The sequence below is a fragment of the Lontra canadensis genome, unplaced genomic scaffold, assembly GCF_010015895.1.
Source record: "Lontra canadensis isolate GAN:19392208 unplaced genomic scaffold, GSC_riverotter_1.0 scaffold41, whole genome shotgun sequence".
In the NCBI taxonomy this organism is placed as follows: Eukaryota; Metazoa; Chordata; class Mammalia; order Carnivora; family Mustelidae; genus Lontra; species Lontra canadensis.
In genome coordinates, this window is record NW_022631035.1 from 4,439,344 (window position 1) to 4,581,145 (window position 141,802).

The 141,802-nt window shown below is 54.1% G+C and overlaps 1 protein-coding gene across 2 annotated transcripts; it reads right to left on the minus strand.

Moving 5' to 3' along the window:
- Nucleotides 1-37,326: 37,326 nt before the first annotated feature.
- MGAT5B (alpha-1,6-mannosylglycoprotein 6-beta-N-acetylglucosaminyltransferase B) lies at nucleotides 37,327-102,576 on the minus strand. 2 transcript variants are annotated; one of them, XM_032870514.1, is made up of 18 exons: nucleotides 102,035-102,576; nucleotides 98,172-98,284; nucleotides 89,846-89,993; nucleotides 77,028-77,143; nucleotides 76,469-76,542; nucleotides 75,365-75,535; nucleotides 74,437-74,601; nucleotides 73,558-73,727; nucleotides 58,929-59,060; nucleotides 57,451-57,584; nucleotides 53,964-54,094; nucleotides 53,523-53,528; nucleotides 46,067-46,222; nucleotides 44,904-45,050; nucleotides 44,623-44,739; nucleotides 39,557-39,631; nucleotides 38,092-38,348; nucleotides 37,327-37,649 (listed from the first exon to the last, which is right to left on the minus strand). In XM_032870514.1, the coding sequence occupies exons 1-18, from the start codon at nucleotides 102,100-102,102 to the stop codon at nucleotides 37,451-37,453; spliced, it is 2,379 nt and encodes a 792-aa protein (XP_032726405.1). In that variant the 5' UTR covers nucleotides 102,103-102,576; the 3' UTR covers nucleotides 37,327-37,450. The 2 variants fall into 2 exon arrangements, with proteins under 2 accessions (XP_032726405.1, XP_032726406.1); XM_032870515.1 differs by lacking the exon at nucleotides 89,846-89,993 and having other exon boundaries at nucleotides 37,328-37,649; nucleotides 102,035-102,575.
- Nucleotides 102,577-141,802: the final 39,226 nt, after the last annotated feature.

Below are 141,802 nucleotides of genomic sequence, written 5' to 3' on the forward strand. Positions count from 1 at the left end.
CACACGTATTGCTGGGGCCATCTTTAGGAAGAGTAGGCCCATGAGGCAGGACTTGGAGGGGCCTAGAGATCACCTCTCCGGAGCTGAGGGCAGAGGCCAGACCCCTTCTCTACACAGTTTAATTCCTGGGTCGTGAGGAGGCAACGAGCTAACCCCAGAGTGTTTGTCACCGTGCTTGACACGTAGTGAGCGCTTGGTAAACGTAGCCACCATCACGTCCCAGGTTTTGCTGTGCGGGAACTGCTATAAACAGAATGCTTGTGTCTCTCCAAAACTCATCTCTTGACAGCCCCACCCCAGGGTGATGGCGTTTGAAGGTGGGGCCTCTGAGGGCTGAGTAAGTCATAAGGGTGGAGCCCCCGTGAATGGGATTCGTGCCCTTAGAGAAGAGACTCCAGAGAGGTCCCTGGAACCTTCTACTGTGTGGGCCAGCTCCCACCCCCACCCCAACCCCTACCCCAAGCAGGCCTCTGGCCTGGAGCATTCTGAGCTGGGGGAGGGGAAGACAGCCAAGTTCAGTTGGGGCATGCGACTAAAATGGTGGGCTGTGTCAGTGACCTAAAGTGGTCGCGGAGCTGTCACCTGAGAGAGGTTGCCAAGAAGCCATGGCATCTGCCAGCCTTTTTCTCCCGGGGTTAGGGAAGATGGCTGGGGGCAGAGGTAGGCACAGAGGGGACAGGCTGCGCTGACAAGAGTCAGCGAGGACATTATGTCTAGGAGCAGGACTGGGGATATTCTCCAAAGCACGAACAGTGTTTATTCAGGTGGGGGTAGGTCTGATAATTGGCTTTGCTTTATTCTGTGTGTTTTTCTCTATTTTGCCATTTTTCTACTGGTGATCTGAATTACATAATTGCAAAAAAATACTTCCTCTTTTTTAAATTGTGTAAAAAGTATGCACGCAGAATCAGGAGGTTGTCTCTGTGGCCCGATCCTGGAGTGTTGTGACCAATCGGGCCAAGCTTGTTTACTGTCCTGCCTGCTTGAACAGGTCTCCACGGGCCCATCAGGCAGCCTCCAGTTTGGGGCTCCTGCCTTTTCTCCTTTTGAGCTACATTTGCTCAGCACATGGGGTCCCTCCCAAGGATAGGAGCCCAGTAAGGCAATTCGAGGTGGGACATATTGAAGTCAAGGCCCAGATTATGGGAGCGTAGGAGAAGAAGAAAACCTCATTGTCTCTGGGTTAATTGCGGTGCCGGGAACTGTGTGTGGGATCTACAAAGCCCCTTCCTCTGCTGTGGCCAGGGCAACTTCTGGAACATTCCTTAATTAATATCTGTCCTTTCCTGCCGTGGTTTCCAGGCCCCTCATCGGCCGGTTGAAATGTTCTCCTGGAAACAAAGACTCTGTTTGGAGGCCCTGGGCTTCCAGTAGTTTCTTTCCAAGATCTGTTTGTCTGGAGAAGAGCTCACTGAATGGTACATCCATAAGTTCCTTTTCGAGATGACAAAAACACTGGGGCGGGGGGAGTGGTTGCTACGGTGACAGGGAGGGGCCACACTATTAATCTGTAGGGAAGGATGGTGGATGTCGCTGACCCTCGGCAGGAAGTCTCTGGTTGAAATGACCACGGTCTCTCCCATTCTCCTCCCACTGTTTCCGGGTGAGGGGGGTGCAGAAAATTACCCAGGACCTTTGGGTTCCCTGCTCCCGGTTCTCTGCAGACGTGTTTGCACAGTGCACCCCATTTCCAGCTTTCCTGGGAGGCTGCGCACACGTGTGGGCTGTGCATTTAAACAAATAAACATCCACCGACTCCGAAGAACAAACTGGGTGGGGGGGCAGCTCCCAAAGGCTGAGAGGAGGGTGGATAGGAGGCCTCAGAGGGATTTTCTGCGGAGTCTTCACAGTTATGCAAAACGGATGGTGATTTCCCTTTGATCCGAGGAAGATGCAAAGCGGAAAGGAAAAGCAAAGCTTCAGGGGAAAGGCGGGAGGGAGCCGGCCTCTGTGGGGCCCGAGGCAAGACTGTAGTCACAGACCCCAAAACGGGCTTCCCCTCCCACTTGGTGGTCTCCGGCACCCCCGTCTCGGGACCTGGTGCTGGAGGGTCAGTCTTCCAGCCCAAATGGAGTGCACGGCCTGTGCCCTCCTTCCCCAGAGCCCAGAGAACGTGAGTCCCATTCAGGAGAGGCCGGGAAGGCAGGCGCAGGGCGTCGGGGGTAGAATAAGGGTAGCAGAGAGGTCCGTGTCAATTTCCAACCTGCCCCTCATAAAGCCAACGGCCCCGGAGCACCTCCCCACAGCACCCCGTGGCAAGGGGGCGCACACGGAGGGAGGAGGCGGCTCCTGACCCTAGGATAGCCGGTCTGGGAGCTGGGGGCAACGTGAGCAAGTTGGGAGCTCTGATATCTTGGTACTTTGGAGAAGTTGCCAGACAAGGGGTAAGGCTGAAGCCCAGGGCAGGAGCTGGGGGTGGCAGAGGAGGCAAGAGACGAGACACAGGAAAGAAACGCTGGAGTGTTGTGCCCGAGTTTTTGCATCCAAGAGACCATGGAGGAGCCAACACCGATGCAATCACACGAGGGTTTATTCGACAAGCTTAAGCTTGGGCCCAAGTCTATCCAACACAGCGGAATAGGGACTTGGACCCCGAACCAGATTATAGTCAGAGTTTTTAAAGGCAGAGTAGGGGTGGACTCGGCAGTAGGTGACTGGGCCACAACTGCTGGCCCTATGTTCCTGGGTTTTTTTGTTTTTCTGACATGATTTATTACAACGTTAAGCTATCCTATTCCTGACTGATCTTTGTTTTCGAAATCTTTGGTCAGTCTTCCTGGAACCAGGGTTCATTTACCGGTCATGGATACCTAAGATGGCTGCCGGGGCCAAGATGGCTGCATTTATGTCAAGGCTAGACTTGAGGTGGGTACAGCCTTGTTTTTCTTGGCCTCCACATTTCCCCCTCTCAGAGGAACCTAAGGAAGGACCCAATCATGGATCCAATCTGGCCTCAGTAAAAGGTCCAGTGGTTGGTATTGCTGAGTACCATGAGCTGAACTGTACTGACTCTGTCTTTGACAAAAGTAACTAATTTATTGATAATGCAGGACCCAAAGGTAAGGAGGAGAAGGAGGATAATGAGGGGTTCGGTTAGGGTGGACAGCAAGGTGGTTAACCATGGGGAATGATTGAACCATGATTCAAACCAGCCTTGCTGCTGTTCCCGTTCCCATTTGCATCTAACCAAACCTTCTCTGACTTTTGCCATAGATTCTCAGGCTATTCCTGAGTGGTCAGTGAAGAAGCAACGTTCCTCGTTTAAGGCAGCACATAACACCCCTTGTTGTAAGAAGATTAAATCTAGTCCTCTTCTGTTTTGAACAACAACCTCAGACAAAGATGTTAGGGAGTCTTGGAGGTGGGAAAAAGAGGTCTCTATCTGTTCTATGTCCAGATCGATGGCTGCCCTGAGACTGTTATAGTGGGAGCTGTGTACGGCTACTGAAGCAGTACCTGTCCCTGCACCTGCTAACCCAATTCCCAACAGCGTGGCGATGGTGATAGCCGAGATGGGCTCTCTTTTATCCCTTCTGTGGGTACCTGCATTGAACCACCGAAGTACCTGTTCATCTGAGCAGTAGATAATTTTAGGAAGTAGCTGAACTAGCACACAGAAACCCTTTGTCTGATTTAGAATCTGACCATGAAAACAGGGGGTAAGTCCTGTTGAACATGCCAACCAACCATCTTGAGGAGGTAGGCGATGTCTAAGTTAGATATAGGTCTTGTCTCATTACATAGGGACTGGTATTGGGGTGAGGGGGTGCCTATACAGAGTCCCTGACCTGATACTGATTGTAGAGTGAGTCCTTGAGTCTTTTGATGCCATCTACAGGCATTAGGGTCGGAGGTTGTGTTGTACTGACCCAACATCGGGATTCCCTCATAGAAGGGAGGCCGGATGTCATAGCAGAGCCAGCAAGATCGGGTAAGATTGGACTTGGTTGCATTGAGGAACCTGTAAGCTTGGAACATTAGGTCCCAAAGTGGGTGCTGAGAAGGACTGAGGAAGGGAGGATCTTGTGGGAAGGGGTTCGGGACTGGAGTGATCATATCTACATTAGAGGTGTTATTGGACGCAGATGGTATGGTGGGTACAGGGGAGGGTGGCGGAGGGGGGGATAGGAGTTATCTGAGTTTTGGGCGATGCTAATACAGGGTTTGGGCCTAGGTTAACCTGGTTATTCTGGGCCAAGAGTCTCAAGGTGAATAGTGTACCCAGGTCCTGGTAGCCGAGTCTTACTACGTCATAGATTCTTAAGCCCCAAGTAAGTCCTACCTGCCATCTTGTATCTAGTTTGCCGGCCTCTGTGAATTTTAGGGTGATCTGATTACCGGTTTCAGAGCTCTGTGATGTGCGGTTTCTTTTAAGAGTAATTAAATCATCTTTGTAGGGGCCGTCCACCAAATTTCGCCAGTGGAGACACAGCTCCAGCTGGCACAGTAAAAGTGGGAGGGGCCCCCACACTGTCTTGCCCAGTTTCCTGTAAGGTGTCCCGGGCAAACATAAAAATGCCATTTGTATAATTGGCTGCTCAGTCCGTGGAGATGTGTGTCCCCTAGTATTTTTGTTAGGTCAAGAGTGAGGTCAGGGAACCAAGCCTGTTGTGGGGCAATTTTTGAGAGGGAATATACAACCTGTCCTGTAGGAACACTTATTACCTGCCATGTTAGGTTAAGTGGTTGGGGGGGATTGGCCCTGGCGTGAGGGGGACATAGCATAAGCAACATTAGTGGGGTAAGTGAGAACGGCGCAGTCTTAGCTTTAGGGGATTGTCCTTGTCGGATTGACTTTTCCATTCTGGAATAAAGTCCTTGAGAACAGCGTGTGGGTCAACTGGCCAGACGTGGGTGTAGTGGACCCAAGGAGTAATCCTGTCGACCTTGGGAGCGGTGGGAGTGGTCAGGATCACGATGTAGGGTCCCTTCCTGTACGGTTGGAGTGTCTGGTGTTGGTGTCTCCGGACATACACCCAGTCGCCCGGTCAATATCGATGAGGGTCCGGGGGTGGCCCAGTCTTGTAGAGGGCCCTCAGGTTAGGCCACGCCTGTTCATGGGTTCATTGCAACATTTGGAGGGAGAAAAGGAGTTGGTGATCATCAAACTCAGCAAGCATCTCAGGTTTTAAATTGGGAATAATCGGTGGGGGAATACCGAACACGATCTCGTAGGGGGTAAGTCCCATCTTATACGGGGAGTTTGGTACCCTATATAGGGCGAAGGGGAGGAGAGTCACCCAATCCCCGCCAGTCTCTAGGGCTAATTTAGTTAAGGTTTCCTTTAATGTTCTGTTCATCCTCTCTACATGTCCTGAGCTTTGGGGCCTATATGCACAATGTAATTTCCAATCTGCCCCAAGTACTAGTGCCACTCCCTGTGTTACCTTAGAGACGAATCCTGGCCCGTTGTCTGATCCAATCTTAACAGGAAAACCATACCTTGGTAAGATGTCTTCCAGCAGTTTCTTGGTCATGGTCTGTGCTTGTGGGAAATGCCCCTGTCCATCCTGAAAAAGTGTCTACAAACACTAGTAAATATCTGTACCTGTATTTTCCAGGTTTTACTTCTGTGAAGTCCACTTCCCAGCAGGCCCCTGGGCTGTCCCCCCAGAGCTGGGTGCCTGGGTTAGATCCATGGGCAGTGGCATTAGTTAACTGGCATGCGTGGCAGCTTGCCACAATCTGTTCGATCTTTGGTCGGGGGTCTTTGATGGTGATCTTTGCATGTCCCACCAAGTCTTCCTTTTTTTTTTTTTTTTGTTCCCATGTGGGTACTCCTATGCCTTTTGGATAGGACTTGCCGTCCAGTTCCTCTGGTAGGATTATGCTGCAATCTGCAGCTCTCCACCAGCCGTGTAAGCATTGTGTCATGGGCAGACGCCTGATCCATTGTAAGTCTGCGTCAGTGTATTTTGGGGCTGTCTGGCAAGCTTGCTGCTCCCGGATCAGGCATTGTGGTCACTAAGACATGGTCCACCGAAAGAGCTGCCTCTTTTGCCTTTAAGTCGGCCGGCTGGTTTCCCCTGGCCACTGTCATGTCTGCTTTTTGATGTCCCGGACAATGGATAATGGCCAGTGACTTAGGCAGCCAGAGGGCCCTTAGGAGCTCAAGGATTTCTGCCTTATTTTTAATAGTCTTTCCTTCTGCTGTTAAGAGCCCCCTTTCTCTATCAACGGCTCCATGGATGTGGGCTGTGGCAAAGGCGTACCTGCTATCCGTACAGATGGTATAGATGTTTATCCGCTTGCCTGCTCCCATTGTTAGTGCCTTAGCGCAATCAGTTCTGCATGTTGGGCCAATGTCCCGGCCGCTAATGGTTCCGCCCAGACAGTCTCTGTCTCTGTGGTCACAGCTACCCCCGCATACCTGATTCTTTCCCGGACAAAGCTACTGCCGTCTATATACCAGGTGTCATCTGCATTCGGCAGTGGTCGGCTCTGACTCCATGCACCTGAGCCAGGATTTCTTGGCAGTCATGTTGCGGGGGGGTTCCCAGTCAGGGTTCAGGAGCAGTGTCGCTGGGTTTAGGGCTGTTGGCGCCTGGAATAAAATTCTGGTAGGGTTCAAAAGCAAGCTCTGGTGATGGGTCAAGCGGGCATTGCTGATCCATCGGTCTGGGGGTCGAGTACCCCGTCAATGGCATGTGGGTTAGTGACATACAGTTCCTGCCCCATAGCCAGCTTATCTGAATTTTTAACCGTAGTGGCCACTGCAGCGATAATTTTTAAGCATGGAGGCCATCCAGCGGCCATGGCATCTAATTTCTTTGAGAGGTAGGCCACTGGACTCTTCCAGGGGCCGCTGTACGGAATTAGGACTCCCTTCGCCACCCCTTCCTTTTCATCCACGTAAAGGTGGAAGGGCTTAGATCAGGCAGCCCGAGTGCCGGGGCCAAAAGGAAGGCTTGCTTAAGGTCATTGAAGGGCTTGTTCATGGCCTCAGTCCACACAAAGTCCTGTTTTTGTTTTGTGGCCTCGTAAAGGGGCCTGGCTATGTCAGCGAAACCGGGGATCCACAACCGGCAGAACCCAGCCGACCCCAAGAATTCATGCACCTGGAGGATGTTTCGTGCCTGCGGGACCCTCATGACGGTCTCCTTCCGTGCATCCGTTAACCACCTTCGTCCATCTCTCGATTTGTACCCCAGGGAGCTCACCTCCGTTCTGCAGATCTGGGCCTTCTTAGCTGAAGCCCGGTATCCCAGAGTTGCTCTCTTTGGAGCAAATCCTTGGTGCCTTGTAGGCATGTTTCCTGGTCCTCTGCTGCCAACAGGATATCATCTACATATTGCAATAGAGTCAGGTTAGGGTGCTCGGCACGGAACTCACCTAAGTCCTCGTGTAGTGCCTCATCGAAGATGGTGGGCGAATTTTTGAATGCTTGTGACAGTCGAGTCCAGGTGAGTTGGCCATTGATGCCCTTCTCCGGGTCTGCCCGTTCAAAAGACAAGAGGTCTTGGCTCTTTGGGGCCAAGGGCAAGCTGAAAAAGGCATCCTTTAGGTCTAGCACTGTGTACCAAGTCTTGTCTGGGGGCAAGGTGGAGAGGAGAGTGTAGGGGTTTGGGATCGTGGGGTGCATGTCCATCACCTGTCGGTTAACTTCCCTCAAGTCCTGGACCGGTCTATCGTCATCAGAGTGTGGCTTTCGCACCGGCAGCTGGGGAGCGTTCCATGCCGACTGACAAGGCCACAGTGTGCCCAAGTCTAGCAGTCGCTGGATGCGTGGGGTGATCCCCGTCCGTGCTGTGAGAGGCTTGGGGTATTGGCGGACCCTGACTGGATCTGCTCCTGGCTTGAGTTCAATGTATATCACCAGCCGATGTTGGGCCAGTCCCATTCCTCTGGTTTCTGCCCACGCTTGGGGAAACTCCTGCAACCAGCGGTCAATGTCGGTCATTGGTGCTGGGGGCGTTTGGTGAAGACGATATTTGTCCTCCAGGTTCATGAGAAGCACCTGGATCGGGTGCCCCTCTTTATCCAGAACCTTTGTCCCTTCAGGGTGGAAACTAATTTGGGCTCCCATCTTGGTGAGTAGGTCCCGGCCTAACAAGGGGTAGGGACACTCAGGGATGACCATGAAAGAGTGGGACACCCGGCCCACGCCGAGATCTGCTGTTCTTCGGGTAGTCCACGAATATTGTTGAGTGTCTGTGGCCCCCTGTACCCATGAGGTCCTATTTGTCAACTTCCCTTGAGGTTGTAGCAAGATAGAGTGCTGTGCCCCGGTGTCTACTAGGAATTTAATCAGTTGCCCCTCCACTTTAAGGGTTACCCTAGGCTCGGGGAGGGGTGCCGAACCCCGACCCCCCTAGTCATCTAAATCTTCGACCTCCAAGATTGTAGCGGAGGCCTTTGGTCTTTTGTTGGGGGCAATCCTTTACCCAGTGGCCTTCTTCCTTGCAATAAGCACACTGGTTTTTATTCAGTTTGGGGCGTTCTCGACGGGGGCCATCCTCTCTACCTGCTCCTGAAGCCAACTTCTTAAGACATCTCTGTTTTTCATGTGGGTCTTCCGTCGTTGTGGCCAGTAGGATCTTAGCCAGGTTCTGGGTCTGACAGTCACTTATCTTAGCCTGTTGTTCCTCCAAGCTCTCTCTGTTATTGTAGACTCTTTCTGTCACCACTATCAGATCCTGTAGGCTCTTCTCTCCTAGTCTTTCTACCCTCTGCAATTTCCTTTTAATGTCCAGAGCAGCTTGGTTAACAAAAGCCATAACAATGGCAGCTCTGGTTTCTGGGGCCTCTGCATCCATAGGGGTGTACTGTCTGAATGCCTCTATGATCCTTTCCAGGAATGCCGCTGGACTCTCATCTTTACCCTGTCTTACATCATATACCTTGGCCAGACTGGTAGGCTTGCGTGCTGCAGCCTTGAGACCTGCCATTAGAGTCTGGCGGTAGACCCGGAGCCTCTCCTTACCTTCTGGCGAGTTGTAGTCCCAGGCAGGGCGAGACAAGGGGAAAGCTGCATTTATGAGATTGGGGTTCTGAGTCAGCTGTCTGTCGTCACCCAGGATGGACTTTCAGGCTTCCACCTGGATTCACGCTCTATCCTCAGTGGTAAAGAGAACCTACAAGAGCTGCCGGCAGTCATCCCAGGTGACTGATGGGTGAAAAGAACAGTATCCAAAAGACCAATCAGATCTTTTGGGTTATCAGAGAACTTTGCATGTTGGGTTCTCCAGTTATATAAATCACTAGTAGAGAATGGCCAATATAACATCGGCTGTCCCCCGGTTTCATCAGGGGGTCCTATGGCGCGGAGGGGAAGGACAGTGGAATCGGCCGGTCTCAGGTTTAGGGCTGGGGCTGCCCAATGGGTCCATCCACGTGTCCCTGCCGCCGGCCCATGCATGGGGGGGCGCCTCCATCTGGGAGGGGGAGGGGCACTTCCTCGGCAACCCCCGAAGCTTCTGCGGGAGGGGCAGATGGGGCGGGGGGAGACCTGGTAGGGCGGTGGGAGAATCAGGTCCCCCGTGGGAGTGCCCTGAAGGACTGGGGAAAGCGGAGTCTTTGGTTCGGACTCCGTTTTCTTGTCAGACTCAGGAGTTGGGTTCCACAGGGCCAGGATCTTGGATGTAGGTCCTGCTTTGGGAGGGAGAAAAGGTTTAAGCTAGGAGGGAGGATTCTCGATCATGTCCTGCCAGACCAGGATATAAGGTACTTGGTCAGGGAGGCCGTGTGGTTTTTCTCTGAAGATGACGGCCTTAACCTGTAAGATAATAGGCAGTTGAAAAGTTCCCTCCCGGGGCCATCCAACATTAAAGGCTAGCCACTCAGACATGCTGAAATTCTGAAACTTTCCCTTTCGTACGTCTGTGCCCAGGTTATGAGCTCTCTCCCTGCCGTCTGAGAAGTGGTCAGCCATCAGAGACAGAGGGGTCGTTTGTGTCTGTCCCATCACGCCCTCAGTCCACAGCAAGACAAATACACTTAAGACAATTAACGAGAACACACTCACACAGACAAATGATCCGGCGTGGTTGAGAAGACAAAACCAAAAGGAAGTTAAGGGAGGATCCGACCGCAACGGCAGCCAGCTCTCCTCACAGATGAGGACTTTGTCCTCCAGGCGGGGGCAAGGGACGTCTCCAAGACCCCCGATGGCCCGCCAGCACGTCCGCTTAAGCCAACGTCGACCCAGATACTGCTTGGAATTCCTACAGGTAAAAATGCAGATTGGAGCTCCCAAAGTATGCAGGCAAACAGGAAAACGAGTGCACTCACCAGCCGGCACAGGACCCTCTGGGTCGGGGTCCTGGGGGTCTCTTGATCTCCGTGGGACCTCCAAATGTTGTGCCCAAGTTTTCGTGTCTGAGAGACCACGGAGGAGCCAACACTGATGCGATCACACGAGGGTTTATTCGACAAGCTTCAGCTTGGGCCCAAGTCTACCCGACACAGCGATAGGGACTTGGACCCCAAACCAGATTACAGTCAGAGTTTTTAAAGGCAGAGTAGGGGTGGACTCGGCAGTAGGTGATTGGGCCACAACTGCTGGCCCTATGTTCCTGTTTTTTTTGTTTTTTTCTGACATTATTTATTACAACGTTAAGCTATCCTATTCCTGACTGATCTTTGTTTTCGAAACCTTCGGTCAGTCTTCCTGGAACCAGGGGTCATTTACCGGTCATGGAGACCTAAGATGGCTGCTGGGGCCAAGATGGCTGCACTTATGTCAAGGCTAGACTTGAGGTGGGTACAGCCTTGTTTCTCTTGGCCTCCATAGGAGCTCGGTGCACCCCCAGAGCTTAGACTCAATCTTGGGGCAAAGGGAACCACTGCAGGGTTTGCCAGGCCGAGCTCTAACTTTGGGGGGCCCCAGGCACAGAGCATAGAGGAAGGTACACGTACTATGTGTCAGGTCTGAGCATTTACAAATTCTAAGTCAAGCCAACAAACTCTCAATAAAATAGGATCTGGTCTTTCTATTTTCTTACCTTGCGGATAGGCCTTTAGAGCACCTCAAAGGCCAGATTCAAGTTCAGAATTTTCAGACGGCTGTGCTGGAACATGATGTGGGAAACAGAGGCAGGAGAAAAATTATTAAATTTCCTTACCTACTGACAAGCCCTTAAAACAGGCAGAGTGACTCTCCTCTAGGGACTCAACTACCCCCACCTTAAGGCTTTGCTAAGGGCAAAGGACAATCCTAGCCTGACCGACCCCCTACCCCCAACCAGGATCCTGTAAGTCTACTTTAACAATTCCTTTGGAAACTTTATCTCTAAACCTCCAAGATAGTGTCAACAATCATTCCCAAGCATATGGCCCACTGATAGACATCTAAAGGGTCTCCTGAGAAGGTTTTATTACTGGTAATGAATAACCTTTTCCCCAGACAATAGCTAGACCCTCAAGGTCCTAGAAACCTTGCTTCCAAAATTCCTTAGAGACTTACACCATCCCTAATCCCCTCCCCAACTTACAAGTATACAATAGACCACCCCTCACATCCCTGGGGCAGCAGCTCTTCCTGCCCATGGGTCTTGTCCCCGTGCTTCAATAAACCACCATTTTGCATCAAAGACATCTCAAGAATTCTTTCTTGGTCATCGGCTCCGGACCTCACCCCACCGAACCTCACCTATGTTCTAGAACTTCATCAGGAGAGGCGGCCAGGACTTCCCCTTTTTCCTTCCCACTCCCAGCCCCTCACAACAAGGGCTGTGTACACCCAGCCCAGCTGCACAAGGACAGACCTGGGGGTGGGCAGACCTTCTGGAGCCTGAGTTCCAGAGTATGGTCTAGATGGGGGGCAGCGTTCTGTCCTCTTGGTCCCGTGGACTGTGTGTAATCAAGAATTATCTGGCCTTGGGGCACCTGGGTGGCTCAGTGGGTTAAAACCTCTGCCTTCAGCTCAGGTCGTGATCCCAGGGTCCTGGGATCGAGCCCCACATTGGGCTCTCTGCTCAGCGGGGAGCCTGCTTCCCCCCACCCCTCTCTGCCTACTTGTGATCTCTGTCAAATAAATAAACAAATCTTAAAAAAAAAAAAAGAAAAAGAATTATCTGGCCTTTGTCCCTGGTTCTTGGGAGGTCACCTATAAAACCCTGCACTTTTCTTTTTTTTTAAGACTTTTTTTCTTTTTAGATTTTATTTATTTATTTACCTGACAGAGATCACAAGTAGGCAGAGAGGCAGGCAGAGAGAGGGGTGGGGGCAGCAGGCTCCCTGCTGAGCAGGGAGCCCGATACAGGGATCCCAGTAACCTGAGATCATGACCTGAGCTGAAGGCAGAGGTTTTAACCCACTGAGCCACCCAGGTGCCCCATAAACCCTGGACTTTTCTGAGTGATGGACATGTCTCTGTGACTTGTGGCTGGTCCCTCCAACCGAAGCTGGTCATGTTACCGAGACCCACCACAAGACTAGAGCCCAGCCTCTGGGGAGGGGAGGAGGGGCTGGAGACTGAGCTCTCCCTCCGTAATGGAATTGTGATAAAATATTGGACCCTGAGGCACAAGTGAGCTTTCCCCAGCTGGCAGGGTTCTCCAAATGGCTGTCGCATGTCCCTGCACGGGGAGGGCAATGGAAGCTTCACATTTGGGACCTCACAGACTTTGCCCTAAGTGTCTCTCCCTGCGGCTTGTTCCAATCCGCGTCCTTGGGCTGTAATTAGATGATAAACAGAAGTTCAGTGCTTTCCTGAGTTCTGTAAGCCATTCTAGTAAATTATTAAACATTAGGGTATTGGAGCCCCCGAGTCGGCAGCCAGCTAATTAGAAGTGAAGGTGGGCGTGGGGTGGGGGGGTCCTCTGCAGGTTGAGCGCCAACTCTCGCTTTCCACTCAGGTCGTGATCTCAGGGTCGTGAGATTGTGCTGGAGACTCTCCCTCTGCCTCTGCCCCGCACCCCACACCTTCGCTTACTCTCTCTTACATAAATCTTGAAAAAAAAAGGGGCGGTGTCTGGGAGCTCAGTGGGTTAAAGCCTCTGCCTTCGGCTCAGGTCATGATCTCAGGGTCGTGGGATCGAGCCCCTCATGGGGCTCCCTGCTCAGCAGGGAGTCTGCTTCTCCCTCTCCCTCTGCCCCTCCCCCACAAAATAAATAAATAAACTCTTAAAAAAAAAAAAAAAGGAAGAAGTGAGGGTGGCCTGGTGACCCCCGAAGCTGCCACTGGTGTCTGAAGGGAGGTAGACTTGTGGAGGACGGGTCCCTAACGTGTAAAATTTGGCACAACTCTGGGTAGACTCCCTGCCCTAGGGGAAGGGTTTCCCCAGAGGGGGATCAGAATGGGGCCTGCTAAAATGGGGACCCAGGGTCCCTCTTGCCAGGACTAAGTGTGGTCCTGAGTTGCAAGGGATCGCTTGTTTGGGGTAACGCCCAGTGGGACAGTGCACAGGTGGGACTGGGACGGGGCAAGATGGTCCCCAAGGCCAGGAGGGCTCTGGACAAGGACAGTCAGGGTAGGCAGGAGGGACTCCGAGGGAAGCATGGAGGCTCTGCTAAACCATCCTTCAGGGGTCACGGGGCAAAGGCCACGCCATCCTCTGAGCCTCCAGCTGGTTCCCTTGACCTGAGGGCTTCCAGATCTCAAAATCCCCGCACACAGTATCTTCCCCCACAGAAGTGCATAGAAGGTGCTGCCTGTCACCCGGGGCATTCAGCGGGATGGTGGCCCGCCCAGGTCCCTGCTTTCCCTCAGGGACACTCTTCCCAGCTCTCAACACACAGAAAAGCAAAAATCAGATTTTAAAAAAAAAAAAAAGAAAAAGATAGACTGGAGAGGGCTTATTTGCATTATAATTTCTTTTTACCATGCGGAAGTTTTCCCTGTTAAATAGCAAGCACCCTGGGGCATCGGAAATTGAATTCAATTCACAAAATCCTGACTCACTCCTGGGTTTCAGGTTTCTGCCCTGGTGGAGTCGACCTGGACTCGAAGTTATTTTGGGGGGAGTGGGGAGGGGAGCTGTGTGTGTCTGACCCATCAGACCGCAGCCCTGACGCACGGTCCCCAGGATGACACCGTTCTGCCTAGGTTTTTGAAACCCTTGCAATTTCAACTATTATATTAACGGATGTATATTTTTGCAGCACTTTCTATTTGTGCTCATGAGCTTTTATTCTATTCAATAAAGGAGAGGTGTTAAATGCGTAACAGAATGTGACTTAACGTTTACAGCCCTCTCGGCAAAGCTCCACAGATGCGCTGTGGTTGCGGCAAGTCACGGGGGCGGGGGGCGTGGCTAGTAGAAGGACGGGGCGGGGGGCGAGGCTAGTAGAAGGATCAGCGACCAAGGACCCGGGAAGAGCGGAGCCCCCAGTCTGGGGAGAGCTGGCAGAGGCCAGGCCCTGGGGTCCAGACTCCTTTCATCTTTTTCATTTAAATGCATTCTCAAGTAGAAGGGGGAATCCAGGGCCATAATTTTTGGTTCAGAAAGTACAGGGATTTGAGGGTTTGTTTTTCCTGCCTGTTTTCTGCCTTCCTCAAGATGGACTTGTCTTGACATCTCTTTACAGCCGGCATCAAACTGGTCCCACACATCTGGGATCCGACCTGCTGTTGCCCCTGAGGGCTGAGTGTCCCTTAGTGACCTGGTCACTGCGGGTGCCCCGCGTCCCTGTACGGCCAGGTGGCCAGGGGGTCTTTTTTCCTGCCTTCTCAGGAAGGCCGTTTGCAAAAGTCTGTGCTTTTTGCAGAAGTCTGGTGCTTCAGAAAAGAGCTTTTCGGACCACTCAGTTGTGAGCACAGGTCAAAGTTTAGCGCACGCAAGGGGCGTTCCCTGCGCCACTGGGGCGTTCAGTCTCCCAGCCGACCCTCAGGGCAGGAAGTGCTGAGGGCAGAGCCGTGATTTCTCCCTGAGCTTGGGCTGGGGTCTCCTGCGTGGATGTGGGTGGGGGTTGGCCTCCCACCCGTGCACCCCACCCAGCCTGTGTGCAGGAACACCAGGCACACGCTCTCCCTGCTCACATGGGCCTTGCCCGTGAGCACACACACCAGCGTACACCATGTGACAAGTGTTCTGGGGACCGGGACAGACTGTTTGCAGGAAGCCCCCACCTGCTGTGTGCTGTCAGACAGCCCCTATCTGGGGGTTCTTTGCCAATGATCAAGGCCAACGCCTCCTCCCCAGAGGCTGGTTTCCTTGCACTGTCCTCCATCCTGAGAGGGGCCCCGTGCTGATTCCTCTGGGTTGACCCCTGTAGTCTGTTCCAGCTACTGTAACAAATTTCCATAGCCTGGGTGGCTTAGCCACAAAATTTATTTTCAGGGCTCTGGAGGCTGGAGGTCAGAGATCAGGGTTCCAGCTGGGCAGGGCTCTGGTGAGGACTCTTTTGCAGATGGCAAAAGGCCTCTTTCTTGAGTCCTCACAATGCAGAAAGAGAGGGAGCTCTTTGGCCTTCCTCTTAGGAGGCTGCTAATCCCATGCACGAGGCCCCACATTCATGACCTGATGACTTCCCAAAGACCCCGCCTCCAAATGCCATCACATTGGGCGAGATCCCAAGAACACCCCATGACCCATGCGATGCTAATCTCTGACTCAAAGTCTGCCCCCTTGGGAAGCCAACGTGTGACAACGGGCGCCAGGAGTGGTCCAAAAACGCCCGTGCTTGATTGGATTTTGGCGCTTGGTCCCCTACCATCTGGTTGGCAACATGGACCCCAATGGTGGTAGTGTCTGGAGCACAGACAGATCTTGGCACAGGTAACAAAACTTGTTAAAATGTTACCCATGGTAAACGGCATAGCGGGGGGCAGAGAATGAGCCACTGGTGTCCTAGATCTGCCACTGGATAAACGTGGAGGAGACGCTTGTCGAACACAGACAGTGATGCTTTGGGGGAAAAAAAGCAGAGAAAATCCAAAGGTAAACAGTGGAGGGCCTTCTTGGGGAGACCCTAAGAGGCTCTCATCTCTTGGATTAAGACCTCAGAAAACCCAAGACTTAACCCTAAGAGCAGCAGAACTCCATAGAAAGCTCAACTCTCAACCCAGAAGGATCTACCATGCCAAGCTCAGGGCCCTGGTTGGGAAGAATGGGACCCTGATACATGGGAAAGGCACATCTGGACTGATGTTCCCCCAAATCTTGAATCCAAGATTTCCTCCAGACTCTCTGAGGCTATGGAAAGGTCCACATTTTGCTGCTAAGGGCCAACACCACTGTCCACCTCCAGCCCTGGACTTGAAGACCATGGAGAGGCTTCTCCCTGGCGAAACAACACGGATTGCTTTCGGAAGCTGCCCCCACCGCCCCTTCTGGCCACCAGCAGGCGGGGGCAAGTAGCGGTACTGCCCAGCTGAGGACACAGAAGAAAAGGATCCCACCCCAGAGGAAGTAGGGGGTGCAGCATGCTTGTTCCTGCAGAAGCCAGACAGAAGCACGGGGAACGGGGTGCTGCAGGGGTCTGATAGAGCGGGGGGGTGAGGGTGAGGGGGAGGCACAGCTGGGGAGGGAGCCCTCCTCCAGGACTTGGGAATCAGCCTCAGGAGAGGCAGACACAACTGGGACATCCCTGGAAACACGGGAAGGTGATGTCTACACCAAGCGAGCTAGAAATGCCAGAATCCCACGCAGACAAGGGAAGAATGGGTTAAAAGGCCAGAGAGGTGGGTGTGTTCGAGGAGATAATACCCAGTAAGGACAGAAACCCACTAGGGGAGCGTGATCCACATCGGGGCCCAGAAGATGTACGGTTTCCCAGAGTGGGAGGAAGGTGCTGGTAAGAGGACATCGGAGTCACCAGAGAGTGCGGTGGTGACTTCTCAGTGAGCCAGGACTGGTGGTGGGACCCCACCCTCCGCTCCTCATCCCCACCCTCCCCAAAACAACAGAGGCCACGTCTAACCCTTAACCCTCAGGATCCCGTTGGTTGCAATCACCCCAGGGAAGCCATGAGATCCAGATCGCAGGGACAGCCTGTCTGGTACAAGCTCCAGGCCGTATCTACGGAAATCATAAATGCACGCGCCCTGGGCCCTAGCAAGGCCCCTGGCAGTGTGTCCCATGGCTGTCCTACATTAAGAAAAATAATCCGCCACTGGGAAGTGTCCTTTCAGTTACCGCTGGGATGCTCTGTGCCACACCCACACCACACGGGGACCGTCTAATTACACAGAATGTTTGTACCTTGATTTGACCTACTTTTTGCTACTGATGAGGCTATTTTGCAACTCTGAAGGGCAGATGTCAGCTTGTAGAAAACTGTTAGCTGTGCAAATGATTCTTGTCTAATAACAATTCAAATGAATTTTGTCTGGAGGAGATGCAAATGATTTCTGTCCCATAGAAAAGCTAATCCCAAAGGTTACCGTTTCATTACTCCAAAGGATGTTAACCAGCTTTGTACTTAACACAGCTGTCTTATTCCAGATTTCTCTCCGGGCCTATACATATCCAGGCTCTTGAACTCTCTTTGAACTGACTGTACCAGCCGGCTGGTTCCTTCGTTAATGAATTCAGTAAGTCTTAGATATATAATCACTTATTTTAAAAATATTTTATTTATTTGCAATCAAGAGCGAGTGAGAGAGCACAAGTGGGGTGAAGGGCAGAGAGAGAAGCAGACTTCCCAGTGAGCAAGGAGACCGACAGAGAACTCAATCCCAGGACTCTGGAATCATGACCTGAGCGGAGGGCAGATGCTTAACTGACTGAGCCACCCAGGTGCGCCAACACATGATCACTTTATACTGGTATAAGAATCACGCTTTTCATTTTTCAAAAATTAAACTTTGAGGCACCTGGGTGGCGAGGGAGAAGGCTGCTCAGAACAGAACACAACAGTCTACATGGACTAGGACAGGGCAAAGGCCTGGAGCCCAGAGTCCCCGAGGACCGGATTTCTCTAGATGTGGGGCCAAGTCTACAACAGCTTTTTTCCTAAGACAGGTTCTTGAAGTGTAACGAAATACAGTAAAATTCACGCTGTTTACATGTCCTGTTCTGTGAGTTCTGACAAGGATATGCAGTCACGTAGCTACCATCACCACCAAGACATAGAGCAGAGAGCGTCTGGGGCTCACCCACGTTACTGAGCAGACAGGCGTGTCTGCCTTTCCGTTGCTGTGTACGACTCCATTGTGTGACTCTACCACACTGTGTTGCCTGTTCTCCACGTGATGGGCTTTGGCATTGTTTCCCTTTTTTGGTGATTATGAATGAAAGGTGCTTGTAAACATTCCCATACAAGTATAAGCCAACGTAGATTTTCATTTTTCTTGAATAGACACCTCCGGGTGGGATGCCGGGTTTCTGTTAAACATGCACTTAGCTCCGTAAGAAATGTCCAGATGGATGGTTTCCAGAGCAGTGGTATCTTTCCACCCTCCTGCCAGCCTCACATGAGAGTTCCCTTGCTGTGTCCTCATGAAAACCTGGCCTTGTCATTACTGTTAACTTCAGCAGTTCTAATAGGCGTATAAGTGTACCTCCTTGTCGTCTTCATCTGAATGTCTGTGATGAGTGTCTTCATGTGCTTGTTGGCCATCTGCCTCTCTTCTTTAGTGAAGTGTCTGTTCAAAACTTTTGCGATTTTTTATTGTCCAATTCATTGCTTTCTTATTATTATGAGTTACAAGAGCTCTTTGTATATATCCTAGATACAAGTTCTTTATCAGATATGAGCTTCATGGAGATTTTCTGTTTCATGACTTCTTTGAAGACTTCATTTCTGCAATGAGCAGGAGGGATTTGGCTCACCTCCTTCTCATCCCCCTCTGCCTCTCAGAGTCTGAAAGTGATCGTTGTTGCTATTATATTGCTATCATTGTCATTACTTTGGTTCTGTTGAGCACTTTCTAGCTCTGACATGCGGACCTGTTTCATGTTGTCAACAGTATCTTTCGACCCTACTTTGTCATAAGGCTATGTGCACACTACCCCCCTCCTCCCCATAATCTTTCCCACTCCTTCTGACAGCCACATTTTAATTTTTACAAAGGTCTTAACATGTATAATCTGTCTCTGAACTGCAATCAAGTGTTGTCTGCTTTATCCATAGTTTGACTTTAATCATGTCTGTATCATACTATAAATTCTACAGAACACCCCTTTCCACCCCAGGAAACCTTGATCTCAGAATCTTTGTTCCTTGAGGGCCAATCTTGATTGACTTTCTCTGGGTCTAGGGTGACCAGTCATCCTAGTTTCCAGGCTTAAAAGTCATAAGCCTTTTAAGAAAGTCATAAGCCTATCAAGAAAGCTACCTGGAAGAGTTGGTCATCCTAACATTGAAACTTCCCTTGACTCCTATTCTTGATTGGATCCAGTGTTCTGGATCCTGTATGTTCCTCTATATTTATTTATTTATTAATTTATTTTTAAAAGGTTTTATCTATTTCTTTGACAGAGAAAGACACAGCGAGAGAGGGAACACAAGCAGGAGGAGTGGGGTATGGAGAAGCAGACTTCCTGCTGAGCAGGGAGCCCAGTACGGGGCTGGATCCCAGGACCCTGGGATCATGACCTGAGCTGAAGGCAGACGCTTAATGACTGAGCCACCCTTCTTTATTCATTTCCTGATTTCTCTGAATTATATCATCCAGCAACTTTCGAAGAAAGGACATGTTGAAGATCGATTGTGTCCTTCCATGTATGAAATGTCTTTATTCTGCTCTAAGGTTTATTGACAGACAGTTTAGCTAGGTATAGAATTCTAGGTTGGGGACGATTTCCCCTTATAACTTGGAAGGAGTATTCCATTTTCTCTAAGCATCTGGTTCCATGTACAGGTAGTGAGGTGCTAGTCTGACTCACCTTACTTTCTCCAGTCTGTTTCTCTTTGCTTTTATGTTCCCCACCTGCTTCTGCTAGTTCTGCATTTTGAAACGATTTATTTTCTAGTGCTTCTATTAGACTTTAAATTTTAGCAAGCATATGTATATATTTTAATCTCAAGAGCTCTTCAGTTGTTCTCTGGTCTTTTTCTCCCTAACCAAGCTGAGTCCTTGTTATATAAATAGAACATCTTCTCTAACCCTCTGAATATATTCAGCACAGGTTTTGAATTCTATCTGCCCTCCCAAGAATCACCTCCGCTTCCTCCGGCCAGTGCCTTTGCTGTCTTCCTGAGTCTCCCTCCAACCTAGTGGCCTTCCTCAAATGGCCTGATGACCTTCTGTGGTTCATCACTTATAACAGAAGAGGCCTGGGTGGCAAATTGGTGTTTCTTCGGCTATTGGGCCACTGGGCCTCCCTATCCCCTCTGGAGTGAGAATTCTGTACAGGCCAGGGTAAGGACAGGTTTTATTGATTAAAGCCCCCACCACCACCTCCCCGTACCGGATGGGAGAGCTTTGCAGTATCCTTCCGGGTGCCACCGTCCACTGGTGGCCTTGCAGCTCAGTGGCCTTATATTCTCCAACAGTTGTTTCAACAACTTTTTTTTTTTTAAGATTTTATTAATTTCTTTGACAGAGAGAGACACAGCAAGAGATGGAACACAAGCAGGGGGTTGGGAGAGGGAGAAGCAGGCTTCCCACAGAGCCAGGAGCCCAATGAGGGGCTCCATTCCAGGACCCCGGGATCATGACCTGAGTGGAAGGCAGATGCCTAACGACCGAGCCACCCAGGCACCCCATGTTTCAACTTCCTCATCAAGGACGCTTCTAGGTTTGGGTTGGGTGAAAGGTAGAGGAGATGGGAGGGTCAGCTATCACTGGTGCAGAATCTCTTTTTAAAGGGACCATCTGCAATTCCCGTCCTCAGCAACCAAGTTCTCTTGTGTTTTACAACATCTGTCCGCCTGAGCCCAGAGTCTCCAGAGGGCTCCGTCTGTGGCCAGCTGCTCCCCCCTCGCTCTGCAGCTCCATCACTGCATAGTCTGGGCTGCAGGGCCTTCCACCAGCGTAGCCCAACTACGTCACCTCTGTCACATACCCGTGACCCCCAGCCCCCAAGGCTCTTTGCTGCTGTGGGTACATTTGCATTTCAGTGAGGACTTGGAGGATGCTCACGTGCACAGCCCTCAAAATGGAAACCTCACCCCAGGATTGGCAGGAAATGAGCTCTCATAACACAAATGAAACTGAACATTTTTTTAAAAAGATTTTATTTATTTATTTGACAGAGATCACAAGTAGGCAGAGAGGCAGGCAGGGAGAGAGAGGAGTAAGCAGGTTCCCCGCAGAGCAGAGAGCCCGATGTGGGGCTTGATCCCAGGACCCTGGGATCATGACCTGAGCTGAAGGCAGAGGCTTTAACCCACTGAGCCACCCAGGTGCCCCAAAACTGAACCTTTACTGATGCTTGCAACACCCCAGGCACTGTTATCCCTATGCCTTATCTCATTTATTTTTTGTTATTTCTCGTATCCCTACCTTATAGTTTAAAACTGAGACATAGAAAAATTAAGTGACTGGCTCCCATTCGTGTGGCTAGGGAAAGGTGGAACCAGAATGCCAACTTCCCATCCTTTCGACTCGGGGCTTCAGATGCTAACGGCTCTGCAGCCTTCCCGGGGCCCTGCAGGACCGTCCTCATTGGGCAACACGGCCCGGCCTTCAGAAACCAGCCACGTCCACACCAGGCAGCTGGGCGGATGCAGCGCCCAGGCTCCATGTCCTCAATCCCCGCCAACATTTGTGTCCCAGGGAAACTGCGAATACTGGGCTTACTCCAGGGGGTCAATGCCCTCGAAGAGGGGCTCCCAGGGAACAATCTGACCAATCCTGGGACAGCTGTGGGGCTGCAGCCGCCTCATTCCTCTCTTCACTGGTCATGGATACACCACAATCAAAGCCTCACCCGGTGTTGGAGGAGGAAGGAGATGAGATCTCCTGCAGGTGTGGGTGCCTGGCAGCATGGGGATCCTGAGCCTAAGGCAGAGCTGTCCCCCACCCCCCAACCCATTCCGCACCCCGTCCACAGGAAACACCATCTGCTGGCGTCAGAGCGGTAGCTACTGTGTCAGGAAGACCCCGGGTGGTCACGTGCACTAGCTACGTCATCTCTACTTTCCCAATCACCCTCTCAGGTAGGGCAGATCATCCCCCATTTTTTTTTAAGATTCTTTTAGGGGTGCGTGAGTGGCTCCGTCGTTAAGTGTCTGTCTTCAGCTCAGGTCATGGTCCTGGGGTCAAGCACCACATTGGGCTCCCTGCTCAGCGGGAAGCCTGCTTCTCCCTCTCCCACTCCCCCTTGCTTGTGTTCCCTCTCTCGCTGTCTCTCTGTCAAATCAATAAATAAAATCTTAAACAACAACAACAACAAAAAAAAGTGATCCCTCTGACCACTTGGAGGGACGATGTCCCTTTAAAAGTTGAAAATCACTTTTTAGTTCTTTTCTTTCACACGCCTCCTCCACCTTCCTCGCCTCCCTCCCTTCCTAGGGTTTTTTCCACCTTCTGCAGGGCTGCGCTAGACCCCCTGCTCTGCAAATGTGATAAAATGCTGCAGGGGAGGCTGCTGGCCTGGCTGGGGCAGCGGCCCAGGGTGAGGCGGCCCAGGGTGAGGCGGCCAGCCGAGGCCAGTTGGGGGAGGGAGGACTGATCCAGAAGCTTGACCGACAGCGACAGCGGTGTGGCTGTGTCTCGGAGGCCAAGCATGGAGCCCAATGCAGGGCTTGACCCCAGGACCCCAGGGATCATGACCTGAGCCGAAGGCAGACGCTCAAGCTCAACGACTGAGACACCCAGGCGCCCCGAGAGGTTACTTTTAACAAGCACCTAGCTCAGTGCTCCCATCTCCCTCGCTTTCCCAGCAGAGATGCGTCCCCAGTGCCCCAAGGGGGGTGGTCTGGGTCAGAGGTGGCACAAGGAGGGGCTGGGGGCCGTGGAAGGGCCAGGAGGTCTGGTGGGGTGGGGGTTGGGACTTCCACAGAGTCGCTGGGTGCGTGCCCAGCACCAGAAATCATCTCCTGCTCCAAGCCAGGCACCTCCATGCTGAGCTCATTAAATTCCCACGAAGCCTCAGGATGGAGATCTTGTAGTTCCCGCTTCACAGACAAGCAGGGGGAAGCCTTGCTCTGGGAAATTTCCATCCTCACCAAGGGGAGGCTCCTCTGGGAAGCCTCCCGCCCTGACCCCTCTGCTCCTTACCCCCCACCCTCCATCCTGGGAGGGAGAGAAGGTAGGAGGGTGGGAGTGGGCCTCGGGCCCACGGGTTCCCTGGCGCCCAGCACAGCTCCTCATGCATAAAACAGGACGGACCTTTTCCTCAGCCGCTAATCAAAACCTCGGAGCCTAAAGATTGCAAATGAAGGGCCCCTGTCAAGCCATTTCCCTTGCAAACGAAGCCGCTCCGTGTTTTCTCCTCGTTAATACCTCATAACACCGCCGCCTGTGGGGGAGCCTGGCTGCTCAGCCCGCCCTGGCCCCCCACCCCTGCAGCTGGTCGGCTCCTTTCAATTAGCTCCAGAATCTCCCGTAAACAGAGGAAGCCAGAGGCCCCTCGGATCCCTGACCCTGCGCCTCCCCTCACGGGGCCCAGGAGACTGGACTCCTGCCCCCTCAGGATAATTAGCTGATTTTCAAGGCTGGGGGGTGGGGGCCCAAAGCTCAGCCGAGCTGGGGAGGTCAGGCTGGGCGAGGTCTCCAGCCTTTGTGAAGTCTTTGTGGTGGCGGTGGGGAGGCCGGGCCTGGAGGGTGGGTATCAGGGAGACCCAGGGACACACACCAGGTCTGAAGGCGGACCCCAGTGGGGCCCTGGCGGAGGCATCTCAGCCTGCAGATCTCGGCCCCAAATAAACCCAGAGATGAAGACAGACCCAATTTACTCCCTCCCTCCAAGTCTCCTGATCTGTAAAATGGGATAATAAAATTATCTGCCTTTGCAGCTCTTGATCTTGGGGTCGTGGGTTCAAGCCCCATGTTGGGTATAGAGATGACTCAAAACACAAAATTTATTTTAATTTAATTAAAAAAAAATTTTTTTTAAAGATTTTATTTATTTGAGAGAGCCAGAGAGCAGGAGCAGGGTGAGGAGCAGAGGGAGAAGGAGAAGCAGGCTCCCCGCTGAGCAGGGAGCCCCATGTGGGGCTTGATCCCAGGGCCCCAAGATTGTGACCTGAGCAGAAGGCAGACGCTTAACGACTGAGCCACCCAAGTGCCCCTAAAATAAAATATTAAAAAAAAAAATTATCTGCCTTGGGGCGCCTGGGTCGCTCAGTGGGTTGAGGCTTCTGCCTTCGGCTCAGGTCATGACCTCAGGGTCCTGGGATTGAGCCCCCCCCCCCCCCCCCCGCATCATCGAGATCTCTGCTCAGCGGGGAGCCTACTTCCCCCCACCTCTCTCTCTGCCTGCCTCTCTGCCTACTTGTGAGCTCTGTAAATAAATAAATAAAATCTTAAAAAAAAATTATCTGCCTTGTAGGGCTATTGCGAGGGATAAATGACATGATCTGGGCATAGCTCTTGGTTCAGGAACTGGTACTTAGAAAGCACTCCCAAAATATGAGGCCCCCTCTGTACTAATATTCGGCTAGTGCTTCCCCCAGGACCCTCACCCCAGCATCCCTGGGGACAGCTGTTCTGTTGTAGAATCAGCTACTTAGTAACCACAGGGCCTGGGATGAGTTGCTTAACCACTCTGTGCTTCCCTGTTCTCATCTGTAAATATTGTACCCATTTTGTGGGGTCGGCTAATAAAGAACAGAGCTCCAGTGTTCTTAGAGGCACACAGATTTAAAGCCAGATTCCTACGGCCAAATCCTGGTCCCAGCTGTGTGCCCTTCTGCAAACTCCTTAACCTCTCTGTGCCTTAGGCACTTCCCCTTTAACCTGAGGGATTATAACAGTACCCACCTCAAAAACTGTGAGACACGGTAAAGGACAATTCTTAGAAAAGCAAAATCACAGCCCCATCAATTAGAAAATGAACGTGTGTGCAAGAATTTCTTGAGCTCATTCATTCACAAGGGAACCAAGATGTTACAACCATTTCAAAGGAGAATTTAAAAAGCGTAGGTACGCGGACGGTCAGGAAGGCTGCAGCGAGCAGACCAATGCAGCAAAACCAGCCACGGGGCAATAATCCACTTCGGGCCACCAAACTCCGTCATGTGCATTTTTACCGACGAGGATGATTTGGATTCTTATCCGTTTTCTCCAATACACAGAGTTGTGACACAGCTCAAAGATAACAAAAAACCGAGATGAGCCCACAGCCACGCTGGACAGGACACTTAGTTCTAGGGGGGGATGCGGGTTTGGGGGTGGCCTTTGTCGCTCATTCCAAGACCTTTCTCTGCGTGAAGGAGTTCATCTACGCAGAGTGACTGTGTATCAGGTAAATGTTACCTAAGTGTTTGTAGAAAATAACGCGGAATGAGATGGAGACCAGCCACACGAGAGCAGGCAGCTACTGTGGGTTCCGTTCGCCGGAGCCCCATCGCTTTCGTCTTGGCAGAAGCTGGAGGCAGGCGGTGGGTGGCGGTGGGCAAACCAGGCCTGGGCTTCCTGAGACACGTTAGAGGTACGTATGTGGCCTTCTCTGGTTGGTCCTAAGTTGGGAGAGGGCGCAAAAATCAGGGAAGCCGACAGGGGCCTGGGAGGGGCAGGGCAGGAACCTCTCATCTGTTTTGGGTCATGGGCCGCCAAGAAGGTCCAGCAAGCGAGAGGGGTGTCTTCCCAGGGGAAACAGGGATGCTGTTGCCACAAAAACAAAACTTAGACACTGGGCTACCAGGAAGACCTGGTGTCCACGCAGCAACCCTGCACATGGGCACCATGGAAATGCCCACATTTCTAGCCAGAGCATGGAGGCGCACGGAAGGTAGGAGTCCGGCTCAGGTCTGCCCGTCGTCAGAGCCCGGCTTCTTCCCACCCGTGGCACTGAGCGCCGGTGTGCAAGGAACGGGGCGGCCTCCCCTCGGGCACAGCATGGGTCTCAGCTGCCCTGCCCAGCACGGCCCGCAGAGCTCTCTCCTGCCTCCGGACTCAGGATTCTCTGCCTCAGCGCTCTTTGACCCATCCATGTCCGCCACCGCCTTGTGCGTGGCCTCCTCGAACCGGGACCAGCTCTTAGAGGTCACCTCCCTGGAAACCCCCCAGAGGGGGTGAGAATGGGGAATTTTATCGTAACTGACTTCCCTGGAGAGTGGGACATTATATAACTATTGAAAATAATATCAGCCATCAGGGCGCCTGGCTGGCTCAGTTGGCAAAGCATCTGAGTTCGGCTCGGGTCACGGTCTTGGGGTCCTGGGATCCAGTCCCACATTGGGCTCCCTGCTCGGTGGGGAGTCTGCTTGTCCCTCTCCCCCTGCCCCTCCCGCCCCCCACCCCTACTCATGTTCTCTCTCTCTCAAATAAAATCTTTACAAAAGAAAAAAGCGTCAACCAAGACTTTCTAAGGACAAAATAAAATGCTTGTGATAGGCTATTGAGGAAGGCAGGGGAGAAAAACCGCCTCCGTCTCCAGCTGGGGTCTGTATGTTAGGCTGATAGAAGGCAGATTCACAAGGAGAAGAAACCAGAGTTTATTAACTTGTGGAAGTACCCAGTGAGGAGTAGCTCAAAGGGGTTGGAACTCGGGCTTATACAGCATTTTAACAAAACGAGGGATCTGAATAGAAGTGACAAGACCAAGGAGTCCAGGCTTCTAAGGGCAGTAAATTGTGGGAACCAGAGGAAGACAGGGGCTGGCTTCAGCGACATTAGCTGGACCCTCTGGTGCCTCTCTGGGCTGGTTGGGATCTACAGTGTCTCTGGCGATTAACTTCAGTCCTTTCTGGGGGGTGGGGGGACAACTTCGCACATTCGGATCCTGCTTTTAGGCAGAGAGGGAGGGAGCAGAGAGGTTTTCTTGCCTGTGCTGCTTCTCGGTCGCCTTCAGCTCACAATAATCCTTGCGCCAGAGTGGCTATTTTGGAATGGCATGCTCTGCCACCCATCAGGAAGAAGGACCAGAACCAAAACCGCAGAGATGGGAGGTTACCAGCTACGCAAACGTATCCACATCCGCACAGACTGTTTGGGAGGAAATATGCTAAAATTAACAGTAGAGGGAATGTAGGTGGTTTTCACTTGTTTGTCTGTACTGGTCTAGATTTTCCGAAGTTTTCATGTGAAGTGTTGTAGACATTTGTCATCGTTTTTGGCTGCCCAGCGTCTGACCCCATCCTTAGTCTGGGAACGTCCCACCGTGGGCAGAAGTGGGCAGTGCCCTGGTGGATTTCCCCGCCATCCTTGTAGCTGGAACTTGGGCTCCTGATGCCTTTCCACCAATCAGAGAGGAGACTCCTCTGAGGCTCCACCAACCAGAGAAGAGAGTCCCTGAAGGCTCCACCAATCAGAGAAGAGATGCCCTTCTTGGGAAGAAGCAGGACCAGTGATGGGCCTCGGTGGTAATGATTCCAGGGCGGGACATTTGTTATTTGCATCTAAAAACGCTGACTTAAAACAAAACAAAACAAAACAAAAACGTTTAAAAGGCAATCTTGAAATCCAATGTCCTGTGAGCAAGGAACTGCTACTTACAGTCACAGCAGAGAGCAAAGGACAACGAAGAAGGTGTGTGGGAGCCAGTTCCTAGGGTTGTTCATATTCTTATTGTTGAATGTTAAGAGTTCTTTGTATATTTTGGATCACAGTCTTTTTTCACACGTGCCTTTTGCAAATATTTTCTTCCAACCTATGACTTGTCTGCTCATACTCTTTGATATAGACAGCGTTTTGCTACATCAAGTTCAAGTTACTCCAAACCCTGCTTCTGAGCATGAGGTTTGGACTTGATCTCTTTTTTGTGCCCCACCACCCCTTCTCAGAGGTCACACGAGAATGGGAAAGCCCCTATCCCCACGTGGTTCCCATGTAGATGCTCCTCATCCAAGATCCTCATGGTCCAATCAGAGACAGGCAGCGGGTGTGGGCACTCCTTTGCCAGGGCTCCCAAGGCCAGGGCTCTGGGGATCCATCCTCACATCTGTGTGCTGTCCCTTCTGGGGACGTCCCTGTCCTATGTCTGGCACCCAGTTTCTCCATCCTCAGAATCATCCTCCCCAAAGCTCTGATCCTCTTCCTTCCTGGGGAAGCCACCTCCTACGGTAGCTACTCTCCTCATTTCCCCTCGTCCCCGGGCTGCCCATCCCTCGATAATTCAGTCTTCTGGACTCAAAAAATACCCCTGCTCCGTGTTGTCATCACACCAGGGCTGTAGCTCTTATGGTGGGATGGGAAAGCCACTCATCTGTCCCTCCCTGAGGGCAGGGCTGGGTCTCATCTCCCCAACTCCTGGCATAGCACCTGGCCCGGATGGGGGCACAGTGCATTCCCCGTCACCCACCCCCAAAGGAATGAGCAAACGCCAACTCGGGTTGGTGCAGGAGGGTCCCCACCCTTGGGAAGCTCACAGCCTGGCTGGGTGGCAGATAGGTGATGGCGCCCTTGGCTTTTGAGTTCACCCAATTCCCTAGACTCCACTTTGTACAACTTGTCTCTCTCCCTCTGCCCACGCCCGCGGGTTAGAGGCTCCTTTGAGATTCCACTCACATTTTCATTAATTTCTATTGAATAATTAAAACCAGGAAATTAATACTTTCAGCCTAAACCTGAATTGCAGTGTGTGCTTTTCATAATTGTAATTCTGCTGGAGCGTTCAACATTCGAGTGAGCTCCCCTTCTCCAGAGACAGAGGGGACAAAACCACGTCTTGAGGGCTTAACACATAGTGGTCGGCTCTGGCTGTGCACTCCGTCATTGCTTTTTAAATAATGAAAGGATGAATGGATGGATGGGTGGGTGGGTGGATGGGTGGGTGGGTGGCTGGATGGATGGATGTGTGGATGGATGGAAGCAAGGACCCCAAAGGCCAAGCCAGCTGTTTGGAAGCTTCCAAAATTAGAGAGGACCCTTACAACTTTCTGGGCTAGAGCCAACTTCATTTCTTTTACCAAAAGCTAATTGAAATTGTAGGACACCAAGAGGCTGAGAACCCAGCCAAAAAGGTTTTGCTTTTCCTTTATTTCCCGTCCAATGCCACACCACCTCCCAGCTAGATGTCACCTGTCCTGCTGCCAGCCTTCTCCTGGAGGTAGGTTTCGTTTTTTCAAAGAAAGAGAGCGCGCGGGAAGTGGGAGGTGGGGCTGGGGGAGCAGAAGGAGAGGGACAAGTAGGCTGCACTGAGCAAGGAGCCCTATGTGTGGCTCATCTCAGGGCCCTCAGATCATGACCTGAGCAGAAACCAAGAGTAAGACACTTAACTGACTGAGCCACCCAGGCCCCCCCAGAGGTAGGATTCTTAAAACAACAGCGTTGTCCTGGGTGCAGCAGTGTGCTTACTGATGGGGGGGAAGCACGGTGGTTGGGTCTGCAGCCCTCCACCCAGCCCCCTTTGGGGACAGCCAAGGGACCACTCTAGCACGTGTGGACACCCTTCTAATCCCTTTTACTACTTCTCCTGCTCCTGGCAGAACTTGGGGGTCCTCAGTGTCATCCCAACAAGCTTTCATTAGCTTTATGTGGGGCTCAGAGGGATAAGCATCTTCTGACTTTAGAGAAAGAGAGGGAGCGAGTGAGCAGGGCAGCTGCGGATTTCCACATTCTCGTGGCTGATCCCTGGGAGGGGCCCTGGTATCCTCATGTCTCCTGCAAATTCCATCCTTTCGCCCAAGAGAAGGGAAGGGATGCAGACATTATCCCGAGTGACTCATGGCCTTCTGTAGCAGGTTTTCCCCAGAGGCCTCAACAAGAAAAGAATAAGGCGGATATAGCCAGGAAAGCAGGCCGAGGACGGGGCTGGAGAGAGATGGAGGCAATCCCCAGGGGAAGGTGCCTCCCAGACTGACCTTGGGGGCTGCTGGAGATGTAGGAGATGTAGAGGGAAGGGTTCTCTAGGTCCCACCTGTCCTTGTTCAAACCTGGGATGCCCGGGATTGTAGGGCACGGCCCCCCAACTGACCGGTCATCAGAAGCCTTGGCGAGGGTTCTATCACAGCATTTCTCCCTGTCATTCAAATGCCTCTCCATGTGGGACTTCATCTCTGTATCTCAAGGGTCTAGTCCAGCGCCAGCACATGGCTGGGATTTCGGGTGGTCTGTAGAGACAACGGGGTCTGATCACTGTCCTCCCTCTCTCTGGCTCTGCTGCAAACAAGCTAGTCTCTTTCCACCATCTTGCAATTAACTGCCTCAGGGCCTTTGCACAGGCTGTTCCTTCTACTTGGGATGCTCTTCTTTTTGGCTCACTTCCTTGAGCTTCTGGCCCAAATGTCGTCCCAGTGGGAGGTCTTCTCATAACCCTATACCCATGCCCCTCTCCTCCTTGCTAGAGATTTTCCCTGTAGCAGGTCTTAACTATCAGTTTATTGTCTGTGTTCTACCATCAGTCACCTTGTTCTGTGCACAGCCGTATTCCCAGAACAGTGCTCGACGCCTAGTAGGTTCTCAATAAACACTTGCTCAATGAGTGAAGGAATCACCAACACTGGCTAAAGAAGGAGCACAGGGCATTGGGTCTAAGATGGGAAAACATCCCTTTGTCCTCAGCATGCACACAGGGACCACGTGTCTGAACTTGGCACCAGGGACTTTGCCCTGCCCCTTCGTGGAGGAGACATTTGACATTTGAGTTGGTAGATGGAGTAAAGCAAATGGCTCTCCCCCAATGCAGGGGGGCCTCATCTAATCAGCTGAGGACCCAAAAAGAACAGAAAGGCTGAGCCTTCTGTGAGTTAGTGGGGAACTCCTCCTGATCGACTGCCTTGAGCTGGTAGGCTGGTCTTTTTCTGCCTTCAGACTTGAACCGAAATATTGCCTCTTCTTGGGTCTTGAGTCTGTTGGGTTTTGGATCAAACTTACACTCACATGGTTGTCAGTCCTTTGGACTCAGACAGGCACTACACCATTGGCCCTCCTGGCAGTCCCCTCAGTCACGGGAGTCAGTTACAATAAATACACATATTCTACATATAATAAATTATGTATATATTTTTTCCTATTTTATTAGTTCTGTTTCTCTAGAGAACCCTAGTACAGAGGTAGTTATGGTCATCAGAATAATGCCCCCCCCAAAGATATCCATATCCTAATTCCTGGAACCTGTGAATATGTTATGTTAAATTATGCAATGGTTAATTTTGTGGGTCAATTTTTCTGGGCCACAGTCCAGACAGGCAGTCAAACTTTATTCTGGACGTTTCTATGAGGCTCTTTTTGGATGAGATTAACATTTCAACAGGTAGACTTTAAGTAAAGCTGATTGCCCTCCAGGATGTGGGCGGGCCTCATCCAATCAGTTGAAGGCTTGAGTAGAACAAAAGACTGATCTCCCCTGAGACAAGAAATCCTGCCAGCGGATGGCCTTCAGACTTGAACTACAACATCAGCTCTTCCCTGGGTCTCCAGCTGTAGATTTTTGTACATTCTCTGTAATCACGTGAGCCAATTTCTTAAAATAAATATTTCTCTTTCTATGTATGTGTAGTCATCTATATGTATACACACCTATTTCTCTGGAGAACCCAGACTGATACACATGGTAAGGAAGAATTAAGGTTGCAGAATTTAAATTGTTCATCAGCTGACCTGAAAGTCGGGAGGTCATCCAGGATTACCTGGTGGGTATGATGTAATCACAGGGGTCTTATATGTAGAAGGAGGAGGAAGGAGGGTCAGCGTCAGAGTGATGAGATGTGAGAAAGAGTCCACCAGCCACTGTCAGCTTTGAAGATGGGAGGAAGGGGCCACAAGCCAAGGGAAGCAGGTGGCCCCTAGCGGGTGGAAAAGGCAGGACATGGAGTCTCCCCCAGAGTTTCCAGAAGGGTCGCTGCTGACACCTTGTTTTATACCTGAGGCCTGTTTTGGACTTGGACTGAAAATTAATATATAATCATAATAAAATAATATATTCATGTTGTTTTATGACAGTTTGTGTCCACTTTGTTATACAGAGATAGGAAATTAGTACTCATATGTATTATCTGCACTTACCTACCCGATGGGCTAAAACCCAGACCGGTTGACTGCTCAGGGTCGCAGCTAGTGACCAGTACCAAAGACAGGGTTTGACCCCAGGGCTGGCTAATTCCAAGGCCCAAGTTAGGTGTGTGTGTGCATGCGTTTGCCTTTTTTCCAGGAGAGAAGCCACTTTTTAAATGTAAGCCGCCTGCTCCGTGGAAGGTTGCCAGCTTAATCCCCTCTCAGCCTAGGTAACTGGAAAGCATTCTTTTTTCTTTCTTTCTTTTTTTCAAGATTTTATTTCTAAGTAATCCCCACACCCAACATGGGGCTCCAACTCACAACTGTGAGATCAAGAGTCATATCATATACTCTACCAACCGAGCCAGCCACGTGCCCCACGGAAAGTTCTTCTTTACAAAACACCGGAAAATAAACACCACACAATAGCAATGTCCGGGTGAAGGCAGAGCTGGGCTTGCGGGAAGGAGGGGCACCCCCAGAGGCCCGGCCGAAACCAGGTACTTGAAAGCCAGGTGATGAGTGTGTGAACGCAGCCGTGCAGGCCCTGGGACCCGGGGTATGGATGTTGATTCTTCCATGGGGATGAGGGGTGTGGCCTTGAGATGAGGACAGAGAACCTTGAGGACTACAGCCTTGTAGAACCAGAAAGCAGAAGACATACTGAGTTCCTGAACAGGGAGGCGAGGAGGCTGGTCCATTTTGGTGGAAGAGGAGAAATACGGAGATGTGCAGATGTGCAGGCCAAGGTGTTTCCAGAATTGGTAAATAAGAAGGATCCTCAGATTCAGGAAGCCCAGTGAACCCCAGCAGGCCCAGGCTGGCCACTGGTGCTCAAAACAGAGGCTCTGGATGGGAGACTTTGCACCCTCTGGGTCAAGCGTCACAGCAAACCCTTGTGCTGGGGGAATGTTTGCTGAATGAATGAATGATGGGGAGAGGGAACAAGATGGGAAATGAGACCCAGATCCGGCTGTAGATAAGGCTGGGAACTCACAACCTCTACCTGCCCCTCCTTTCCTACCTTCTGAGGACCCCAGAATGGCATGGGCACAGGTGAGGGATTCTAAGGGATCGAGGGGGACCTCAGGCAAGGGTAGGGGAGTATCCTGGGGTATCCTGTGTACTCCTGGGGAGCCGTCACCACCTTGCCCCAGCCTGAAACTCCAAAAGCCAAATAAATACCCAAGCCCACGCCAGCCCTGGGGACCCCGACAGAGGGTCTGCAAGGAGGAGGCGGCTGGTGGCCAGGTCTGGACGCCCAGGGCCGGTGCTGGCAGCAGAGCGTTGACCGGGGAAGCACGGGGCCTCTCTTCTGCTCACTTCACCCTCAACATGGGAAGAACCAGCCACACTGTTTCTCCAGCATCACGAGCCTCTTGAGCCCAATATTCAGATATGTGCAGAAGTCGGGGCTGGGCTATTTTTAGCCAAGTCAGAGGGAGGTGATCTAAGTCTGAATCAGCGGGAGGGTGACAGTCCCAGAATCCACCTGGGAAGTCGGGCTCCAGGCGCATCCCCGGGGGGCCAACAGCCTGGCAGGGGCGGGGGGCGGGGGGAGGCATTCAGCTCACGACCCTGGGGACGCTCAGCTCAGGCCCCTGGGCTGGTGGTTACCTACCTCTTCTGATGATCCTTAAAGGCAGGAGAAATCTGACCCCTTCCGTATTGGTTCCAGGCCTGGGGGGTCAGAGTATCTGGTGTCGGGTCTGGGCAGCGGCCGGGAGCCTGTTGCTCACCTGTCGGGAAGGGGTGAGGAGCTCCTCGAACCTGGAGGGGGCCCCAACCTCACAGCCCAGCCTCCCCCAGCCACTCACGCCTGCTTCATCTCCCTCCGTGCACTCGGACCAGGACCTGCCTGACCCGGTTTCCTCCTCAACTCCACGGTGTCCGAGGGTCGTTTCCCTCATTTCACGCAGGAGAACCGCAACTGCAGTTGGGCGGCCCCGCAGCAGCAGGCTGGGGCTTTGAGGGGCTTTTGGAGGTAGCCAAAGAGAAGGGGGGCAGCGGCGGTGCCAGGACACAGGAGGCGTGAATCCACCTGGTTCTGGCCCCTCTGCTCCAGCCCCGCCCGGCACAGCCCCAGCTAAGAGGGTATCTTGGTGACCAAGAGAAGAAACCAAATTGGCAATGCCTCCCGGGCCTCCACAGAGACCAGAGGGGACCCTGGGTTACAGGACTTCTGCCTCCCGAGAGCTCACGGTTCTTGGTCACGCTGCTCCAAGAACGGAGAGGTAGACCGGGAAGAGCGGTGGGCGGCTAAGCAAGGTTTATCGAGCAGAGAGGACAAAGCTCCTGGAGAGGGAGGGGGACCAGAGTGGGTTGCCCCCGAGTTTCTTAAGTTTAGGGGTTTTTATGAACTCTTTTGCAGAACTTTCTTAAGCAATTGGCTGAGTCGTGCCAATTAGGGCTCTGGTCACGTTATTTCTCTACCTATTAGGTTCGTGTCCACGTGCTAATGGTCTTTTTTTTGCTAATATCTGGGGGCTTAGGTCTTACCTGTTCCTTGCCTGTGATATTGACAAATGGTTTTGTGCTTAATGGTCTTATTTTAGGACGTTTTGCAGAAGCCATTTCTGCAAAGGCTGCAAAGCAGAACGTCAGTGTGGTCCCATCTAAGCTGCAAAGCAGGACGTCCATGCTGTTCCATCCTAGCTGTCCTGACTCCGCATTTCCTAGTTGGGACCCTGGCCCCGACTCCCTAACTGTCCGACTCACTCCTAACACCTGCCTCCTTCACCCCCCTCCAGCCTCCCCAGTTCCGGGTACGGTGATGGTCAACAACCTCCCAGCTCTCCCTCCTCCCCTTGAACTGGGGACTGTCTTGGAGTCAGCTGAGGCCTCTGTGCCTGCTTTGCCCCAGGCTAGACCCGGCCTCCTCCCTTCTCATTCCCGGCTGATGGGTCCTGGGCCATGGAGGTGGAGGGTGGGGCAGGGTTTCAAACGCTGGCAGGTCCTCATTCTGATCAGACCCTCCGAGAGCCGAGCTGGGAGGCTGGGGAGCAGAGAGGAGCTACCCCGTCTGGATGTCAGCCCAGTGGCTCACATCGGATGCTCAGTAGAAACACCTGGAGGAGAGCTTTTTAAAACCTCCGCGGCCCGGCCCTGCTCTGAGCTGTCGGTTTCACGGGGCTGGAGGCAGCCTGGATGTGGGGGTGCCTGACGCTCCCCAGGTGATGCCAGAGGCTAACCCCAACCGCAGGCTGGTGAGGACTTCACGGGACCTGTTATGTCCCCTGTAAGCCGGGAGGGGTGGGGGGAGGATGACGTCACCTTGCAAGGTGGGGGAGAGGCCGGCCCGGGCCTGTTCTCTCCTCTGCTGTTCAGCGGTGGCGGTGGCGGGGGTGGGGGGAGCGCGCTGAAGAAGCAGGGACTGGCGCCGGTGCAGGAGGTCAGGACAGAGAACCCACAGCCTCCCCCAGGCATCTGGGGTCTGCTTCTGCTTCTCCCCCTACCAGCCCCCGCCCCAGCTGAGTTCAAAGCCCGCCAGGATTCAGAAGTAGGCCCCTATGCAAAGAACACTGAAAACCCAACAATAAGAAACCAGCATCTGATTAAGAGCTGCGGGGAAGACCGGCAGAGACGCCTCACAGGGGACTTGCAGATGGCAAGTGAGCCTGTGACAAGATGCTCGGTGTCGCTGCCGTCAGGGGGCTGCAGATGAAAAATCAATTAAAAATAGATGCAACGCCGAATTGTGCCAGTGCTCCAGCCCCCGGGCTGCAGGAGCATGGCGCGCAGGACCCCAGACTGAAGGAAGTCCCGGCTCACAGAGGGTCACAGAGCACTGTCCGTGAGGCTGCAGGTGGGACCCCAGGCTGGGCTGTCACCCTGTCAGGTCATTTGATCCTCATGGCAACTCTGAAACGACCCCCCTACCCCACCTCACTGCTTATAAGCTGTGTGTCCTCAGGCAAGTTGCTTAAACTCTCTGTGCCTCCGTTTTCTCTACTGTAGAGGGGATATAACAGTACCTACCTGATAGGACGGCCGAACGCATAAAATGACACATTGTGTGTGTCCAGCTCTCAGCGCGGTGTCCGAAGGACAGTCAGCGCCCGGTAAGCGTTGGCGAGGATTCAGCCTGACCTGGCTCAGGCTCTTATCAAAATACATTTGTGCTCTCTGACCTCACAGAGGCCAGCCCGAGGGGAACAGAATGGGGGACAGCGCAGCTCATCAAGCAGGGTCCCTGGAACCATGGCGCCAGGGGTGGGCGGTGGCTTGCCGGCACAGCCCTTGGGCAGCCTGACCCAGGCATCCCGTGCATGCCGAGTGACAATATGCAGCAGGGGCCGGGGTCCCCAAGATAGCCGCCCCCCCAACCCGCGGTGGCCCAGGAAAAGATGGAAAACAGCACACATGTCCTCTGCACCTCACATCCCAATAAAATATTTATTATTTCAAGAAATAAATCTTTAAAAAAAGAGAGAGAGAAAAGAGTGTCTCTATTGCTTTCCCCCAACAGGTCAGGTCCTTGGTGACCACTGAGTTTCTGCGGCCGAAGGGGCCACCCAGGCCCAGAGAGGGGTCTTGGGTGGGAGGGTCCCCGCCTCAGCCCTGCGAGGGCTGGCTCCCCTCTCCCAGTTCTCAGGGCCTGCGCTGCCTCTCTGGCAGGGTGGAGGGGCACGCCTGGGGGAGGGGTTGCCTGGTGAGGGCGGGTGGGATTATAAAACGGGATGGGGTGGCAGTGTCTCTGAAGGCCTGACCCGCTGAATCAGGCAGGGCTCTGGGCATGGGGAGGAGGGGAGGGGGGCATCCTGGGGCTGGGGCAGGCATGCCACACTGAGATGACGGTTTGAGGCTGGAGGAAGCTGGAGGTGGGGATGGGCAGCATCGAGGGGGTGGGGGCTACCTGGGGGCTAGTGGGTCTGGGACGCCAGGAGCTGGGCTGGGCGGGCCATGGGGCCTAAGCTCCATCCCAAGCCTTTGCCTACACGAGACGCCTGGGGGGATGGGGGCAGCATCCAGAGCCTGCTGGGGCAGGGACAGAGGTTCTGGGGACAAATCCTGGAATCGCAGTCATGCCAAGATGAGCTTCAGGAGGAGCCCGAGTGGAGAGAGCTGGACCAAGCAGGGGAGGAAAAGAGTTCAACCCAGGGGCTAGGTGGCCCCCACTCCCACTGTGCCCCCCCAAGTATAGAAAGGAGGGGGAGACTGCAAAGGCAGGAGGGGTGGGGCTGAGAGGGTCCTCCAGTCCCTGTCCCTTTTGTCCATACCCGAACAACCACAGAGGGACAAGACTGACCCCCACGCATCACTCCCCGCCCCCTGGACCCTTCGGCGAGCCATCGGGCACCTCGCCCCTGCTCCCTCCATGGACATTCTGAGTCCCCATCCCCAGGGCCCTCAGTCTGGTCCAGAATTGGCCTCCAACCACCTGCTCCTGCCCCAGGGCTCTCTGACCAATCCCACAGCTGCCTGGCCACGACGCTGCCACGAGTCCCGGGACGATGTCAAGGAGCCTGCCTGGGGTGGGCATGCAGCCCGCCCCTAACCCCGTGCATGAGTCTGCTCTGCCCACTTCCCGGCCAAGGAAGGAAGTCCCAGCGCCGGGGTGTCGCGGGGAGGGCCCGTCGCTGGAGCTCAGAATCTGCTGGTGCTTCCTCCTGCGGCCGGGAGCTGGGCGGGCGGGCGGCCTCACAGACAGTCCTGGCACAAGGCCACCTGGCCCTTGCGGAAGTCTCGGCAGGGACACAGCCGGTGGTACTTGGTGCTGGAGCCCGCACAGCTGAAGAGCAGGGGCTCCTTCTGCAGGAAGCACTCGCGGCCGGGCTGGGCGAAGGCCGGGTACAGGTGGTTCATCTCCGACTCGGTGCTGTCACAGGGCACCTGCAGCCTGGACGGGCGCCATGGGCAGCGGTCACGGCCGCAGCCTGGGGCCGCCCCCTGCCCTCCCTGACCCATCCTATGCCCAAGCAGGGAAGAAGCTTCTAGGAGGGGCAAACTCTGGGCCGCAGCTCCTTCTCCCGGCTCTGAGGGAGGAGGCCGGGAGGGGGGCTGGGCTGGGCTGCAGGCTGACCCGCTGGGAGGAACCCTGGGCCTACAAGATGCTGGGACAGGCTAGGCAGAGGCTCAGGGAGGGACCAGCAGGAGCTGAGTCCGTGACACGGACTCCTGACTGGAAGGTCCCTTCTGGGTTCTTCCTGACTTGTGGGGGAGCATGAAGCCCCCACCGCCGGCAGGGCTGCAGGTAGGGCAGTAGCAGGGTGAGATGCTGCGAGTGGGTGAGGCTGGGCCGGCCCAGGAAGGTGGGCGGGGGGTAGGGGGGTCTCACTTACTTCTGGAAGGCGTCCTGGCTGTTGAGGAAGGGAAAGAAGGACGGCTCGCAAATCAGCCCGTGGTCCAGGCAGGCGTCCGTGCACGCCCTCCCAGCAGCGGCCAGCCAGGCCCGGAGGGAGTGTGCTGGGGGCCAGGCCCCGGGGGCCAAGCTGGCATTCTGGGCCCACTCCAGATGGGTGGCGTTGGGGGCCAGAACGAAGGGGCTGGGTGGGGCTTGGGCCGCTGCTGGGGCAGGCCCTGAGGCTGCACAGAAGTCCTGGCAGGAGGAAAGCCGTGTCAGCCGGGAAAGGGGGCCCAGAAGCCCCTGGCTGACGGGGGCACGAGAGCAGTCATGGCGCGCTGGGAGCCGACTGAAAGCCGGGCGGCCTGCCACGCGTGATGCGGTCTGTTCCTCGAAGCAGCCCCCCGGGAGTGCACTAGTGTGTCTCCAGCTACCTTACGGGGCGGGGGGAAGCGGAGGCTCAGAGAGGTCACCTGCGCAGGGCCTCACCGCTGGAGGGCAGAGGCAGGATTTGAACTCAGGCCAGCCCAAGAGCCACCCGCCCTGCACGGCCTCACTGCGGATCCCGCTAAGTTAGGCGCAGAGTTTCTACACTGAGGCCCCCGTGCCCTAGCTGCGGAGGGGCGCCGGGGCCGACTGGAGGGGCTCTCCTTGCAGGGCTCAGCTCCAGGAAGCACCTGCGGGGCCCGGCAAGTGTCTCCGGGGGCTTCACGACGGCATCCCTGCGGCTGGCGGGGGGCCGAGATCCCGGGCTCTGGCCCTGATCCCACCCAACCCTCCCTGCGGGGGGCTTCAGTTTTCCTGTCTGTAAAGCAATGGTCTAGAACCGCTCTCCAGCCCTTGAGGTTGGGGACAAGGTACACAGGCCACAGGCCACAGGCTGAATATCAAGCAGTTAGGAAACAACCCACACCAAATCCCGTGGCCCAGCCATCAGCCCCAGAAGCCCCAGGCTTGGAAGAGCCTGAGATCCCCTGGCAGGGAGGGGGAGGTGGGGCTTCTCTGGCGGCCCCTTCCCCTGGGTTTCCAGCGGAGCCCTCACCCCACCCCAGTCTCACTGCTCATCCCTGGAGGTGGAAGGAGCGGGGGCCTCCCATACCTACCGGCCACTCAATCCCGTAACAGACTTCTAAGCAACTTCTTTATCAAAATAAGTCTTGGCGTTTCTGTGTTGTGGTATGGGGCTGGGTCCTAGATTAGTGACCCAGCGCCCTCCCCGCCCCCCAGGCCTGGTCTCCAAGCAGGAGCAGAGCAGGAACGCCCTCCACCTCCAGCCCCACCCCCAGGCGTCTCCAGGGGAATGGAAACAGACAGGTGGAGGGGAGCAGGAGTTTATGGGGCACAGAGCCCTGGGGGAGAGAGCTTCCTCGGACAATGGAGTTGGCTAGGCCCCCTCCTCTGGTCTGATGGGGTTGGGGGTATCCCCCCTCATTCCTGGAGCAGAGAGCAGAGGGCCCACCTACTTGGTGCTGTATGTAGGCATGGATTCGTTCCAGCATCCCCTCACAGGTGTACTCGTAGGGCAGGTAGGGGTCTACCTGTAGGAGAGATGGGCAGACACATGGGGCAGGAGGCGCCCCGGGCCCCCCTCGACCTGGCTGTTGGGGGCCGGCCACGCTCAGCATTGGGGGCGGGAATCTGGTGTGCCTAGGGAATCTGTCACCCCTATCCGGCCCCTCCACGTGGACCTCTGGTATACCCTCCACTGGCCCTGGGGGTCATCCCACTCCCTCCTGCCCCCTTCCTAGCCGCCCTCTGCTTCCCCTAAAGCTCAGCTCCCATCCCCTCCCGGGCTAGGATGCCTGCTCTTCCCACAGCCAACCAGATGGATTCCCCCTGCTCCCCACTTAGGTGACACCTCCTCCAGGAAGCCGTCCCTGAGCCCACACCCCTGTTACTGGACCACTTTCCTTCGTGGCACCCGAGAACTCCAGCACCTGTATCACCGTTTCTGATTTAACCCTCGTGTCTCCCGGGTTACAGGTCCCTTGAGAACTGGACTTTGGCTCATCTACCATTGAGCCCACTGCCAGGCATAGTGTCTGGTATGCAGTAGGTGCTCAGGAAACAGCATCTCCAGCTCTGCCCATGAGCTGCCCAGAACGTAGAATCTTCACGAGAAGGAACACATGGGCATCTCCCCGCAGACGGAATGAGATGAATCCGCAAGTCTTCCTGCCCAGGCCAGGCACCTGGCAGGACCTGAGACATGTGCCCCCAGCGGAGGCCACAGACGGTTACATGGCCGCCGGCGCTGGGGGTGACTGGGAGCCACAGGTCGCCTTGTGGATCTGGTGGCTGGAGGAGCTGGGGGCCGAGGGGCAAGGGGAATGGGGAGACGTGTGAAAGGGGGCGTCCACCTCCTGTGAGGGGCTACCCCACCTCCTCTGCACTCTTCTTACCTGACCAACCCCTCCCCATTTACTCCGCCTGGCACACAGCCACCGGGTGGGGGGGGACCCACAGCTGGACAGGGACGCAGGGGTGACCCACCCCAGACTCAGACTGGGCCTTTGCCCTCCCTTCTCCCCAGAGCACGTGCGTGTGTGTGTGTATACATGTGTGCACGTGTGTACATGTGCGTACGTGTTGCACATGCATGTGCCTTTATACCATGTATCTATGTCTGTGTGTATGTATGTGCTGTGTGTACGTATCTGTGTGCATGTGGTATGCGTGGGGATGGGCCCCCCACCTGGTCCAGCCCGATCCTGATTCATGCCCTTTTCCTACCAATAGCCCAGGGAGTGTGACTAACACTTGTGCCCGAATGGGCGTGGCCTCCCTCCCCCTCTGCAGAGCCCAGCAGCATCAGAGGCCCAGTCAGGTGTGCCAGGCCGGTCCTGCTTCCTGCAGACCCCACTTTGAAGGGCTGGAGGCCCATCCTAGGCCCTCTGCCTAGGGGCATCCCTGACCCTCAGGCTGGGGAGAGGCTCCCCTTGAAATAGGTTCAGGCCACCAGAAGATTCTCAGGACAAGAGCCTAGCCCTGTGGCTTTGTCCCCAGTTTCCACTGTGAGCGGCCATTCTTAATCCGAGGGTGATTCCCCCTTCCCAGAGAACCCCAGGTCCTGCATCCGGCCACCACTGCACAGCCCAGCCACCGGGTGGCCTTTCCAGCCCTGCACTGTGCACCGCTGGCTCCCGACCTTGGTGCCCTTGGTGCCCTTGACCCTTGAACACCTCTGGGGTACATGACTTCCAGGCCTGGTTATAGATAACCCCTCAGAGGAGAGAGTTCCCCTCCAAATGTCACTCTGCCTGCTTCACGGCACCCTCCCCAGCCCAGTGACTCCCTCCCCCATGCCCCCCCCCCGCCCCGCCCCAGCTTTGAAGCCCACATCACATCAGCCAGCCACGTCCCACCTGCCATGAACTCCCACCAGAAGAGCAGCCTGCCTGGAAATTAGCCTCATTAGGCCCAGTTACAGGTGTGCACAGTAATCAGTCTTGACGGACTGGCAGGTGCCGGCCCTACACGGTCATGAGTCGGGGCGGGGGGCGGGTGCTGGCCTAGCCCCTCCCTAGCAGAGATGTGTCAGCAGCAAAAGCCACCTACCCCTGAGTGGGGAGAGAGGGGGTCTCTCCCAGCTCCTCTCTGTGCCTCGTCCTTCTTCCTCCCTCTCCCCATTGAAAGGCCCCAGGACTTGCAGAACGAGCCAGCTGTGTCCCCTGATGGGGGCCCTCAATCAGTTCTCTAAAATAGGATTATGAGAGCAGCCCAGGCTGCTTGTTGAAAATGCAGATGCCAAGGCCACACCCGTCCTTTAAAAGGGAAGACAGGAAGGGGTGGTGCTTGAGTGGCTCAGTCGGTTAAACATTTGTCTTCCGCTCAGGTCATAATCCTGGGGTCCTGGAATCTAGTCCCTCATCAGGCTCCCTGCTCAGCAGGGAACCTGCTTCTCCCCATCCCTGTCTCGTGCTCTCTCTCTCAGAAAAAAAATCTTTAAAAATCAGAAGACGGGCCTAGGACCCGCATTTTAATGACCTCCTAGGTGACTCTTGGGTAACGGGGTAAACTGCCCAGGAGGAAGGGGGGGACCCCTGAAGGGGCTGAAGGCAGCGGGGAGGTCAGGTTGGGGGCCCACCTACAAGTCTCAGCCTGGCAGACTTGCAAAACCTTGGTTCCTTGACCCTTTTGTTATTGTCATTTTTACAGCAACTAATTAACAAACAGATGTTCATGGGGAAAAAAATCCAAAGGAAAACCATTGAAAAGTAAGTTTCCTCCCACCCAGACACCCAGGCCTGTCCCCAGGGCAGCCACTGTTAGCAACTTCTCGTGTGTCAGACCAGAAAGAATGAGCGAAGGCTCGGGCGCTCTCCCTTGCAGGCCCCTCTGCAGCCCCGTTGTGTTCTGAGGCTGGAACATGCTCCCCATGGGACCAGGTATCTTGCTCCTTTAGCTCAGCGACAGATCTTGTTGAGATCTGTTGGGCCACACCTGAGCCCTGGGGGTGGGCAGAAGCCTTGCTAGTCTCGCATCCACCCCCCAACCCTCCACCCCATCCTTGTCCCCTGGGACAGAGCTTCGGATGTTTGCTCTTCAGTGGGAGGGCAGAAGGAGCTGGAGCAGCATGTGGCGTGGGGGGTCCCTCCCGGGTAGCCGTCTGCCTTGCTGGGGGCCTCCCGATGCAGCATCCACCTGGGACGTTCCGTGCTATGTGCTTGGGGCTGGGGTTGGTCAGCTGTGGGTGGTGGCTTCTTTCTCCTGGACTGAGGCCACCCGGAGAGCCCCTTGTTCAGCTCAGCGAGGGTCCCCATGCACAGCCCTCTGCCAGTGATGGATGGAGCTGGGGATAAATGTCCAGGTTTACTCGATCCTCAGGTAGGACAATCTGGGATGTGACCAACCCCATCCGTCCCTGCCAGCCCTGAGCGCCAGGTGCCACCGGCCAGGGTGACCTACTCCATAACACAGCATCTCACTTTGTCACTCCAATACCCTCCTTGCTGGGATCACTTCCCAAATAAATGGCTTGTGCCTCAGGGTCACCGCCGGCAGAAACCCAGTCTAAGACAGTCGGTGACCTGGAAGAACTCACAGTAGAGATTTGCTCAAGCTGATGCTTAAGGAGTAGGGGCATCCCCCACCACTCGGGGGGGTCCAGGGGCTCAGCCACTCCGCAGGCCAACCTGGCCATGTCCCTGTCCGTCACAGCTAAGGATGGGCGGAGGCTCTGACACAGCAATGGTCCTGGGCACTTAGCTAGACAAACCCTCAGCCCCGGACAGAAGGACGGAAGGATGAGGGTGTGGTCAGGGGAGGAAGGGAGAAGATGAGGTAGGTCGGGATTTTCTGGGGACATCTGCAGGGGTGGGGGCCCAGGCTGGGGGTTCCTAGTGGGAGTGAGTGATAGAGAATGCAGGGGGCTGTTAGAAAAAAATGCAAGCCTGCCTCAGGGTCAGGACAACCAGGCAGGGGCTCTGGGCTCAAAGTGAAGCCCATAAGTCCCCCTGCGGGGTGTCTATCCCTGCTAGTCTCTGCCTGTGAGCCTGTCAGAGCCCCCAGCTCTCCTGGGGCAGCAGACACGCTGGCCAGCTGTGGCCTCCCGGGGAGTGGTTCTCCTTTGCAGAAGGAGCCTATCAGGTCACTCACTTGTGGCGGCCCAGCCGAGACCAAGGCTCTCCAGGTCTGCCCCAGACCCAGAAGTTCACCCTGAGCGGTGCATACCCCACTCCCCGGAAGGACACACACCCTGAACATGGGCTTGGGCAAGGAAGGGGACACCCGCAGGGCTGGTTATCTTTTTTCAGCCTCATGTCCAAGCTACAGCAAGAGGCGGGTCCAGAGGGATCATGGCAAGTAGAGCGCCGTCTACATGGTCTGTCCCCTTTCCCAAAGGAAGGAGCCAGAAGAGCACGAGGTGCCATCAGAAGCCACAGAAGGGCCTGCCGAGGAGACAAGCTGCACCAGCCCCTCCTCACCCTCTCCCCACCCACACACCTGCACCTGCTGACGCTCACATACCTGCTTAAGGAAACCCAGAAAGTTCTTCCCCCTTGCTACTCAAAGGGTAGTCCTAGGCCTGGCACCACCCCAGAGCTACAGAGAAACGCAGGATTTCAGCCCCACCCCAGACCTGCTGAATTCTGAACCTTCATTTTAACAAGATCGCCAGATGACCTGTATGCACATACATGGTTTGAGATACACGGCCAAAAGGCCACAGACCCACACCAGCAGCAGAGTCCCAAGAACCTCCATGCACTAATTCTGGAAACATTTACTCAGCATCTAACTTGTGCTAGGAGTGCCCATGGGGCTTAGCCTCCAAAGGTGCTTAATAAACGATTCTGGATCCAGGGCTGCCATGTAAGGTTGTGCAGGTCGCTCATGGCACAAAGGCATTTCCCTGTCTCTCCCTCCCCCCCCCCCCCCACATGCAAGCTGGTAAGTGGGGCCCCCCTATCAAGTATGCCAACCCAGGCCTGAGAGTCTGAATTCACCGGGAGAGGCCTCTTTTTCTAATTATAGCTAAGATTCCCAGCAGCGGCTTATGGCAGTCCTGACTGGATCTGAGCCTCACCTGCGTTCTCATGATGGCCTTGATGGCTGCTTCGAACTCCTCTGAGTTATTGTAGTCGACAGTCCACACGTGGGGCTTGCCGATGAAGTTCTCTGCATAGGGGTGCTGGGAGAACACCTGGCCGGGCGGAGAGAGCAGCAGCTTCTCCCTGCGCCTGCCAGGCCGGCCCGCGCTCAGGGGAGGAGCCCCCACCCACCTTGTCCCCCCCCCATCCCTTCCCCCCTGCCTGTCTCCCCCTTCCATGGACTGCGGGGTCCCCATCTCAGACCCTCCCCACTCACCTCTCTGGAGGTGGGCTTGCCTCGGAAGAACTCGTGGTTGAGGGAGCTGTGGGGTGGGCTGAAGCGGGACTGGAGGAAGACACAGCCATTGGCGATGGCCTCCAGGGGCGCGGGGCCCTCGTAAGGGAAGCCGAAGCCGATGAAGAGCTGAGGAAGGAAAATGGCGTGACGGTCGGGGAAGTCTGGCGCCAGAGCCCCAGGAAGCCAGGCCTGGGACATTTACGGGAGGCGGCCAGGGCAGGAAAGACTGCCCAGACCGGCAGGGTGCCATGGCAGGCCCCTCCCCTCTCGGGCCTCAGTTTCCCCATTTGTGAAATGAGGAGGTCTGCTTAAGTAATATCAGGGGCCTCTTCCTGCTCTAGCCGACTGTGATTCTGGAGGTGAAGGGAGAAGAGTGAGGGTCTCAAGCTCAGAAGATTTCAGACCCACACCTACCGCTGAACTCAGAGGACTCTACTCATCCTAAAAACGGTTATTCAGCACCGAACTCGTGCCAGAAGTGCTCGCAGGGCTGGTGCCTGGAAAGCAGTCAGGAAACGACTCCGAATGCTGGGCTGCTGTGTCACGTTGTTCAGATTGCTCACTGCACAAAGCCTCTCCCCCTGTCCCAACACATATATGCACACACCAAGGAAGCCTGAGGAAAGGGCTAGGGCTAGATCAGGAGCGGAACTGAATGCTGGCCGGAGGCCCCTCCGGCCTCAGCTGACCCCTCGGGGCCCCGCAGCAGAGTCACGCGCTCCCCCCCTCACCCCCATGCCCGGAGCTGCAGCTCCAGGAACACAGCGGAGGACTTCCAGAAGCAGAACCAGCAGCCCCGTGGAACTCCAGGCGGGACACGCCCTCAGCCAGCCCTGCCAGCCCTTCAGCGGTTCCGAAAGCTGGGCCCGGCCCAGGAGTCTGCCCGGCAGCCTGCTTCCTCTTCCCTACTGCTGAGCCTCGGCTCTGCTGGCCCTGCCCAGGTCCCTCCTGGGGGAGCACCCCCAGCTCTGCTCCAGCCCCAGGAGGGTTGGGTGTGAGGCTCAGGGTAGGAGAACATGCTGGGGCAGGTCTGCACGTGGAAGGGGCCACGAGCCTCAGGGGCAGGCATGGCGGGGAGTGGGGCATGTAGGGCAACCTCCTCGGTGTCTGGGGCCAGGCTGGGGGTAGGGCGTGGGGCTCACTTTGGCCTTGCGCAGCAGCTGCTGGAACTCGGGCTGTGGCAAGAGGCCGTGGTTCTTCACGAAGGCGGGGACCTCGGGGGGCCGCTGGCTCTCATAGTACACGGTGCCGTGGATCTCCATGTACTTGTTCAGGATGCCCAGGAACTTCTCCTTCCCCTGCAAGAGCGGGGGGAGCAGTGGGAGCCTCGCCCCAACCGTGGGAGGCAGAGCTGCCCGCGGAAACACCCCGGTCTGGAAGTCGGAAAACGTGGGGCGGGTCTTAGGTCGGCCTTCAGCCAGCTGCGTGACCCTGGGCAAGGCCCCTCCCCTCTCTGGTCCTCATCTTCTTCATCCGCGAGTTGCAGAGGTCGGACTAGACAATGTTTAGCCATGGAACTGTCTTCTTTGCAAAGAAATCCTAGGGGGACCCATATGCAAATGCCTCCAAACGCAGCTGCTGGACCCCCTGAAGTGCTGGTGATCCCCAAGGCCACCCGAGGAGCTGTGGGGCCGACATCATCTCATCCATGCCTCCGTCCCTCCGTCCCTCCATCCATGCGTTTGCCCATCCCCCCACCTGTCCATTCATCCCCTCCTTCCCTCCATCCACCATCCCTTCTCTCCCCCTCCCCCCATCCATGTAGCACATTTTTATTAACCACTTGCCAGGGGCTGGCACTGAGCTCACGGCTGGGAGCACAGCTGGGACAAGACAGAGCCCTTGTCTTTAAGAAGGACACCCGTGAGCGAAAACCCCCCAAAGTAGAAAAGGCTCAGCCCCTCCAGACTCTAGTCCCACATCCAGACTCGAGGACAACGGGAGGCAGAGCGTAGACAAAGAGACAGCTCCGCCTGGGGCACCCGTCTGACCCCATGGCCAGAGCCCTGAGCCAGGAGCTGTGGGCAGTGTAGGTCCTCATAAGGGGTAAGCATGGGGTCTGCCACGGGGTTCTACTTTTTGGGGCCTTTTGAGACTCACAGGAGAGAGGAAGGGATACACGGACAAGAAAGGAACTTCAAGATCACAGAGGAGGCTGTGGCAGGGAGCGGTTTCCTCAGGGCTAGTCTGGAGCAGACCAGCAGGTCAGGAAAAAAGCAGCCAGGTTCTCCCTGTTCTGCTGGCTAGCCATGAGGTCGGACAACAAGGAGCTTTGGGCCAGGTTCAGTCTGTAAACCACAGCTTTTGAAGAATGTTATCAATGGACATGAAAGTAAGGACCAATTCATATTCTGAAATTCCAACTGTATACACTTTTCACAAGGAGGCCTTCCTCTCTGGGTAAGGGTGTACTGGGTAATGCAGATGGGTCCTGCCTCTGAGAACCACCAGGAGAGATGGGGAAACAGAAAAATTTCTGTGAAAGCAGGGAAAATCTAACAAAGCTGGAAGAATTACAAGGCTGAGATCTGGGAGAAGACCTGAAGGAGATCGTGGAGGCTGGTGCTGGGGTCAGCACTTCCCCCCTGGGAGGCACCCGCTGATCCCTGGGTCAGCATCAAGGAGACTGAGCTTCTGGTCACCTTGTAGAGCTGGAGGACAAGTGAGGGTTCAGGGTCTGCCGAGGGGGGGACCCTGATGGAAACCACACTCTGTGGGTTGGAACTCTGAGGAAACTCACGCTGGAAGAAAAAGGGTGAGCCAGACCTAGAGAAGCCCGGACAGAGGCTGAATCTGTGTGTGGGGGGGGGAGGGGGGTCTTTTTTTTTTTTTTTAATCTATTTATTTTGGAGAGTGAGTGACAGCACAAGCAGGTGGGGCAGAGGGAGAGAGAGACTCAAGCAGACTCCACACTGAGTGCAGAGCCTGACACGAGGCTGGATCCCAGGACCCTGAGAACAGGACTTGAGCTGAAACTAAGAGACAGAGACTTGACGGAGCCATCTAGTCGCCCCGAGGGCTTTTTTTTTTTTTAAAGATTTTATTTATTTATTTGACAGACAAAGATCACAAGTAGGCAGAGAGGCAGGCAGAGAGAGAGGGGAAAGCAGGCTCCCCGCTGAGCAGAGAGCCCGATGTGGGGCTCGATCCCAGGATCCTGAGATCATGACCTGAGCCGAAGGCAGAGTCTTAAACCACTGAGCCACCCAGGCGCCCTCCCAAGGGCTTTTTAATAGGCTTTTTAATCGGTTTTAAATAGTCTTAATCCCTATCACTGATTCTGTGATCCAAGATTGCTGTAGCCCCAAACACAGGCTAAGAGTGAAAGTGAAATCCTCACCAGAGGAAGAAGGCATCGTCCCCAAACTGTTTTACACTTTCTTATATTCATTTTCCAGAGCTCCAAAACACAACAATAAAACAATGAAATCCCAATCAAAACCCCAGCAGGCTTAGAAGAAACAACTTTGAAAAAGAAGAAAGCAGGCAGATTTATAGTACCTGATTTCAAGACTTATTTTAAAACTACAGGAATCAAGCCGGTGTGCTACTGGCATCAAGACAGACAGAGAGATCAATGCAAAAGAACAGAGTCCAGAAATAGACCCACACGCGCATGGTCAATTGATTTTTGACAAAGGTGCAAAGACATTTCAGTGGAGAAAGGGTAGTTTTTTCAACCGACAGTCACGGAACATCGCGTATCCGTGTGCAAAAAAGGGAAAAGAATTAGAACTTCAATCTCTACCATATCATACATAAAACTTAATTCAAAATGGACCATAGACTTAAATGTGAAATGTAAAACCATAAAAAATACAGAAGAAAGCACAGGGGGAAAATCCTTAGTGAGCTTGGGTTACACAAAGATTTCTTAGATGCAACACCAGAAGCATAATCCTTAAGACAGTGGACTCCATTAAAATGAAGAACTTTGCTCTTTGAACAATGCTATTAAGAAAAAGACAAGGGGCGCCTGGGGGGCTCAGTCAGTTAAGTGGTCGCCTTCGGCTCAGGTCACGATCCCAGGGTCCTGGGATCGAGCCCCGCTTCAGGCTCCCTGCTTGGCAGGGAGCCTGCTGACCCCTCTCTCTCTGCCTGTTGCTCTGCCTACTTGTGATCTCTCTCTCTCTGTGTCAAATAAATGAATAAAATCTTAAAAGAGAGAGAGAGAAAGACAAGCCACAGACAGAATATATTTGCCAAGCATATATTTGATAAAAGACTGATACTCAGAATACGTACAAAACTCTAACAGCTCAATAATAAGAAAACAAACAACCCCCATTCTTTAAATGGGCAAACATTCTGAAAAGACACTTTACCCCAAAAAAGATATAAGGAAGACAAATAAGCACACAAAAATACCTTCGCTGTCATTAGTCGGAGGGAACTACAAGTTGAAACCCTAAGATGCCACCGCACGTCTGTAGGATGGCTCCAACTGGAAAGACGGACCAAGTATTGATGACTCTGTAATGAACCGGAACTCTCACACATTGCTGGCAGAATCGTAAAATGGTGCAACCACTTTTCCTGGGATGTTAAGCCTAGTTCTACCATATGCTCCAGCCATTCCACGCCTAGGTGTTTACCCGGGAGAAATGAAAGCATATGTCTGTACAAACGCTTGTACATGGATGTTCATAACAGCTTTATTTGTAGCGGCCAAACACTGGAAACAACCCCAACGTCCACTAATAGGAGAACAGATAAAAAAAGGCACGGTGGGATACGATGGAAGTCCATGCGACGGGATAACTATTCAGCCGCAGGAAGGAATCAACAACTGATCCGCGTGATGACACGGGTGAATCTGGAAATAATTATACTCTGAGAAAATCCAGACTAAAAAAGGAGTACGTACCATATGAGCCCATTTATATAAAATTGTAGAAAACAGAGACTGTGTTAACAGAAAGCAGATCGTGGACTGCCTGGCAGGGAGGAGGGGAGAGGTGGGAAGAGGGAACCTGGGAGCAGTGGACACACCCTCCTGACTGGGGCAACGGTTTCCCAGGTATACGTTTAAGTCGGAACTTCTAAGTCATCTATTTGAATCATGTGTGGTACACTGTATATCAGTTATACCTCAGGAAAGCCTATTAAAAATAGATTTTTTTAAAGATTTTTTTTGTTTAATTTGACAGAGATCACAAGTAGGCAGAGAGGCAGGCAAAGAGAGAAGAGGTAGCAGGCTCCCCATCGAGCAGAGAACCCGATGCGGGGCTCGATCCCAGGACCCTGGGATCATGACCTGAGCTGAAGACAGAGGCTTTAACCCACTGAGCCATCCAGGTGCCCCTAAAAATAGATTTTTAAAGAAAAAATTAAAACACCTTGATTTTTAGACAAATCAGATACATGACAATGTGATTAAAACCCAAGAGACAAAGGGGCACCTGGGTTTCTCCATTGGCTGAGCAGCCAACTCTTGGTTTCTGCTCAGGTCATGATCTTGGGTCAGGAGATCAACCCCTGCATCAGGCTCTATGCTTGTGGATTCTCTCTCTTCCTCTCCCTCTGCTCTTCACCGAGTTTATACTCTCTGTCTCTCCCTCTCTTGCAAATAAATACATAAATCTTTAAAAAAAAAAAAAAAAACAAGAGACAGACAATAAAAACAGACCCGCAGAAGACCTAGAAACTGGAGTTACCAGATACAGATTTCAAGAAAAATCTGCTGAATGTAGTCAAGGAAATAGAAGATAAGGAGGAAACCAAATGGAAAAGCTGGAAGTGAGAAATCCAGTAGCTGAAATGAAGAACTGAACAGACAGATTCCACAGCAGATTGGACCCTGCTGAGGACAGAATTCATTTAGTGAAAGAACGAAAGAAAACATTCAGAATGGGGACGCCTGGCTGGCTCAATTGGTTGGATGACTGCCTTCGGCTCAGGTCATGATCCTGGAGTTCCCAGATCGAGTCCCGCATTTGGCTCCCAGCTCCACGGGGAGTCTGCTTCTCCCTCTGACCTTCTCCTCGCTCATGCTCTCTCTCATTGTCTCTTTCTCAAATAAATAAATAAAATCTTTAAAAAAAAAAAAAACACATCCAGAATGAAGCATAGAGGAAAGTGGAAATCACAGAAAAGAACGTAAGAGACAATGGGAAGTGTTGGAGTCTAATGTATGCAGAAACAGAGTCCCAGAAGCACAGGAGAGAGACTGGAGCAGAAGCAATATTTAGAGACTAATTGAAAATTTTCTACGACTCATGACAGATCAGACCACAGGTTCAAAAAGATCTACAAATGCCATGTAGGGTAAATCCAGAGAAAATCACACGGAGGCACACCACCATAAGTCTACTGAAAACCAAACACACAGAGGTCCTAAAAGCAAGCAGAGAAAGAAGACAAATTACCTTTAAAGGAACAACAAGCCTACAGAAGCCAAAAGACAATAGAGTATTTTCATAACGCTGAAAGAAAGTAACCACCAAACTAGAATTCCGTACACAGCGAACATATCCACTAAGAATAAGGAAGAAGTAAGGGCGTTCTCAGGAAATCAAAATAAAATGAGAGTACACAAGCTGGGGAATGTATTTAAAGCATTTTAAGGTTCTTTTATTATCCAATAAAAGGGAAAGGTATTATTTACACGAGACTTGGTAAGTCAAGGATGCATGTTGTCATCTTTATTGAAGCAACCACAAGACTAGGAGAGAATATAATGAGTCCGCTAAAAAGGGGGGTGAATTTCAAAATACAGATCAGTATAAAAGAATGCCTGAAAGGGGAAAGAACATGGAATGAGGCAAGAAAAAGTTATAGAGATCAGCTAGTGAAATGGAAATCGTAGATTCTAAGCCAAATACATCAGAAATCACACTAAATGTAAAAGGACTATATCATGTAAAACTAAACAGACTCACAGAAGAAAAAATCAAACAAAGAAAGTGAAGTGTGGAGAGAATGGCTCCATACCCCATCAACATCAGCTTCCTTATCCCCTTGTGTACCTTCTCAGAACTTTAATGCATTCAAAGCATATTTACATTTTCCTTAAAACACATACACAAATGGGTTCATGTTAGATATACTGTTCAGCAACCTTTCTTACCCATACACACAAGTATCCATGCATGTAGGTATGCGTGTATGCACATGTATGTGTGTACGTATGCATGTAAAGTGTGTGTGCATGTATGTATATATGTAAACTTCAAGTTTCGCAAAACAATATTTACTCTTGGGGCGTCTGGTGGGCTCAGTGAGTGGAGCACGCAACTCTTGATCTTGGGTTTGTGAATTCAAGCCCCATGTTGGGTGTAGAGATTATTTAAGAAAAATAAAATCTTAGAACAATATTTACTCTTAATACATGTGAGGTCTTCTGATGTTCCCTCTGATATTTTACTTCCTTTTAAAAGGCTTACCGAGACTCCCTAAGTTAGAAAAAGACAAATATGGCATGATCCCACTTCTAGGTGGGATCTGAAAGAGTGGAACTTGTAGAAACAGCTTAACGGTGGTCGCCAGGGGCTCAGAGGGTGGAAATGGGGAGAGGTTGGTCAAAGGGACAAACTTTCAGTCGTATGAAGATTAAGTTCAGGGATACCATGAATGGCGCGGTGATTGTGGTCAGCGATACTGTACTGTATACTTGAAACTTGCTGAGAGAATAATAGGTCTTCAGGGTTCTCTGCACACGCACGTGCGCATGTATGCGCACACATGCACGGGTGACTGTGTGAGGCGATCACACTTGATCACGATAGTCATTTCACAATATATGTGTGTCTCGGGCCACCATGCTGCATACCCTAAGAATACACCATTTTCCCTGTCAACTGTACCTCAGCAAGGTTAGGAAAAAAACCCCAGAGCTCTGAGCTCATCTCACGATTTATCCACAGGCCGCGACCCGCCAACTGAGAAGTCCCACATGACCCCCCCCCCCCCAGACAGCCCTTCTGATGTCTGGCCTGTTTCCTCCAGCAGCAAGGGTGGGTCTGTCTCTCTCCTGTCCCCGACTCCTGCCCTCTGGGCCACATGCTCTCACAAAATAGCACCCAGGCCTGAGCCTCAAGGCCTCCCTTCTGGGGACCCAGAATAAGACAGGCCTCCATTGGCACAAAATTCACCCAAACACTCGCCTTCATCCCAGCTGCTGCTCCCATGAGGACCCCCACCATCCTGCCTCCTCTGTTTCTCTGCCACCTGGTCCCCTGAACTCTGGGATGCTCGGTCCCAAGAGGCTCCCCTTATCCTTTTCATCCGGCCACCTCCGACTTCCTCCAGTTGCCAAGACCAGAGCAAAGATGTCTTTTTTTGGAAGGACTTTGAGGTCTCTTGAAGAACAGTGTTGCTCCCGGCTGTCACAGAGATGCCTGAGCTAGAGATAAAGCCTTTCTCTTCCCAGACTTTGTAACCTCTCGCTCTCTCAGGGCAGTGCCTTAGCCTTCTAGTAAAAGCAGACACAGTTCGTGCCACACCTTCCCCAGAGCCCTGGGCTCCCGCGGCAGCCTGCTCCTTTTGCATCACAGGAGAATGACTTCTCATTCCTCCCCCTGCAGCCCGCGGGGTCAGGGGACAGCCTACCGAGAGCAGAGGGGAGCAGGAGGAGCGCGTGGCCGGCAGGCATCTTACCTGGAGCTGCCTCGTTCCCGGGAGGGCACAGAGGAAAGAGGAGAGAGAACAGGTCAGTGAGCAGTGAGCACACAACCTCCCACACGGGCACCGCTTCTCCAGGGAGCCCGCCCCGAAGGTGGGGTTCTGCCTCCTGCACTGCCTCCCAGCCCTCAGAGGCCCCAAGTCTAGCCCAACCCCCTTGACAGGCTCACAGTGTTCATCGATGTGGCCCTAGGGAGGGTGGCACGTTAGGTCACATTCCTGCATAAAGGACATCTGGGCTTGTTGCAGAGAGGTGGGAGGGGAGCAGGTTAGCAGCCCCCTGGCTGGGTCTCTTCAGTGGCAATTAGGGACCTCTCTTTTCTGACCCATCAGTGGGCACATTTAGGCATCCAGAGCCAGGGGTGGTGGACAGAGCCAGGTCTTGGAAGTGGGGGCTCCCAGGAGGCCCGTGCTTACCTTCCAGATACTCGCTTCCTTGCCGTACACCACGGCCATGTTGCTGGCCTTGCCGCCTTTGATGAGCTGCTTCTCCGTCTCATTGAGCTCCTCGGACACGAAACCCATGAAGGAGTTGTCCGGGGTGTGAGCTACAGCCAGACCACGGGGTCAGGAAGGGGGCTGCTGCACAGCCAAGGCCACGCCCCGGGTCTACTTGGACCGGCCCCGTCAGAGGGGGCCCCATTTGACAGGGATGGGGACAGGGGGCTGGGAGGTATGGGGTCTGGTGGAGGAGGGGGAAACTCACATCACATCAGTGTCCCCAGCCCGGGGCATCTCCTGCTCCCAGAGACTGTCACAAAGCCTCAGGCCGAGGGAAAGCCTGGAGGTCATCTGGCCCCCTTGCTTGTAAGCAGACGGGCACAGTCAGGACCCTGCCTCCATCAGAATCCTCCGAGGCTGGCTCAGGCCCAAGGCTTTGGCTCCTCCCCTCTTCTCTCACTGCCGACACCCATCAGCAAAACCTGTGTTACCCAGGTGGGACTTCTTCCATCATGATGCCCCGGCCTGGGGACCACCCTCTCTGTCCTGGCCCCCATGATCTGCTGCCTGCCCCCATTTCTGCCATTCTCTTGGCGTTGCCTTTTCTCTTGAGCAAGCCTTTCCGATTTAGGTCAGACCAGGTCCTTCTGCACAAAACCCTGCCGTGGTCCCCAGAAGCTAAGGTCCCTGCAAGTCTACAGGATCTGCCCCCACTGCCCCCTCTGACAGCCTCTCTTCCTCCCTCCCGAGACCCTGCTGGGTGCACTCCCTCTGCAGACACGCTTGCTTTCAGGGTCCTGCCAAGAGGTCCTCCCTGGGCCTGTCACCCTCTGTCCCTCACCTGCCATTCACCAGCCAGACATGGTATCACATATCTCATTGATCGTTCACTGGTGTCTGAATATAAGCCCCAGGAGGCAGGGCCTCTGATTTGCTCACTTCTGTGTCCCCAGCACCTGGGAGAGCCTGGCACGCCAGCTCATGAATGGGTGGACACATCCTTCCTTCCCCACCTCCAAGTTTTTGCCCCTTCTGTTCCCTCTGCCTGGAGGGCTCTCCTGCCTTTCCCTAGATAAGAAAATGCCCTGCACGGGGTCCGTGCCCTCCCTCTGTGGCTCCACTCCCGTGCTTCTGTCTCGGCCACAGGAGAGCCCACGCTGGGTAGATGGGGAAGCAGGTCTGCTCATGACTTCCTTCCTGGACTTGTGTATCATTAAAACTGGCAAGCCTCTCTCTTCCTTTTTTGTTCTGTTTCTTTACTTTATTCAATCAATTAAAATTTTCTGAGCACCCTGATAGGCTCCAGGGAGATAAGGGTAAATCAATCAGTGCCCCCTTTTGCGTGGTTCGTAATATCTCAGGGTGAAATTAATGTATAAGCAAATAGCTCTAACATACTTCAACATACACTTTTATAGAATTGGATTTAAAAGCCATAAAAATAGAGGCGAAGGAGCAACAGCAAATGAGGGAATCCGTGGAAGTGGCAGGAAATAAAGAAGATCTTTGGGCTGGGGTTTTGGAGGATGAGTAGGAGTTTGCCCGGTTTGGAACTCCACATCCAGTGGGCCCTACTCCACGTAAGTGCTCATTTTCTCAGTGTAGCTTACTGCAGAAGTCTCTTACCCCCTCTCCTGCTTCCCCCTCCTCTACCACTGCCCCTTTGGCCATCTGTAATCTCCCAGAATAATGTGCCTCAAAAACCTTTCTCTCGGGGCACCTGGGTGGCTCAGTCGGTTGAGAATCCGACTCTTGATTTCAGCTCCGGTTGTGATCTCAGGGTCATGAGATTGAGCTCCGCACCGGGTTCCACGCTCAGCATGAAGTCTGCTTGTCCCTCTCCCTCTGCTCCTCTGCTCCTCCCCCACCCCCACTGCCTCTCAAATTGATAAATAAAATCTTAAAAACAAACAAACAAAAAAACCATTTTCCTCCATGACGTTCCCCGGCTCAAGAACCTACAGTGATTCTTGAATTACGGTATTTGGCATAAATTGAGGAACCGGTGCTAGAAGACCCCTACCATCTGCCCCCACGTCCTCCACGTCCCTCTTGCCAGCCTCATAGCTCGATGCTCGCCTTGCAAGTGAGCTAACTGCCAAGCTCTGTGCCCACCTCTGCTCTCTGCTGTCACATAAGCTGCTTCCACAGCCTGGAGCATCCCCCCCACCCACCACTGACCGCACTTCCTTCCCTCCAGAGTCGGGTCCCCCAGAGAGCCATGTGACCTCCGTCCTCTGGGACTCAGTGTCCTCCCCTGGGCTCCAAAGAACCTGCCCACCTCCCCAACCTTCTGAAATCCAATCAAGCCATTACTTATGGGTCCAGAAATGGTATCTGCCTCTAAGAGGTCCTAGAACCTGCGGAGTAAGACAAAGAAGGACCCTAAGCATCCCGCAGAGGCGCATTAATTTGACAGGCTAAATAAAGACCAGATTCTTTACTTCTGAGCAAGTTCCTCGGGATCCTGCTTTGTTGGCTTCCTTTAGACACATCCTAACAAAAGGTGCTTATCTTGCTTTCTGACCCGGAGCCTTCAAAGAGCCACAAATTAGATGTGCAGGACGCTGCTGGAGGCAGATATACTGACGGCAATTAAATGTGACAGCTGATAGCCTCCCGACGAGGAGAAAAAGCACCACATCAAACAGTGACAGGTGAAGGGGCCACTTAGCAAGGGCACCTGGCTCTGCACACCTCTGCCGTCCCCAAAGGCCAGGCTCGAGCACCACGGAGAGAGCGAGAACTGACCCTTGGCTGTCAAGAAAGGATTAAACCATTTGCAGCGCGCTGCACGTGAGGGGCAAGTCAGCGCACGTGTACGTTTTAGAGACTCGTGAAAAACAGAGAAAGCTCAGCTCTAAACGGCATTCCTTGCCTGATGCCCATGGTCAGAGGGTTTCCGCAGGGGCCCCAGCCCCCAGCCTCACTCCCCAGTATCCCGTGTTGGCGCCTGCTGGAGCTCGTGCATTTCCAGAACCTTCCAGTTCTTTCCGCATCTGTCTCCACTTATCTGTTCCTTCCACTTAGAAGAGCCTGCCTGTCCTGCCCCTTTGCTGCCCCCTCGAGCTCTCCAGTGTACCTCTGGCCTCTCTTGCTACAAGGTCACTGAATCCTTTTTGTCCTGGAAGGTGCACTCAGCAGCTCTCTGAGCAGCGTGTGATGCTGGAGGCCAAGGCCAACGTCCTTCCATGGCGGAAAGGTCGCCACATTCCTCCTAAGCCAGGCCAGAAGCCCCACCACCCCAGCTGCTCTCCAGACACCGCAAGAGACTTCCTCTCTGGCTCACACACTCGCCGAAGGGCAAGGCAGGCCTTCCTGGAGTGGGCAGGTGCCTGGGCCAGCCTGGGAAGGAAAGCCAGGAGACTCCATCTCCTCCCAGGCTTGAGGGAGAACCTGAGAACCGCGAGGACACGCCGTCGTCTGCCTCTGACCCCACCCATGCCCTGTGGCCAGGACTCACGGAACATGGTCATGAACTGCTTGGGGTTGAGGTTCCAGTAGCCCCAGTTGGTCCTGTAGCCGTGCAGCGTGGCGTACTCCTCGTGGTTGTATGCGGGCTCTGTCCCGAAGGTGTCAATGACCCGGATTCGGCACCTGCTCCCCACCCGGGGGTGGGCGGTGCATGAGGAACCAGGGTCAGTAACCTCTCGTGTGTCTCTGGGCTGGGTTGCCCCAGTGAGGGCGCGGTTGCCAGGCACGGGCCCGGTACTGCAGTGTGTGGTCAGAGCCAGGGCCCAGACTACCTAGCTGTGTGACCACAGTCAGCTTCAGCATCTGTCACGTGAAGACGACAACAGCCCAGCTGTCTCGGGGTTGGGTGGGGATGCCTGAACCACGGACCCCTCACTCAGAAACTTATTATTATGGCTGCCCCAAGAGCGCCTAGGAGGGGGCACTGCCTGGAGTGGGGGTTCTTCCCCCTGCAGGATTTGCACTCTCCTGAGCATGCTGCAGCAGTAATTCAAGTTCACAGCCCCCCTGACCAAGAACTTGGCACCCCAGGATGCCCCTGGCCTATCTGGGCTGCGACGTGGAAGGGCAGGGCCCTGGGGGACCAGCCACTGCCATCTCTGGGCAGGCAGTGCTTTGACGTGTCCTCTGGGATGAAAGCTCCGCCACCTCAGAGGCACCTGCCAGCTGGACAGGGGCTCTGTCTCTGCCCCAAAACCTCTCCCTCCATCCATCTCACCCCCCGGGTGCAGGCACCCGAAGGAAATGGTGGAGACTCAGAGAGCCCCCCGCCCCAAGCAGCCTCACGTCCTTCCCAGTGACCCAGAATTGTCCACAGACTGCTGAGGTCGGCACTATTTCCCCGGAGAAGGGGTGGGGGGTGGGAGGCGGTGGCACCGCGTGCATGAGGAACACGCATTAATAATAAAACCAATAATACCGCCTGTCACTTTTTTACCTAATAAAATCATGCGGGGTAGTCACTGGGACTGGAGCTAATGTAGGAAAGAGCAGGGCTCTCTGTGCTACATTAAACCCCACATCCTGCTGACTGCAGAGGCCGGGAGAGATGGCACTGGCCTTCCTGCAGACCCGGGGAGGGGGGAGGGGGGAAGGAGGGAGGAGGAGGGGTGCTGAGACCCCACGAGCCAAGGTCATACCAGTCGAGTGTCCCATTCCTTCCACTCTTCCCTGCCATTCCCCTGTACCCCTGCCCAACCAGGTAACCTCTGAGCCCCGCCCCAGCCTGCCCTGCAGCAGAGGGGCACTGAAGAGACTCCCACTCTGAGCCAGCCAGGAGGCAGAGCTCCTTGGGGAAGGACACTAATGAGGGAGGGGGAAAACAGAGGCAGGGCAAGCCTCCCGCCCCCCCAACTGCAGAACCCAGGATGAGGCAGTTCCCCCCACCCCGGGGGGCTAGCCAGCAGGGTGTGAAGGGAGGCCTCCTATGGACATGGGGCAGGGCACCACCCGCCCGCACCCACCTACCGGTACTTCTTGAAGGACAGTCCCATGTGCTGCTTCATCTGCTGTAGGCCGTGGTAGTCGGTGTAGATGAGGTCGAAAGGCAGGGGCATGGTGAGCGGGCAGTTCCCCCGGCCTGGCGGCACCCCTAAGTTACTGAGAGATGAGCCCTTCAGAATCTGAGCCCCAGGAGGGACAGCAGAAACCCACCTTCCCCAACCATCCCTGAGTCGGGGGCACCCGGAGCCACCCCAGTTCTTATAGCCCAGGATAAACATGGGGGAGGGGGCACTGTAAAGGAATGTGAGGATGACACAGGAGTGCTGGCAAACTTGGGAAGGAAGTGAATGGGGTGGCCACGTCCAGTTGCCTAGGTTTCTCACTACACAACAAACTCCAATAAGAGCAAGTAGGACTGAGATCCAGCCTGGGCTAGTTTCCCAAGCTGTACCCCTGGCCTGGGCTACCTGCCAGGTGGAAGGAGCACCTTTTGTAAATTTGCACAAACGTGCTCCCTGCAGGGCTGGGTCTGCCCAGTGGGGGCACCTTTATCTAGGGTTCCCAAATTGCCATAAATGCTCGCTATGGTCCTTAGAGCAGTTTCAGTGTCTGAAGCAGAAAGGCCTGCATCAGAAGACAAAATTCTGCTCTGCTGACTGGCTTGTGGCCCAGGGAGATGCCCAGCCCTGCCCCACAGGGTCACCCCGCTGGCCAGGCCAGGTACACAAAGGTTTTCCTCTGGTGACCCAGTGCCAGAGCCTTTGGGGCATCTCTGTGGAGCCTAGAGGACATGGCCACAGCTGCCAGTGTGTATTCCTTTGTAGGGACCCCCTACCCCCATCCAGGAACCCAGGCTCGGCCTGCAACCAACCCTTCTGAGGGGATGGAGGCATTCAGACTGCCCATTCAGTAAGTCTGTCCTGAGCCCCTGAGCCAGGCAGGGAGTAGAAAAGCCCGCCTTTCTTTGGGGACCCCACAGCAGCCACCCACCTCCCCTTGGATTCGTGGTCCAGATGCCTGCGCTGGACGGCATCCCAGAGACCTCCCAGTGAGCCCCTTCAGGATCCATGTGAAGAGCAGACTCAGGCCGGGTAGGTGAGGAGCTAGGACAAGGTCACGGGCTCATCAACAGCAAAGGGCCACGATGGGTGAGCTGCCTGGGTCACATCTCGGGCTCCTGGAGCCCATTCAAGCCAGGTGGAAAACTACCAGCCTGGACGTCTTTGTGCTCTGTTTGCTCACGCTCTGCAGGTCACCACCAGAGGCTGGGGCGGGGGGTGCTGCGCACACTGTCCCCCAAGCACAGCGAAGTTTATGGGAACCAGATGGCAAGGCTTGATGGAAAGACGTCAGGGGAGGCTGCATGTGATATGTGATGGGGACTGAGGCATCAGGAGTCGGCTGTGCCCTACAAAGAAGGGTAGCCGGGGGCAGGGGCTGTCCCTGTGCCTGTTCCCCACCAGCCTGCGCACCCCAGACTCACCCAGCTCCCCCCGCCATGTTAGAACCTTGGCTGCTAAGTGCCTAGAGGAGAATGCAAAACCCTAATAACCAGAGTCTCCCATTTCTCATCTGATTAGAGAACACTGGCCAAGGGCGCCCTCCCAACTTGTCCAGCTCCCATGCATCCCCTCTCTCCAACCAGACTACCACACAGGATGCTCAAAACCAGGACTTCTAAGGCAGGGCAGACTTCGTGAGATTTTTTTTTTTTTTTTTCTCCTGTGGAAATACCCAGAAAGCAAAGGAGAATGAGCAGACCACAGGGGTCTGGAGCCATCACAGGAAACAGCTCCCACAGCCTGGAGACCTCATGAAATATTTGGTGGTATTTTTACGTGGAGCAGACTTTGCCTTCTACTCTGCAGGACATCCCTACATCTGTATCCAAGCCTGGGCTTTCTCTCGCTCCCACAAACTCCTCTGGTAAGGCTGATGTCCCACGAAGAAGCCACATTTTTGCTCTGAGCTACAAAAGCTCCGGGTATAGACAGACACTATCCCCTTCCCCACTTCTCCCCACTCAACGGAGAGCCATGGGCAGAAGGACAAATGATTCTGCTGTCCCTTCCTTGCAGGAACCAGGAGGGCGGTAGCTGCCCCTCCCACAGGGAACTGGGGCCTGGGAAAACTGGCCAACAATCCCGAAAGCACCAACCGTTAGGTGGGTCCGCCTGCTGCCACCTGCACGGTAACAGGCCTACTTTCCCACGTTACACGTCAGGCAACGTGTCCTGGTGTGGTGCCGACAACATCGTGCAGGCTTCCTTCTGCTGCCTTATTACTGCCCACAGCCCTGGCCTCTGCCCCAAACCCCAGGACCACTGAGAGGCCAGATGAGCAGCTCTCCCCTGGGACAAAGAGTCCGCCCAGATGTTCTAAAGCATCTGCCATCATCTTCGCCACCCTGGGGGCTAAAATGTTGAACCCGGGAACCAGGCTACAGGCTTTCAGTTTAGTAACTCGTTCAATCCTTCCATCTGGGCGACCACCCCACGAGATGAGACCCATTCTTATCCTGTTCCACTCTTCCCAGACGAGGAAACAGAGAGTTGGTAATTTACCAGGACTGCACAGCCAGGAAGCCGCGAGCGGGGACTGGAAGCCAGGCAGCCGGGCTCCGGAGCCCACACTCCCGCCCGCTAAGCTCTCCCACCTCCCTGGGCCGGCCAGGCGGCAGACAGTGGGACGGCAGGTGGTGGGACCTTAGTGCCATCCCCAGAATCCAAGCCCCGGCTGCCAGCAGAGCCTGGGCTGTGGTCCCAGTTCTGTTGCTAACCCCTGAGGGCTCATAAGCTTCCTGGAGTTTCATCTTCCTCCTCAGCCACAGACCAGTAAAAACGGCTCCCGCAAAGTGTTCCTGGTAGGATCGACCGAGGCAAGGTGAGTGAAAGTCCCACTAAATATCATTTCCTCTTGTCATCCGTTCTGCCTCCTGACCTTCTGGGCCCGGCCACTCCTTCCTGACCCCCTCCCCCCACGCCACACCCCCCTCACGTAAGGTCCTGTCCTCTGTCACCTCGAATCTTGAGATAATTTCCTCTCTGCTCTGTGTCCCTCCAGTTTTGTCTCTTTCCTAGAGAGATCTTTCCACAACGTAAACCTGGTTTTAATCCCCCTCAGAGGACTCCGCACCTCCTGGACCTTGCTTCCTCCTCTAGGAAGCCTGCCTTGGACTCCTGGGCAGAGAGACACGCAGCCCCTGCGCTCGCCCAACGCTTGCTTCAGCTCCCGCCCTGCACCGTCCAGAGTCACCTCCTTACCACTGGGGCCCATGAGGACAGGGCCAGGGCACCTTTGCAAGGCCAGGGTTGGGACAGGACTTGTCCCAACAAACACCCGCTGAGTTCAGGAATGAATGAAGAAACGAACGAAACAGGTGAACCCCCTTAGGAAGGACTGGTTAAAGGCTGACGATGTGGCCAAGGACAGCATATCCGGAGAGAGACAGTGGGTGAGGGATGCTCAAGGCTGCTGGCTGTCTCAGCTCTTGGCTCTTCGGGGGTGGGGGGCAGTCTCCTGGGACACCTTGGGACAGGGACACCAGTGCCCCCGCTTGCCCTGCAAAGCCATCCCGCAGGAAGGAGAGGAGACAGAAAATGGCACCCTTCCCAGGGGGAGTTAGTGAGGGGGCGCCTGGGGTACCCGGCTCTAGAAAACAAGGGTTTTCTATTTAAGGCGACTTCAGTGGGGAGAAGCACCCGCAGCAGCCGCATCCCTCTGGTCACAGGGACTCAGAGCCTGCTGGGAGGATGGCAGATAGGGTCGGCCGTGAGGAGGGGAATGTGGTTTCCTCGCTGGTAATTTCAGCTCGCTTTTATGGGCGATTTTATGCTGAGTGGTTGGTTGCAGCAGCAACATGAGCTGAAAAACGCCGTCTCCCGACAGCCTTCAGCCAAGGGTGCCCACGGAAGCCTCGGCTGGACATGTCCGCCCTCTGTGCGGACGTCTCAAGAGGGTCCCTCTGGACGGTTCCTTCTTCCCAATGCCAAGTTCCTCCTTCCCCTTTGGACTCTTTGCCCAGGGCTGGGTTGAGGGGAGAGGGGACATCGGGGGGCCTCCCCAGCCCCAGCACACCACAGGGCCACCGGGTGGGTGAGTGTGGCAGGGAGAACCAGCGGCTCCCCAGGCAGGGACCTCACACGCATCCACCTGGCGCCGCCCACTACGCTACACCGCGCTTGGGAAGGACGGGGGTCTACATGGAATTGCCAAACTGGGTGGCTAGAATGTATCTCTAAATGTTCCCAGGCCACCTGGGCGGGAGCCTGAATACAGGATGAAAGGGATGGGGGGAGGGGGGTGACCTCGGGAAACCGGGCTTTTCTACAACACACCTGGTTGTCATGGGGCCGCCACACCCAACCCCAATTAATGCACCCATAGCCAGCACCCTGGGGGGAGAGGCAATGGGGAGTTAGTGTTTAAGGGGGACAGAGTTCCAGTGTGGGAGGAGGAGAAAGTCCGGGAGAGGGACGATTGTGATGGCTGTACAGCCGCGTGAACGTACTTGATACCACTGAACCGTACACTTAAAAATGGTTAGGAGAGTAAATTTTGTTATGCGTATTTGACTATAAATGTTTTAAAAAGCCAAACTGTTCACACGTAGGGGCCCGTGCCCAGTCCCACAGGACACTCCGTGTCCCCAGGGAGCCCCTGGACTCCCAGCTGGCCAGAACGTAGGGAGCCCAGCACATAGCCAGAGACGGGGAAACTCAGATACTCTCTGCTAAAAGATCAAAAGGTAGGATGGGTAGATGGGGCAAGGAGGGAGGGAAAACAATAGTCTGAGATCAACTGAAGGAAAAAAAAAATCTTCAGAGCCCCCCGGGTTGCTCAGTTGGTTGAACGAATGTCCGACTCTTGATTTCGGCTCAGGTCATGATCTCAGGGTTGTGAGATCAAGCCCCGCGTTGGGCTCTATGCTCAGCAGGGAGTCTGCTTGGGATTCTCTCTCTCCCTCTGCCCTTCCCCCTGCTCGCTGGCTCTAAGATAAATAAATAAATCTTCAAAGAAAAAAGAAAAAGAATCCTAAGCAGGGAATCAAAATGCTGGGTTTTGGCACAACGGAAATCACTCCTAGGCTCCAGCACGAACTTGCTGGGTGGCCTTGGCCAGACGTCAGACTGTTCTGGTGTCCGCCTCCACTCCCATAACATGACGCTCGGACGGATCTCCATGGTCCCTTCCAGGCTAAAAATGCTCTGGTTCTATTTCTCCCTGTACCTTTGGTCTGTGGCTGGAAATAATCTCTCCAGGTAGTGCTCAAATTCTGGAACAAATTATTCTCTTCTCTCCCTCCCTCTCCTCTCTGTGTGGGAAGGACCTAATTAAAAAGAATTCGCACAAAGTGCTCAGAGATCCTTGGCTCCAGGTGCTAAGGGCATGCAGGGATCTTCTGCTTTTCTAGGCCCATCTCATTGCTGGGAGCACACTGGCTGCAGCAGCCCAGGACTTTTTGGCCTCCCCGGGGGCCCGATATCCCTCCGACCCTGTCCAGCACGCATCTCCTGAGCACGGAAATCACCCCCATCTCTCTCCCATGGCCTGTTTCTGGAGCAGGCCCTGCCTCTGCCCAAGAGCAAAGGGCACAGAAAGAAAGGGGCCCAGAGAGTCAACTGGGCATCTCAGGAAATGCTCCGGAAGGGTAGCCAGGATCACCAAAGAGAGAGGAATTCCGCTGTCCTGCAGTATTTTCTTCCCTTGCCCACGATGCACTCTTGCTCTCCAGCAGCCAGGCAGCCAGAATGTGCTCTATACTCAAAGGCCACAAAGGAGCCAGGACCGGAGGTTTCTAAAAGAGAAACACAGGGAGCAGCCTCCCTCCCAGCCTGCGCAGCCTGCGCTGGGACCAGGGTCCAAAGCTGACACTTTCTTCCCCAGCATTCCTTCCTACAAAGCAAACTCAGGTCTAAGAATAGGGCCGCCGCTCCCGGGAGAGCTGGATGAAACCACAGATTCCCTCCAGCTCCTGGCACAGCGAGGATGTGGTCAGAGAAACAGGAACACATCCCTTTGACTGTTCCCGTCGTCCTCCTTCCTTGCAGACCGGCCCCAATTTACATAACGAATACCCAGGGAAGGGAAGGCTGAGCGCAAAGCAAGCTTCTGTCATCTAAGCTACGCCTTAAAGGTTGCCGGACGGCGCAGGTTACAATCCAGAGAGCTGATGGCTTCCGATGCCCAGGCCGGCCCGGAGGGGCTGCCCTGTCACTCCACTGGGGCCTGGGCATGGGGATGTTAACTTCCAGGTCCTCAGGTCATTCTCAGCCCCAGCGGCTCTCACGATTCTATCCAGTTTCACACAAACCTTCCTCGAGAAGCGCAGGGCCCTGGAGAGCCCAAGAAGGGGAAGGCGCTGCTCTCGATGCCACTAGAACATGCCCCGTGGGAGATGTGGGCTGAAGGAGAGACACAGCGCTGGGGTGCTGGACACGTACTTCAGGGGGCCCGGGGGCCTCTGTGGGAAAGCTTAGGAAAGAGGGGTCTGGCTCCCAGGAAAAGGCCTCCCTTTCACCAAAGCCCCTTTAGGAGTTCAGAGAAGGATGGAAGGAGCCCTGGGGGCTCACGTGTACCACCCTGTGCCTCTGCCAACTTCCCCGAAATAAATAAGCCCCAGGCCAGTACATCTGGGGCCAAGCGGCCAGGCTTTGCCCATTCTGCTGGGGCTTCGGGGAGCCCATCCCACTGTCCACCTACCAGCCGCCACCTGACAAGATGTCCCCTTGTCAGCAAAGACTGACAAACACTGGACCCCACCTCCCTCGTGAGAACCCATAGCCCCCAGGCCTTGGAGACAGGTTTTTGCTTCCTCCCAGAGACAAATCCCACCTTGTTACCCTTCCCTCAAGAGCCTCAGAAGGCAGCTTGTGCCTCATTTCTTCCCTCACTCCCCATGGTCCTGCCCACCCCACCTGGGTCTCCTTTAAACATCTTTTCCTCTGTAGCCCTCTGGCCCCGGTGTGGACCAGGCTGAAGCTGGGAATGGTGCCTGGGCCGCGGCATCAGTACAGTCACGTCTGCTGGCCAATGTCAAGCCTTGGTCAGACTTGTCAGAAATAGATTCCCACTCCCAGTGGCTCAGCGCAGCATGGAGGGAGAGGCAGTGGAGGGTGGGGGGGACTCTGAGGGGGGAGGAAAGGCGAGGCCAGCACGGTGCAGGGGGCCCACCGCAGAGGTCCCCCACCTTCCATGGCGTTTAGCCACGCAGACCCTGATGCCACTACACAGGAGATTAAAACACCTCCTTGGATTTCAAGGAAGGAGAAGAAAAAAAAAGTCAGGTGAGGGGGCAGAGATTTTTTTTTAGCATAAATTAAGCATTTGCCTTTCATGCTGCTGCTTGGAATGGGTGGCTGGGATGTGTGGCAGGGACAACCAACCTTTGTTTGCAGAGTCAGCAAAGCGCCAAAACGTGCTAGATGGGCTCATCCTCCCTTCTTCTCATCCGTGTACTTCATATGTTATAAAATGTTAAGAGCACCCAGAAAATTACAGAAAATAATATAATGATAAATGAATACCTTGTAGTCCACTTCCCAGCCTTGTCAAGTCTTACCATTTTGCCATACCTGGTTCAATTCTCCCCCCGCCCAATGGGTAACACACTACAAATCCGGGGGGAAGCCCGGGGCTGTGTCTGTCTTGTCCGCGCCCTCCGCCTCACTCCCTGCAGATGCTGGGCACCCGCCCCCCACACACAGGGCTGTCTTTCCTGTCCTCTGGGGCCGCCAGGCATCACACTACCCGGGTTCTGAATCCTCAGCAGCTCCCTTCTCCGGCTCCTTCCCACGAGCATGTAAACACGCCTGCGCTCTCCCACCTCGAAAGGTAAACGAGCATGCCTTCTCCTGCGGGGTGAACTGAGTTCCCCCCAGGATGCTGAAGTCCTAACCCCAGCACCCGGGAGTGTGACCTTACTTGGAAAGAAGGTCTTTGCAGATGATGAGGTTAGGATGAGGTCATTTAGGGCAGGTTCTAATCCAGCATGGGGGTATCCCTATGTGGGAGGGATTAGACACCGAGACAGACACACAGGGGAAGGTGGCCACATACGAGCCCGCAGCTGTGAGAAGCTAGGAGAAGCGTGGTGCCCGCAGGCTCTCCTCACAGCCGCCAGAGCAGCCAAGCCAAGGCAAGCATCTGGGCTCCACAACCCTGAGACGATAAACCACGTGACTTTGCCCTATACTTCTGCTGTCACCTGCCTCCAGGCCTCTGCTCCCCTCACAGCCAGGTTCCCCAGAGGCTGAGACCTCTCATCAGCTTTGCTCCTACCTCAGAGGCCTTGCTGCTACCGCGCTGGCCTCCCCCTCAGCCTACAACTCACCCATCTCTGGTGTGTGTGCCCCTACAACTCCACCAAGATGGGTCTTTTTAGGGTCAACAATGACTTCCACGTGGCCAAATTCGTTGGGCAATTTTCAGTTCCCTTCTTGCTTCTGGTCAGCAACTGACATCACAACCACACCTTCCTTCTAGAAGTGTCGTCTCCATTGGTGCCCCTGGCTTCAAGCCCTCCTGGAGAAAAAGGTCCTGAAAGAGGAGACTGGGGAGTAGCCAGGAGGGCTTGGAGCCTGGTTCAGGCTGGTCGGAGCCAGTCCCAGCCAATGGCACCCTGAGGGCCCCCTGCCTGGTTCTCAGAGGGCTGGGCTGCACAGAAGACAGGGATGCGATCCCTGCCTCCCTCATTCTCCAGGGCCCCTCCCCAGTATTTCGCTTGGACAAACAACACTGATCACATCAAAAGGCCAGAAGACCGATTTCTACTGGGTCCCCATGCTGGCAGGCACGAGTTTTCCCTCCTCGTCCTCTTATTTAAACATTCTCCTCTCAAGCTTTCATCATTTGCCAGTTAAGTCAACTAATTTTCTACTAAACCCAATTTCACTCATGGATGGAGGAAGAGCTCAGTAATTTTTTCCTCATGCCATGTACTATTAATGATGCTTGAAATTATGCAAATAAATTAATGAGCACCGCTGGTTCTGGCCAGGCAGGAAGGGAAAGGCTTCATTTAAAATGCCCACTGTGGATGGGGCATTCAGAGGACCCAGTAGGGGAGCAGCAGACAGGGGCTCCGGCCCCACCTCCCCTTCCCACCAGCAAGCGCGGTGGGCGGGCGCAGGGCCGTGACTGCCCCACCCCCCCAAGCCCCCCCCCCCACGCCCCCCCCCCCGCAGTCCGGCCCCCTGCAGTCCCTTCACGGAGCGCATTGTTCTCGCCCCGAAACACCCTGCAGCAGCAAAGCCAGATGTAGGCTCTGTGCATCGCCCCAAACATCACTCCAGTGAGCTGGTTAATTAAAACAGCAGAACACGAGGAACAGAGAAAAGCGGCTCATGCGTCCAGCCTTGTTGCTTAGTCAGTGGCCGAGACATCTGCCGTGAACATCTGTGACAAACGACAGCACACGTCAGAGCAGCAGCATCTCCGTCCCGCTGCCTTCCTCTGTACAGGTCATTTAGCCAGACCAGGGAGAGGCTTGTCACGGAAGCCACGCAGCGACTGGGAACTGGGCTCGCCTTCATGTCTCATTGACCTGTTTTCCAGTTAACCTGGTGCTGCCCGCAGGGAACGGCTCCCTAAGGCTGGGAGGTGAGGCTCCGGGGTGATTCTCTTCCTTCTGCAGAGCCCACAGCAACGCGATGAGTGTGCTCAGCGGGATTTCTGCCCGTGACCTCTTTGCAAGCTCAGAAGGTCACCCTCTTTTTGTTGGGTGCCTTGTGTCCCCCCAGAATTCATGTCAGAGTCCTAACGCCTAGTGTCTCAGGAGTGTCTTTATCCGGAGACGGGGCTGTTAAAGAGGCAATCAAATTGAAATAAGGTCTAATGACCTGATCCATTACGACCCACATGCGCATAAGAGGAGAGTTGGCTACACACGTACAGGGAGAAGAGGCCATGTGAAGACGAAGGCAGAGATGGGGATGACGCTGCACAAGCCAGTGAGCGCCAAAGGTCACCAGCAAACCACCAGAAGCCACGGAAGAGTCCGTGACAGACCCTCCCTCACCGCCTCGGGAGGACAACCCTGCTGACCCCTTGACCTTGGACTGTGAGACCAGACTGTGTCAGACCCGTGTGCGGTGCTTCATCGCAGCGGCCCTAGCTAACTGACACACAACTGTGTCGAAATCTCCGCGGCATGTAGGCAGCGTTGGGCTGGTCCCGGCGGAAGGAGCCTGAGGAGCTCACAGCCCTGGCCTCCATCTGTCACAGGGGAGAAGGACATCTGAGAAAGGGCATGGGACACAGTGCATTCCGGGTCAGCAGGTTCCCACCTGATGCCCCGGGTGAGGTGTGAGAGGCCCCACTATCTGGGCCACTTCCAAGGGGTGCCTCCTCAGCCCATCCCCTGCAACCGAGGGGATCGTGGGGGCTTTCAGGTATGCAAATGTGCGCTTGGGAGGAATCCATACACGCTTTCCACGAGTCTTCTAGGGACCTGAGCCTGAACCCCAGGCCCCAATCCTGTACTCAGGACCTGCACTAGGGACACAGATGACAGCTCTTGTGAACAAGCCAAGAAGGCCAATGTCCTGACCCCACAGCAGCCCAGACGCTGGGGGTGGGGGATCCCAGGGGAGGCTTAGAAAGGCCACAGCCTCAACTTTTCCACTTGTCAACCTTCACTGCTCATTAGATCACCTGGGGAACTTTGAGAACTGGATACTTAGGCCCCCACGGCAGACCAGTTAAACAGAGACACCAAGGGTGGGCCCCAGTGTCAGTATGTTTTCTAAGGCTGCTCTGCAGCTGGAGGGGTGAGGGGAAGGGGTAAGAATCCCCACCTGAAGTGTATTCCAACCACAGTGGATGCTATTCATTTTGTAGACATAACTGTATTATGTCTCCTGGGGAAGGTGGTTTCTCTTTTGTTTTTATTTTTTTAGTTGTCTTGAAATTGTTTCTGATAAGAGATTTAGAAAGCCCCTTCAGGAGGCTGTTCCCTGAGGTGTGGGAGCTGTTTACAACACCCCTGCCCTGTCTGAGCAAGAGCAATTCGCCCACACTTACACTCCACCGGGGACCAAGGATGGAGCCGTCCGGACACAGCCCGGGGCCTGCCCATGTGAGAGCCTGCAAGTCAGAGATGAGGTAACGTCTCCCTGGAGCCCCTGCTTCTGGGCATTTCAAATCCGCATGAGCCTGGCATGAAGTGACGTGTTGGCGGGAAGATAGGGAGTCTCCGTGGGGTTTGTGAGTATGTGTGAGTGTGTGCTGGCCTTTGTGTGGTGGTGTGGGCCTGTGCACAGGGATGCACGTGTGTGTGCGTGCGTGCATGAGCCATGCACACGTGTGTGGGCGTGCACGTGTGGTCATACACTGGGGCACGCATGCATGTGCACGTGTGTGTGTGGGGGGTACCCACGTGTGCAGTGAAAGAAAAGCAGCAGGAGGGATTTCAGATCTTGGTCCTTTCCACGAGGGCCTCACCCTTGAGACCTCGTGGGTCCAGTGACCCCCATCCTCACTGCCCTGGCCCCGTTATGAGCAATGGCTGACTCAGTAAACACAAGCTCGGGGCCGCGCCCCAGAAGTGGCCAGAGGAGGAAGTGCCCTTGGCAGGGAAGGACTTGGAGTGAAGGCTGAAACAGGAGGCACCCCAGCATGGGTTGAGAAGCTGGGAAACTGTTAAATTCCCATCTCTTCAGGAGACTTGCCGAATATCTGCTCTCACAGAGGGATGGTTCTCTCCGTGTGGTTGTTGGGCTGTCACAAATGAATGGGAGAGGCCTTCCCTCAGGGAGCAGTGAAGGAAGTTCTCACGTGTCTGGGCCCAGAAGATGCACGGCCAGAAGGGAGCAATCAAGCTGAACGCTGTTTGATAAGCATTATTTCCGCTAACCTTGAGGCAGGTCAAGGTGTCAGCAGTTCCAACAGGATGCTCCACACTCATGGGGGACTTTGTGTATGGCAGAGCCTGGGATGAGGAGTCCAGACAGCCCTCACCCCTCAGGAGTCTTCCCACTGCATCCTGGGGGCTCTGGTGACCTAGAGGACATGTGCCCCTAGACCCTTGCTTGCTGCTCTGCCCTAGGCAGGTCTGGCTCATGGCTACCCACAGCCCCTGACTGTGCCATCCACAAACTGCCCAAGACTTCTTTGACTTCCCAGACACTGGTCCCTCTTCTCTTTCCTCCTCCACACCCCCACCCTATTTGACTTTCCTGTAGGAAGCTTCAAGGCCAGGCAAAGATGCTTCTTTTCATCATTTGCAAACACTGGCAGCATTCTGCTCCACAGTGTTGGTGCATCTGCGTTCTCTGTTCAGAGGGAGCTGGGGGTGAGCAGCAGTGTGTGCTGGTGGGTGACGAGTGGGCACACTCAGCTCTGAAGTGGCCTGCACAATGTGAACAGCTTGGTCTGATGACAAAACGCCACCAGGGTGAGACCCAGAGCAAGGGACATGCAGGTTCCCTCTCCCAACGCTGAGCTGCTCGTGTACAGGTTCAGCACCAGCACACGGGGACAGCGCCCTGTCCAGTTCCTTCCCACTCCGGGGCCCTTCAGCCAGATTTTGCAGGACCCGCGGGGGGCACTTGCTATTCCCAGGGATCACCTCTTCCCCCCAGAACCTGCTGCCCCCAACCTGGGATTGTGCTTCCCAACACTGCCGCAATCGTGCAGCCCCCTCGTTAGTCCCTGTCGCCTTCGCCCCCTTCAAAGTGGATCTTCTATATACACTGTTCCTCTCTGAAGACACTTTGCAACTTTCCTAGTTCTACTGGACAAGTGCATCAACCTAAGAGAAGGACTCCAGTGGTGTGAACTGTAAGCCACAGGAATAAAAATCTTCAAACCACTAGGTCATTTAGTGGCCTCTCCCTATGCAATACAGTGGGTCCTAGTACTGCCTTCTGACCGAGGTCATGAGAAGCATTACTCGAGTTACTGGCAGACTCCAACTCGCAGGGGAAAACTGCAGAGGCTGAGTAGCTGCCCAAGACCAAGTTGTCAATGGCTTTGTCCCCACCAACATCCTCCTCTCTCCAACATTCCTATGCTACAGAGCATTAGCATTTGTGGCCAGGACAAAATGCTGATCAGACAGAGACATCTAGAACCAATAGACCATTCAAGATGATGGGTGGGCTCTGGACAAGAATCACATTTTAGCTCGAAATCCACCCTTAGAGTAAATTAATGGACTGATGAAGAAAAGTCAATTTGTAGGTGACAACTCTGGGGACTTCCTTCGTCATGCCCTATGAGAAAGAGGGGAAAAAACCCACAAAGCACAAACCCCTAACCATGAAGAAAAAGAAAAAGATCAATAACTTTGATTACATTAAATTACGGCCTTCTATTCCTTGGTGGGGGGGGGGGTGGCTAACAAAGACAAGCCACAAATTAGGAGAAGATTTTTAAACAGGTAAAAGTTGCATGGGGTTTATAACCATTGTATATAAAGAACACCTACAACTCAACAAGAAAAACAAACCACCCAGCAGAAAGGTGGGCAAAGGACATGAACGGGCATTTCGTCAAGAGTAAAGAAGGACAAGCATACGGCAGACTGCTCGGCCTCACTAGCTGTCAGGGAAATGCAAGTTCAGAACATAACAAGAGATCATGACACGACTTGACACCCTCAGTTAAGAAGTGTAATGACCCCACATGTGGGGGACAACATGACCACCGGGAACCTCCAAGTGCTGAGGCTACATTGGTGCCATCACTCCGGCAAACAATGAGCATTATCTTGTAAAGCTGGATTTTCTCACACCATCAGTCCCAGCAATTGGGTAACTTAGTCTATACTGAAGAGCAACTCGGTCTCTACCCAAGAGAAACCGTGACACAGGTACCTCATGTACAGGTGTGTCTACCACAGCATCACTCAAAATAACTTACAAAAAGCAGGGGGGAAATGTCCACAGTCAGGAAAAACTGAAAAATAATGATGGACCATCCAAATAATGAAATCTCAAACAGCTGTGAAAATGAATAAAACAGAGTTCCATGAACAACATGAATGAAACTCTGAAATGTAGGAATGGGTGAAGAAAGCATGTCTCAAACATCACATACAGCAGGTGCCATTTGTACAAAGCTCAAAGCAAACCAAAATGAAACAAAACCATATATTGTTTATGGATACCTGAGTATGTAAAACACACCCACACACATACACACACACACACAATCCTTCCCCCTCTCATCACCATCTCCCACCCCCAAGAATATCAGGGGGACTCTGGAAAGGCAAGTTTTGGGGATGGGACAGGCATCACGGCCCACCTCACCACCCTCCAAGTCTTACCAGCTCCCAGAATTGGTCCAGGAAGAAGCCCAATTTCAGAAGGAAAACCCCGAGGCTATACCTCGCCCACCAAGATGACAGAGAGGACGCCTTCGACATGACATGGCTCGATTCCACAAACCAGTATTTGTCAGCCCCTGAGTGCAAACACTGGGGCACCTATTGGCCCAAGATGGAGAAAAGGGCCTTTGAACAGCGCTGTGCAAACATGCTTGCTTGGCGCCTCCCAAACACGACCAGGCATCAACATGGAGGAGGAGGCGGGAAAGAGGATTATCACTATCCCCAGTATACTAGGAAGCCTCCCAGGGACCTGCAGGTGGAACAGGGGCTCCTGGAGGACAGGTTCCCCTTCCTCTCCTCCCCTCCCCCAGCACTCACCTCTGCAGCTCCTTCAGGGACACTGTGATCCGCAGGCCATGGCCCAGGACATAGAGAGTGGCCAAGATGTCTGCCCACTGCACCATCTCTCCCAGTGGCCCGCCCTTTAGCACCCTTGGGCTGAACACATCACCAGACTCCTCCGTCAGGAAGCCGATGTGAACAAGGATCTGGGGAGGACACAGGGTCAGCGTGAAGGAACAGCAGCATTGCCCTGCCACCCCCAGGGGGACCCAGCCAGCAGCAGTCACTGTCTCCAGGCTGTGCCTGGGCAGGCGCTTCCTGGCACCAGCAGGGGGACCAAGAGGCAGAGTGGCCATACTGGGCACTGGGGGTCAAAGTGAACAAGATGGTGACATCCCGCCCTCAAGGCGCTTACGTTCCAGATGGAAGAGGTAGACAAGAGTAAACACAGACAAGAGATGATTTCATGAAATGATAGGGACTCTGAAAGAAATAAACAGGGTGACGTGAGAGGTAAATATTTATTGGATGGATGAATGTGGATGGATACATGGGTAGATGGATGGGTGGATGGATGGACGGACCTACAAACCTCCCCCAAACAGGCTCTATTATTCCCAATATTCCAGGCAAATGACATGACTTTTCTGCCTGAAAAGAACAAGATGTCTACAGAATGCAGAACTCCTACGTGGTGGATGGGAGGGTTTGTCATTCTACCCCAAATCTAAAAAGGGCCAGGGGCCACCACATGCATCTAACCTGACTCCTCCTCCCTCACCCCAGCTGAAACTCAAATAAACTCAATAAAACCTTTTCAAGGGCAGACCTGGTGCCCACTTGAAGGCCTGGGGCCCTGAGCTCACTCTCTACGCTCTCTGAGCAAAGTTCCCTGAATGCACAGAGAAGCAGTACCTGCTTCTGGTCCCTCCAGACGCTTCCCAGCTTCCGTGCCAGCCGCTGGGCAGCCAGTGCCCACTGGGCCGTGAGCCGCTTGGTTCGTTTCTTCATGAAGATTAGAGACTCCTTCCCACTGCCCATCAGCTCCAGGAGGTGCGACAGGTTGCTCCGGAAAACTGCCTGGAGGGGGGCCCAGACCTGGGTTCTCCAGCCCTCAGCCCCAAAGCCACACCACCACCATCACCTGCTGCCCTGGGAACAGGGGCTGGCACGCTCCCAGGAGGCTGGGGCCTACTCTAGCTTCTCCTGCCATTTATAAAGGCCCACAGACCCCCACAGTCGGGGAGCCCTGCTCTCACCCACCAACACTAGCCCCCCGGCCAAGCCGGTCTGTCCCAGCCCAGTTCTGGTCATCCTTCTGTCCCTAGCCCTTTGGGGGTGGCCAGCGATGACAGTCCCCAGGCGTCTCAGCTGCTACATAGAGACAGCAAGGGTGGTGGTCAGAGCTGGCCCTCGGACAGCAGGGAGGCCGGGCCACCCTTCAGTGGAGCTGGAGAAACAGGACGCCTTGAACAAACTAACTGCACTCCCCAGACCTCAGACTTGCCATCTGTTCAGTGTGGTCGCTAAGGGACTGCTGGGAGGTTTCAGTACAGATAAAGCATCTGGAAGCCTTCCAGGAGCAACACTATTGTTATTATTATCCTAGCCTGTTTAGGGGTGCCTCTAGGGCCCCAGCTTGACCCTTAAGCTGACCAAACTTTGCAGCGTCCCCAGAAGGCTGGCAGGCTGGGACGCGCCCCCCCGACCAGGCACGGCTGGCTGGCCTCATTTTACCAGGGTCCAAGAGCTCCTCTTGTTGTCCCTTAAGGATGTCCCACCCAAGCAGGCCAATTGACCTGTCCACCAGCTCCTCACAGGCCTACCCACTTCCCAGGCCTACCTGGACTTTGGGGAGGGGCTTGGGGGCCATCTGGGCGGCCGTCTGGTTCCTCCAGGGCAGCGGGGGGCAGAACCACTCAACCTCACTGAGGTAGATGAGGAAGGAGCACTCGGTGCCGTCCACCCCGAAGAAGGCATAGCAGGGGTCAGAGGTCCAGCGGGCACGCATCCACTGTGGAGAGGGCCAGCCTAGGCGAGGGTGCTGGCACAGCCCCACCCATGCCCTTGGCAGGCTCTTTGCGGGCATGTCCTTGGGGACCCAAGGTCCCTCAGGACAGGGCCTCTGGGACACACATTAAGAATGCAGCAAGGCCAGAGCAGAGAGGAGAGAAAGACCAGAGCCCCACGACCCGGCCCTGAGTCCTGGCCACGAGGACCCCGAGAAAGGCTGAGCAGGACCACTGTCCCCCAGGCCCAGAAAGAGGAGGGCCCCGGAAGAGTAAGGCCAGGTCGTGACACGCTCAGGGAAAGCTCCGGGGCGAACAGTGGCAGATGCAGCAGCTTGGGGCCTGGCTGGTCTCCACTGGGAGCAGGATCCGGTTGAGGCCAAGGTCAGGAGCCCACCCATGGGGATCCCCACATGTCAGCGAGGAAGGGGCGCCCAGGGCCGCTGCCCGACCCTCTTGGGGAGTTCGGAACCGGAGAGGAGCTGGCTTTCATGCCACGGACTGCATTCCCAGATGGACAGACTTCACGCAGCCACTGGCCCCTGGAAGTGAGCCCCCGGGGGAGGGGCCAGGGGCCTTTCTCAGTCCAGCTGGTCGCAAGGATGGGGAGGGATGGGGAGACAGGACCACTCAAGAGATCCAGTCTGGGTCTGAACTGGCGGGGATGCAGGCCGCTGGAGGTGTTACTAACAGTTTGTTTGCTGTAACAAAGTACCGGGAACCCTGAAACGTGATCGTGCTAGGCAGTGCGGGTTGGTGGGCCCCGCAGACGGCCCACGCAGAGAGGCCCTAAGGCTGGCTTCCGCCAGTGGGTACCAGGGTCAGGGGCTGGGGGCTGGGGGCTGGGCAGACATCACTGCCAGGAGCAGGATCTCAGAGCTGGTCTGGGGGCAGGGTCCCCCGGTCACCTCTACCCCATCCTCAGCCCCGAGCCTCACCTCCACCTTCCCTGAGCAGTCAGGGAACTTGGGGTCACTGGGTGCCTCACACTGGTCCCGCCGGCCTTCAGACACTGCGGGAGGAGAAGGTCAGCTTGCTGGGGGCCTCGGGGGAGCCCAGGTCTGGGAGAAAGGGGTTAACCCGGGAGCATACACTGCCCTCCCTCCCCTGGGTTTCCTCACCTGAAAGGCCACCCGCCAAGGGGTGCCCATGCCCAGGTTTCCCCCTCTGCCACAGGCCCCCTACCTTCCATATGGGCTTTGGAACCAGTGAGGAGCCAGCTTGGATGGCCCAGTGTCTGGAGAGGCAGACCTCATGCACCCACCCAAATGTAACCCTCTTGGGGGGCCCCCAGCCTGCTACTCCCCACATCAAGAAAAATGGAGGGGGCCCCCCAGGGACTCCAGGACCTCTGTTCTCACACCAGTCCCAGTGGGGTGAACCCCAAGTCACCCCGCTCAGAGCCTGAGGCCGGAGGCGGGAGAGCTGCCGGGTGGAGCGGTCAGGGCCACCCAGCACACTGGCCTCTTGGGGCCAAAGGGGTGCCCTGGGCCGCACCCTTGCTGTGCAGGACCAGGCTGTGACGCAGGATTTGGTCCACCTTCGCAGCGATGTCCGACACGTTCTGGGCGATGGCCTGGATCCGCTCCATGAGGCCAGCCCCAGGGGGAAACCTAGTGAGAGAAGCCAGGGGTGAGCACACATAGCCCGCCTCGTGCGCCTTCCTGGGAGTGGGGACGAGGGAGGGCAGCCAGTGTGAACACTCCTGGCGCTCACACGCCGCCGCCCTGCCGCCCACCAGAGCGCAGCGATGGACGATGCTGGGCCTGGAGGTGGAGGCGTGTGCCCCCCGCCCCCACCCAGCTGGAGGGGCTCTCTAGGCACCCGCTGCACACGCACGTGCACATGTCCCAGGTGTGTGTGCACACTCACCCCCACGTGCATGTGCCCCGTGTGCTGAGGGGCAGCCACTGAAGCTAAAGCGGGCGGAGGGACTCTCTGGGAGAGCCTGGGGGACCGGCCCGGGACCTCCAGGCAACGGAGGCCCTTTCCCGGGCACAGCCAGCTGCCCTGAGCCCGCGTCTCCATTTCCTCCCAGAGGGGCTCCGTCGTGCCAAAATAAATTCCACCCAAAGCTGCCTGGGGACGTGCCAACTATTAAGCCTCTAGTAAATTACTGTTGCGCTCCTGAGCCTGAATTCTCCCCAGGATCTTAAACACATTTACCGCCACAAACATCACAGCCCTCCGCCCACCACCAAGACTCGCGTTGCCTTTATTTTTGGAGAATTTATTTCCTGGCGTTGATTACTACTCAGCTCTCAGAGAAGTTTCTGAGACATCACACGCAGGATTTATCTCATCGCGAGGGCCTGTGTCGAGAGGGACCCCACTCCCCCGGGGGTGGGGCTGTCTAAGCGGCCTGCCCTTTCCGACACACTAACTCCGCTTCCTCTGATTCCCACTTCACCATCTGGTTCCGCGCAGCTTGTCTGAGCTCCGTCTATCCCTGTACAAGGACGGGGACCTCACTGTTGCACAAAGTGGGAAGTACAGGAGGGAGGACACCTCTTGGGTGGCCTGTCGTCTAGAGGAGGCACAATGGTGACAGCTGCCTGTCCCCTCAGGCCGCCCTCCCCTCCCACCGCTGCCTTCTGCGTGGAGAGGTCGGGCAGTGGCCCCGTCCACAGAGGGTGAGGGAGACAGGAGGTCGGGGGCCGAGGCAGTCATGGGGTGAGGTGGCAACAGAAACAAGTGGCAGGAAGGGGCAGATAAGCCCTCGAGACACACTTGCGTGTCCACACACACACACACACACACACACACACACACACACAATCCCATCAACCGTCTCAAAAAGAAAGGAAATGAAAAACCAACAGAAGCCGGCGTGCCTTGGCCACGGTAACACACGACCACAAATTTATTCCCTCGCAGTCCTGGAGGCCGGGAGTTCGAACCCAAGATGTCAGCAGGGTGCACTCCTCCTGGGACGAAGGGAGGGGCCAGCCGTGGCTCGTGGGACACATCCCCCAGCCTCTGCCCCTGCTGTCCCTTGGCCTTCTGCGTGTCCACATTCCCTCTTTCTACAGGGACCCCGTCACTGGATGAGGGGCCCCGATCCAGTGTGACCGCATTTTAATCTGACCACACCTGCCAAGGCCCACTTCCGGGGAAGATCAGGTTCATGGGCACTGGGGATTCAGCCGGTGACATGTCTTTTTGGAGGGCACAGCTCAGCTGCAGCAGCCTTCTATGAAATTACAAAGAAGGAGAGCGCTCAGAGATGATGCTGCTTTTGTTCAAAACATTCTCAGACAGGAGGAAGTAGGGTTAATTCTCCTTGGTCTTCAGGTGGCCGAGGACCGCCGCGGGGAAGACGGCGGCCAGCATCTCTCCAGGTTGTGGTAAAACAGAGGAGCTGAAGATCTGCCCCTCGGGAGCTGTGCAACCCTAGGCAAGTCACTTTGGCTCTCTGTGCCTCAGCGTCCTCCTCTTTAAAAACGGAGGCCAGCGAAGGCAGGACACTAGACCGACACTGCTTCTCCACTTTTCCTCATTACCATCCCCGAAGGAGCCTCTGTAGACCTGTTTCTCCCCACCCGCCTCCTCTGTAAAAAGTTAAAACCAGGGACAGGCTGCTGCTCTGTTCACACACTGTGGTCTGCGGAGGGCCACAGACTGTGGTGACGTCGAAGGAAACTTTCACCTCAAGAAGCAGACTTCACCCTTGGCGGGTGACATGTCTCCCCAGAGGATGCCCCGGCGTCCGTCGGGCTCTGCAGTTCATTCCCAGGGAGCCTTCTGGAGCTGCTTTCCCTGCTGACCTGCGGGGACAGGACGGACACCCCTCTGCCTGGAGGAAAGTGCTGCTGTCCGCAGGCAGTGGCCACCATGCGGAAGGCCCGAAGCTCGTGGCTGCCAGGTCAGGGTTCGTGCTGAGCATGGGCGGCTGAGGAACACCGGGGGAGCTCCCGGGTGGGGAAGGACCGCGTACCCCTCCCAACTTCTAGCCAGAGACCCCAGAGCACAAACAACCCTTGTCAGGGACAAGTGGGAGGTCCTGCCAGGTCCCTGGAGACTTGGGAAGGGACCCTGCTTTTAGTCTTCCTGAAGGGGTCTCTCCCTCGAGGGTCTGCTCTGGTCACCCTTTAGGAGCGAGGTCACTCCTCTGAGTCCCCCATGTGCTGGGACATGGTTGTGAGCGGCCGGCTTGAAACCCCCAGTGGAGGTCGGGGGGCCCAGCTGGCTCAGTCGGTGGAGCACAGCACTCTTTATCTTGGGGTTGTAGATGTGAGCCCTACGTTGGGTGTACAGATGACTTAAAAAAATTTTTTTTTAAAATATTTTATATATTTATTTGAGAGTGAGTGAGAGAGAGCACACGAGCAGGGGCAGAGGGAGATGGAGAAGTAGACCCCCGCTGAGCAAGAAGCCTGATGAGGGGCTCAATCCCAGGACCCCAGGATCATGACCCGAGCTGAAGGCAGACACTTAACTGACTCAGCCACTCAGGTACCCCAAAAATAAAATCTTAAAAAAAAAAAAAAAGGAAAGAAAGGAAAAGAGAAGAAGTCCCAGTGGAGTCCTGAGCCCTCAAGGACAGAAACGTGCTTTTGGATGGAGCCTGGCACTACTGCCCAGCATGGGACGTGTGCCCAGAGCTCCATACCCGTGTGGGGCTGAGTGACGTCCCCCCTCCCTGTGGTAGATTCACATCTACCCAGAACCACAAAAAATATGACCTTATTTGGAAATAGGGTCTTTGCAAATGTAATTAGTTGAGATGAGGTCATGCTGAATCAGGTTGGGCCTCGGTGTCCTTAGGAGAAGGCCATGTGAAGACAGCACGAGCCAGGGGAAGCCTGGGCCACCAGGAACCGAGAGAGGGAGGGAAGGATCTTCCCCTGAGGTTTAGGAAGGAATGAGGCCTTGCTGATACCTGGATTTCAGACTTCAGCCCCCAGAACCGAGAGAGAAAATCATTTTTATTGTTTTAAACCATCCGGTTTGCAGTCATTTTTTATGGCAGCCCAAGGAAACAAATGCATCACGGTCTGCAAAACTGAGGGAAAATGGTTTTTAGTCCATCACAAAAAGAGAGTCTGAGGGGGGCCTGGGTGGCTCAGTCAGTGAACCATCTGCCTTTGGCTCAGGCCATCATCTTGGGGTCCTGGGATGGAGCCCCATGCCGGGCTCCCTGCTCAGCGGGGGTCTGCTTCTCCCTCTCCCTCGTGTTCTCTCTTTCTCTCTCTCAAGTAAATAAATAAAATCCTTTGGAAAAAAAAAAACAAAAAGCTAACAAAAAAAAAAAAAAAAAAAAAGGAGAGTCCAGGTTCTCCTGGGCCCCTGCTGTCAGAAACGTCTCTAACGGCTCTGCCTGCTGAAGCCCAAGCGTCCCCTGCTGCTACTTTCAGCGGAGACGGAGAACAGCCAGAGACGCCCTTGACCTCTCAAGTCCCAAGCCGGTGACTCTGCGCATTATGCAGAGATTGGGAAGATGGAGGGCCCCAGAGTCAGAGGTCCGGGCTTCGAATCCTGACTCCAACGGGCAGCTGTGTGACCTTGAGCAAGTTACCTGACCTCTCTGAACTCAGGTCAGCTCCTATAACGGCTGGATAATCTCGACTAGCTCAGAGGGACTCCCAGGATTCGACAATGGGCTGGAGAGCCCGGCTCGGTGTGGAGCAGAGACCCAGCAAACGCTCGGGTCGCGTACGATCCCTACCTACAGCAGTCAAGCTCCCCAAAAGGAAGTTTCCAATGTCCGACCGCAGAACAAAGCACATCCCTTTCTGGAGGATTTTCACCCGATAAACGTTCCCGGGAGCATCACCCGTGAGGGCTCTGAACAGCGCAGGTGGCATCTGTCTGATTTCACGAGCTCAACTTGTTTGAATCGGAATGACTTGGCGTCTCTCTTATTCAACCGGACTTAGCGTTTGGGCAGCGCTGCCTGTTGTCAAATAATCTACGATTCGTCCTCTCTCCCTGGGATGCTCTTTTATAAAACGGACAGCGAAAGCAGATGCCTTGAGACCACAGACCACAGCAGGGCAGCAGCCTGGGAAGCGCAAAGAAGGGGAATAAACTGGGAAGTCGGGGCTTGGCAGCCTCCAGCCGATGGGGCCCCAGATAGTTCTCCCGAAAACATCATGGTTCTTTCTAAGGGCCCCATTGTGCAGAGGAGGAAACCAAGGCACAGCCAAGCTGAGTTACTCACTCAGGACCACAGCTTTAATGTGGAAAAATCAGGTACCAGTTCACCTGCAAGGGGTCTGTGCCTAAGGGTGGGCACAGAGGCAGTTGAGCAGGACCAAGGCCTTGAGCTAGGGAGTGACATCGTGGGGGTGGAGCCCTCAGTACCCCCAGCAGGTGGTGAAGGCTAGAAGAGCTCTAGCAGAAGGCATCTCCCTGTCAACACCACTCCTAACCCTGTAGGGCCTGCTACCAGGGTAGAGAGCTGGAATTGTGTCTACAAGGCAGGGAGTTCGCGGGGACTAGGCACCCAGCCTCGCCCCTGCTGGTGCAGGTGACCGGGGGCCCTTTAATCCTTCCTACTTGATGCTTATTTTTATTCCTCCCCTGTTTTATCGTTGGTGCATGCTTTGGTGGGTAAGCCAGACGAGCCTGAATGGGTCTAATGAGAGGGTGGCCTGAGCGTGAGTAGCGGAGACCCAGGGCCATGTCAGGGAGAGGTGGGCAGAGGGCAGGCTGAGGTTACAGAGAGGGCCCCGAAGGAGGCAACTTTGCTGTTCGCCCTGGAGCAGCAGATAATCCCCGAGCCGGCGGCTCCCTACGGCACGGTCAGCAAGAGGAGAATGAGGTTCTCAACCCCAGCCTGTAAGCTGTGGGTGCCAGGTAGAGGCAGAAAAGAAGGGGCCTTCTGCATTATCAGGAAGCTCTTAGCACTACTGGGGCATCGGCTCAGATGGGTCCCACCGTCCCCCCCAGCTGGGCAGATACTCCACGAAGAATCCTGGGACGTTTTCACACCCCACCTCCGACAAACTTGGTGGTCCCGTGGCTGCCGCGGCTCTCGGGGCCACAGGGCTGTGCAGACCCCGGGGAGCCTCTTGGAGAATTCTCCAGTATCCACAGTACTCCACGTTCTCTGGCCCAAGCATCCCTCACCTCATACCCACAGACCGCCAGCCCCTCCTGCCTGAGCACAGGTGGCCTCCTGGAGCCAGATGACCCCCCATGGCCACCCCTGCTGCAGCCAACCACTGCCCCAGGGTCCCCCAAAGAGACACCCAACACCACAGCCTGTTACGGGATGCTCTGCTCCTTCTGCCACCCAGGGCTGGGACACAGTGGCTCCTTCCCCTGGGGCCCGGCTCCAATCATCCCCTCATGTCAGGCCCCCAAGAGGCCCCCCAGATGCCCCATCCCCTCCTCTCAGCCCCTGAGGCCATCACCCACTTGGCCCTCATTCCCTGGCCCCTTGAACAGGCTCTCCTGGACGCCTGGGGAAGGAGGTTTAATTTCGTGTTCCTCCCATGATTTATGAAGGTTGCATTCAATTAACAGAGTATCGATTTCCGGCAGCTGGCCAGCATGCTTGCTGGGAGTTGTTATTTTATCATGAAACCAGTCACTTTCCTTTTAAAACCCGGAGACTCTGCACACAGGTGCCCACAGCCACGCTTACCGGGAAACACAAACACGAGCGTCGTGGACGGGGAGACGTGCTCTCTGTGACTGTCTCTCCGTCTGTCCCCTCTCACACACACCATACGGGATGTAAGGAGCTCCAGCCCCAGCTTCCAGCCTCCCCCCAATTTCTAGGTGCCCCTCCGCAGCTTCTTCGGCTCCCTCTGCCCCCATCCAGGTTGCTGGATGCTGTGGGGGGCTCTGAACGCCCCAGAGGATCTGCCAGCCCCTCCCCGAGCAAGAACAGAGAGCACTTCTCTCTCTTGCACCGAGAAATGCATACACACATTCCTACATCTATGTTTATATTAGATAAATAGACAGACAGACAGAAGGATGGATCGTCTCCCCGCTGTTGACAGGAACACAGCCAGAGCTCAGCACTTGGGGGAGGGATCAGTGCCCCTAGAGTGGGACAGAGCCAGGGTGCTGAGGCTGGGCTGGGGGACACAGGAGCCGGACACCAGCCCCCACATCTCAGGGCCTGGCTTTCCCCTGGAGAATTTTCTAAAATATCCCCTATGTATATTTTATTTAAGACACACCGAGAGCCTACTGAGCAGGTGCACTGTCTTTCTAACGGCAAATACTTGGGATGTTGAGAATCTGTCTTTGTTAGGATGCGTAACCCATTCACACCTGTCACAGTGGCTAGGTTTCCATCCTGCAGGGCTGACTGATCCTGACCTCGTCACCCAGCTACCCCAGTCCCTCACCACCAGTCTGGCCTCTCTCCAGCACTGGGGTCAGACCAGTGCCCTGACCTCCAGCCGGAGGCTGTTCTGGGAGGGAGGGCCCCGCACGGGGTGTGACATCATTGAGGCAAGCCTTTGAAAGCAGCCCCCAGAGTTGCCTTCCCGGGTCACTTGTCCCTTGCCCTGCCTCCCCCGCCTTCACATGCAGACCCCAGAGGCTCTTGGCTCAGGCCACAGATGGCCAAGAATGTCTAGAAGCATTTTTTGAGTTTTTTTTCACAAGGAAATTGGAAAAACCCTCATCCCCTTACCCAGGGACAGGGATCGTGACATGCTGCACTGAGTATCGGTACTTGGACTCTTGCTGGATTCTGCGCACTCGCAGTCCAACTCTGTTCATAACTGTAAAACCTGCCCTTCACGCGGTCCCTTACCCCTAGAATCCCTGCCGGTCCCTGTCAACATCCCATCTGATGGTGGCACAAGCAGCACCCAGCAGAGGCGCCACGGTCCGCGTGCTGTTTCCTCACTGGGGGACGTTCAAATTGTTGCTCCAACTTTGTGAGGTTTTTTAAGATTTATGATTTTAAGTCATCTCTATACCCAACACGGGGTTTGAACTCATAGCCCCAAGATCAAGAGTTGCACACGCCACCGAAGAAGCCAGCCAGGCGCCCCCCTGCTCACGCTTTTTGACACCATAAAAAAGGCATCAAGGACCAAGCTGTTCATAAACCTGTTTCTAAGTTAGGATTCTTTTCCTAAGACAGATTCCCAGCGTGATATGACCAGGTCGTTACAGGCCACGCGGCAGTAACCGGGCCCTCCCAGATGGGCCGCCCTCCTCAGCTTCCAGAACGGGAGCTCATCTGGGGTGGCGGTGGCCCCAGCGCCCCTGGCTTCTGTCTTGCTGTCCCGCTGCGCACAGTGGCACAGGCACAACTCCCCAGGGCACCCAAGGGCGCGCACGCTGCTGCTCTTCCCTTCCTCCCCGTCTCCCTCAACTTCCTCCAACGATTACTTATTGAACTCTGTGATCCAAAAGTGACACAAGCAAAAAACTCAGCCCTCACAGGGCATCTGTTCCAGCTCTGGAGACAGCAGACAAGCAAATCATGAAAATACATGGGGTGAGGTGGCGATGAACGAAAAGGGATGGGAATGTGGGAGATGAGACGGGGTGCAATTTGAAACAGGTCCTCGGGGAAGGACCCGTTTGTGATATGTGAGCAAAAACTGAAGGAAGTCAGGGGAGAAAACCGTGGGAGGAAGAAAATGGATTATTTCACCCAGCCAGATCTGAGACAAGAGCATTCCAGGCAGAGGGCACAGCCTGTGCAAAGGCCCAGAGGGAGATGGCTGTGCTGCAGGAACACTGATGAGGCTGGTGGGCTGAAGCCCAGGGAGCAAGTGGGAAGATAGCAGGGGAGGAGCCAGACAGACAACAGGGCTGGGGGCATGGGGGTCATGGGCCACTGGGCATGACAGGGAGCTATGGGGGAGGTGGGGAACAGAGGAGGCTCCTGACCAAATTGGTATTTTAAAATAATCTCTCTGGCTGCTGAGTTGGGAATCAGTGGGAGGAGGGCAGAAGTGGTGGGCAGTGGAGAAAGGTGGGATTCTGGGCACATTCTGAATGTGGGGACAGTTTGCTGACGAACGGGATACAAGTGAGAGAGAGAAGGGTCGAGGCTGACTCCAAGGCTGGGGGTCCAGACAATGGAAAGGCTGGGACTGGCATGGCCTGGAGGGAGAAGTGGGGTTCAGGTGTGTCCAGAACACGCCGCATCTGAGTTGTTCCTGGGACACCCAGCTGAGTGGGCATGTGGATATTTGAGGCTGAAGTATAGAGTATACTCTAGAGTATAGAGTCTGTAGACAGTTTTCACAGCCCTCAAGCTTGGGGTTCGCTCCCCCCCACCCACCAGGTCCTCCAGCCCCTCCTCCCACATCTGAGCCTTATGGGTGGTTTTGCTCACTGCCTCTGTCTGGAGCACCTGGCTCGTGCTACTTTGTTGAAATGCCCGCCCCCACTTCCAGCAGGCTCACCCCAAACTCCCTCTCCTCCTTGGGGATTCTAGGCCCTCCCAAATGTGATCAGCTCGCCCCTTCTCTCTCTGCTCACCCAGCGGGGAAGGGAGAGAAACCACAGGACTGGGGAGGAGGAGGGGGCTGGAGGGGGAGGCAGGGTCTCCCCCCCAACTCCCCAGCATTATCTCTCACTGACAGATGAGGACAGAGAGCATGAGGGCTCAGAGCAGTCACATGACCTGCTGCCGCCCCCCAGCCAGCAGCCAGGATCCAGCCCCGAGTCTGCCCCTCACTGCAGTGAGCTACGGACTCCCAACACAGCCCTGCTGACCCTCTCGCTGTGCACACGGCTGGGTGCGGCTGCCCCTCCCCAGCAGGGTCCCTCTGAGAACAGAGCTCTAGAAACCCCGGCCCAGACTCCACACACAGAAGCGTCCAGCAGATACGGACTCCTATTTGACTCGAATAACAACAGCCTAAAATGTTGGTCGTCTCTGCTGCTGCAGAGAAGCCTTATGGGAAATTCAGAGATCATTACTGTTTGGCTTTAGGATACATAATATGATGCCATTTGCAGCAAATCTGCAAATAACCCCTAATTAGGTTTTCCTAGGCTAAAAAAGCAAATTTGCTTTCCCCGAGGACATACCAACCATGGGTAGGAGGCAACAGTCCAGAAGCTTCCAGCAGGGCCGGGAGAGGACCGTGGGGGTTGTTCAGGCCACGGATCATTTCGAGGTGAGGACTCCAAGTGCAGGTGAACAGAGTTTGCTGGAAACACAGCAGCGCGCATCTGCCGGACTCCCTCCTGCCTAGCCCAGATAGGTCAGTCCAGGGGCTTTAGACGGGGCAGGGGCTGGAGTGTCTGCACAGGCGAGGTGTGAGCAAGCAGCACCCCCCATACCCTGAACACACCCACAATTTCTCTCCCTGAAACCAGAAGCAACAATGTCCCTGCAATTTATGGCTTTGCCTATGGGGTTTGATGGGCTCTGCTGGTCTTGATGGATTGTTGCTATTTTCCGGGATGGAGCTAGGAGGTGGCGCGGACTCCCCTCTGAAGGAGATGAAGGGCAGTGCAGGGGAAGGAGGGAGGGAGGCAGAGGCCAGGACTGGAAGAAACCAGAGACGACGCTGAACGAGCTGACAGTAGGTCCCCCGCCCAAAAAGACAGGCCACCTGACCCTCGTCTCTGCCCCCCACAGCAGGATGCTCGTGGAGGGAGAGCGGCCTGGTGTTCTGCCCTCAGCCTGGTGAGCAGCCCTGTGGGCAGAGGCTGAGCCAGCAGCCCAGAGAGGTGGCAGCACAGCTGGGGGCAGGCAGGAGAGGGCAAAAGATGCCATGAGGGTGAGGGGCTGGATTAGAGGGGCACAGACAGCGAGAGGAAAGTGGACTCTCTGCACAGAGGAGAAAATGATCTCATGCCCCAGAGGGAGCTCCAGGGGAGCTTGTGGTTATTTCTGCCACAAGCTCCCGGGCTTCCCTTCTTCACACAGTGGTTGGAGCTCTTTTTAAAAAAGAAGCCAGGTCCCAGCACTCCCTGGTGGAAAGCCCTCTGGCAAATTCCCACACCTCTCAGAATAGTGTCCCAGGGTCTCACCACAGCTGACAAAGCCTCTGCCCCCCACCTTGTGGGCCTCTCCTGTCCCTCACGCTGCTCTGCCACATCGGCTTTCATGTTGGCTCTTTTCCTCCAACATATCAAGCTTATGCCTACCCCAGGGCCTTTGTACCTGTTGCTCGCTCTACTTCAAATTCTCTACTCCCAACTCCTCCTGTAGCTGGCTCCTTCCCACAGCTGGCTCCTTGATTCCCACAGAATCAAGCTTAAGTACCATCAGCTCAGAAAGGGCTTCCCAGACCTCCCCGTGTGACTAGTTCCTTCCATGGCACCCATCCCTAACCCTTCAGAGCAGGCACAGTGACTAAACTTGTCTTCCTTATTTCTGTTTCTTGGTTCCTGCCCATCTTCTCCACAGGAGTGAGGACAAGGCTCATCGTTGGGTCCCAACACCGCTGGCCAAGCCTGGCACTTAGTAGGTCCAAGACATACTTCATGAGTGGATCATTTCAGTTTGCTGTCAGATCCTCGTCCAGGATGCTGAGAGAGCATCCACCCGGCACACGGTCACGCAGCCCGCTCAGGAGCCACGCACTGGGAGAGGCACCCAACACTATCACCACGTGGCCCCCGGACTGTCATTTCAGTGCGTACGTTTTCCAAACCAAAACAAATCAAGGCAAAGAGCTAACAAAGGGTATCTTGTCCCTGGGCTGTGAATTCGTTGATCTGAAACGTCTTGCAAAGGAATAAAAACTAACCCACACACAGCCGCATGTTTCGTGAATGGCTATCGAGAGCTCAGTGGTGGAAACACGGGCTCTGGAGTTGCTGGCCCAGGCCCAGAGCCGGGCCCAGCCCCTTAGCAGCTGTGCAGCTTTGGGCGAGATCCTGACCTTCTCTGGGCCTCAGCTACCCCCTCGCTGTGGCAGAAAAGGAAGCACCCATAAAGAGGGCCTGGGACCACTGACACCACTGAGGTAACGCGGTAAGGATGACGCCAGGCCCTGGGTGAGCGTCTGATAAATGCCACCTCATATGAAAGCAGTCACGCCGACATCCAGTGACCCAACTGGGCCTCCAGAACATTCCATCGGCAGGGCCAGTGTGAGATGGTGTCATGGCCAACAGCCAAACCTAGACAGGCTACGGGGCAAAGAAACCCCAGTCCACAGGAGGGGTCCGCCACCCACACCTCCTTCCTCAGGCCAGCCAGGGTCCCGCCATGACCAGGACTGGCCCAACAACACTTTAACCCAGACTGTGCCAAACTCCAAACAGGAAACGCCTGGAGCCTTAGCTTTTCCATCACACATATTGGCTGGGCTACAGCTTTCCTACAAATTGTCTGGAAGTGTGGATTTCAACGATATTTTTCAGCAGTAGAACAATTTTAGCAAGTCACACTGGCCAAGGTACAGCTTTTGCTAAATCGTGTAAAGTGTGGGTTTCAAACTTACTTTTTAGCAGTTAGAACACATGGAGCAAATCCACCCCACAAGGAACCCCAGTGTTGAAAAGATGTCAAGTACAGATCATCTCCCTGGGGTGGGTGGGCAGCAAGCCCCGCCCTCCACAGCCGAGCCTGAGGGCCAAGGCGCCCCATCAGGATGGCCCTGACCTCACACATCCTCCTTCTCTGGGGTTCCAGATCACTCACACACCTAAGACACATGATTTGGTTTCACACAGGGGCTCCGGGGCCACTGCTGAGACACAAGGGACCATGGCACCAACTCTCAGAGACCTTTGGACATGCCAGACTCAGTAGGGGAATATTTAGAATGAAAAAACCAAGAAATTCTTTCTGGCAAAAATGGCCCAGGCCCATTGGTAGAGGACAGACAACCACTGGGCCATCTTACCCATACGCCCATCCCACACGTGACCGTCAACGTGGACAGAGCTCCAAGCTGTCGTGTTGAGTGGAAAACGCAGGTGCCGGAAGCGTGCTGTGGGATCCACTCACTTGGGGCCAGCAAACACCCCACACCCTATGTTTGTGGGGTGTATGTATGTGTGTGTGTGTGTGTGTGGCGTGTGCGTATAAAGGAGGCATATGCCAACGGTTACCGCGGACTCAAAGAACGGACGCCTAACTCAGGAAGTCCCTTGTCCCTACGGGGAAGCCGGGAAAGGGCCCTCCAGTTTTTGCCTGCGATTTTTAGGAAAAAGGAAAGAAGGACGTCAGGCCACTAACATGACAAAACGATAACGGCTGTTAAGTAGGGCGGCGGGCAAGCGCTCGGGGTTGTAACACCGGGTTGCTTCTGCATTCTTAAACGTTTCCACACGGCTATCCGAAAGGGGGCTGCCCGACAGGGCCCCCCACCCCTGCTCTGGGAGCGCATTTTGATACGGCGCCCACCAGCACCCGGGGCGCTCCCCCCTCCTCCACCCTGAGTGCCCCTCCCCCTCCGCGTACCCCTTACCTGTCCGCAGCCAAGCGCCCGTGGCCGGCAGCCCGGTGCGGCTCACTGCCGTTCTCCAGCCGGGCCAGCGCGTCCATGCGCTTCGCCATGAGCTCCAGCAGCTCGCTCATCCTGCGCAGGACGCCGCGCGACTCCGGCCCTCCCAGCACTGCGGACAGAGTGCGGGCACACGGTCAGGCTCGGCTGCGGCTTGCGGGCCACCTGAAGCCACCTGGTGGCTCTCTGACTCCGACCCCACTCCCGCTTTTGCAGGCTAAGGAGGGGTCAGGAGAGTGAGCCCGCCCCAGGCCTCACCCCTGCAGGACAGGGGCTCCCCCACTGCGTTGTGTTGGGGAACAGAGCCCCAGGCCAACCCTGCTCTCTACCAGCTGGGTGACGCTGAGATCATCTTAACGTCTCTGGGCTTCTGTTTCGGCGCCTGCAGAATGGAGCGTTACACCTAATCTCAGTCAAGTCATGTGAAGGGTTTTTGTTTTTGTTTTTCTTCAAGATTTTATTTATTTATTTTTGCGAGAGAGAGAAAGCACGAGGCGGGGGGCCGGGGGAGAAGCAGACTCTCCACTGAGCAGGGAGGCCCACGCAGGGCTCCATCTCAGGACCCTGGGATCATGACCTGAGCCTAAGGCAGATGCTTAACCGACTGAGCCACCCAGGAGCCCTCATGTGAAGGTTTTAACCCCCTCCAAACAGTCCACGAATGCTCAGGTCCAGGCACCACAATCCCCAGTTTGGTTCCCTGCAAAGCCCAAGAGCCAGCTCTGAACCTCCCATACCAAATGAGCCAAGTCATGGCGACCTGAGTGCTTCCAGGGGCTTCCGGGGAGGTGCGAGGGCCTGAGGTTGGGTTCCCCAAAAGCAAACCCCGAGACCAGGATTTGAGGACAAGTCATGCATTTGGGAGGCAAAGGAAACCCCAGTGAGGGAGTGAAGTGGTGACACAGGGAAGGGGAGACAGCCCAGAGAGGGCAAGTCACCAGCCTGGGAGACCAGCAGATGCCAAGTCTGCCCCAGAGTCCTCTGCCCAGCGGTGAGGTACCTGGGCCATGTGCAGGCCGTCTCCTGCAGGTCACTGCTTGAGGGTGGCTCGCAGAGACAGCCAACTCCTGCTACTCCCCACCTGCTGGAGGGTGGCCAGTCAGCGGCAGTGGCTACAAGAAGCCCTGGGCAAAGAATGGCCGTCACCAGCAGCCATGAGGCAGCCCGAGTGCTCAGAAACAGCGGGAGCCAAGGGCTGGGGCACCAGCACCATATGCTTCTCCAGAAAGAAGGGGCCAGGGCCTGGTGAGCTCAGAGAGGCTCTTGCCTGCCTCTGCCATCACGCACCCCCTCCCCCCCCACAGTGGGGCTCTGTGGCCAAGGGACATTCATAGCAACATTATCAGTCTCTGGGGCCCCAACTCAAGTCAGAAATACCAAGTCCTATCTGCTGTCTGCTGTCACAGTGCCAGGAGGGGACAGAAGAGAGCATGGCAGGCCACAGGGACCCAGGGGCAGAGGTGGGGAAAAGAGGCGAGGCCAGAGGGGCTGGTCTCCCCTGCTCCAAGCAGGGGAGGGCTTGGGGGGCCAAGACAGGCTTCAGCTACCAAGGCTGCCTGTGACATTTCCACTTTGCTTGTCCCCCATACCCCTGGCTCTGGGCCCACCCTGGTCCAGTGGCGTTCACCGCTTTCTCTCTTGACTAAGTCACCTCCTGTGTTCCCCAGAGGACTGAATCCACCAGAGTTCAGAAAGGAGGCCACCAGGAGCCGGGGAGTGGTCACTCACATGCTGGAGCATGTGAATCTGGAGCATCAGGGAGCTGCAGTTTCCTTACGAAAGCTAGGGTCCCTGACTCCAACACCACACACACACACACACACACACACACACACCCCACCCAAGAATGAAAATGGGTGAGTTCGGGTGTTGATTAAAAAAAAAAATGCGTATCTAGAGGAAGGAAGGAAAGAAACACGGTCTCTAGCCCATCTCTGCACCAGCAGCTGAGATAACTAGCAATCTTCCCACTTTCCCTTCTCAGAAAACTGGGTGGATTTTTAACAAACCAGTCGGGATTGGGCAATTTCACCATTGTGCTAAGTGAAGCAAGCTTCTCCCACCCCTCCGTCCCAGCACACTCGCTCAGTACTCAGCCAGTTAGTCAATCTATCCAAGAAGATATAAATAGCTCCCCCTCTCTTTCAACTCCACAGAGCTAGGGGTGATGGTTAGTCTCTCAAACCATTCTCATCCCTGGGACCCCCACCCAAGCCCATCATCCATCCAAACGTAGTATGTGCTTGGAGCACAGAGTAAAGCAAGGTGGGGGTGGTGGTTCCTATCATCTCAGCTAGAAAAATAGGGGAACATCAGATGATCTGACCTGGCCACTGCTTGGTACCACTCCTGGAGCTGTGCAGTGCACAGCCTGCCCGCCTTCCCTGGGCAGCCCTGATGAGCCAATGCTACAGCGCAGGCTGGGGTGGTCCTTTCCTCAAAGGTATGGCATGAGAAAAGGAGAGCAAGACTGCAGCGGGGGATACCCTAAGTCAGAGCTTGTTAATCAAGGCCCCCCGACCATGACCTGGTCAGAGCACGCAGGCCCGGCGGGACCAGAGCCTGGGCAGCAGCTCGCTCCTACAGATGAGGCCCCTCGACAATGCCGAGCCCACATCACTGCTTCTGGAGCAGAGCTAAGCTCCGCAGAATGTCTCAGGCATGGCACCCTGCCCTGTCACACTGCTGTCCCTCTGTCCGAGCTCATCTCCAGCTTCCCTGGCTCCTCCTCACTGCCTGAGCCCCGCCCTGGAACCTCAGTGACACAGCCCCCCTCCCCCCCACATGCACCCAGCCCCACAGCATAGGCAGCAGAAGAGCGGCCCCATCTGGCCCAGAGCTGCCCCAGAAGCCAAGCAGAGCCGGGGCAGCACCACGGCGGGGGACAGGCTGGGGTGGGAGTGACAATGGATGGACATGCCACTTTCCTGCTCTGGGCCTCAGTTTCTCCTCCTATAAATGAGGCTCTGGACTACGGAACCCTGAGTTTCCATGGGCCGGGACTCCTGTTCTGGCTCTTGCCCTAACCGCCCCTCTCGAGATTAGGGTAACAGGAAAGGAAAGACTGTTCCTATAAAAGCCAGCAGAATCCCCTTAGGGAGATAGCTCAGTTTTGTTTTACTAACCCCTGGGTGGGCCAGAGCAGAATCTAGGAGTCTAGATGCCCAGAGCAGTGAGACAGAGAGAAAGCGAAATGACTGCATATCAAGTCAGAAGATGGGAGATTTCTGGTTCAGCCTGGGAGAAGAGGAGCGAGAACAAGGCACAGGGGCTCAGAGGCGGCGGAGGCAGGGAGGCCAGAGGGCAATGTGGGGTCGGGTGGGGGATTCCAGCTGTGGGGATGCAGTAGGGACCTGTCATCTGCTTGCTGTGCGTCCCAGTGGTCCCAGCCCCCAAGCCATCATCCCTACTCTGTGCCAGGAATCGGGGGAAAGGATGCCCTTCCCAGCAGGTCAATGTCAGGGACACAGACGACACAGGAGGGGACAAACTGAGCAGGATAACTCACAGAAGCAGGAGCTCAGAGAGGAGGTGGCCAGGGACACATAAGCCCCACCAGAGAGTCCTTGGAGATCTGTGGGGCTCTGCATGGCCCCGCATAGGAGGGATTAAGCCAATTCTTTAAACACATCAACAGAAAGTAAAGCACAGAGTAAAGCAAGGTGGGGGTGACCCAGAAGACCCAAGGGCTTAGGGACGCCTCCAAGAAGAGCCGCCATCTGCGGCTCTCAGATGGGTCTGTAAGGACACCTCCATCAGACTGGACCAAGACCACAAGACCCTCCCCTGTCGCTGGGGCTTAGATGGCGCAGACTGGAAGCTGCCCACCACTTCCACTTCCGGGGAGCTTCCCGCGGGATCTGGTCCCTGGCTGGCTCCCTGGAGGCCACCGCCCATCCCCGACTGTCAGCGGAGCCTGAGCCCTGGCTGTCCCTGAGTCACCTTACCGTTCCCGGTGTCAGCTAAATTGAAATGTATTTAATGTGAAGCCCAGGAACACATCTCAGGACTCACACACACTCCCTCCATATTTCCATATAAATAAGGAAAGCCGGCACCGAGAGATACAGACAGCTCCTCCTGGTTACAGACTGAGGTGTTTTATGACCCATCCAGGCCTGGCCCCTCCCTGCCCCTCCCCACCCCTCCAGACACAGACAAGCTCCTCTGTCTCTCCGATCCTCCCTTGTCCCCTGCCTTGTCCTCCTTTCCTGTCCCTACCCCAACCCTTTCTTGCTGGTTCCTGGAAACTGAAGGAGCCCCCGCCTCACCAGATAAGAGAGACCTCCCTGGACCTTGAGATAGGGGCTGCGACCTAAGTGTTTGCCCAGCTGGAGAAATGAGCACATGTGTCCCTCAGCACACAGCCACCACGGATGCCAGCTGAGGTCACTGAGGCTTGGGGCTCTGGGCAGCACAGGAGACAAGGACAGTCCCTGTGCCCTGGCCCACCCATCCATCACTAGCCTCTGAGGGGACGAGCTCCCTAACACCAAGGTCTAAGGCCAGAGACAGCTACAGAGCAAGGAAGTATTTTTCTGCTATTCCCCAGGTTCGAATCCCAGCTAGGGGTAGGAAGGTCTGGCAGGGCCATGCCCCCAGGGAACCTCAGGGCAGCCATGTACAGCTGAGCCAAGGCCCTCCCGCCTGCAGGCCTCTCCCAGCGATGGCCTCTAACGGCTACCTCTTCCAGACAAGACAGAGACCGAGAAGAGCCAGCCACACATGCTCGGGGAACCCACGGCAACATCAGGAGAGAGGCCTGAGACACAAGCTCACATCCCACCCCCTGCCCCTAAGAGGAGAGCAAGTTCCTCCTTAGGACAAGAGAGGGGAAGTGTAGCCAGGAGGCAGGGAGAAGGGACCGGGGTCTGGTGAGGGCACAGGCAAAACCCCCTCCTTCTCTGGGAGAGAAAGCCCCCAGGGCCCAAGGCAGGCCCACCTACAGCAAGAGGGAATCAGGTCAGACTTGGAGTCACGCTTCCTGTTAGCCTCCCCCGCCCCCTCCTGAATCGTCCGACGAGTGTGCAGAACGTAGAAGACGTCTCTTACATTTTTATCCCCAAACTAGAGAACTTTATCACAAAATACAACCTGGCTTAGAAGGGAATCCGGAGCCTCCGCTGGGAGACCACAGTCCACAGAGGCTATGGCAGGGCCCCCCTCCTTTTAGAGAACACCCTGCTTCTCCCAACCTCCCCCCCAGCCTCGTCCTCGGGGCCCACTTCCCTCCCAGGCTTGACGGGCCAGGACACGACAGATTGTTTCCCCCATTTGTGCTCAGATGGTTTGCTGATCTGTGCAAGGACTTTTCCTTCCTGAGGTTCCCTCTCCCAATTCTGCCCTGGGGCTGCACAGACACGGGAACCAATGCAACGCCACAACCCAACCGCCACCCTTGACCTCCAGTCTCCCTTTCCCCCTCCCGCCCCTTCCACCTGACCACCCTCCAGCCCCAGGCCTCCGCTCGTATGGCTCCTAGGCAGAAAAGCTCGCCCCTCCCAGGGTTCCCGCAGGGCCGCTCCAGGCACCGCGTGCAGGTGTCCTTGGAGGAGGCGTGTTTTGCAAGATCAGGATTTTAAACCCACAATGTAAACTTGGGGCTCTTCCAAGTCCCTGCTTTTGGGTCTCTCCAAAAAAATCCACTTCATCCAATGGCATGAAAGATAGGGGGGGACAAAGATAATCGGGATGGGGACCAAGCCAGGGTCGGTTCTCCAGAAGGGTGAGGCCTCCCTCCCCAGCTGTCTCCCCCTCCCCACCTTTAGTTCCACATTCTAGGTGCTTAGCCTGCAGCCCAGGGACCCAGGAAATGCGAAAAGCCTTCGAGTTGGCTGAACCTGCTTTGAGAACTGATGTCACAATAGACGGGAGACCCGGCAACTTCACCCTTCTGTGTACGCCAGAGAAACGCGCGTGTGCCCCGGAAGACAGGGACCGGGATGTTCCTAGCATCACCAGCCACACGTCCCAAACTGGAAGCAACGTCCACCACCAGTCGAGTGGGTAAACGTCACACGGGGCCTTCACACAACGGAGTTCACACGACAGCAGCGGGGACAAGCGTCTATGGCCACACAGCGGGGACGGTCCTCTCCAATGGAGTAATGAGAGGAAATCAGCACACACGAAAGAACAGCCACGATGCGATTCCTTCCTCACGACGTCTGAAGAACAGGTGAAGCCCTGTGCTGTGAGAAGTCAGGGTCCTGACATCCCTGGGGAAGCACTGGGTGCGTGGAGCCGGGAGGGCACCCCGGGGGCTGCTCACGCTCCGTTTCCTGGTCACGGTTACTGGCTGGGCGATGCATTCATCTTGTGGATATTACGCTCTGATGGAAAGCCTGAGCATGTACGCGGGCACACGCGTGTGCACATACACGCACACATGCCTCTACTCTAACTGGGTGACCTTGGGCAAGTGCTCTCCCCTCCAGGGCTCTGCCCACCCCTAAGACACAGATCTGGTTGGGGTTGGCCTCCCACCTCCTTTACCAGGCAAAACTGCACAGTGCATGGCTCACCAGGGCTCCCACAAGCCCCCTGTACTCTGGGCCACTGGCCCCATCCCCTGCCAGAGAAACGAGCAGAAGGACGGGAGCCCAACCATACGCCCCTCTTCCCCCAGTCCCCGATCCCCACCTCCTGGATCCTAACCTTTCTGAAGGTCCCGCTTCCTCAAGCCCCTGTAGCAGCCCCCCTAGGCAGGCGTGACCCTCTCCAGGAGTGGCTTGAGCACCTCTCCCTAGACGCTGTCTCCTCACACTCCACGTCCCCCATGATCCACCCGACACCTCCAGTACCTCTCTCCAAGCCACCCCTCAAGTGCGCCTTCACAACCGCCCCCTGCCCCCTTTTCCAGCCTCAATCTCCTTCACACCCATCTCCTGTGCGGAAATCCCAGCATCCTCTCGCCCTTTCCCCTACACAACCTTTTCTGCAGTGTCCCCATCTCGGACTGAACACAGTAAATACTGATGGTGCTTGTACTATTTGCCAGATGCTGCTCGAGCCCCTTCCCATGTGCTATCTCAGCACGACTCACGTCAACCCTGGGCACACAGGGCTCGTTCCCATTTATCAGAGGAGAAAACTGGGGCTCAGAGAGACTGACGCACCTCTGCGAGTCAGAGGTGGGATACATTCATTTACATTCAGGCTTGAATGACTAATAAATGTGGAATTCGTGCCAGGAGCTCTGCAAGTTTAAAGAAGTACATGTTAAACCAAAGGAACAAATCTAATGATGAGACACCAGATGGCATAACAAGTGCCCCCAGAGCGCCCCCTGAGACGACAGCCACGCTGCTGGAGGGTATACTCGCCGTTGGAAACAGGCAACCACACAGCTGGGCCCTGGGGCTTTGCGAAAGCGGACTCCGGACAGAGACATGCCCAGAGCCCACCGAGCCAACCCGCCAAAGAGTCCCAGAAACCCTACCTGCCCCGGCTGCCCCAACACCCTGTGTTCCTCCCTCCCGCGGTGACCAGAAGAGCCCCTGAGACCCATGAAGCTGGACTCTGCACTGTTCACCATTCTTCGCTGAGTAGAAAGAGAAGCGGGGAGGGCCCGTCTTCAGGAGGTCTCCCAGGTCTGGACCCCATCATAACCCCCCCGTGCCGTGAGCTCATTCAATCCCAGAGGTGAGTTAAGTGATTTGGCCAATGGCACACAGCTGGGAAATAATGAGCCAGGCTACAAGCCAGGTCCATCGGATCCCCAAAGCCCGTGCTCTGAACCTCTGTTCCACCGCCTCACAAGTGTCACGTGGGCAAGGAGCCACAAAGGTCTGGACTCTGTCGCAAAGCGCAGAGATAAGACACGTGAGCTCAGGGCCTGGCCTGCCCTCCGCCTCTCCCCACCTCCCACCCCCGTCCCAGCCCCGGCCCCCTCGGCTGTGGCCACAGACTGGGTCAAAAGCATAGAGTGTTTGCGTCTCAAAGGGACGGGTGTCATATTCAGGAACACTCCCCTCCACACACACACTAAGGAAGCAACTCAAGCAGCCTCTTCTGATGCCTGGGAAGCCATGACTCAAAGGCCCTTCCCTGGCTGGAGAGTCTGGGTCAGAAGAAGCCCGATGATCACAGCTGGGACCAAAGCCAAAGCAGTGTGCAGGGTCAGAGAGCCTAAGCCCCCGATTCATTCCCACGTCCCTAGATGAGGTGGCCTGGATCCCTGGGACGGAGCCCCAGAGAGTCCCTTGAGTTGCTTGGTTCAAAGGCCTCCTTCCCCTCCACCCACAAACACCTGCACCCACTTCTGACTCCCCTTTCCCCACCAAGATACCTTCTGTGCGGATGGTGAAGGGGGAGTCCCCCGGGCGCCGGGCCGAGAGCTGGCCTCCCAGAGACGTCATCAGGAAGCAGAGTGAGAAGAAGCCGATGCCCAGGACAAAGAGCCTGCAGAGAGCGAGAGAGCAGGTCGGAAACAGGCCAGCCGGAAGCACCCCCACCCAGCAAGGGCTCTGCACGAATGAGTGGGGGAGGGAGCGAGGATGGAACGATGTATGGGGGGACAGAAGATACAGGGCTGAGCTCAGAATGAAGAGAGCTCCACGACAGGGAGATGGCCGAGAACCTCACACGAAACCCCAAGGGACAATGATACAGGCAGAGTTCGGGCAAGTTCCAGCCTCCAGATAGAGCCTGGCTCATTAGCACGGCCCTCAGTGTGTGATCCTCAGACCAGCAGCACCGGCTTCACGCTGGGATTGTTAGAAATGCAAAATCTGGGGCTCCACTCCTGGGCTTACCAAATCAGACACTCTGGGGGTGGTGCAAGCAACGTGTTTGAACAAGCTCTCTGGGCAATCCTGATCCTTGCTCAAGTTTGAGAACTGCTGGTATAGATGCAAACAGCAGGTGCTGACGCCAGCCAGAGGGCAAGTCATTGGTCCAGACGAAACCCACCTGGATCCCATCAGTCACCCGGGCCAGGCTCTGCACTGTGTACACGGGTCTTGCCACAGCCATCAGTCACGAGCTGGCTTGAACACCTCCTTATCGTGTTCGAGGGGGATGGCGTGTGCCCCCACCCCTACCAGAGGGGAAGATCTACAAGCGCAGGGCCCAGATTCTCCCTAACCCACATCTTTAACAGGCAGGCACATGGTAGTTTGTGCACTGGACCAGTCAGAGCGAGTGGACACCTGTGCACAAGTGGTAGGTCATCCAGGGCGCAGGTCAAGAGAGCCACCCAAAACAGGACAATTGTTCATTCCTTCAACACACGTCTGATTGTTTCCCAGGTGTGGGGCACTGGGGTGGCCCCAGGGGGATAGCAGGGAACTCCTGTCTCCTGCTGCTTCCATACCAGGTGCTGGGTCCCAAATGGGAGAACTGAACTAGCCAGCACTGGGGAGGCCAGAGATGGAGGTGTTCTGGGACCTTGAATGGATCAGAGGGACTTGCAAAGCTGGTAGAGATGAAAGGGGATCCCCCCGCAACCTGGTCAGGATGAGGAAGCCCATCTCATGTGAAGCCAGGCTCATGACAGGGAGCCCCCACGAGTCATGCTAGAGGCCTCCAGCCTGGGGGAGGAGCGAGGATGGACCACCTCCTCCACCCGCCAGCCTCAACCCCACATTCGTTTGTATCTCCATGCAAGACTTGCTTTATGCATTTTAATCTTCATTATTTGAAGCTGGCAGAGCGGTATTTAATTAAAACTTAGCCCATTAAAGAAAACACACAATTGCAGAAGAAAATAAAAGCGCAACAAAATTCCCACCCCATATTTAAATGAAGCCGTTAGAGGTTAAATGAGAGAAGGTGCAGAACCCCCAAGGCAGAGAAAGCATTGAGGGCTTCACCTGGGAGAGGACAAGGAGGACAAGCGAGACAGCATAGTGGACACTGCCCCCTCACCTCTGAGGGCCCTCACTGAATCCCACCACGCTTGGGGATGGGGCTCTGGGATCCCAAGATGAAGCCAGGCTGCTCTCAAGACAGCAGCCAGAGAAAGAGTGGAGGAGATCAGTGGTTGCACACCCAGGAAGATCCTGAGGGAATCAGCTGTTCGTCCTCCCAGCCTGAGGACAAGGACAGATTCCTCGAGTTTATGGTCTCTTCCTTCCCCAAACCCCCTCCACAGCTGTGGGACTGTATTTAGAGCTAGGGACCTGGGCTGCAGGTCCTGCTGTGAAAAAGGAGTCTAAACTTTTCGCCCAGAATCTGAAGTCCCCAGCACACCTCAACTGCCTCTGTCTCTGCCAGACCTCAATCCTACCGCCATTCACAGTAGACTCAAGTTAAAATGGTTTCGTCCACCCATGCATCTATTCAAGCAACATGCCAGGAGCAACTACAGAATAAGGGCCCTGCCAGAAGAAGACAGAGGAGACAGGGCCTCCAGTCTGTCCTTAAAAACAAGTAGGGGTGACGTGGTGGGAGGCAGCCCCCCTCATCTGAAGGGGACACAAAGACTCCACGGGTGGCTGTGGGTCTCTGGGCAGCCTAGACAGACCCTAGGTGAAGACACACAACTTGAAGGGAGGGGAACCTATGCAATCCCATCTCTGAATCCTGCCTTTAGATAAGAGCCGGAAAGAGCCAGGACCCCAGAAGGAAGCAGCTCCCAGGAGTGGGCGCTGTCCGTGGTGCCGGCTCCTGCAGCCGCCTCCAATTGCACCAGAAAATATCCAGCCAAAGCTTGATACCCAGTTGGCTGGCCCTCCCATGACTTGGAGGGCGGGGTCGACATGGGGCGGCAGACTTGGGAAGAGGACCCTCTAAACAGTCAGGTTCAGCCAGGGATTTGAGGATTTCCCTGGAGGAGTAAGGCCCTTTCCAGAGACACTCGCTTCCCGCCCTGCTTTGCCCTGCTTCTCATGGGAACCTTCTGTCAGAGCTCCAGCTGCCTCCCTGTCTCCTGCCCAAGACCATACCCTCAGCATCACCAGCTCTACGATCCTCCCCTCCTGTATCCTCCAGACAGTGGTGGTCCATCATGATCCCTGCCATCCCCAAAGCGGTCTTCTCAGCTCCACAAAACAGGGCCGGCCCACCCAGGAGGAGCTGGGGAGGCCACAGACACCTCAGCCATGATCTCCCTGTCAGGGGCTGAGAGGGAGACCAACCGGGGCCCTGGCAGGGTCGGGGGCTCAAAACCCGCCCCTCCCACGACCCAAATCCACCTGCCCAGTTCCTGCCCCTGCAGGGTGGATGGCACCCACACCCCACATGTGGCCTCTGGAGTTCGACCCCCACCCCTCCCTTGGCGCCCTCTGCTGCCCAGCCCCCCTGAGCAAGGTGGTTCTCCCATCCCGCTGGGCACCCATCACTTAGCATCTCCTCCCAGACCTGGGCAGCAGGCAGGCTCCGCAGGCTCCAGAGAGAGGAAGGAGCTGCCCCTTCCCTGACAGGCTCTGGGGGCCCCTGGGATGGGTTCAACAGGGACCAGCCAGCCCCACGTGGCCCCAGCCCTGCCTAGCCTTGGCCGCGGAAGACTGGGGTTGGGGCATTGGTCTTCCCCTCCTCCTGCCTCCGGAGGTTCCCGGAGGTCTGGGCTCCCGCTGCCCTGGGGCTCCGCAGCGCCGCCCCTGCCACCAACTCCACCGCTGTTGATCCAGGGTCGAATTCCCAGCAGAACGGCCGGGAGAGGTCCTTGCTCCAATCTCAGGAACCTTCCCGTTGGAGACAGGCCCGCACCCCGCCGCGAGAAGGGGAGTGCGAGCAGAAGACCGGGGCAGAGGAGTGGCACAGGTGGAGGACTCAACCCAGGGCTCCACGCGCACGCGGGGTGGGGGGTGGGGGTACCGCCCTGCACGGCGCACTAACTTCGCCGCCGGGTGGGGCCGTCTGCAAAGTGGGAAGGACCCCAAGGAGCAGGAAAGGGGCACCCTGGGCCGAGGCCCAGGACCACAACCTGGGCGCTTTCTGCCCTCATGCCCACCCTCGCATCCCGAGTCCTCTCCAACCTAGACCAACTCGAGACACGTCTCAGATTGCCCACCCCTCCCCACCCGAACCCGAACCTCGGCTCCATCCCCGTCACAGCCCCGCTGGCCATCACAAGGGTAGAAGCACGAACCCTCCCCGCCACCCCCGCCACTGGGACAGGCACCCTCTCGGGGAACGACCTCGCCCACCCCTACCCAGCGCCCCCTCGGAGAAAAAGACCTCCCCGCGCCATCCGGGAGAGAACTTTACCGAAAAGGTCTCAGGGTGACCAGGCATCTTCTGACCATTATCTTCCCATCGGGGTTGACTGTGATCATTGTTCAAACTTGTCTGGGCGAGGAGCCGCGGGCGAGGCCGGACGCACCGTCCCGGGCCCTGCTCCCGCCGCGTCCGGGCCGCGAACCCGCTGCGGGCCGAAGCCGGGTCCGAGGGAGGCGGGGGTCGGGGGGCGCGGGGGCTCGGCGGCTTCGCTGCTCCGGCGGCGGCCCACGGGGTCGGCGCGGCCTCGGCGGACGGGGAAGCGGAACGGCGCGGCTGCCGGAGGGCGGCGAGGGCGCCCAGCCCGGCCGTCTCTGCGTCTCCACCCTCCCCGCTTCACATTTTTGGGGCCGGGAGGCGGCGCGCCCCCCGACCGCCGGCCGCGCGTCTGCCTGCTCGGGCTCGCTCGCTGGGCGGGACGGCGCCGCGGCGCGCAGACGGGCTCCCCACCGCGGGCGCCCTCATCCCCGGGCCCGCGCCCTCGGTTGCCGGCTAGAGGCGGCCCCGGCCCCGCGCCCCGGGCCCCCGCGCCTCCGGGCCGCGCCGCACCCCGGCCCGGCACCGCGCCGCGCCCATGGCTCTCGACGAGGGCGCCCCACGCCCGCTCTGCCGCCCGCTCGCTCGGCGGCCCGCGCTCGGGTGTCGGGTGTCCGGCGTCCGGCCCCGCGCCGCGCTACGCGGGGAGGCGCCGCATTGTTTCCTCCGAGGAGGCGGCAGAGCCGCTGCTGGGGCGGCCCAGAAGCGGCCGCCGCGCTTCCTCGGCGCGCCGGCGCCACCTCGTGGCCGCCGCCCGGCAGCGCGCCCTCCCGGCCCCGGTACGGGCGAGAGGGGGCGGGGGTCCCTACACCACCCTCCCGCTGTGTAATGTCCCCAGCCCCGCTTTCGAGAGCAGCCCGAATGCCAGCAGCCCCAACGGCCGAGGGCCGCTTCGAAGAGGTTGGTGCTGAGAGAAGCCCCCCCTCCTGCTGCTTCTGCACGCCCCCTCCACACACCCCCACTCCCACCCCCACCCCTACACCCTGCCCCGGGGCTTCTGCCCTGGTCCCAGCAGCTGTGAGGTCGCTTCGCAGTCCTCACCCATCCTCTGGCCCTCTCTGGAAGACACTGCCCTTGGCTCCCCTTTACTCACTGCGCTGGGTTCAAACTCCGCCTCTTGCACTGGTAGGGTTCTTCCACGGAGCCCAGCAGCCAGAGCGCGGGGCAGACCTGGGTTCTGGTCTCAGATCCTCCACTACCCAGTGGCTGATGCCTGCAAGTCAGGGAGACTCCAAAGCCTTGGTTTCTCCACGATGAAATGAGAGTGACTGAAGTCAGCTAAGCCTCTTTCCAACTCTATGAAGCATTCGCACGCCCTCTCCCCCAACCTCCTCCACCTCTTGACTTTGGAGATGCGTCTGCCACTGGGGTGGCGGCTAAAGCCAGACCCGCATTCACATTCGAGAAAGCACTCAGGCAGAAACAGCACTTGCTGTCGACCAGACCTCGACCAAGCACAGACAGTGAGGCACCTTGCTAATAAGAAGAGCCCAAGGCCTCAGACCCCGTGTTAAAGGACGTGGATGACCCTGAGGGGCTTGCCATCCCAGCAGTGATTCTAAAGCCTGGCTTTGAAGAGGAGAAAACCTTTACTTCCCATCTACCCAGCCTGGAGCCCATCCAGCTGGGGCCCTCGCCTCCATCCCCTCTGCTAGCCCACCTCCCAGCCCCACTTTTGAACCATTTCTCACCAGCGATGACTCATGCTCCTGCTTTTCCCGCTCCTTCTTCATCAAAATTCACCTGTCCCGCATTCCATCATCTCGCCTTGCTCTCTGCTAATGTGAAAACTGATGATGACTTGGTGTTGGCGGATTCACGTGTTACTCCAGCTAGGTAGCAAATTTGCATTGAACAAGGACATGCTGACCGTGCCTCCGTGCAGGGGAGTGACAAACAGCAGCGGGAAGCGGGCCTCGTGGCAGGCCAGCCCAGGCGCTAGCTAAGGGAAGGGGTCTCTGCCCGGCCCACACCTGCCACACACCCAGGCACTGATTTACACCGCGGATGTCAAGGTGAACTCCACAGCTACACTCAGGAATGAAATGGCCCTTCCACCTGTGTCTTGTGTAAGCTTGGGGTGGGGGGCGCGGTGGGAGGGGGAGGTCATGCCTTTGGCACTTCAGGTCAAAGGAGGAAAGGCACAGCCATGTCTGGTTTGGCTCAGAAGGTGGGAGTGGGTCTTCCCCATCCCCTCTGGGCCTTGCCCTCTAGCACGTGGTCTCTGAGGCAGGCAGGGAGGCGTGGGGCGGACACGGTCCGAGCCAGACCACCCAGCCGCCTCCTTTCAGACTGTCCCCTCGTGCCGCCCCCCCACCCCCCCTTGTCTACGGTAAAGATCAGTGTAAATGGTCCTGTGTGCTGTCTGCTGTAGACATCAGGAGGAAGTCTGTGCACGCTTGGTCATGCAACCTTGTGGACGCTCTCTTGGTGCCTCAGTTTCCCTGGCCGTTGATCGAGCTCTTTAGAGCCTGCCTCCCAGGGGGACATGAAAATGCAGCGGCTGGTGCCTATGAGCCCTCGCGGTGTGGCCGTTATGATTTTTCCCGCTCCTGTCTACCTGCATGGACGCTGTCGTTGCCCCTACCCTTTCCCTGGGCGTCCACCTCCACAGGCCAAAGGGCAGACTACTGATGACACATGCGACACTGCCTGAGGCTTTATTTCTGGCTGTGGGAATATGCTTGAACGTGCAAGGACAGGACAGCAGCGCCAGGGCACTGATGCCCCGGAAGCAGCCCTCGAGGAATGGACAAATACCTCTCCTCAGGCGGGATGCTCCAGCACATTCCACACCTGCTCCCAGAGGTCCCGCAGAGAGAGCACGTTCCAGCTGCCTGTGGTGGTGGCCGGCTCCATCGCACACCCCAAGCTCGCTTTCTTTCCCTCCTTGCCTCATCCCCTACACTCTTCTGTCCACGCTCCCAGGGTCACCTCCGAAATAAACTACGGGCACTAGCATCCTTGTCTGAGAACCTACTTCCAGGGAACCCAAGCCGAGCCCCTACTCTCCAGGCCAGAGTTCCCAGCCCAGATCCAGCAGAGTCCCCTGCGGAACCTGATGGAACAGAAGCTCCCTACCTTGATTCTGGACCAAAGTTGGGGTCTGGGCACATTGGTTTTTTTAATGCCATGGATTATGCTGACATAACTGGCCAGGATGGGGAACCATGGTTCTAGTTAAATAGCCATGGCCTTCTGAGAAGGAACCAGAGCCACCCTAAGCAAGCTAGAAGAGATTAGCGGAGCAGGAATTGAGGGCACATCCAAGGACTGACACAGCAGGTCACACCAGATTCCAAAAACATCCCCTTTTCACTCTTTCTCTCTTGAGGCTACAAACAGAACCACAGGCTAGCCCATCGTGGGCGTCAGGGCATAGACTGCTACAGTGTGGGCAGTCAGACTATAGCACTTCCTGGCTCTCCCCCACTGCCTTCCCCATGCACCCCAAAGCAGCAGGAGGCCCTGGCCAGGCTGGAGGGCCTGTGTCCAGAGAAGGGAAGCAAGACTCTGGGGAAGGGATTTGGAGGAAGTGGGTGATGTATACTGTGCGGGACTACCATACTCAAGACCCCTGGGGGTGGGCCAGGCAAAGAAGGGAAGGTGCTCTAAGTTGTCTCCTAGGCCCATGATAACAAACTAGCATGTCGGGGAGCTTAAAACGAGAGCAAGTGATTCTCCCACAGTTCTGGCAGCCAGAAGTCCTAAATCAAGGGTTTGGCAGAGTCGGTCCCTCGTGGAGGCCCTGAGGGAGAGTCTGGCCCAGGCCTCTCTGCTGGCATCCAGCGGGAGCCTGCGACCCCCAGCACTCCTTGGCTGCCAACTGCATTCCCCAGTCTCTCCTCCAGCACCAAGGGCTTCTCTCTGTCTCTCTCCATGTCCTCTCCTCTTCTTAGAAGGACACCAGTCATTGGATTAGGGCCCACCCTACTCCAATATGACCTCATCTTAATAAATTACATTCTGCACGGATCCTCTTTCCAAACAAGATTATGTTCCAAGGTTCTAGGTGAACCTGAATTCGGGGGGGGGGGCACACTGTTCAGCCTACTGCAGGGTCCTAGTGGGAAGTGGCCACGGCGGTTAGGCAGTGCCAAGGACCGGAGGTCCCCAAAGGGGACATGCACTGTTGTTTTGTGTGGGCCCAGTTATTTCAAGAGTCAGAAATCTGGACTTCCCACGTGCAGTCGCATAATTGTAAAATGTGGACTCAATATTTTTAGAACATTATGCAAGACCAATAAAATTCACTGGAGGTCTGGCATCCGGGTCCTCTGGGGTGTCAGCTGAGGGCAAAGCAGGGAGCCCACCAGCCCTGCCCGCCCAGCAGGCCCAGCTTCTCTGGGACCAGCCCCCACAGAGAACACCCCTCACTGCCCCCGAAGAGAGGTCAACACTCCTGGGTACACTCAAGGGTTCCCCGCAGGCCCCCGCAACCCCCCCCAATTATTCTCTGGAAGCCTCTTGGGGATCAGAGCCTAGATTGCCACCGCCACCTTCTCCAGGCTTCAGGGTTGCTTCTGAAGCTCACAGACAGGGCCTAGGCGGGAAAAGGAAAGAAGGAAACCAACAGTTGACGGTGTTTAAAATCCTCACTTAATGCTCTGTGACCGCAGCCGCAGACAGCACATTAAGAGGCAACAGGCCATTGTCCTTCGCCTGAGTGCGGAGCATTAATAATGTCATAACAGCATTTACTGACACTGTGCACAAGTCATCGACGGCCTCACTGGGTGGGAACAAGCAGCCTCACGCAGACGCCAGCCGCCTGGAGCCATGCAAGGAGGCCGAGGAGTGGGGAGAGCTGTTTCTCCAATGCATATTTCATGCTTTCTGTTTCACAACATTTAGGCTAATCCTCTGATTGAAAAGCAGCGTCTGGGGTTTATTTTTATTTATGCCAGAAGGCCATTCTGCCACACAGCTTGTGGGAGCTGGAAGCAGAGCTAGAGGACTTTCCCTGTTCTGCAGGGAAGTTAGCTGCTACGTCTGTGTCCACGTCTGTGTTTTTGTATGTGTGCGTGTGTCTGTGTGTGTGTGCGTGCGCATACATGTGCGCATGCCTGTGGGGGCTGGGAGGCAGAGAAGCTGGGGACAGACGAGACGGGACCCTCCCCCATGGGCCCCATCCCAGCACTGGGGACACAGGCGAGCCCTTCACTGAACATAATCATGAGATCTCATGTACTGAACACCTACTGGGTGCCAGAAATGACTTGGGGATTTTAAATACGTTACCAAGTTTATGTCACTATTTTACTTAAATTTGTTCCACAGGGCAGCTATCTCTGATAGTTGCTCCGGCTCCACAGAGCAGTGGAGCTGACATGCGGGGTTAACAGAATCAGGGTCTTCCAAAGACCGTCCCGTCCTGATCCCTGGAATCTGTGTTATGTCACACAGCACAGCAAAAGGGAATTCAAGTTGCACACAGAACTGAGGTTGTTAAGGGTGCCTGGGTAGCTCAGTCGGTTAAGCGTCTGCCTCTGGCCCAGGTCATGATCCCAGGGTCCTGGGATTGAGTCTCCCATTGATCAGCAGGGGTTCCTTGCTCCCTGCTGAGCAAGAAGCCTGTTTCTCCCTTTGCCTGTGGCTTCCCCTGTTTATGTATTCTCTCTCTCAAATAAATAAAATCTTTAAAAAAAAAAAAAGATTGCTAATCAACTGACCATAAAATAGGGAGATCATTCTGGATCATCTGCATGGACCTAATGTGATCAAAAGGGTCCCTAAATATGGAAGTCGGAGTCAGTGTCAGAGTGATGAGACAAGATAAAGACTGCACTGGCCATGGCTGGTTTTGAAGCTGGAGGAAGGGACCATGAGCCAAGGAATGCGGTGGCTTCTTGAAGCTGAAAAAAAGGAAATGGACTCTCCCTAGAGCCTTTGCAAAAGACGCAGCCCTGTCCCAGGGTGTCCTCAGGGTACCGCTGTCCTTGACCAGGGGAGGAGTCAACACAATCGTGGGACCCAGGGCTCTCCCTTGAACAGCTAGAACCTAACCCTGGATGGTAGGAAGCCCGCTTGCGGCCAGCAGGGTCTGTCTACCTGGCCCTGATGCCCTGTTCTCCTAACCTGAGTTTGTCAACCAGGTTCAATGTAGTCCTCAAACCTCACCAATGGAGATGAATATACTCTTTCCTCTTGTCTCTTAGAGAAAGCAGGCACGGAGCTGAGGGACCTGAAGTAGGCTCAGACTTGCAGTGGGCTCCCTGAGCAATGCTGGCATCCCCCCGACACACACCATCCATCTGCAAGCCACCCAGCCTAAAGACGTTGCAAGCCTGACGTTAATGACCTTGTCATTTCCTTGTCCACTTTGGAAAATAGTTATTTGCAGGGCATTGTTCAGAGTTTGCCCCTCAGCGCTATTTTGGTTGACGGTGATGTACCACTACATTTAACTTGCTCTGTAGCGGCGTCCTGTGGACATAACCCACTTTGCCTGTGGAACCCAAGAGAGCCAGATGCCCAAGGGGCAATGAGCAGAAACACCAGGCAAGTGTCTGCTTGGCCAGAGCACCTAGGACTCCTGTCCCTCCGGAATCCACGGTATATGGACAGAGCCCTTCCTGCTGAGCTGGGTCTTTCTGGCTTATGTTCTCTTCTCTTTGAAATCAAAGTGACAGTCACATAATATTAAATGAGCCACTTATAGCTATATCCAATATACAACCCAGTGGCATTTGGTACACGTACTTTGTGGTATAGACACCACCTCTGTCTTGTTCCTAAACGCTGCATCACCCCAAGAGGAGAGCCCATATCCACCTAGCAGTCCCTTTCCATGCTCTCCTCCCCCAGCCCTTGGGACCCCCTCACCTGCTTTCTGTCTCCATGGATTTGCCTCTTCTGGATATTTTATACGTGCAGAACCCTATAATATATGGCCTTTTGTGACTGGAGTCTTTCACTTGCAGGTTTTCAAGGTTCATCCATATTGTAACATGTGTCAAAATTCCATTCCTTTTGATGGCCAAATAAGATTCCATTGTACAGATGGACCACGCTTGCTTGTCCCTCATTCGCTGATGCATGCGTGGGAATAGTGCGGTTCCTCCTCCTCCTCTTCTTTTTTTAACTTTTATTTATTTATTTGTCAGAAAGAGCACAAGCAAGGAGAGTGGCAGGCAGAGGGAGAAGTGGGCTCCTTGCTGAGCAGGGAGTCCAACGCTGGACTGGATCTCATGACCTTTGGATTATGACCTGAGCCAAAGGCAGACACACTTAACTGACTGAGCCAGCCCAGTGTCCCATCTCCCCTCCTCCTTCTCCTCCTCCTCCTTCTTTTCCTTCTTCCTCTTCTCCTTCTTTTCTCCTTCTCCTCCTCTTTCTCCTTTCCCTCCACCTTCCACTTCTTCTTCCACCTCCTCTTCCCTGTCTCCTTCTCCTACTCATTCTTTTCTTTTCCCTCCTCCTGGTCCTCTTATTTGTTTGGAGAAGTGTATTTGCATATGGCATAAAATTTGGAAGGATCTCAAAGGGTATACAGTACATTGTCTTCTTTCCACCCCTGCCCCCAGCCATCCTGTACCTTCCATGGAGACAACTTACAGTCCCAGTTTCTTGTGTCTCCTTCTGAGCACTGTTTGTAACACACAGCAACAAAGAACTATTACGGGTACCTACAGCCCCATCACCTGAAGGCTTGGGGAAGGCATCTGGAAAAGGTATTCAGCCAGAAAGGAGTCATTCTCTCACAGGCTAGAAACTCCCTCAAGAAAGACTCCAAGGGGCACCTGGGTGGCTCAGTCGGTTAAGCATCTCCTTTTGGCTCAGATCATGATCTCAGGGTCCTGAGATCAAGTCCCACATCAGGCTCCTTGCTCAGCAGGGAGCCTGCTTCTCCCTCTGCCTGCCCCTCCCCCTGCTTAGGAGCGCTCGCTCACATTCTCTGTCAAATGAATAAATAAAATCTTAAAAAAAAAAAAAAAGACTCCAAGCCTACAAAGCAAAGACCCTGTTACGGAGGTACTAGTTAGGGACATGTGCCGATGTGGTAGAAATGGTACGAACACCACTGTAAATTAACAGCCAGCAGTGGAGATGCAAGACTAACTAGGAGAAGGACAACTTTCTGAGGCAGATTCTGCCAACCCCATTCAACGGCTGTGTCTAAAGAAAGATGGACGTTTCCATGGCAGAGAGCAGGGCAGCCGGGGTCACGGCTGGTCGAGGAAGAGAGGGAGCTGAGGTTCGGTCGGCTACTGTTAGGGAAAGAAGGTTGGGTCAGGGGAGATCAGCCACCGGAGGGGCCCGACCAGGTCCCAGCTGCTATCTTTAGAAGATCCTGCTTGCAAAGCTGGTGTGGAGCTGGTGTCTGGGCCCTGAGCCCTTGAACCCTTCCCGCCCCTCCCTGACTGGTAAGGACGGTTTACTGTGCCTACACTGTACGAACAATGGTACGAACAATGTGGTTTAGCATAAACACCTGCTTGGCTGAAAGGCATCAGGAAGCGGGGCAGCTGCTGAGCAGAGACACCCTCACGACCAGCCGCCACTAAAAATCCTGGGAGCCGAGTGTCCAGTGGGAATCCCTGGGCAGACCTTGCACATCCATTCTTGTGTGTTTCGCTGCCCTTGTGCCCTCTCTCAGGAGCACGGGAACATCAGCAGCCTGTGCTCACATCTCTTCGGGTTCTGCCTGGGCCGTTTTTCCCTCTGCCGATGCTTCTGCATCGGCTAATAAACCTTAGCCATGGGTACAACGACACGCCGAGTCCTTCCAGGGAGTTGCCAAATGGGAGGGCGGTCTCAGGGACCCCGACCCCAGGGGAGCCAGGAGAAAGGAAGAGACTAAATGGGAATCCAATACAAATTGTCCGGATTCAAAACAGGAATCGGTCTGTGCTGTAGTTATGGGCTGCCTTGACTGCCAGCGGTCTGAAAACTCAAGACCCCCTTGAGCAGACTGGAAGGGGCTGTCCAGGTGAGGGTTGCAGGGCCAGAAGGAAGAAGGGTGCCTCAGGCCTTGTAGGGAATCGAGCCCTTGCAGAACTGCTCAACACGCCAGTGAGCAGTCGGTCAGGGGGTAGACAGTCCACTATTTGGGGGCCACCCAACCAATCTCCACTGTCAGGACAGAAATCGGAGCACTGGGGCAAAAATCGTGCTCCCCACTCATGGTAACCCCATGGGGCCTGGCCATACCCATTCTCTATAGCCCTTCCCTGTTCACGCCATCACCCTCTTCCAGACCCTCTTCCCGGTCTTCCTGGTGAATTGTCCTCACATCCACACCCGCTCCCTCCTCTGTCACACACTCCGTTGCCCGTGATTCCTCTTGAGGGCGACTGCGCCAGGGAGTCCACTGTCAAAGGCGAGACTCCCTCCCTCTCCTCTTGAACCACGATGCACACAGGAGCATCACAGTTTGGCAGTGACCTCCAGAAGGTCTCCAAGAAAGACAGTACCCAGCAGGCACGACTGTGACTGTGGGGAATGGTGACAACAATATGACTCCAAGTCCCAGAGGGCACCTGGTCTCCCCGGTGCTGGGACTCGTCCCCCAGCTCCATGCAATCTCTACTCATTTTCTCATCACAGAACAGATCGTCTGGGACAGTCACATTCAAGGAAACGCAGGGAACACCAGCCAAGCTCGGCTGCTCCTGCCCTGACCAGACACCGATTGATTTTCTGACATCCTTGCTGAAAGGCGTGCTGTGAGAGAGAGCGAAGGCAGCAAAAGCAAAAATAAGTGACCAGAGCAATCGAAACAGCTTCTTCTCGGCCAAGGGAACTGCCAGCATTGGGGAAAGACAACCTACAAAATGGAAGAGAGTGTTTGCAAACCACATATCCGATAAGGGGTTCATATCCAAGATACACGAGGAACTCCTACACCTCGATAGCGAATGAGAAAATGTTTCCATTCAATTGAAAATAACACAATTCAAAAAGGGGCCAAGGACCCAAATAGACATTTTTCCAAAGAAGACACAAATGGCCAACGGACACATGAAAAGGGGCTTCGCATCCCTCACCGTCAGGGAAATGAAAATCAAAACCACAAGGAGACATCACCTCAGGCCTATCAGGATGGTCATCATCAAGGAGACAAGAGACAACAAACGCTGGCTGGATTGTGGAGAAAAGGAACCCTCGTACCCTGCTGGCGGGAATGCAAACGGTGGAAAACGGTACAGGAAGTCCCCAAGAAATAAACATTTCTATCCTGCGATCCAGGAAGTCCACTTCTGGGTGTATATCCACAGGGAACGGCTCCCTGAAGCTATCCTCCCATGTTCGTTGCAGCACTAATCACAACAGCCAAGTTAGGTCAACGGATGAATGGGAAGATAACGGCGTATCTACAAACACATATACAGTGGAGTATCGTCCAGGCTTTAAAAAAGGAGGAAAGTCAGCCATTTGCCACAATATGGAGGCACCTGCAGGGTGTGATGCTACGTGACATAAGCAGAGAAAGACACGCACTGCATGGGATCATTTACATGTAGCATCTGAAAGAGAAGACAGAAGAAGTCGAATTCATGGACACGGAGAGCAGATAGGTGGGTACCGGAGCCTGGGGCTGGGGGAGATCGGGAGAAGTTGGCCAAAGGTACAAACCTCCAGTTAGCAGGTGAGGAAGTCGTAAGGTCTGAGGATAACATGGTGACTCTAGTCGATGATGCGGTCTCCTGTAGTTGAAATTGGCTATGAGATTCTAAGAACTTAAGTGTTCTTATGCAGAAATGGGGAACATGTGGGGCACCGGGGTGGCTCAGTCATTAAGTGTCTGCCTTCAGCTCAGGCCATGATCCCAGGGCCTGCTTCTCCCTCTCCCACTCTTCCTGCTTGTGTTCCCTCTCTCACTGTGTCTCTCAGTCAAATAAATAAAAATCTTAAAAAAAAAAAAAAAAGAGTGACTGTGATTTCTACTGGGTGTTTTTTTCTGGGGCCATTAAGATGGTTACAGAGTTGTTGTTTTGTTTTGTTTTTTTTATTTATTTGACAGAGAGAGAGAGAGAGATCACAAGTAGGCAGAGAGGCAGGCAGAGAGAGAGGGGGAAGCAGGCTCCCTGCTGAGCAGAGAACCCGATGTGGGGCTCGATCCCGGACCCTGGGATCATGACCTGAACCGAAGGCAGAGGCTTAACCCACTGAGCCACCCAGGCGCCCCAGAGCTGTTCTTTTTTAACCTGAACAGCACTAAGACAGTTTGTGATCTTATTATTTTTACATGCCTAGAATAAAACACAACCAATTTTGTTAAATTTGCTGTAATTTAATTTCCAAATAAAATCTTAAAAAAAAATGGTAAACGTGCGGGGGATGACTTTGTCAATTAACAAACTGGGAAGTCTTTCACGATGTAGATGTACATCAAATCATTATACCACACACTTTAAAAATATAATTTTATTTGCCAATTTTACCTCAATGAGGCTGGAAAAAAAATCTATCTCGATTACGCTGTTGGTGACAAGGTGACTACATTGGTTGACACGCCCCTGGGTAGCCCAGGTCAGCCCAGGACCCACCCCACTCACACCCCTGTTCCCACAGAGAGGATCAGACCCAGGGTGTTCGTTTGCTGGGGCTGCCACACAAGGTACGGGAACCGGGGGCCTAACCAGACATTTATTCTCTCGTACTCCTGGAGGCCCCAAGTCTGAGCATTTTCTTTTTTTTTTTTTAAGATTTTTTTTTTAATTTGACACAGAGAGAGAGAGATCACAAGTAGACAGAGCAGCAGGCAGAGAGAGAGAAGCAGGCTCCCCGCTGAGCAGAGAGCCCGATGTGGGGCTCGATCCCAGGACCCTGAGATCATGACCTGAGCTGAAGGCAGAGCCACCCACTGAGCCACCCAGGCACCCATGAGCATTTCCATTTTGAAAGCTATAATTCAATAAAGGTGTTTATTTGTTTTTAAGGAAGCAAGCAAGGGCACCCTGCATGGTCTGTGGGGTGGAAGCGGGGAATGTGGTCGTAAGGCTAAGCTTGCCTGGTCCTTCCCATTTGTAAGCACGCCAACACGCTAGGGGCATACCTCACCCCTAGCTGAACCTCCCCTCCAAATGGCACTTTGATGCCAGGCCAGAGGAGAAGGCCCGGCTCCCTCTGACCAACTGGCCACAGGTGGGTCCTGAAGCCCGGTCCCTCCTGGGCGACCTCTCCCAGGAGGAGGAAGCTTCTCATGCAGTGGGCTCAGTTGCCGAATGGGTCCCCCAGGGCTACCATAAAAAGGACAGCAGACAGGGCGGCTTAAAAAACAGAAGTCTATTTTCTCACAGTTCTGGAGGCCCGAAGTCTGAAATCAAGGTGTGGGTGGGGTTGGTTTCTCCCAAGGCCTCAGTCCTCAAGTTTGTGGGATCTTCACAGGGTCTGCGACCATCTTTGTCCCAATTTCTCTTCTTACTAGGATATCAGTCATATCGGATTAGGGCCCATCCTGACTATCTCATCTTAACTTAACCTCCTCTTTAAAAACCCATCTCCAAACACAGTCACACCACGAGATGCTGCGGGTTAGGGCTTCGATGTGTGAGTCCAGGGACGGGGCACCATTCAGCCCATGACAGGTGCCCACTCCGGAAACTGCCCCCTAGCTGCAAAAGGGCTAACGTTAGAAGCGCATGATGGGGGCGGGGGAGAGGGGAGTGTGTGCCTGCATTAAGCAGATTAGAGGGGTAATAGTGCTCAGAGGCTCAGCTATAATTAGAGAAAATTAAAGTCAGAGCTGACAAGAGCAGTGCTCTCCTGCCTCATAATTAGGGTGGGACCGCGCTCGCAGAGAAGTTTGGGTTTGACGCTAAGGGGCTCCATAATGAGGGGAGGGGGCATGAAAGTAGGCAGACTCCAGCCAAAGTGCTCAGATCTGGCTCAGGACAGACCTGGGTTGAAGGCCCAGACGACCCCTGACCAGGGCCACACCCGCTCGGCCGTCTAACAGAGGAGATCTGGCTGCCAGCCCCAGCCTGGCGAGGGCAGGTCAGCCCTGCCCCCCAAGAACAACTGGATTTGCTCCCTGAGCTACAGGGGAGGTATCTGAAACCCAGAGAGACCAAGGACTGATCCAGGCACCCTGGGCCCACTAGGTCTAAGAGGAAATCCTTCTAGGCATGTGCCCGGTAGGGGTGGGGCCAAGTAATGGAGCTGAGCAGGGAGCCCCTTGCAGGACCCAGCATGAGCAGCAAGTCCCAACTTCAGCTTGGGACCAAAGACGTGATATGGACTTCTCTCACTCAGGAATCTCAGCCTCCCTGCTTCCTTCTACCCCCTGCCCGAAGGAGGGAAACCAGGGAGAAATGGGAGAAGTGTGCCAGGGCGGTGAGAGCAGGGGCCAAGCTAGCAGGGGGGCAGAGAGGGAGTCAGAGTGGGAACTGGACCCAGGGCCACTCAGGGATGCTTAATGGGAGCCCAAAAATGAGCCAGACAGAGCAGGCTGTTTCCCCGAGGGCAGCCAGGCACAAGTCCCAGCTCAGAGCCTGTGTGCTCTCTAAAGAAGGCCACAGGCTGCGTTTGGGAGAGAAGACCTCCCTGCACGGGGCCTCAGACTGACATGAGTGGGGAGACCACACACAGGTGGGGAGAGGGTCCTGAGCAGCAGGAGTCCCGGCACAAAGAAAGGCCACAGCACCCACAGAGGTAGTAAATGGAGGTGGGGGTGGGTTGAGAAGCCGGCAGGCCAGACTCCACGGGGTCTTGTAAGCCATGGTCCAAAGGTGTGGACTTTTCTGGGGCCTTTGTAGTTGTGGGAGCCGGGTGCTAGGGTTCCCGCCCTAGACGGATGGCTCGGGCTGCTGGGCAGATTGGGACCCAGCGGAGGTGGGGAGACAGGGAGGCCAGCTGGGGTGTACAGAAGTGTTGGTCGGGGATATGTCTGGAGGGAAGAGCCCATCTCAGGGCTGAGATGTTAAGAGCAAGAGAAAGAAGGAGGCGAATAGGCCTCCTGAGCATGGAGGTAAGCAGTGTGGGGTTCGGGCGGCTTATCTGAGAAGGGGGGTGGTGAGGTCAAGGGTTCTGGCATGGTAAACCCGGTGTGCCTGCTAGGCAGCCTGAGATGGTTCTGGAGCCCAGGGCAGGTGTCCGTGCAGGGAGTCGAGATCTGGAAGACAGCAGCTGATGGTAAAAGACCCCTAGGGTAGCGCTGTCCACACCGAGGGGAGCCACAGCCACTGCGGCTGGTTACATTAAGTCAATGCAAATGAAGTGGGAAGGAAACCTCAGTTGTGGCCACTCGCGAGCGTACACATGGCTCGTGGCTCCCACAGGCACAGTGGGAAGGGAAGACATCTCCCCCCGAACCCCATCACAGAAAGCTCTATGGGGCAGTGCTGGGGGGCAGAGGGGACAGCCAGGGGCCAAGAGTCTGGGGCAGCCAGCACTGGGGACCACAGAAGGATGGCGTGGCCAGCAAGGAAACTCAGAAAATGTGGTGCTCTAGAGTCTAAGCGTGAGACAGCGCTGTGAGGGCCAGCCGCTGAAGGCTGAAGCCCCCAGGAGCGGGTTGAGAGAATGGGAGGCACGAAGTGTAGACCGTAAGAGGGAAGAAACAGGCAGTAGCTCAAAGCAATAACCAGAAGGCAGGAAGGACACTCAGGTTAATGTGGTCATTAAGGAGGCAGGACCAGGAGCCAGGGACAATGCCCAGCAGCCACTTAGCGGGCTGCCTGCCTGCGCTTTTTCCCCGGTGTCCTTGAGAGGCTGGGAGTCAGCAAGGGGAGGGGGCACCCTGTCCCTCCCTGCCCCAGCCGGCTGCCTGGACAGAGTGAGAGCCACACTCTGCTTTCCACGGATTCCAGATCCAGGTCTTACTGGCGCTGGCCCACTGCCAAGGCCAGCTGAACTCTTCAGTGGGAACAGAACTGCTCTCAGGGGTCTGGGTCAGCAGGGCCATTTCCACAGGGTCAGAGCTTTCTCGCTGGGGAGGACCCGCTCCCAAGCCCCATGCCTGGAAAGCTCTGAGCTCCTTCTTGGCACCTTGAGCTCAGGGCGAAGGCAGCAGCCCCAGCCCCAAGCAGGTGGAACAGAGCTCAGGAGCAGGCACCGGGCAGGGGGTCTAAGGCCGGCCGCTGCTGTGTCTTGTGACATCATAGCCATCACCCCACTGATTCCCCACAGGGAAACAGCCCAGGTCAGCTCAGGATCCCGCCCCACTCATACCCCTGTTCCCACAGAGGGGATCAGACCCAGGGTGTTCGTTTGCTGGGGCTGCCACACAAGGTACGGTGGACCCGGGGCCCAACCAGACATTTATTCTCTCACACTCCTGGAAGCCCCAAGTCCAAGGTCCTGGAGAGGGCAGGGTGGCTCTCTCCGGAGGCCTCTGTCCCTGGTGTCGCAGTGACACGTTGTCACCGTGTTCTCTGGGGCTTTCCTGTGAGCATGTGCACCTCTGGTGTCTCCCAGACTCCCCTCCTGTAGGGACACCAGTCAGAAGGCAGGAACCACCCCATCCCACACCAAGGGCCTCGTTTTAGCGGGGTCACCTCCTCAAGACCCCGTCTTTAGTCACAGTCTGAGGCCCTGGGAACTGGGGCTTCCGCGTATGAATCTTGGAGGGACAGAGCTCAGCCTGTAACACAGTCAGTGGGTCCTGTTCCTGGACACTCTGGAGACAGGAGGAGGCACAGGCAGACGCCCCTTCCTCACAAGGAACCGCCCTCTGCCGCCACCAGGAGATACAACCTCAGCCTGTCGCTGTGACCCAGCTCTGGGTTCAAATCCTCCACCCACCCTAATGATCAAAATGATGTAGATTAAGTTTAGGGACAAAGGAAGTATTCTAGATGACAGACTTATAAGTGGGATCAATTTTTTCCTTTTCCAATTTTTTTTTACAGTTAGTATGTATGAACTGTTGTCTTTAATAAGTATTTTTTTCAAATCCTTGCTCAGCCACTTCCTGTGAAACCAGGAGTGAATACCTTGTCAGGGATTCACTTTTCCGTCTATGGAATCAGACTATTACTGCTTCCCAGATAAGTGGCTGAATGATTCTACATTACTTCTCTCTGCAGTTCTCAAACGTTTGTCCCAGAGTCCTTTTAACCTTCTTAAAAATTACCGAAGATCCCAAAGAGCTTTTGTTGATACCCATGGTCTTGATCAATACTTACTGTATTAGAAAATAAAATGCACTGGGGCGCCTGGGTGGCTCAGTGGGTTAAAGCCTCTGTCTTCGGCTCAGGTCATGATCTCAGGGTCCTGGAATCGAGCCCCACGTCGGGCTCTCTGCTCAGCGGGGAGCCTGCTTCCCTTCCTCTCTCTCTCTGCCTGCCTCTCTGCCTACTTGTGATCTCTATCAAATAAATAAATAAAATCTTTTTTTTTTTAAAAAAGGAAAGAAAAGAAAATGCGGAAATTGTAAATTTTTGTTCAGCTCACTTCACAATATTAAATGCAATACAATAAACTATCGCACGTTACCATAAGTCTCATTTTTGGGGGGGGGGACTCTAGTTTCTAAAACCACACAATTTTAGGGAAAAGAAAGGTATTGTGCTACATTAGTGAGAGGCTTAATCGAATCCAGCTGGATTCTGGTGTCTCTGCATTTGGCCAGTTTCGACTGAAGCGTCGGAAGAACTCTAACTCCTGGAACCTCGTAGGGCCCCCAGCTGAGCAGCACTAGTACATGTGCTCACTCTGACAGCCAGGGTCCAGCGCGACGCGACCGGGAGCTGTGAATGGGGCGGGTGGGTGGGTGCGCCTGGTTTGAGCCCCCCAGGGACACTGTGAGGAGCACAGGGATGGCCTTCAACCAGGTCCCAGAGATACTGGGAAGAGATAAGACGAGAGACAACAAGTCGGGAGGTTGATGAGAGAGAACAGAATAAACCCAGAAAAGCAAACTTTGATTTGCTAAAAATATCCATCAGTTAGGCAGCTGCCCCAACCCCCGCTACTACCCCTCCCCCTTCAAATCCAGAAAACCCAAATGCGAGGCGCCAAGCCAGGACTGAGATGGCGCAATTAGACCATGTAAGCCAAGCTTTCAAAGCTCAGACTCCCAGACATCTCACACACACAAAGAAAATGTGCACTCCGCGGACACAATGAGAAAGAACCCTTTTTCCCAATTTTGTCCCCCTCCCTGTCTCTGTTTAGAGGCCAGTGAGGGAAAAAAATAAGCATAATTCAGCAAAGACAAGACAAAAGTTGAACAACAAAGAGAACACCTTTTCAGGAGATACTCAGGCAACGGGGGGTGGAGAAGAACTCCCCCCAGAGACCAGCATGCTGGGGTGCCATCTGGCCCCCGAGTCCACAGAGGCCATGGGATGACAGGGGCCAGATTTTGGGGGGGGGAGGGGTGGACCTGAAGGCAACAAGGGGAATCCAACCACTCTGGGGGGTGGGTGGGGATGTCCTTGCTGAAGCTGCCGGGATTGGTGGGTGCCCCCCTCCAGACTAGAGAGGACCCCTTTCCAGCCAAGGATGGGTGACTCTTCTCCTCCCTGACTAAGACTCCATGAGGTCTCTCAGGGTCTCTGCAGGAACAGAATTTGCAACTGGCTATTGGAAGAGGAGAATCCAATCACTGCCCAAAGACACTCAGACTTGCCCTAGCTCAGAAGGGACCCCGTGCCTTGCTCTCGATCATAAGAGGCCACCAAATACCAGTTACCGACCGCCACCTCCAACCTCTGCTGAACGACACACAGCTTCTTCCTAAGGAGGGTGCTTCTCAGGGCACCTGGGTGGCTGAGTCGGTCAGGTCTGCCTTCGGGTCAGGTCATGATCCCAGGGTCCTCGGACGGATCCCCGCAGCGGGCTCTCCACTCAGCAGGGAGCCTGCTTCTCCCTCTGCCTGCCGCTCCCCCACTTGTGCGCTCTCTCACGCACTTTCTGACAAATACAATCTTTACAATTTTTAAAAAACAACAACAAAAAGAAGGGTGTTTCTCTTCCATCCAAGGGTTCTGGGCCCAGGCCTCCAGCAGAAAGGGACGTCCTATAACTACACTGAACGGTAGCTCCCCTGTGCAAGGCAGAAGCTTCCAGAGGGACAGAGCGGAAGGCAGTCTGCTCAGCTGTCATAACAAAATACCGCACTGCATGGCTGAAACAGAAATGTGTGGTCTCACAGCTCTAGAGGCTGAAGTCTGGGGTCAGGGCACCAGCAAGGTCAGGTTGATGAGAGTACTCGCCCTGGCTTCTCCCTGTGTCCCCCACCACCACCCGGTGACACAGAGAGAAAGCAAGCGTTCTGGGATCTCCTTTACAAGGACATTAATCCCATCACGGAGGGCTCCATCATCATGACCTCATCTAACCTAATTACCTCCCAAAACCCCATCTCCAAATGCTATCGCACTGGGGGTTAGCGCTTCCCTGAGAATTTGGGGAACACAGTCCATTTCACTCTGTAAGGCTCCTTCTCTGCTATCCCCCCACGAGGGACCGGGGGGCTGCTCTGCGCTAATACTCACTGCAGAGAAATGGACCAGTGCTGTCCCTGGTGACGGGGTTCCATTAATGCAGCAGACCCCCTCCAACCGGAGGTCCTCGGCGCCCAGAACATCACCACTCATTGGGAGATGCTCCTGGAATAAAATGCTAAGCAGAGGGACTTTGGTGGGGGGGATGGGGAAAAGAGAGGAGAAAATTGATATTTCATGTGACCCTGAAGTGTCGTAATTCTGCTAGGCTCTCTGCGTAAATTATTTAATCACCACAGAACCTCACTAATAGATGGTATTATCCCCATTTTACAGATGGGAACACTGAGTTCTCACAGCTGGGAAGTTGTCTGTCCTATCCCAAAGCCATGTAATTTCTACCACATCATACTCCCAGAAGAACCAGAGACTTCCCCAAGGGGCAAAAGATTATAGGGTGAGGGGGAACAGAAGTAGAGTCTGGCTGTCTGGCTGATGGTCCTAACTGGAAGTGGTCATGCTTGGGAGGTCCCCTTCAGCTAACTGGGATGTAGCATGCCCTGTGAAGTCCCCTGGATTCTGAGTTGCTTTACAATGGGGAAAGAGAAGAGAGTAGCCCGATTCCTGCTTACCCTGACTCAGCGGCCTAAGGGACTGGCGTGCTCTGCTCAGTGAGGGTGCCCCCTTTAACCAGAGCTGACCAGGGCTTGCCACGTCATCTTCCCCTTGGTGGAGGGCACGCTACGTCCAAGGACCTTGATCCCTGTCGGGTAAGCATGAGCATGAGGGTGCACTCACGCTGGTCTGGCCCTGCTGCCGTGGAGGTGGTCTCGTGCAGCTTACCTCTCGGCCAGAGCCCCCGTCTGGAAACTACAACCCTTGGCAAAACACCTTTTCTTGCTGACATGTTATAGCTGGCATTTTCATACACACAGCGACCCGCTGTTACATATGGTTGTGCTGTGTGGATTTTTAACTGGGGGCTCTATCATAGACAGAAGCATGTTGTTGGCAAAGTGCAAAACTTGATAAAGTCAAATAAACTAATAGACGGCAGTGGGGGCCTATCCCTTCCACAAAGCCAGAGAGAGTGTTCCCGATCTACAAATGTGGGGGTGTTACTAGCTCTCCCAACACACGCAGATTCCCATAGGCAGTGCAGACTGTAGGAGGCCTCCAAGATGGCCCAGCAATCCTCACCTCTGTGTGCTTGTGGAATCCCTTCTGCTCGAGTGTAGGCTGGACCTGGTGACTGGCTTCTAACATCTCAAATTTACGGATGTGTTGGGGTATCACTTCCAAAACTGGGTTACAAGAAATCTGTGGCTTCTGTCTTGCTTGACCCTTTCTGCTCTCTGAGGGGAGCCAGCTGCTGTGCGGAGACCCACTCTCTGAAGAGGCCCTCATGTCAGAAAACTGAGGGCAGCTTCAGACCAGTCAGGAGCGGAACTTGCAGACAACCTTGTGAGTGAGGCTGGAAGTGGATCATCCCCCGGGTCTAGCTGTCTGCTGAGAACCCCGCCCCAGCCGGCACCCTGACTGCAGGCTTCGGGAGCTAAAAGCTGTGCCCAGATTTCTGACCCGTGGAAACTGCGAGACAGCACTTGCCGCCGTAGACCTCCCCGTTTTGGAGTAATCTGTTACACAGCAACAGCTAAGACACAGATCCAGGCACATGCACGTGATTCAGGGGTAAGTACGGAATGACAAGCAAGACATACATCCAAAAACACCCACGTATGAGTACAGATGTCTACAGCAAATCTGCAGGGTTAGCTGTTGTCGTTAATGTTAAAACTTACCAAATTCGTCCAAAGTCAGAGGAATCACTTGGCCTGAGGCAAGAGGAAAGGAAGAGTTTAAGGTAGATAGCCTTCACTCTTGCAGATTTCTGAAGCCAGGAAGCTTGGCTTGTCCGACTCACCTCCGATGACTCTCCCTCTCCTCCCTAAAATGCAGCCCGTCTCTGCCCTGCTTTACTGGAGGACATGTTATTTCTATTTCTAATTTCAGCTTTTAAGGATAATCTGAATTTGACTACCTTAAATGCATGAGAAGAATCAGCCCACAAAACACAGTCCTCAATACCTCATTAACTCAGATCCAAGCCCAATGACCCAGGACAAGGCTGATCTCCCCTCGGCTTGGCAGTTGCAGGCGTCAACGCGGAGAGGGGAGGGCTGGCCTCACCTGTTGTGCCCAGACCCAGAGCGATCACCCTGCATCAGGTCCCACCAGCTTTAGGGTTAACTCCTTACTTCTGCTGTTACGTGTGAGTGTTCATCATCCTGAAAGCAGTAATTTTTTTTTTTTTAAGAAAAGAAGAGCACTGGGGGCCTGGGAGTCTCAGTTCGTTAGGCGACTGCCTTCAGCTCAGGTCATGATCCTGGGGTTCTGGAATCGAGTCCCACATTGGGCTCCCCTTGCTCTGTGGGGAGCCTGATTCTCCCTCTGCCTGCCACTCCCCCTGCTTGTGTTTCCACTCTCACTGTCTCTCTGTCAAATAAATTAATTAAATCTTAAAAAGAGAGAGAGAGAGACGGAGAGAGAAGAGCATTAATATAACTACAGTCTGTCTTAAAAAGAGCTCCACCATCCAAGGAAAAGCCCACAGGGGTGCTTGTTCACACATATGTACCTGCGCTCATCTTGGCTAAGTGTGGATCTCAGATGCAGCCTGGAAACGGGCCCAAGGGGATGGGAAAGCGAGAGGGAAAACAGGAGACCACTGAAGGGAAGACAGGCAGCCTCGAAAGAGAAACTGGACTCGGCAGGCCTACGGGTCTGCAAACCCTGGGAGAAGCCAAAGGGGTGAATGGAGGGGGCTGGTCAGGAGCCACCCACATAGGGGAGGGCAGCCCAGCTCATCTCGAGAATCAGTTTCGGGACTAAAGGGCCATCCCAGAGATTCAGAACGGTGCCCCTGCCCCTTGAAGGTAGACGACATTGTTGGGGAGGGGCCTACACAGCAGAGCAGCACTCTGGGAACGTGCACACAGGCAACAGTTGCGCAAGCTCAAGCTGACCCTCCCCAGCCAGACAACGGAACAGCCCACAAATACCCCCGAGCGCCCACACACTGTCCAGAAGCCCGTGGGGCCCCGCACTCGTACCCAGACCTGAGCCAGGCACAGGTAAGTCACTGCCCCAGAGCATGGCTGGGGTGACAGCTGAGCCTGGGGCGGGCCCTCTCTGAATAAAAAAGAAAGCAAGATGAGGCTCCGTGGGAGGGACTTTCTACAGAGCTCCCCCACAGACTGTCCCCATAAAGGGCATTTCCCTTCCGGCATTAAGAATGAAGCTCGCCTCTGACCATGCCACGAGCGGCCCTGAGCTTCCTGAAATGAAGCTGCTCAAAGCCACAGAAAGGACCAGCTCCCGCCTCCGCCCGACCCCAAACCCCAAGCATGGAGCAGCACCCCCAAAAGAGAGGCTCCGGCATATCAATAATAAGACGCTGCAATGATTGTTTGCTCCCCTGGAAGCTGGTAAATAATTCAGGAGAAATGCTTCCTCCCATTTTAATTAATCCACACAGAATTCCATCAGCAGACACGCACATTCACCCCGGCCAGGAAACAGCAGGTGCCGCGCCTCATTACCCAGTGCCCGATGCCAGGGCTGCAAATAGAGACTTCACAGGAAGAAACCCTCGAACACACTGGAAGGATGAGGCTGCCCTGAGCAGATCTGGGGGCTTCAGAAACACTGGGCCCCGTTGCTCCCCTGCCCCGGCCCCCCGCCACTGTCTCACCCTCAGAGCAGAGTGGGGAGAGAAGGAAAGTCCTGCTCACCTTCCATTGGAGGACACCCAGCCTGCGGAAGAGACACACAGTGCCCTGCCGGTCCATCGTCCCGTTCCACGCCCCCAGTCTGTGACCGTGGTGCAGCTGAGCCTGCCAAGGCTCAGAGAAGACATGCCTCACTGGGCGTCGTTAGGCAGCTGGCGAGGAGCAGAACTGGGACCCACCCAGGTCTGTTTATCATCGCAGATGTGAGAAAGGATGCCAGGCCCTCAGACGGGCCCCCTTTTAGGGAGTCCTGGTGATACGAGAAACAAAGGCAGAAGAGAAATAACTGTATTTCCTTACTACCTACAGCTCACTGACAAGTCCTTGAAACAGGCAGAGTGAACTTTCTCTAGGGATTCAGCTGCCTTGATGCTGATACTTTGTTAAGGGCAAAACAGATTCTTATTCCAACCCTCAAGATCCTGTAAATCTACTTGAACATTTAAAAATTCCTTTGGAAACTTTCTCTCTCCCCACCCTCCCAACCAAGATACATTTTGGCAATCGTCCTCCAACCATATGACCCACTGATACACATCTGAAAAGTCTCATAACTCAAGTGTTGTTAGATGGTAATAAATGACATTTTCCCAATAACAGCTACCCCCATGGTCCTGCAAACCTTGCTTCCAAAATTCCTTAGAGACTTAGGCTATCCCTAACCACTGCCCAACTTGAAAGTATATAATGGGCCACTCCTCATGACCCCAGGGCAGCTCATTCTGCCTACAGGCCCTGTCCCCATGCTTTAATAAAAACACCTTTTTGCCCCAAAGGCATCTCAAGAATTCTTTCTTGGCCATTGGCTTTGAACCCTAACATCTCTTCCTATATCACTTAGAAGGCGCTGGGCAAGGTCATCAAAAAAACATGACTACCAAGCACGTTTGAAGTGAACCCAGGCACTCAAAAGCTCCTTATCCTTACTCCTGTCCTTAAAATGTGGGTTCCGCTCGCCTTTCTTGCTCCCAGAGGCTGCTCCAAGGACACAGTGTTGAGATCGTGATGTGGTGTTGAGAACACCTGCACACTATATATGACTGAACCCAGGTAAGTATGGCAGGTGGGTCCAGGGACCTATTCATCTTGCTGCTGCTTAAGACAAGCCTCTTATGAAGTTCCCTTTGCTCACTGAAGCAGGAGCGGCTTGTCTCCTTCTTCAGGCTCTCCCTGCCCTCTGCCTCTAGGGTAATCTGATTACACCCAGCAAGCTCCCTGGAGGGTTTCAGATCAACAGAGGGAAGGGCAGCCCAGAAACATCAGCGGTTGCTCACCGAGCACACCCGCGCTCCGAAAGGTGACCTCCCACAAATTTGTTCACTCCCTCGAACCTGTGCATCCGTCCTTATTTGGAATGAGTCTTTGCAGATGTCATTAAGTCAGGGGCTCAAGATAATCCTAAATTACCCCGTTGGGCTTAGATATGACAGGTGTCCTTAGAAGAGAAAGGCCAAGGGTGATTTGGGAGGAAGAAGCCACGTAAAGATGGAGGCAGAGACTGGAGGGACTCAGCCGCAGTCCGAGGACCGCCTGGAGCCCCCGGGGGGTTGGAAGAGGCAGGAAAGATGCCCCCTCGGGTGGAGCGCGGCTCACGGGCATGCTGACTTTGGGGGCTGCCTTCCAGAACGCTGAGAAAACAAGCTGCTGTTGCTTCCCGCCACGCAGTCTGGAGTACTTCGTTACTGCAGCCCGAGGACACCAATGCGTCTCCCAGGCTCAGCCACGCGAGAGGCCAGGAATGGCTGGACCGAGGGCCATCAATGGCCGGAGAAGGGGCCCGCCTCCACTGGCCAGCACCGAGAGAGAGGAGCCCACGTAGGCACGGCAGGCTGGTGCTGAGCTCGGGAAAAAAGAGAGGGGGACCCCTTGGAGGGGGTGCCAGGAGGCTGGAGGCAATGCTGCAGGGAACCGGCAGGAACCCATGGGGAGACGGTGCAGTGGAAAGCCAGGGAAGCTGGGTAAGACGTAGAAGAGGCCGGAGCAAATCAGCTCTATTTCAGGAGCGGCGGCAGCCATGCTCGATCTTCTAAGACCGCCAGAGACAGGAAGATGTGCGCATGCGTGCGTGCGTGCGTGCGTGCGTCCATGCGGCTACGTACGTGTGCGCGTCCGCGTGCATGCGTGCACACCCAGACAGGGCGGGGTACAGAATATCAAAGCTATTAGGAGAAAGTTACCGAATGATTTGACCTTTTTCTGGCACTTTGTCATACGTACTGTACTTTTTTCATACATTTTTGCTGTAGAATTTCAGTCTGCGGGAAACATTATGACCTTTCACCCCTAAATAGAACAGCTTAAGTCTTCAAAATAATAGAACAATTTCATATATGTGTAATCAATTATAAAGGCAACTTTGTATATAATCAAAAAATTGTAATCATGCATTAGAGAGTTAACAATAATTTCGTAATGTCATCCAATAATCTACCTAATCATCGAATATCTAGTACATAGCCTAATGTTTAAAATTCCCCGAGAATGTCTAACTACCTATTTTCAAACTGGAGTCTGTTTCGGGTTTATGAATTTCATTTGAGGACTCTTTCATTTTCTTTAGTCTGTAATAACGCCCCCTATGTTTTAAAAAAAGTGTTCCTGTTGATACGAGATTCACACGGCATTAACAATGTTCCATTCAGTAGCATTTAGTACATTTGCAATGCCGTGCAATCACTTGACTTTTTAAATAAAATAAAATAAAATAAATAACTTTATTTTTAAATAAAATAAATTTTTTTAATCGAGGGTTTTTTTTTTCATCGTGCAATTACTACGTACTCAATTAAAAATACAATGTATGCAAGCAGCATCAAGGTCAGAGTATTAGACCCTGAAATCACTCTGACCAGCAGTGCCTGGAGCCCCCAGAAGCTCAGCCCCAGAATGTAGATAGCACGGTGCCCTAGATCCTTCCCACTTCCTCTCTGGAAAACCCACTATCCTTGTTCCATTGCGTTATGGATAAAACTGAGAGCCCCAAAAGTTAAACCATTTGCCCAGGATGTCATCTAGGAAGCACCAGAATATAATTTGAAGCCAGGTTTGTTTGTCCCTGAGTCTCTTTAGCCAAGTGGAAGCCAACCTCTATTCTGACTTCAGTCTGTACTTTTTAAAAAAGATTTTATTTATTTATTTATTTGAGAGGGAGAAAGCATACGAGCACAAGCCAGTAGAGGGGCAGACGTCCCGCTGAAGGGACCCCGATGGGGCTCAATTCCAGGACCCTGTATTTTTTTATTAAGTTCTCCTTTCTAGCTTATCTCCTAACTCAGGCAAAAGACCCTACCAGCAAAGTATCCAGTGGTGGGAACCAAAACTCAAGCCACAGGGACAGCCCTGAGCCAGCAAAACCCTGCATAACTGACCCCAAGACAACGGTCAACCTGACCTTCACTGCCCATCTGCCCATACCCACCCACCCTTGTCCCACACTGTCCTCATATAAACCTTGAAGTGTTTGCAGCACTTTGGAGACAGTCTTTGAGAAGCTGTCTTCCCCTGGCCTCACTGAAATAAATTCTCTTCTCATTCCCCACCACTCATCTCTCTGCCTCTGGATTTTGTCAGCGCCGAGAGGCTGAGCCTGGTCTGTTCGGGACCCCCGGAGCCAGGTGCTCCTGCATGTGCGCCCCGTTACAGGAGCACGGGTAAGGATCATCCCCTCGGCAGCCCCAGAGGCCACATTGGTATGTTCCTGCCCTGCTCCTGAAGGAGGGGCCCTCCACACACCTGCTCCCAGCAGCAGATGCCCCAGGAAAGGTGGCTCCACTGGTGCGCCCAGGACTAAAGGCAGAATGGTTTCTGCTGGAGAAGCAGGCCTGGAGCGATTGCAGACGGAGGTTAGCAAGCTGACCCGCTCAGCTTACTGCTGTTTGCGTTCTGGGCTCATATCCTTCCCGTCACCGCATGGCTGCCCGGGCAGCAGGAGCCTGCCCTCCACCTTAATGAAACCAATCCCAGTCCTACCAGGTGAGAGGTTAGAGAGAGACCATATCCAAGGGGAGAGTTAATCTTACAACCTTGGGTAAGAAGAGTCCACTGCAAGGTCAGTGCCCTGTCATACCCACCCACCCACCTAAGGGCAGACACTAGATTTTGTTCAGGAAGAAAGTGGTTTTCTCTCACTGCAAAGAAGAGGAAGAGGGGGCGCCTGGGTGGCTCAGTCGGTTAAGCATCTGCCTTCAGCTTGGGTCATGATCCCAGGATCCGGGGATCAAGCCCCACATCGGGTTCCCTGCTCAGCAGGGAGCCTGCTTCTCCGTCTCCCTCTGCTGTTCCCCCTGCTTGTGCTCTCTTGCTCTGTCAAATAAATAAAATTAAAAAAAAAAAAGAGGAAGAGAGAGACTTCGGGGCACCTTCATCTTTCCCATATGGAGCTCCCAGAGGAAGCTTGGGAGACAAGGGGGGCTGTGAGCCTCCCAAGACCCCTGCCTGGGGCTTTTCAATCCCCTCCATTCAGATCTGGCATTTTCCACCCAGAGGAGGCAACTCAGAGCAGAAGGGATCCCTGTTAGCTCAGAGCTCAGCCCCAGGTTAGAGCAGAAGGACGGAAGTCTCTCCTTCAGAGTGGGGCTCATGTGTGCCAGAGGACCCCTGCCAGAAGCCAGCACCCTCTGGGATAAAGCTGCAGTAGTCACCCTCTCCCACAGGAGGAACTAGGATCTCCCAGCCTCTCTCCTGAACAGTCTGGGACCAAACAGTTAAGCAATTATGCCAAGCTGAGAAGTTACCAAAAGATAGAGTCTATTCTCAGGAAATCAACAGAGAACTGAGGACAAAGCGGGAGAAAACAACACAGACCCTCTGAGACTTTCCAGCTAATGACATATGCCATCAGCCATCTGGATGTAAACAGCCCACCCCAGTGAAGGCAGGAAGAAAGGTGCACGGTGGGCCCCAGGGGCAGTCACCAGGGCAAAGCCGGGCGCACTGGCCCACTGTAGGGCTCAGGGAGAGGTGTATTCATTTTTCCAGGTCTACCACAACAAAATGTCACAAACTAGGGAGTTTAAAACAACAGAAATGTGTTCTCACACAGTTCTGGAAGCCAGAAGTCTGAGATCGAAGTGTCGCCAGGACTTGGTTCCTTTGAAAGCTGTGAGGGAAAATCTGTTCCAGGCCTCTCGCTTGGTTCCTAGAATGAACTGGCAATCCTTGGCATTCTGTGGCTTATAGCTACATCACTCATGGCCCTGCCTCTGTTTTCACACACCTTTCCCGCTGTTTCCCTCCTTTCCCGTAGAAGAAACCAACCCTCAGACGCAGAGCCCTAAATCCCCAGTGACCTCACCCTGAGATCCTCAAGTTCATGGGCCAAGACCCTATTTCCAGATAAGGTCACATTCACAGCTTCCAGGGGCTGGGATATGGAATATCTTGGGGAGGGTGGAAGTACTATTCAACCCACTACAGAAGAATCACTGGCTCATCCCAAAAATAACAGGGAAATTCGCCTAAGTCCCAACAAGGGCAGCTCAAGCTGGTTGGCAGCTAAGTCCTCCCATGGCCAAGTGTTGAAGGATGCCGTCGCCGCAGATGTGGGGAGGGACGAAGGACCCCGAAGTCAGACTGTGGGTTCCCGCGCTGTGTTCACAGAAAGAAAGACCTCAGGGCCTCAGAGAGCACCGAGGGCCAGGAAAAGCCACTGAATTCCTCCTCTGCCATAAGTATAAGGGCAGTGACTGTGGATCAGGATCCCTCCCGTGAGCCCGCATTTAGCCCTGTAGCCCCCTCGTGGCGAACACATCCCTGTTCTCTAGTACTTTCTAGGAATTGTGGAGCTGGAGGAAAAACACAGACTCTTTGTTTAAAATGAGCTCATACATCGGTTTCAACTGTTACTTTCCAGCCCTCCCGTTTATGTTTTCTTCTCAGGTCAAGGGCAACAAGAGCTAAATGAATCACCCCTGCTGGAGCTTGTACGTTGTTATGTTCTTAGGCAAAACCACTTTCGAAAGAGTAATATCTGGAAAGGTTTTCAATTTTCCACAAATTGAGTTACCAGAGCCATCCAAGGAGGGAATGAAAGATATGGACAATCTGTGAACTTGGGGACTTAAATAGGAACAGTAAAAAACAGCCGCAAGCTGCAGGCTAACGAGGGATGCCTCCTACCAACCCAGAGGAGATCGTGCAGAGCAGGCCAGAAGCTTCCTGTGAGGCAGAAGCTTCCTGTGAGGGCCGAGTGGAAGCTCGAAGTATGTTTGCATCTCCCACACCAGCTTATTCCTCTTCCTTCCCAGCCCTCGGCGTTCACCACACCAAAGGGGACACCTGCCTCCAGAAGCACGCCAGCCAAAGGCAAGAGAGGACCATCCAACCCAGGGCACCAAAGGACAGGAGCCCCACTGCTGCACCTGCACATTTCTTTCCTGCAGGATCACCAGCTGGCACAGTAATCCCTCCACGCCCCCTGGCTGGCAAGGGACCCAGCCCACCCTCCACCCAGCTCTTGTTAATTCTGCAAGTAGTGCAGGATTTGAGGGCTGGGGGCCCTCCACTGAAACTTCTGCCCAAGCATTGGGAATTAATCCAGAGCTACTAGTTAAGGGCTGGTGGGGTTTGGTGACCAGGGACATGGAAACAAACAGAGATGGACCTGGTCCTGTGGGGGCCTCCACCTGCATACAAATCAGAGGGGGTCCCAGCTCACAGAAACCCTCCATGCCATTGTGTTCATTCACACCCTATTTTCAAATGAAGAAATTCGGCTTCACGGAGTCCGTGAGCTGCTTCCAGCCCCCGGCAGGGACCAGAATCCCGGTTCCTCCTCTGCCTGGAAGAGTCAGCAAAAATCCCAGGAGGAAAGAATGACTTGGGAAGAGAGTCCCTGGCCGGTGCTCCAGCATCTGGAGCTTTGTCTGGCCTTGGGTGGTGGAGGACCTGCTACGTAGCACCGGCATCCCAACTCTGTCCTCTCCTACATCCTGCTGGGCTCTTAGGCAGATGCCCTCTTATTCCCGCTGAGCAGACCTTGTTTGTGTCCAACATTTGCCAAGTTCCCTGAAGTTCCGGGAGGGCAGATCCTTCCCTATCACCTTTGCTCCCTAACCTATGGCAGCCAATTGGTATTTGCTGGATTTATCGCAAGAAGTGAGCACGCCTCAAACATATATTCATAAAGCTGGGAGGATTTTCCGCTGACCTGGTTGCACTCCCTCACCGGATCCCCCCTTAAAACAAACAATATACATTTAACAGGCAACTGTCCAGAGTTACAGGTGCCGTGTGGGGCTACATGGGAATGACACCGGATATCCACTGGGCAGCATGTCCATTCTGCAGTCCGCGTTGCAGAGGAACCGTACCATGTCCTAGAGATGGACACGTGCCAGCGCGATTTGTCCAGACCCACAAATTCTGCAGCACCCAGTGAACCCTCATGCTAGCTGTGGGCTTGTGGCGGCGATGACCAGTCAGTGCTCATTCTTTGATGGCAGCAAATGCACCCCTGGTGGGATGGTGATAGTGGGGAAGGTGGCATGGGACAAGGGCGGGGCAAGGGATATATAAGAACTCTGTACTTTCCGCTCAATTTTTCTATCAACCTCAAACTGCTCTAAATAATTACATCCATTAAAACATTTTTTTCATTTTAAAGTAAAACTTAAGGAATTTATGAAATCAGTGAATTTTTGCACAGCCTGGTTCCTATGGTAGCTGGGAGAAGGACCCCCACATGTATGCTATCCAGCCTGCATTTGACAGAGGCCTATAGTGCCGATTCCAGGGTGGAGAAGCCCAAGAAGCTCCAGGAAAGATGCTGGCTGAGGGACGCTTGTGGCCAAGGCATCAGGGAGAGGATGCGGGTACAAGGCAGACCCGTAGGGCCACGCAAGGCTTGCATTACTCTGCAGCCTGACTTCTGGTACCACAATCCTATCAGCCAACGGATTAGAGGTTCCATCAAAATCCAGGCCATCAGCTTTGCGTGAGCCCCTCAGAGGAAAGAGTTTATTGAAGACTCTGGCTCCTCAGGACGTAAGTACCTTTGCAAACAAACAAATGCGAAGGGTACAGAAAACCAGGGCGCGCTCCCACCCTCAGAACCCACAGCCCATGGAATGCCTGGGTGGCCCAGTCATTAGGTGTCTGCCTTCAGCTCAGGTCATGATCCCAGGGTCCTGGGATCAAGTCTCACATTGGGCTCCCTGCTTGGCGGGAAGTCTGCTTCTCCCTCCGCCTGCTGCTCCCCCTGCTTGTGCGCTCCCTCTCTCTCTGAAAAATAAATAAATAAAAAATTTTTTTTTTTTTTTAAAGAAAATAAAAGAAAAAGAAGCCACAGCCCAGCTGAGAAAGAGCAAGCACTACCCACTAGGTTCATTTCCAGGGCTGCTGTGACAAATTCAGTGGCTTCGCTGGCAAACTCAGCGGCTTCTCACAACACACATTTATTCTCTTAGAGCTCTCCGGTGGTCAGAGGTCTGCAGTGGGTCTCCCTGGGCTCCCATCAAGGTGTTGGCCGCACTGCATTCCTTCTGGAGGCTTCTAGGAGAGGGTGTGTTTCCCTGCCTTTTCCAGCTTCTAGAGGCGTTTCTTGGCTCCTGGTCCCTTCCTGCATCTTCAGGATCAGCAGTGAGGAGTCTGTCCCCTCTTCCTCTCCCACCTCTGCTTCAACCACCCCTCTCCCTCCCTGTCTCTGAGCCTCCTGCCTCCCTCTTCCAAGGACCGTGAGATTATGGCCCCCGCCCCCGGATCACCGGGGACAATCTTCCCATCTCAAGATTCTGAAACTTCGCCACAGCTACGGAATCCCTTTTGCCAGACAAAGTGACACGTTCCCAGGCTCTGGGCATTAGGACCGTGGACAAGTCGGGGGCCATTATTCTGCGCACCACACCCACCAACCTGTTAAGTGACAAATTACGTGGAGGTGATTTTACTCACAGAGATGAATTTGACCCATTCTCAGCAAGACAGCCCCTCTCAATGCCAAAATGCCTCACAAGCCTTCAGCTTGGCTCATTTTTGCCACCTCCTAGAACAGGGACCATTTTGCCCCATAGGGGACATTTGGTCATGTCTGGAGATATTTTTGGTTGTCACAGCTTGGCTGGGGTGGGGTGGTTGGCGGTACTACTGGGACCCAGCAGGGAGAGCCCAGGGAGGCTCTCCATCCTGCACTACACGGGTTGGACGGTTCCAGAACACAGAATGATACAGCCCAGGTGTCAAAGGGGCCAGGGCTGAGAAACCCTGCTTGGGGCCAGACTGAAGACTGAAGATGCAGGGTCAGGCATAGCCTAGACCCGGCTCCCAGCACTCCCCTACCCGAAAGGCACATGGCATCTCTCTGTGACTCCCACCTCACCAGCATCCTGGGCACTGAACCCCACACAGCACAGACCCTGCTCTGCCCTTTCATTTCCCTCCCCATTCCTGGGACCGTTGTGTCTCCTGCCCGTGCAGAATACCCTTGAAGATATTTGTAATCTCATTCTTCTTGGCATGAAATGAAATCCACTCTGCAGGCAGCCCCAGCTCCCTTCCCAGAGCCCCAGGGGGGTCATTTGTCATCCTCACCACCCTCTTCCCCCTGGGGACATTGGCAAAAAGGTAGTGAGATCTTCCTTCAGGAGCCTCTGTCATTCCCCACCCCCCCATTTCCAAGCCTGAGTTTTAATACTTGCAGGCTTGACTGGGTTTAAATTGGCTTTACTGTTTACTGGGGATAGCTTGCAGTTTCCAATAATGCAGAGAGACAAGTGGTAAAAAATCTGCACAGGAGAGCATAATTTGGGAGCTGAAGCTGAGCAAGACTGAGTCAGCAAATGCGGGACCCGAGGGCCCCCTGGCCCTGCTCAGCCCCTCGGCCCTATGCTTACTTTCAGAGGCACCTGGGAACTTTAAACAAGGTACTCCTTCCCCAACGCATCTGAAATCTCCCTGCCCACTCTCCTCATCTGATGGTTAACATGAATCCCAAACTCCACGGGACCTTCCATAAAACGGGCTTCACGGGGTGGGGAGGGCGGGGGGGGCAGCTGTGCTCCCCACATCCTGATAAGGCAATGTTTCCGCAGGCTTCTCTGAGATGCTAAGTAACTAAATCCTCTTGGACTGGATCAAAGAAAACAGGTGCCGTAGGCTTGAGATTCAGCTTCTAGAATTCCAGTTAGCCCAACAATGGAGTGGGCACCCAGGCAAAAGCTGTGTCATGAGGCAGCCGGGCCAAGCCTAGTGAAGGCCACCTACCTGCCCTCCTAGGCCAGCCCCTATCTCTCTGTGCCCAGTTCTGAGCCCCGCTATAGGAATACCCAGCCCTCTCTCTGAACTCCTGTGCTAAGTTCTTGGGAGGCTCATGTCAGAATGTACTTGAAAGCATTCTGCAAAGTCAGGGTGTGTAGATGGGAAGCCTTACTCCACGAATAAGGCACAGGCAACAGAAAGGGCCTCGGGGCCTGACCCACACAGAATTCTTGGGAGAAAACACAGCCCAAACCTGAACTTGACAGTGGAGCTAGCAAGTCGTGAACGCAATGCTGTGACTTGCTCTTGACCTGGTATACAACTTACCCTCACTGCTTTGCATTGTCACATGACAGAGGAGTAACATGATAAAGGAATAACCTTTGGTCCTGGTGATGAGGGAAACAAAGGCAGAAGAGAAATTATTAAATTTTGCTTACTCCTTACAGCTCCTTTACAAGTCCTTGAAACAGGCCGAGTGACCTTCCTCTAGGAACGCAGCTGCCTCAAAGTTAATACTTTGCTAAGGGCAAAAGGCAATCTTAGCCTGACCTTCCAGGACCCTGTAAGTCTACTTTAACATATAAAAATTCCTTTGGAAACTTCCTTTATCTTTACCCCCAAGATACATGTTACTGATCATCCCCAAAGCAGATGACCCACTGATAGACATCTTAAGAGTCTCATGATTTGAGTTCTAGGATCTTTTCTCAGCAATAGCTAGCCCGGGTGGCTCTAGGGTTAAGCCTCTGCCTTCGGCTCAGGTCATGATTTCAGGGTCCCGGGATCGAGCCCCGCATAGGGCTTTCTGCTCAGCGGAAAGCCTGCTTCTTCCTCTCCTACTCCCCCTGCTTGTGTTCCCTCTCTCGCTGTGTCTCTCTCCTTCAAATTAAAAAAAAAAAAAAAAATCTTAAAACAAAAAACAATAGCTAGCCCCCCTCAGGATCCTGGAAACCTTGTTGTCAAAATTCCTGGGAGGCATAGGCGATCCCTAACCCTTCCCAACTTGAAAGTATATCATGGGCCATTCCTCAGGACCCCGGCGCAGCTCTTTCTGCCCAAGGCACCTGTCCCTGTGCTTTAATAAAACCACCTTTTTGCACCAAAGACGTCTCAAGAATTTTTTCACGGCCAAAGGCTTTGAACCCTAATGTCTTTCCTCCATCACTTGCAGTTGGGCCAAAGCACATGTGTTTTAGCAAAGATAAAGCCCCATGTCGTTAGCAGGAATATCCCTTACATCGAACCCAGTCAAAACTCAAGTTCTGCTACCCTGCCCTGTGGGTGTGTGGTGCTCACACTGTGAATGCAGGAAAGCCTTATGATCCCTTCATTACTAATATCTACGTGAGTCAGTGGATGCCCATATTTTCCCCAGGTTACTCTTGGTTGGGATCAGGAAGTGATGCATGTTTACAGGTCCGGGTTCAAACCAGCCAAAATAAAAAAGAAACCTGAGGATAGGAACAAAGGCTGGAGAGGCGTTCTCTACCTTGAAAACAAGTCCCATCCCTATTCATAGATAAATACTTAATGGCCAGGCGTGAATTCCATCAATAAATTCCGTATTCATTTGCTCCCCACTGTGCTCCAGGGAACAGATCTTCTCCTGGTGTCCTGAATTCCGTTTCCCATGAACATTCTACCTTGAAAGACAGAGTCTGCCTGTATCTGAGTTCATCTCTTTTGCTCCTGGCTGTCCCACTGTCCCAGCGCCACTTGTGAAAAAGACTATCTTTCCCCGATGTGAATTGTATTGGTATCTTTGTCAGTTGACCAGAAATGTAAGGATTTTTGGACTCTCAATTATTTTATATGGCTCCATCCTTACGCCAACACCGTACTGTCTTGATAACACTTTCTTCACGAGTAAGTCTGCAATAAAAAAGCAAAAATACCTCCTACTTTGTTCTATTTCAAAATTGTTTTGCCAATTCCAGGGTCTTTGTATTTCCTTACAAATCTTAAAGTCAGCGTGTTGATTTCTATTACAAAGGTCCAGCTGGGATTTTGAGAGTGACTGCATTGAATTTCTTTATAGATCAACGTGGCGATTCTTCAATGAGACTAAATCTCCCAACCCATGAACATGGAGATTTTCTCCATTTATTTATATTTTTAATTCCTTTCAGAAATGCTTAGAAGTTTTCAGTAAATAAAAATTACATTTTTGTTGAATTTATTACTACTTTATTCTTTTTGATACTATTGTGAATCAAATTATAATAGTTTCCTCAGCAAATTGTCCAATATTAGTATATAAAATACAGTTGGTTTCTGTATAGTGATTTTGTATCCCAATCTTACTAAATACATTAGTTTTAGGAGGTTTATTTGTCTATGTGCGCATCCTTGGGATTATTAACATATAAGATTATGTTATCTGTGATTGACAGTTTTCTTTGAAAAACTGGATGTCTTTTTTTATTTTTGTCTTATTGCAGAAATGGCAAAAATGTACATTTTGCTTTGAACCCAATCTTAGGAAAAGAGCATTCAATTTTTCAGCATTAAGTTGGATGTTAGCTGTGGATTTTTCCATCGATGACTCTATTTGGTTGAAGAAACTCTCTATTCCTACTTTAATGAAAGGTGCTTAGTTTTTGTTTAAGCATGGTATTGGATTTTTGTCAAGTGCCTTTTCTGCAATGTGAATGACCATGAAGTTTTTGTCCTTTATTTTATTTATATGGTATATTACTGAGGTATAATAAAAAATACATGGGGGGGCATCTGGCTGGCTCTTTTGGTGGAGCATGCGACCCTTGACCTTGGGGTTGTGAGTTCAAGTCGCACAACAGGTGTAGAGCTTATTTTAAAAACTAAAATCTTTTAAAATATATATATGCATACATACATACAGGCGCTCAGTTGGTTAAGCGTCTGCCTTCAGGTCAGGCCATGATCCCAGGGTCTTGGGTTGGAGCCCCACATTGGGCTCCCTGCTCAGTGGGGAGTCTGCTTCTCACTCTCTCTCTGCCCCTGTTCATGCTCTCTGTCTTGCTCATTCTCTCTCAAATAAGTAAATAAAATCTTACCAAAAAAATATGTATGCACACACACACACACGTATATAGTCTTTGTCCCTCATTCCTGGCACAGAGCTCCTAAAACCCTTGGAATTTCCTGAGCGCTAAGAGTGTCTATCACCACCACAATGGGCCTCTTCAGATCATACTTGAGTTTATGCTAATGAGGTGACTCTGGGTGGGCCCTTGTATAGCTTCGAGATGGGGGCTGGTTGCCAGAAGAACCAACCACGTGATTAGACAATGGAATTTCAGTCCTATCTCCTCCACCTCCAACAAGGGGAGACCAGCTGGAAGTTGCATTAAACACCAACACCAGTGACTTAATCAGTCATGCTTACATAATAAAATCTTGATAAAAACTCTTGAACAAAGTTCAGGGAGCTTCCAGGTTGGTGAACACATCAGATACCCTAGGAGGGTAGCATGCCCAGATAGGACATGGAAGCTCCATGCCTTCTGTCCCACCTCGCCCTTGTGCATCTCTTCCATTTGTCTCTTCCTGAGTTGGGTCCCTTATAAGACTGTTGCAATATTAAGTATAGCATTTTCCTGATTTTATGAGTAGCTCTAGTGAATTATCAAATCTGAGGGAAAGGTTGTAGGAACCCCTGAATTTGTGCTTAGCGAGGCAGAAGTGTGGCAGCCTTGGGGATTTGTGGCTGGGATCTGAAGTGGGGACTGTCTGGGACTGAGGCTTCAACTTATGGGGTCTGTGCTAACTCTGGGTACTTAGAGTCGGAACTGAATTGACTTGTACGACATCCAGTTGCTGCTGGAAAATTATTCACATTTGGAAAATGACACAATTACATTGATTTTTGGATACTAAACTAATCTCGCATTCCTGAGATAAATTCCACTGGGTGGTGGTGTATAATCTTTCTTATATGTTTGTTTTATTCAGATTCAGTTTGTTCATATATTGGCCTCTATGTTCACGAGGAGTATTTGACTGTAGTTTCTCTTGTGATATCTTTGGCTTTGGTATCAGGGACATACTGGTCCCACGGAATGAGTTGGGGACCCCTCCTCCTCTATGTTCTGAAACAATTTGATAATTTATTTTTAAATTCTTTTTAAAGATTTTATTTATTTATTAGAGGGAGAGAGCGCACAAGCAGGGCAAGGGTCAGAGGGAGAAGCAGACTCCCTGCTGAGCAGGGATTCCCAACGTGGGGTTAGATCCCAGGACCCTGGGATCACGACCTGAGCCCAAAGCAGAAGCTTAGTTGACTGACCCACCCAGGTGCCCCAAGAGCTTTAACTACTAATTAAATTTCTTTATTCATTATAGGTCATTTCAGATTTCCTAATTCTTCTTGAGTCAGTTACAGTCTCTTTCTAGCAGTCTGTCCAGTTCACCTGAGTGGTCAAATTCCCCTTCTCCTTCTGAGGTTCACTGTCATCAATACGCCATGTATTTCGTGTTGGAGGTTGCAACATTTCCTCATTGACCCTTGCTCACCACTACGTTTACACCTACAATTATCACTGCAGAGCCTAACCATGCCTATGGGAGGAAGATATGACCTCTTCCCTTCAAAGTCCTTCTGGCTAGACTGAGTCAAAGTGACATAAGACAGAATAACAAGAGAAAACCAAATCTAGTTTGGTATGTGTGGGGAATCCACACAGACATGAGATTCCAAAGACAGCCAGACAACATGAGGCTTAGATGACCTAAAGAGAAGGGTAGAATCTGGGCATACAAAGGGAAAGAATACCACTAGAGATGTTTGGAAAACAAGGATTGCCCTGTTATACAAATAAGTTTCTTAGGTAAAAAGGCATCTCTGTTAATGGCCCTCTTCCTGATACAGTCTTCTTTCTGATGGGAATTTAGGCAGCTGAGCAGAGGTAAGATTTTCTGAATCTGCTGGTTTGTTCTTTTTTTTTAAGATTTTATTTATTTATTTGTCAGAGAGAGAGAGAGAGAGAGAGAGCGTGCGCGCACAAGCAGGCCAAGTGGCAGGGAGCAGTAGAGAGAGAAGCAGGCTCCCCACTGAGCAAGGAGCCCGATGCGGGGACTCGATCCCAGGACTCTGGGATCATGACCTGAGCAGAAAGCAGCAGCTTAACCTGCTGAGCCACCCAGGTGCCCCATGAATCTGCTGGGTTTTGACTGCTTTTAAAATAATGATTGATTGCATTTCAAAATAATCTTCCTGCCAAAGTGGTCCATCTTGGGGACACCTGCCCTTGGCCCCTATCATACACTTGAGATGGGTATGGTATTTATAGAGGCACATATACAGGAAATTCAAGGCATGCATACCTTCTGCATTGGAACACAGAACACACTTCAGGTTACTTCACTGCTGCTAATCAGCTCTGTAGCTGTAAGAAAAGTTTACAGACACCTGTACACTGCATTCATTGTTCTGCCACCAGAAAACAAATAATGATGTATCACTCACAAGCTTTTTCAAACACATTATTATCTGTGTAACTTTCTCTCCTTCTCTCTCTCTCTCTTTTTTCACTGCAGAAACAGTTTTTATTTAAGAGGAAAACAAGACCGAAATTAGCAAGGGCAAAAAGAGAAGCCAAACCTCTAAACTGCTAGACTCCAAGACTAATCGATTTCACAACATCACACTATCGACCAATCCTTAGAATACTGAGCCCTCCTTTCCTTTTGTGCTTTCTCTTCATTTTTAATTTCTTTACCTCAGCCAAGGTCTAAAAAGGCAGTGGAATAGAAAGGGTTCTGGACTGAGATTCAAAACCTCAAGTGAAACTGAAGCAACCTCAGAGAAGTCCCTTCACATATCAAGGCCTCAGTTTAGTCATCTGTATAGAAGATGTGACCTCTAAGGCCCTGGCAGATTTAAAGTTCCACAATTTCATAAAATAACATCTTATCTTAAATATGATAACTAAAAAGAAAACTGGTCACAGGAAATGATAGTTTGAGTTGGTATAACTCAAAGTTGAAGTTGGATGTTTTGAGCTGATATAATTTCAATGACAAAGCAGGTTTCATTCAGCTTGCTACAGATTTCAAGCCCATATATAATATACTACTTTAACATGCCCCACATGAAGACTGCACAACTTAAAACCTAGCATATGGCAAGGGGCCTCTCATACGAACAAAGCAGAATCATAATGATTCCAAAGAACATAGTTGATCATTTATAAAAATTTTCTCTCTTGGAAAAAAAAAAAAAAAGAGGGGCGCCTGGGTGGCTCAGCTGGTTAAGCAACTGCCTTTGACTTGGTCATGATCCCAGAGTCCTCGGATCCAGCCTCATGTCGGGCTCCTTCCTCAGGGGGGAGCCTGCTTCTCCCTCTCCCTCTGCTTGCTACTCCTCCAGCTTGTGCTCTGTGTGTGTGTGTGTGTCAAGTAACTACATAAAATTTAAAAAAAAAAAATTGGGGGGCATCTGGCTGGTTCAGTCAATAGAGCACATGACTCTTGCTCTCGGGATCATGAGTTCAAGCCCCACACCGGGGATAGAGTTTACTTTAAAAAATAATAATAATAATAGTGTGAAAATTAATAAAGGGAAATCTCACTAAAACACAGCTGGGTTGTCCACTGCAGACCCAACAGGAAAAGACCAACAGTGCAAGTGCTCAGGAAGGTCAGCTACTACTTCACCATGCCAGCAGTAGGAAGGTAGGTTTTTTTCCTTACCAAGCAACAACCCAGCCAATGAGAGACAGTCATAGCCCAGCCAATGAGAGAGTCACAGCCCAGCCAATAAGAAACTGTCATAGTTCAACCAATGAGAGAGTCACAGCCCAGCCAATGAGAGACCGTCATAGCCCAGCCAATGAGACACCCCCATACTTCCATTCCCCAGTGTACTCCAATGGATTTGCTGTTTACAACAGCCTTCCCAGGCACGGTTTCTAAGGTTACCAGAAAAGGGAAAATTGCATCCGTCCCCGTACTCCCTGTAACAATAGTCCCTCACCACCGCCTCATGGTGGACAGTCTCTCCTTTGCGGTCCTGCCCGCTCCGTCCTTACCCTGTATTCAATAAACTCTTTTGTCTGCCTTGGGGGAATTTTTTCACCTGCACCACAGACCCCCGCCCCACGCCCCGCAATGACCTTCAGTCTAGAGCAAGTTCCGGATGCAAAACAAATCATTTTCGCAGACTAGAATGCACACAGTGTGGATTTGGGTCCAGCCACCTTCAGGAGGAAAGGGAGCCCAGATGCTCCTGCTTGGCTCCCTCTGACAGCCCCATCAATTCGACAGACTACTTACCCAACATGCCAGCTGACAGCATTTGCTGTACTCCTCTTGTATTTGAGTGGTTGTAACAACATAAAAGAAGTAGAGAAAAAAACATCTGATTTTTTCTCAATATGCTCTCACAATGTCTACAAGATGAGTCATCAAAAGACTTTGCT

What these genes read in the sequence shown, in the direction of transcription:
- MGAT5B (XM_032870514.1), bottom strand. Translation starts at nt 102,102, where the DNA reads ATGATCACAGTCAACCCCGATGGGAAGATAATGGTCAGAAGATGCCTG. An exon ending in GTCACCCTGAGACCTTTTCG is followed by an intron (nt 98,285 to 102,034) that starts GTAAAGTTCTCT and finishes CGCTCTCTGCAG; the next exon opens with GCTCTTTGTCCTGGGCATCG. An exon ending in CCTGGTCCTGCACAGCAAGG is followed by an intron (nt 76,543 to 77,027) that starts GTGCGGCCCAGG and finishes CTCCTCCCGCAG; the next exon opens with TGTCTGAAGGCCGGCGGGAC.